We start from the raw sequence: 144,179 nt of genomic DNA on the forward strand, positions 1-144,179 counted from the left end.
TTTTAATTTTAATCCAGTTTTCCTTGTTTTATGTTATGCTTCATCGTCTGCTCTGTAAATAAGTGTAAATAGACTTTTTCTGCATCATCTACCTCCTGCGTCAGCGTCACCGGCTACTTCTACCCATCCACGGCGACACCAACCACCTTCTTCTACGAACCAAACATTACTATGTGGTTATGGGTTTGATCCCCGCCTTATTATTGCCGATTGTTAGTATTGGCCGCTGACTGTGGTTGATTGGGGGTTTAACACGCCAAAGCTACACGTGGGCTGAGGCGCGCCGTAGTGGAGCACTCCGGATTAATTTTGACCATGTGGGGATCTGTAACAAGCACCCAAATCTCGACAAATGGGCATTTTCCCTTTTCGCCTTCATCTTAAAAGTGGCCACTGCTACCAGGATCAAACCCATCACCTTGGGCTCAGCAGCACAACACCTGAGCCACTATGGCAAGTTCCTTTTTAATGCCCAAAAGCAAACCTTTTAGTACACAATTGCTAGTACTTCTCAAATACTATTTTTGTCTTTGTGATATGTTTACTAACATAAATTTCGCACTAAGTACAGAATTGCTAGTGCTTTGCCACATACTACTTTCAACTTTGTGCAATGCTTACTAACATACATTTCACACTACGTACACAATTGTCAGCGCTTGATTACAAGTTGAAGAGGTCGTGAGGAAACGGTAAAAAATTCAGCTGTGTGGGTATTCAGAGCTGTGGGCCTTTGATATACGAACTGTGCACAGCCGTTTCGTTACATGATATCGGCAAACATGTAAAAAAGTGCAGTTACGGTTTCACAGGGGCTTGCAAAGACTCAGATACAGATACACGTAAAAAACCCGAGTCCATGTGCTTTTTTTCGCCCCTTCAGCGAAGTTTAAAATACTGGATTATGTACGTATAAGCCAGTGCTTTACGTTGTACCGTATGTTCGGGCGTATAATACGCACCCCCGCTTTCTACCCAAAAGAAAAAAATCCTCGCGTATTGCCCGCACATTTCATACAGAAAAGGCTGCACCAAAGCCACTGCTCAAGCAACATATCACATACTACGTAAATAGAAAAGGCGTACATTTAACAAGTAGAATACACTGACTCCAAGGCGAAAATCACAATTCACTAATAAAATTCCGTTGTTCGAGTGCGCTCGCCCTTTTTTTCTTCCTTGTCCACGTATCTTTCCACAATCGCTGCCATGGATGGTTTAGTCAGTGTTACTGCGTAGGAGCTTCACGACACAAAGCGCACTGCCGTTAAGCTGCACTAAAGGAAACACCCCGCGTATTATGCGCACCCCTACTTTGCAACTGAAATTTCCGCCTTTTTGGTGCGCGTTACACGCGCGAAATAAGGGTACATACATCGTAAATACACTGTACATCTTTTTCTGCATTATACTTAAAAAGTGTACTGACACGAAAATTTTATGTTCCGTTTTTATTGCTTTCATCGATGCTTAATTGTCTGGCGAACCCGAGACAGCACTTTAAATACTTCAGCGCGCGTTAATTCGCTACATTGAACGTTCTGAAAATCATGTTTCAATTTCCCGCGCTTTTAGTCCGCAAGGCGCCTATAACAGAATCCCGGCAAGACCTCACCGCTATGTGCGGACGTCAAAACACTGCGGAGGCCGGTTGGTCGTTGTTTCGACCGCGCCGCCGCCGGAGCTGATGGGCTCAGCTGCCTGAAGCTGCTAGGCCTACCATTCCTGCGGAAATTCGATGACCGCTTTAAATAGAAGCCCTGATTGCGACTTCTGTTGCAATTCCGAGCTATATTATCGCTTCCTTTCACGTGTGTGGAACTTTCCCCACTCCCAACCACACCACCCAATCCCTCCTAATGAAAGTGTTTCTCATCGTTCTTCAGTCCGTGAAGAGTTCCCGTCTTTCGTTAAGAGAAGCCTCGAGCAGTGTTTCATTGAAAAAGATATGTTGTTTTTAATGTAATACCTGTAGAATTGCAACTTTTCATTTTTGGACGTTTTTTTTTTTTTACTTCAGCTTAAGTGCGAGGCTCTGATTTGCCAACAGTGCCTTTCTGGGCAGCGGTTATGCCTGTAGCTCTGGGTACGCGCACCCTTTTGTGAATGCGCCGGCGCCCTGTCACCGCTCGCGCGCGTGAAGCGACGTCACGAGTTTTTGACGTGCGCTGTCCGCGTCACTTCTTTTGGCTATCACGGGATGATGTCACGCTGATGTCCATTTGCTGAGTGCCGCTCCGCGTGCTGTTCTGTCGGCTCGATAAATGAGATCCAATTAAAGTATGTTCTTCGCGTCGGAGACCGCTCATATTTCAGCCAGGGTATTCTGTTGTGTAAAGGAAGCGAACTGTGCAATAATATTAACGCTGAATGTCAGTACCCCTTTAAAATTTCGTTTGCAGAAAGAGCATATCACTTTTTATGCACGGCATATATCGAATATACATCGCTCTGAAAACGTGTAAGCTTCATGTTTTGAGAGCGATGTTTGAATTTCATGCAATAAAGACAAAAAGATGTACTTCTGTGGTAGAGTGGCTAAGGTATCAGACTTCCACGCAATCCAGCGTGCACCGGCAAGTTAAAATTGCATGCAGTCTTTCTTTTGTTCGGGTGGCTCAGTGTCATTGGTACAAAAGTAAGATTCTGAAGAGAAGTTGGCAAAGATCGGGACATTCACCTCAAAAACTGTGCAAACAGCCAGCAGCTCTGAGTTCTGTTAAAATGGTTACCAGACAACTTAAGTGGTTGTGCCGCTGATCACGAATATAGGAAATTTTAAGGAAGCAGATTAAGGATGCTGTGATGGTATTCGTGGCTGGTCATTGCAACTCGCGTTGCAGAAATGAGACAGGTGCTTGAGAACAACTATGAAGGCAGAGACGAACATTTATCGCAACGGCACAAGTTAAGGAAATGGACGATACAGTGCAAGCAGAATGTGATACTAAACAACGACACAAGTTCTGCGAGGGCGGAAAAAATGACGAAAGTTCAGAGTACAGTCTAGGAACCTGCTCGTTATAGATTAAATGTCTCAAGCCCTCGATGCTGAGGCGTTGAACCGTCCCACTTGTCCTCGGGCGCTGGTAGATCCGCACGGGAAACACCACGTCACACAGTCAATGTCGGCGATTCAATGCGCGATCAACGATCAGCTAGCAGAAATGGCTGGCACTGCAGCCTGCCTGAGTTTCCGAGTACCCTGCCGACGGCTACCGCATCTTTGCAGACAGCCTTCCGAACCACGGCTCCTTCGATTCCACTCTGCTGCGTCAACCTCCATGATCCCATCTTCTTTTTCTGTCACTTTTTTGCAATCGGATATTCTGTCGGTTCACTTGCGGCGACATGTTACCGGCACATAACCCCAGGGGGTGATTGTCCACGTTCGGCCAGTTGATCTTCGAATTAAACTTCCTCGTCGTCGAAGCCTCGCTGGCGCACACACCAGAGTTTTTCGATACAGTAACTCTGGCACACACCACCTATGTCTTCCACCTCATCACAGATCCATTATTTTAAAAACTATGAGATTTACAGCTTTACAAAATAATACACAGAAAAATTTTTTAAAGGGGTCGATAAGAAATTTTTAAACAAATTACGTCGTGTGGGTGCTTATAAATGGAGAACCATGATTAACAAACAACGCATACCTGTTTCGTTGCCCGATATCGGAAAAAAGAAAAAAAAATGCAGTTCCGGTTTCACCAAGGCTTTCCTTCGCAACTCGTGAAGTGACATCATATTAAAAAGCCAATCACAGTTCTCTTTCGTCTGCACAACATGTCGGCATAGATCGGACTCGTAAAGGGTCAGGTAAAGCTACATAATCGCCATGATGAAGCTCGCCCTGCAACTGAACGGGAGATGTCTGATCTCTGATACGACTGATCAACAAGATCGAACTTTCAGTCAACAACACCGGCGAGTGGCGCAGGCGAAGTAACCATGTTTCAAGTAAGCTGAGTATTTGTAAACTGTTTATGCGGTTTCGCACGGGCCTCCCGTCATTTACTCATCAAACTCAAAAATAACTAGCGAGAAGCAGTGACACAGCGCCGAGTCGCCGAGTCCCTTCATCACGCAATTCGATTGTTTTCCTGTTTCCTCCAGTTAACAATGCTGTTAACGCTGTTTCATTGATTGGATTGATCCCCTTTCGCTTACTGCAGAAGCGTTCAACAGTAAGTTGGCGGTTAAAGCTCTCTGAGTCGAATAGAATTTATGAAAACACGCCAGAGTGCTCGGTTAAAAAGGCAAAGCGGATTTTATGCCACAGTTTTCTGCCGCGGCTAAGGCGTCGCGCTGCTGAGCACGAGGTCGCGGGTTCGATTCCCGGCCGCGGGGGCCGCTTTTCTGATGGAGGCGAAAAGCAAAAATGCCCGTGTGTACGAGATTTCGGCGCACGTTAAAGATCTCCAGGTGGTCAAAATTAATCCGGAGCCCTCCACTACGGCGCGCCTCATCGCCTGCGTTGCGTCGGCGCGTTAAAACACTACAATCAATCAATCAATCAATCAATCAATCAATCAATCAATCAATCAATCAATCAATCAATCAATCAATCAATAAGTTTTTTGCCGCACGCGCTTCTCACGTCTAGAGTGCAGTGGCTAAGGTGTTGGACTTCAGTGCAGGCTGGCTGCAACGTTGGGCTGGCCCGGCGGCTGCAAGTTCTAATCGCACACAAGGCACTTGATTTTCTTTCCTTGAGCAATTTTGTGCCATCTGATACAAAAAAGGCAATATTCCGAAGACAATTAGGCAGAACAACGTGAGCTTCAGCGGGGAAACTGGCTACGAACCGTACACTCTTAGTCGCGTCCCGGATAGCGTCCTATTTATATGCGGTGGGCAGCCTCAATACTGTGATATAAGAGGCCCTGACAGACTTCTTTTCCGTGACAAAATCTCAGGTGGTTACAGCACGCTTATATGCTGCGCCAACGACCCGTGTCACGGCTATATACTAGCGGACAGCCTAACGCCAGAAAATAAATAAAAAGAGAGCGGCAATAGTGAAGCTCCGAGTGATATGTGTGGCTTGCGGCGCATGCGCGTATTCCCGCTCACACAATGGCCCGCAACGTTCCTTTGCGGCGGCCGACGACACGCGCCCGACGAGAGAGAGAGAGGGAGAGAGAGAGAAAACTTTATTTTTTGTCTATTATCGCAGTGGTTGGGGTGGCATCCGTCAGCCGCCTCCGTCCAGGCAGCTGCTGGTAGCACTTCGGATGAAGGCCACTAGGTCCCGTTGTTCTTGGTGATTGCAGGCGGTAGCCAGCCACTCCTTAGTGTGATGTGTTCTGAGTGCTGAGGTGTTAGTGCATTCCCACAATATATGTTCTTGGTTAAGTGTGGCGTTGCAGTGGCTGCACTGGGGCGGTGGGCTGGTGGTGCCATGCCTTAGGCGGTGTAACCATGCCGGAGTTTGTAGTGTGTTTGTTTGTGCTTGTCTGAGTAGTGTTTGTTCTTCTCTGTCCAACAAAGGATGGGGGGGTGGATACTCCATCCTCTCGTGGAGGTACTGTCTCATTTTGATACGACGTTGGGGGTGAGATTTCAGGGTACATACATGGTCAGCGGGAGCCCGTATGAGTGCTTCACGGGCGAGTTGATTGGCTCGTTCGTTCCCAGCTAATCCCATGTGCCCAGGTACCCAGTGAATTCTGGCCTGTCCTCTTCTGTGGCTAAAAGTTGCAGTGCAGATGGAAAGGTGAAAGCCGAAAAACATTAAAAAAACTTGCGCGCACATGCTCAGTAGGAGTGGAAAAAAGTTCGCGCGTGGCAGTTGTGGTCCGGTGATTTGTCTTTAGCGCGCGTGCGCAGAATGGAGTAATTTCAGCGCGGAGCAAGTTGGGGTCCCGCGCTTTGACACATGCTCTGTATATTTCATACTCAGTTCCGAGCGCTCACATTTTCTTGACCACGTTCGCTTCCGCTGACATCAAATGTGTGCACCGAAATCAGTGTAACAGGGGAAGCAACTGCAGTTGCTTCCCCTGTTACACCGACCCTGTTACACCGCCCACCGGGAACGCAAGCCAAGCAGCGGCGCCATGTCAAGCTGGATGGTGTGTGTATTATGGGCATAGCCCGGTTGAACACGAGCGGATAGGTAAGTCCCTGGATTTCTTTTTTTACGAGTGGTGGGGGAGCGCAGACTGTAAGAATTTGTGTTTGCAGACAACGTAGCAAGTACCATGAACTTATGCCTTTTGCGTCGTCGTAATAAGCCCGCGCCAAAACCATTCTCCGATACCCGGGATCGTACGGTAAATTTGACGTGCTTATAGGGAGGATTCGGTTTCCCAGTGCGGCGGCCGTTTTGGGATCCAGGAGAAAAACGAAAACGCTTGCACATGTGAGGTACAGTCAGGATCAATTTGAAGGTTATCCGGGGAGCACCGAGCAAGCAAGACCAGAACGCCGTTCTGTGGCACTTTTTTTCATTCACGAAGACGAGATTATGCTGCCCTCCCTCACCCCCTGGCTGTTGCATAGAATTCGCTCACCCCGTTCAGCAAAAGCCGACTGCCGCAGTTTTTTTTTTTATTTCTTGAAGTATCCGCGTTTCGTTCCTCGGCAACCTGATAACACCGAAGATACCTCGGCATTGCGGCATTGGGGAAGCAAATTACAATTTTTTTTACACAACAATTCCCCGGCATGCCGGCATAGTTACCCTGAGAAGGCTGCGTATCAGTGTGAAGTATGTCGATGACAAGAGAAAAGGATAAAGAAAAAAAAATGAGCGTGTCCTTTATCGTTTTTGACGGCAGTGCGCGCACTTCCTTGAACAGCCATGGGAGAAGCAAACCTAGCATAATCTCGTTGTGGCTGATGCTAAAAAGTGTCACGCTAGGCGCTGTCGTCGCAGTCGGTCAGCGCTCCCGCGATAACCTTCAAATTGATCCCGACTGTACTTCCGTTGCCGTAATGAGTATACCGTGGTGCCATAAAGAATTTGCATTTTTACACGCGTCCAGTTGTCAAGGTCAAGCCACATTAAACACAGTTTGAATTTTGTATTTTTCAATATTCTATGGCCACTGCTTGCCATTTTCGGTAAGAGTAGCAAAAAGTTAGTTATAACGTTCTATCGTAACTAGGTTTTCGCGTTGTCGTTTCGGCTAGTGAATTTTCTGGCACGTTGAGTAGTCTGGATCCTGTGGCGATTTGGAAAGTTTCTTACGGTGCGTTTAAGTGGTAAAGTTTTCACATGAACCAACATTCACGAGTAACACCAGCCCCCATCTTGTGGTGTCCGGCACGGCTGTCGTCTGTCTGGAGTGTCAACTCGCGGTTTGCAGAAACATTGGCAGCGCGGCGCCGGCGTGGAGGTTGCTCATAGCGGTGGCTTCTAATGTTATTACTCAGCCTCCTGTAAAGGCGTTATACAGGAGCCTATGGTTACAGATGCGTTGGCTGTTGGTCGGTGCGCGCAGTTTACCTATGCTTTAGCAAAAGATATTGCTAGAAGTTTTATTCGACCTTTCATAAAATGTTTTGCGCCATACTATTGGTGGAAATTGTTTCATAAAAAGAAACTAGGGCACATTACCCTCCGCGTGTAACAGCGAACAGGGTTTTTTTACGACGTCCAATTGACGTGCCGGCGTCAAATAAAATTATGCCAAAGTTTTCTCGCACGCCTTTGCACTGAAAAAGCGCTCGGCCTTCCTATGTATATGAAGAAAACGTCCTTTTGGAGAGCTTTTGAATATAAAGCAGTAAGAAAGAAATAATTGCCTAAACTACAGCGATGCACTTGCCTGATTTAATGATATTTTCACATATCTGCTAAGGTGTTGGTGATACTTCTGCTGCGCCCCTACAGGCTATACTGTTTTACCGCCGATAAATAACGCCACAATTTTGTACCTGGTCACTTTTTCAACTGCCATTTCTTTTCTTCACGCAGTGCCAACACAACAGAATGCTACCCGTAACTCGAAGTTTTTGAAATGTTTATAACGCTGTTTCCATTACAGTGCGACGAAATCCCAGAAGCAGCAGCTCCCGGGCCAAAGATTGCTGGGGGGGATTCTACAAAGGTCTTCTACATCATCGGAAGTGGTGTATTTCTACCCCCTCCTCTTCCCTTTCTCTCCCTGCGATACATATGTGGTGCAGGCTGGGAACCTCTTTCCCTCTCACAGGCACCTCACCTCACCTGGACCCTAATTGAAGCCCGGAGAAAGTACTTTTTCTTTGTTTGGTAATATATTACATTAGGACATGAGGTATACCCGTCAGCTTTAGGCCAAACATTGGGCTTTATACAGTCAGCAGCCTGCAAAAAAGATGAGTTTCCTCCCTGTTCAGCAAGCTGCTGAAAATTCCATAAATTAAAAAAATAATTTTATCTTGACAGGTCCTTTTTTGCCCTTCCACAAAAGAATATTTTCATTTGTGTGTTCCATAAGGGCAATCTGCTAATATTTGTATTTGTTATTTCAGTATAAGTATTTCGTGTTCGTATTTGTATTTTTGATATCAAATAAAAAGAAAACATCGTTCCTTCGACATGGTGTCATTCATGTCATTTTAATCTCGCACTTGTGCATGCTCATGAATTCGAGAATGACAAAATACTTAAAATTTACATACCCAACTCAGCTCTCTGTTCATGTCCCAAGCTCGTATGAGTAGACTATCACTTCAAGATCCGGATGGGTTTAAGGTATGCAGATATTTGCTTTACAGCTTTGCTTGTAACATGGCATTATAAATATAGGGAGTTTTTTTTAATTCGTGGTATGAGCATTGAGGCCTGATAGATCAGGTGGCAAAACACTGAGATTATAAAGGTAAAACCTCATTGCATGAAAACTGAGGTCATGAACGTGTTCCAGAAGTGCACAAATCACGAATGTGTTAGTGCAATTGCAGCCATTGTAACCCATTTATTGGTGGCATTGTTTTATGCGGTCTAAACTTCAGATGCACAAGTATGCGTTCATTACCAAGTGCAATGGTTTTGGTGAACGGCCTCGAAAATGTTGAAAATGCTTAACCGCCACCTTGCGCTTCCGCGTACAATAATATAACTCGCTAATAACGGAAGCGCGAGTTAAATGAGGCCACTTAAAAAAATTGCAGGAATTAAGAGAATTGTCTACTAATGCTCAGAATTCTTATGGCGCTTCTCTTGAGTGTGAGTTTTTTAGAGCCAAATTTCTTGATTTTTCTAAGTCCTGTGCGTCCAATTATCTCCATTTACACTATTATAACGATCACAGGTGTTGCTTGCGCCAAATCTGCATTTTTTTGTAAATGAAGGGCGTTACACGGCTCACCATTTTCCGTATTTTTTATATTTTTCTTGGTTTTTCGTTTTTCAAAATTATGTTCGGCCAATTCTCTCGATCTACGCTATGATAACAATTACAAGTGGAATTTTCGCAAAATCTGCATTATTGTGGAAATGCAGGGTGTTATACTGTTCGCCAGTTTCCGTCATTTTTTTATATATTTTTTATTTTTTGGTTTCTCAAAATTTGGTTCGACCAATGATCTTTACGATATTATAACAATTAAAGGTGGAACTTCCGCCAAAACTGCATTTTTTTGGAAATGCAGGGGGTTACAAGTTACACGGCCGAGCGCCTATCTGGTCTGCGCGAGAAAACGCTAAGATATTCTTTGTGTGCTCGCGATCACCAATTCTTCAGGCGACGCAGCAATTCTGCTGGCGTAGCGACACAATGTTATATAGAATGAGTAATTTATTATTGGTTCATTACATTACCACAGGCGTAATTTACTGCCGCCCCCTCTTACAAAAATAAAGGTGAAGGCATGTAACCGCACCATCAGAAGAGCTACGACGAGCAGAAAAAATTCCGTACACCATTTAATGCTTGGTATACTTGCCACTCGTGACCAAAGAGCTCTTATGTTCAGCACGACAGTGTGCCTTACGTGCTAGTTATTTGCATGCTTTGTCATAGGAGGCACTTTCCGCCAATGGCCAAGAATACTTTTGGTTACAAGGCAGAAGAACTGCTATCAATTCCGTTTTTATCGATGGAATAAATCACCGCATGGCGCATCATACTGTTGAAACGGGCACACAGCATGACAAAAGGTTTCCGCTCGTAACAATGTACTTAAAGCCCTCCAAAGTAGTATTATGCCTCTTTGGTAGCGTGATTCGAAAACGGTGGTCTAAAGAAAGTCACTCGCAGCGGAATGTGTTATTTTAAGACTCCTGCTTGACGCGCAACAGCAAGCAGAATACTTATAAGCCCATGTTTGCACTCCCCAGCAACCCGTGGGTCGTGGAGCAGTGGTTATGATACCCGCCTCTTCATGTGTTGTAGTAGACCCAGGTTCGAGTCTCCGTAGGGTTGTGTGTATGTGCCTATGTGCACTTTGTGTGTCTCGTATGATGTAACATGTGTTAGAGCATTCGTCACGGGATGCTGACGTTGACCTGGCAATGTGAGCGAAGAAAAAAAACTGGATAGACTTAATTCTGGCCGATCGTCTGGTTTTTTCTTTTTTTTGGTGGAAAGCAACAAGGCCGCTTATTTGAAGGGCCGTATGATTTGGGGGCCGCTTCGTAAGCGGGAATAGATTAGCATAACGGGCAGCGTAAGAAAATTACGGCCAGTGGCCTGCCGAACACACGGCCCGGTGTTTAGGTGGCCCGCTGGTTAGGCGGCCCTCAATACGGCCGCTTAAACGCCGGGCCGCGTGTTCGGTGGGCCGCATGTTTGGCGGGCCGCTTGCGCGCGAGGCCGCCTGAACCGCCGCTTTATAAGTGGCTTTAAAATGACGCGGCGGCCCGCCTGCATGCGGGTCGTATAACCAGGAATTGACTAAGAGTGTACAAGCAGCGGGGGGTCTGAGTTCCGCTACAATGGTTGCCGGGCAACTGAAGCGGTCGCGAAACCGGTTACGTCGATAGAAAGCTGTTTATGGTAACGAATAAAGGATGCAATATTTTTGAAATACCGGGTTTGCAGCTGTACAGGACAACATACACAAAGAGCGTTTGAGACTGGAATGTTCTTACAGTGGCGTCACTGCTAGTTGCTCTGCCAACCGACAATGCACGCACGGTCGCTTGTGATGCACCTGAAATCGAGAATTTAAAAATCATCTCGTAAATTCGAGAAGCAATCATTTGTGAAAATATTTGGGATTGACGTTCTTCAAAGCTCATTTATGCAGACAAAACTAAACAAAGAGAAATGCATTTTCTCTTCATGACCACTTTAACTCTCTAATGTTCTTAACATGACGTCACTGCTAGTTGCACTGCCGACCAAGGGTATCACATGGTGACTTAAGATGCACCTAAAAACGAGGCTCTCGAAGACATCTCCTCAATTCCTGAAGCCATGAATAGCGCAAGCAGTTTCCATTCAAGTTACTAAAAGATTATTCAACGGGAGAAAATTAAGAAAGTCCATTTCCTCTTCATAACCCCTTTAACATCATCATCGGGCAAGGCTTAATACCACAAATTGCTCAGCATACATGTGGTTGCTAAGAAAAGTAATGGATACAAAATGAAAAAAAAAACATTCCTACTAAAAGTGGCTTCTCTCTCACACCTGCAGGGCATGTCGCTGCCTAGCCACACTGTATGCGGCCCTGCAGAAATACTATGTGTACAAACGCTGCCCATACCGTGCCATTTGTGCAAAGTTCGTGGCTTATGTATGTGCGAGCTGCAAAGGTAGTTGGACAAGTTGGTGTTGCCACGAGCCATTCCACCTTTCACCAATCGCACTTATTGAGTCTGCATAGCCGGCACTGCAGTATCCATTCTCATCATCAGAATGTTGCTTAGTTATCAAGAAGTTGTGTACAACGCAGAGGGCTTTGACCATCGCATCGGCATTCTCTGGAAGTGCCCCTATTTTCTGCTCGCGGATTTCCCACCGGGTGACCAGAATACCAAAGGAGTTTTCTGCGCACCTCCTGTTGAAAACATTGAAGAGGGGAGGGGGGGGTAGTTCACTCTGAATAAATGGCATTGAGTTCCTACAACCACCTGATGTATTTTTTAGATGCGGAGCATCTCTTGCTCGGGGGGATGTCACTTGTCCACGCCCCGTCCGCAAAGCCTCTGATAATGATTGTGGCAGGATGCCCCTAGGAATTGCCCAACCAAAAATCCATCACGAGATAGGTTTGCGTTCAACCACCGTCGTCATCTTCCCGTAGGGGAACCGCTGAAGAAGAAGGAGAAGAAGACAAAGCTGCGAAGAGTAGGGCGTGTACGTTGCTCTCAGCCGGTGCACCAACATCAACAACCTTTTCCTCACCAACGCTGACGGAGACTACCGATTCTACCACAGAGACGACAACATCGACAAGCACATGATTGACGAGTTTCGGCGCCTCGAGGACCACCGCCTACTCACTGTCACAAAACAGTACTTGAGTGCCTTTGCCAATGGTGTGGACCCGGACGCGGAATTCTCTCTGGCGCTACTAAACACCAGATCACTCAACATAACGGCAACACAATGGAATCACATGAAACCCCCATGATGATTCGCATCCTCATCAGGGTTCCCGACGGGAAGATAGTGTAATTTTTGTGCACATAATGAACCAGAAATGCAGTGTGGGTGAAATTGGAATCCATACAGCGAAGTTTCAAAATTGCACTGAAAGAAGGGAAGGAGAAAAAGCTTCACACGTACTTCTGGCCGGCTCTTTATTTGCAGTTCCTCTTAAAGGAGCCATGAAGAAAAAACATAAGTTTGGTTCATTCAAAATACGGCCTCGTTAGAATCATACTGACACCAGTTTTAACGTAAACTTCGCTCAAATAAGCCCTATAATGATGAAAAAAGGGAATGGCAATGCGACCCACTCGCTCATTTCCCGCAACAGAACCTATGATGTCATACCAGCCTGATCTGCGATTGGCGGAGGCCGGCAATAGGAAACGCAAATTAGGCTGAGCTGATAAGCTTGCAGAAAGAGCTATCTGTGCTTAAATTTAGGGCACACTCTTTTTAAAGCAATAAGAATGGTGGGACAAACAGTGGAAGTTACTAAAGCACATGCAAACATAGAAGTACTGACGCGTACTGCTGTTGGTACTGCGGGCACTATGCTTGGTTTAGATGCATAGCACTGCGGGGCTTTGGGGTTGTCTCAGACGACACTGGCCGATTGACGCAAGCAACGGCGTCTTACATGTCAAGCGAGCGAGGGTCGAGTGAGCACTGTGTTTCACGAAACGATTATTTTCTCCCAGAACAAAAACAAGCCAGGTTTTAATAAGGTCAAAAACAAACCAAAGGCAGAAAACAGCTTGCCACGGTATGATGACGCCATCTAGGTTCAGTAATGTGAACAAACGCGTGGCGCAATCGGCTGCAGTAGGGTACCTCGATGCCAGCTCCGCCGTACAGGGTGGACACACCCTTTGAACGGTCCCGTGCCGCAGCAATTGCGTCATCGTGCTCAACACGTTGTTCTTTTCGTTTCCCACGAGTCCAAGCAACCCGACACATATAAGATGTATCAAACTTCGCCAGCAAACGGCGTTACGGCGATAATTTTAGCGCAGTTTTGATACAATGACTTGCATCGGCGTCGAGCGAGCGACCCAAAATGGCGGCTGCAGCGTATACGTGTCTCCACCCTCTACGGTTGACAGGTGAAACAAGGCACCCTGGGCTACAGAGCAGTCGGTTCCTGTGATGTCATTGCATACCACAAAAACACACGATTTAGCGGGAAAATCAAAATTTTAACTTAAATTGATAAATTTCGCAATGAATAATGCATCGTTTGCATTCGCAAGAGCGCTGGGGAATCTATAAAACACGAAATCTTTCAAATAAAACAGACTTGTATTTTGTCCTCATGGTTCGTTTAAGTACAGGTTTTGCAGTCACTAATGCCGTGCACACTTACAACGATTGTAGCTATAAAACAACACATGCAGCAAGTACCAGGCTACAAAAGCCGCACAGGGCGTGCTTCTTCTATTGCTACAACCAAAAATTCGGTCACCTTTGCAATTGAGATGTTAAGACTTAGGAAACAGCGGAGCTGGTGGCCTTCACTAACCTTAACTTGGCTTTTCTTAGGTCTCCCTTAAGGGAGAGATGGTTAAAAAGCGAAGCTTTCCGCGTGCAAACGGGGTGAAATCGAAGTTAACAATCCACCCTCCTCAAGTCCAAAATCCAGACTGCCAAAGTTAGAAGCTTCAACTCAGCCACATTCTGAAGCCAACGTCCGCACTATGACTCCCCCAAAACGCCGCACACCCTGAATGCGATGATAGCAAAATCCACGGGTAACTTTTTTTTTCTTTCCAAAGGCCCGAGGGGTGCGGGCCACCCCTCAGGCCCGCACCCCTCATGCCTTTGGGGTGGCCCAGTGGTTAGGTTGCCAGTTTCACGGCTTAAAGGTCCCGGTTCAACTCCTGGCACCTCCCTAACCGCATTTTTTTTCTTTAGGCGTGCACTCCCCACACCTGCTCGTTGGCTCCTTGCCTTATCGCCGCTTTCTCTCACACTTTGTGGCCTAACATTTCCCCCCTCTCCACTTTGCCGATGATGATAGTTTTCTGTCAACGATCCGCACGGACAGAACAAAGCTTGAACTGCTTCAACGTTATTATAAAGCGCGATCACACCGATAGGCTTCCCAAAGGATTGGCATGAACACAAGTGTTATCCATATATGTCTATTTGAAAATTTTATATCGTACTGTCTGTATATAATAAATGGCCCGAAGATGAGGGTAAAAAACCCTCATTAGTCGTTTCTTTTTTTTTTTGTCTGATTCTCTGAACCACTTTCACCCAGAATGTTGCAACATAATCAACTAGCTTGAGTTCAAAGTTTAGTTGTATACAAAAAAGGGAAGTAGAAGCCGGGCCCAAGGTCGCTGGTTCGATTTTCGATCGCAAGTGCCGCGTTTCTGATGGATGCAAAAGGCAAAAACGCCCGTGTGCTCAATATTTCGGTGCACGTCACAGATCCCTAGGTGGTCAAAATTAATCCGGAGTCCACCACTACGGCGCGCCTCATCACCTGTGTAGTGTCGGATAATCTATCAATGAGCAAAAGCTATATGTGATATATAGAGATTCAAATGATGTCTGAGGCAGACTCGAAACCACTAGACAGTACATGCGAGTTCAGATTACCACAATTATTTTTTAAAAGTTCAACAAATGGTACCACTGTCTCCCCCTCATGTCTCCCACCATATGTGAAACTGAGTGAATTGCGAACACTTTTTGCTATTCGATTCAAATCGTGGGGCAGCTTTACCATTTGAAGTATTTGAAGCTTTGGAATATTCATAATTCGCGCCATAAAAATTGACTGCTGTAAGAACTGCAAATTTTCAAACTACACTGCGCGACGTGCTTCATGGGGTTGTCTTTTCAGTACGACACTGAAGTAGTGCTACAAAGCCCAACAGAAGCAAACCTTGTGGGGAACAATACTGCGCTAACTCTGACGCATGTTAGCTGAAGTTCAATGCTATTTACATTAAATTTAGAACCATAGCTCTCACTCATTATAATGAAGTGAATGTCGAATCGAGAATTATTACTTGTTGGAGCAGAAAACCAAAGTTTTCTGTGATGCATGTGTAGCCAACCCATGTTTCGAGGAACTGCTTTGCACAGTGGCATAAAACCCACTACTGCTACTATTTTTCTCGCAAGTCTAAAAACTGCAAAGTTAGGCATTTGATATTCGCACGACTGTTGCAATGATAGCATATGTAAAAATTGTATATCTTAAAATTTTTCTGTGCTTTTTTCTGTGTGGAACAGCACCGACGTTTTTTGCTTCTTTTTTGTTTGTCTCAAAACTTTTCTGTAAAGATTTTTTTTTCTTTTTCGAATCAAAATTTCTGTTTGAAATAATTACAACTGCAAAGGAAATTTTATCTTCTACAACTCCATGTCATACACTCATGCAGTGCATAAATTTTGCGAGCAGCAAAAAAGTGTTTGCTAGAGTGTCCAAAATCACTAATTTTCCTGGGGCCAGGAAAGTGTTACGTAGTCCAAATGCCTAAGCATTTCTTTTTTTGCAGCGTTTCAGAAGCTCGATACACACTAAAGCAAATATGTTCATATTTTAATATATTTGATTCGATTCGCAGACAATCCTTCGTTATCCTAGTCTAAAATATTTGATTCCCAGTATTCGATTTGCAGTCCCAAATTTAGTATTTGCAATGGTTAGTTTTGAAATAAATCGGGTGGCGAAAAATGCATTTCACAGCAAAGATGGTAGATGAGTTCACCTCGCCCAGCTGAGACGGTAATTGAAGATCCTCTTCCAGTCGTCCAGCAGCCTTCCGAGGTATGGCCGCAAGAAGTCGGTTCTCAGCTAGAAGGCTTCATCGCCAACGAACACACATGGGTCCGGGCAACTAGTGCGTGGAACCGGCAGGTCTCATGGGAGCTGAAGGCTGCCCTCGTCGAGGAATTTCCAAAGTGGGAGTTTTGGAGCACCCCTCCTTTGCTCTGCTTGCCGTATGCCCCGACATGTACGACAAACTTGTAGTCACTGCCAACGACGGCAAGTAGCACAACGGAGTAGGTGCCCTGGAAACAAAGAAAAGAGAGGCTATAGAAGATCAGTCTAGACAGTGGGAATTGTGTTACACAATCACACTGAAAGACAAACACCACGAGTGAAAAGTTACAAGTAATTGAAGTAACCAGTTGTTATACCAATAAAGAAAAGACTGGCTTACCGCTACATGCAACCTTCGCGTAATCGTTGGGTACTGGTGTAGAGCAATTTTCTTTGATATGGTCTCCTTTGCTAGTTTTCTACCCCAAATGGTACGTGCGGTGGGTTGACGGGAGCCATGCCTTGTTTCGAAATAACAAGCTCAAGACTGTAAAGTTATGAGGAAGCGGCCAGCAATGTAGTGGTAATGTTTCTCCAAGGAAATTTTGCTAATGTTTGTAATGTGGCAATTGGAATACTGCTTTCATGCTATGTCTGATGATGCAGTGAAAACCATCTATAGGTGTGATACCTATCCAGAGAGAAGGGAGCGAAATATCCACCAGTGGAATCTCAAGGATGTGTGACAGCCGTATCCCACCCTCACGAACTTGAGACATGGCCAGCCCGATGTGTATGCCTTGTTACAGTTTTCGAAGCCTACAACACAGTGCTTTTTGCACCCCCCCTCACACACAGTCCGAACCGTGCTGTCAATTCTAACCATCTTAGTGGTCACGTTAGCTCGCTGTAGCAGTGGGACTGGCTGCCTGTTGCTCACAATCCAGCATGTCATTGCCATCATAGCCATACCTTCCTCTTTTGCCCCCCTAAACTAGCTCCACACGCATTTTACAACACACACAAGCGGCAACGGCCATTGTGGGATTTGTCGATACAGTGAGCAGCAGGAGCGTCGGCAGAGGCACGTAAGTCAGCAGAGGCAGCTGGCAAATAATGATTTAAAGGGGTCGTGAAGAGCACATGCCTTTGTCTTTGCTTAATATTGCCTTTTTGAACGACCTTTCAGGACCATAAATCCCAAATATTTTTACAATTCATTCCTTCTGGAATTTAGGAGACGCCTTTGAAATTCTCGCTTTGAAGTGCATCGCAAGTGCCCATGCGCGCATCGCCATGTGGCAGCGCAACTAGCTGTGAGAACATTCGAAACTTAAGCGCTCTTTCTGTACATTGCTCTGTACAGCTGCAAACGCGATATTTTAAAAATAATGCGTCCTTTATTCGTTGCCATAAACAGTTTTTTATACCCGTGCCGGCGGTGTCGCGACCGCTTCAGTTTTGTGGCAACCATTGTAGCAGAACTCAGACCTACCTGCTGCTTCTACGGTTCGTAGCCAGTTTCCCTGCTGAAGTTCACGTTGTTTTCCGAATTCAATTCATAATATTGCCTTCTTTGTATCTAATGGCACAAAATTGCTCAAGTAAAAAAAATCAAGTGCCTCGTCTGCCATCACAACTTGCGGCCGCCGGGCCAGCCCAACGTTACGGCCAGCCTGCATTGAAGTCCAACACCTTAGCCACTGCCCTCTTGAAGAAGCGCCTGCGGGAGAAAACTGTGCCATAAAATTCGCTTCGCCTTTATAACCGAGCACTCTGGCGTGTTTTCATCAATTATAATAGACCCAGAGAGCTTTAACCGCCAACTTACTGTTGAACGCTTCTGCAGTAAGCGAAAGGGGATCAATCCAATCAATGAAACAGCGTTAACAGCATTGTTCACTGGAGGAAACAGGAAAGCAATCGAACTGCGTGATGGTGGGACTCGGCGACTCGGCGCTGTGTCACTGCTTCTCGCTAGTTATTTTTGCGTTTGATGAGTAAATGACGGGAGGCCGGTGCGAAACCGCATAAACAGTTTACAAATACCCAGCTTACCTAAAACGTGGTTACTTCGCCTGCGCCACTCGCCGGTGTTGTTGGCTGAAAGTTCGATCTTGTTGATCAGTCGTATCAGAAATCAGACATCTCCCGTTCAGTTGCAGGGCGAGCTTCATCATGGCGATTATGTAGCTTTATCTGACCCTTTACGAGGCCGATCTATGCCGACATGTCGTGCAGACGAGAGGGAACTGTGATTGGCTTTTAAATGCAGAGCATTTCTTAGCCTCGCCTGTTCCTGTTTCGGACGGTGTCAACAGTTTCGCGTCCGCAGCAGGTGCGCCTGTCCTTCCCTCCTCTCTCTCAACAGCAGCTGGCGCGCGCATGCTCGTAGTCAGCCCGTTCGCTCCGTCGCGGTCTCGGCCTAACAGGTGCGTGATAGCAGCGCGGTGGGTCGTGGAAGGGCGCGCGCTGCTTGCGCATGCGCGCTCTCCCCCCCGTACTGCTCTCCCTCTACTGCGCGCGCTGCAAATATAGCGCCTAGCGGTCGCTCGTGTTTCAGTCACTGCGTTGCTCCTTCCTTCCTTGGCTGACGCTCGTGCCCACGTTTACTCGTGTCTGCTACTCCAGCATCATGGAAGAAGCGATGGAAGTAACACTGCCTTCAATCAGTACTGAGGCCCCAATGCTCTGCATTTACTCGTGTTCCCCTCGCGGGAAGGCACGGGTATTTTTTTTAATATGATGTCACTTCACGAGTTGCGAAGGAAAGCCTTGGTGGAACCGTAACTGCATTTTTTTTCTTTTTTCCGATATCGGGCAACGAAACAGGTATGCGTTGTTTGTTAATCATGGTTCTCCATTTATAAGCACCCACACGACGTAATTTGTTTAAAAATGAGTAAATGACCGGATGGTTCTAAGTTCTGACTACTCGAAGTTCCTTCAATAAACGTGTTTATGTAGAAAATTCTCATTTTAAGCGTTCAGTCATTTATCTCCTTAGGGCAGAAGTTTCACGTTCGCGCCACTCACATTACAGGCTATGTCAGAGAGACGTCGGCATGCTTGTGCAAGAATGCCAGCTAGCAGAAAGACACTTTAGACCCGTGCAAAACAGTGTAAACAGTTTAAAAATACCCAGTTTACTTTAAACGCAGTTACTAATGCCTACACCACTGACAAACGTTGTTGAATGAAAGTTCGACCATGTTGATCAGTCGTACCAGAGATGAGACGTCTTTTGTTCAGTTTCAGGGCCAGTTTCATTGTGGCGCTGATGTACCTTTATCTGACCCTTTGCGAGCCCGCTCTATACGGAGATGTTGTGCATTGATTGATTGATTGATTGATTGATTGATTGATTGATTGATTGATTGATTGATCCATTGATTGATTGATCCATTGATTGATTGATTGATTGATTGATTGATTGATTGATTGATTGATTGATTTATTGATTGATTGATTGATTGATTTATTGATTGATTGATTGATTGATTGATTGCCTGATTTAATCATTCATTCATTGATTCAACGCACCGACGCAACGCAGGCGATAAGGCGCGCCGTAGTGGAGGGCTCGTGATTAATTTTGACCACCTGGGGATCTTTAACGTGCGCCTAAATCTCGTACACACGGCCGTTTTTTAGTTTTCGCCTCTATCAGAGAAGCGGCCGCCGCGGCCGGGAATCGAACCCGCGACCTTGTGCTCAGCAGCGCAATGCCTCAGCCACTGAGCCACCGCGGCGGGTGACCGACTGTGCGATACCTAGTTCATGGTCAGTGTCTGCGGAAGCTGTGTCATTCCGTCTTTTAGATGCGAAGCATCTCACCCTCGGGGCTGTGTCCCTCCTTCCATCGTTGTCATTGTCCGCCGTCCGCACTCTACTGGGTATTCGCGTCTCTTCAGCGCCATCAGCGTTTGGGCTGACGTCAGCGCAGTCCACTATAAAAACAAATAGTTCGGCGGCGCCTGGTTTTGATCCCACGACTCTCTGGCCGCAACGGGAGGTACGTGGCGCTCTTCACACTGCGCTACAAACCAAGACGGGAGCATGTGCTATGAACGCACCTTATGTCCTTCACTCATTCAAACTACGTCAAGAAACTACTGATACAACGAAGGCACGCGAAGCTGAACGTCATCGGAAACGACGAACTGGAAACTAAGGCAACTTCAGTCGACCCCATGGCTGCTTCGTATACTACTCAGGGTTCCCCTGCGGGAAGATGGTGTAATTTTATTCTTGCTCTTCCCTTGTGCCCGCATTTTACAACGTGGCCCAAATGGCCAAATATTTCCGGCATTTTGGCGATTGAATCTTCTCCTCTTCTCTGAATGGCCATGCCCCGACTGTTTTCCGGGATCACATGCTGATATATTTTTGGCGTTTTTTAATTAGATGCGTGGCGCCAACCATCGCTTGCCGTAAAGAGCTTGTAGTGGTGACAGGACCACTAAAAGTTTGAAGTTATTCAAACTTAGCGTGTTAGGCGCCATATATTCGGTTTTGCTTCGTACTGGGACACTATTAGTTCGTTTCTGGTTACAATCTAGGCTTTCCTCGGTTTTTGTGAGCCTGGCGTTAATCATTCACCCCCTTTTCTAGCTAGGTGACACATTGTTGGGGCCGGCATCATCTCCGGTCATCTGAGAGACGCTTTGGTGGTAGTAAGTTGTGGGCAAGGCGGGCGACCATGTCTGCCCAGCATGCGTCTACACAAGACTCGCAGAAAAAAAGTTCAGTGCGCAGGCGCGGCGGCTGCCTAACTGGCTCATCTTTTCTTTTCATTCTGCCACAGCCTTTCCCCAATACAACTGCCGCTGCTCGGTGTTCCTGAATTCGGCGAGTCCTCATATCTGGCTGTCGCAGTTGTAGCTACTCGTTAGCACAGCTGGCATACTACCGCGGACGCTTGATGAACACGGCTGATAACGGACGGCTAGAACCCACGGCAAAATCGGAAAATGAGCCTAATAACGCTAATGCGTTAAAACCAATTTCTTGAACCGTATTGTACTGCGCAACAAAAAATTCTGGATTCGCAGAAACGACGTACTCTATAAACATATATGCACCCTCCCAAGCGCGACAAGCCATGCCGTCTGATTTCCCACCCTGGACTCTCTCACTGCTGTGCAAAAAAATTAACATATTTGGTGTGAATTCAAAACAGGCATCGGTGTCGTAGAGACAATCGCATCGGCGTTGTAGATACATCGGCGACATCGGCGTCGTAGAGATAATCACATTTCCTCATCCCTGAGACCATGTATTTCTGTCCCCGCAGCGGGGTACTAGACGGCGCTCTTTACACACGAATGTATGCGGCTGCAGAGCACGTTCAGATGCTGCTGGGGCATACCTGAAGTCAACAATAAACAAAGCAATCAATTCCTTATAGCGCAAGGTATAGGACGATTGACCACAAGAAATATGGGCCCGTACTCTGCATCCTGTATGCGTACTCTGAAGCGTAGCAAAATAGTTACACGCTCACAGAATAGCGCATACCCTAAGTGAGGTACTGAAAAACACTTTATAAGCAAAATTATTTGCCGCTTTCACACGAATTTCCTTTTTGGTACCACCAAACCGTCGAATCAAGGCCTTTATTGATGAAACGCTCGACATCCTCGCGCGAAACCAGCGTTTATGAAATGTCTGAACTTTTTTAGTTTTCTACGAGATACGATGGTTGCAATATTTGGCTACCAATAGACGAATTAGCTCAATTATCATTGTTTGGTTCTGTTTGTTTTTTGTTTTTAATTACACTGATTTACAGTTACAGAATAAAAACGATTAAACGCCCTAACTTTGCAATTGCGCATTTTACTTCACACTCAATGCCTTAAAGTTTACGCATTGGGGTACGTTCTCAGCAACGAATGATTTACTCACAAAAATTTACCACTAAGGCAGCTTCTCTGCCGCCAATCTTGAGCATGTAAGAATAGAAATAGAATGGGGACACATTTTTTGCAGAATAGGAAAGCGAAGTCCCTATTGCCCTATTGTAGGTGCGATACCGGTCGTAGCGGCCAGGACCGAACCCGCGTGCTTCGGCTCACTCGCACAACACATTAGCCGGCGGGGCACTAATGCCTGTGCTACACGGCTGTTGAAAAGGCCTTCCGAAGGCTGTTGGACCAATTGTCTATCGAGTTCCTCATAGTAAATACATAGGGCGCAGTTGTTGGTGAAAGTCCAATTGTCAATTGAAAGTTACCTAGTAGCACAGACATAAGATTGGTCACACATTTTCGCTGTGTAGAAGATTTCGTTGAGGCGACAATCAGTTGCCGCTTGAACGGGGACCCCGCGTGCCGCCATGCCCTGAATCAAAATGTCGGAGCCGAGCTCGCGCAGCGTCGACCATGCCTTCGCCTAATGGATGCTGCAAAATCACGGATAACTACGGAGCAAGGGCAACGGGCTCGCGGCGCACCTTTGTTGTTTCCTCCCGCCTGCGGCATCTGTAGCACACTTTAGTTCGTGGAAACCAAAGCATCAGTCTGCTGCTGTGGCCAAAGAGTCACACTCAAAAGGCACGCGAAAACTTGGGCTGCACACACCTTAGGCACTCGGTGATTGCTTCTATAGAAGCAATCACCGAGTACGCCCTTGAAAACGGACTCTACAAATTAGTGTAACGGCCTGGTAGACTTCCCCGTTCTACCTACAATGTGAACTTACCGCAGTGTGCAGTGTTTTCAGTGTGCACCGCATTGTCTACAGTGTGAACTGCACATTTAAGTGTGGGCTGTGCGTTTTAGTGCCACTGACTGACTTTTATGTGTTCATTTTGTGATTAGGACGCCAAGACTGCAACTGTGTTCATTGTGCGAGCTGTGACCTTCCCCTTTTCCCCTCATCCTTGCTCCCCCAAGGGCCCCATGGCCTCTCGTCTAATAAAGTTTTTCACTCACGCACCTTAGGCATTACAAAATCTCAGTCCCATGGAAGTTAAGAGGGAATTGAACCGTTGAAATCAATCCTAATATAGGAAAAATGTGTCTTCAACACAAGTAAGCCATGTCTTTTACAAGTTGTACTAAACTACAAATTCACATCGAGAAGTCAGTGGTTAGGCGAAAGTGGAAGAATTTCATAAACGTGGGTATGAAACGGCCAACAAAGCCGCTCGCATAACGAACGTAAGAAGCTTGGTAATCAGCGAGGTCAAGACCGATGCCAATGCCACAACCTGTCTGTGAATGTTAAATTGTCCCTCAGCGGAGCTTGTCTGTCCAGAAACAGGGCATTTAAAGACAATAAAGTGGACGCACTCGTGAGAGGATTTACATCGTGATTCATGAGATATAGGCAGGGGGTCTGCATCGAATGCCTATTCAATGGCAAAAAGGATTGCTACAAAGGACAGTGTACGGAATTTAGTTAACGGAGCGGCAGCAGAATAGATGAGGTAATATAGCTAAGCGGGCTGTTAAAATATCACGCAACGGGCTTTGTAGGAATTAATATCGCCGAAATGAGGTCTGCAGTTTGCTAAGCGTCGAAAAATATGGGTAACGTATAGAAACATGAATAATCGTACGAGATTGTAATTTCAAAAAAAGGTGAAATTATCTTAAAAACAAAAACAGCCAAGATGAGTAGGCTAGGAGGAAATGCATGGAAATAAACCTCCAGTATTATCGTATTATCAAAAGGTTCACGCAAGCACGTTGGTTGGACATATTTAAAAGGCGCAACAACAACCAGACTTTAGAAAAAACAAGTTCGACAGAGAAGGTGTGTCTCGTGCTCGTTTCTTCTCCCGTGCATGCGTTTCTGCCCATTTAGCCTTTGCTTTTGGTATCATGAGGAGAAAAGCGCGTAGAAGTAGATGTCTAAAGGAATTCACAAACGTGAGCACTGGCCAACAACTAAGACCTCTTTATTGCATCAGACAATATAACGAAAGAAATGAAGTGACGTCCGCTTTCAACACTAAAACAACAAAAGCACAAACATTTGCTGATAGGCAGGATATGTAGTATAACCGAACAGTCCCAGGAGTTAATGGGTCCAGATCACGGAGTAAGAACATCCTTGCTCCGTTGCTCAGATAGCTGACTTCCTATTCATAGAGGAAGCAGCGCTCGCGGCCTTCTCTGTCGCGCAGGCTTCGAATATTTCCAGTGCGCGTGTGGCAAGATACCGTTTTAGTACCTTAGTGGCTTCTAAACGTGAGGGGCACTATGAGGCTTTGCAGTGCACCGCCTTGTTGCACTTGGTACTCCTTGGTATTCCTTGGCTTTTGGCACTCCTGTGCGGTATTAAAGTTGGCATATGCTCCTCATCTCGTATCAGCTGCCGGCAGGAAAGCCGCCCAAAAGAAGGCCACCATGCATTCCTTAATATGAAAAGTGCATGTTCATGAACGAATTGGTGATGCAGAAATAGGCGCGCGATGCAACTAAACACGACGGAGGACAGTTTACATAAGTTGATGCCGTGCTATTTTAAGCAAAATACACACGATTTGAATTTGACCAAAAATATCTCGTGATAACAAGTGGTGATATAAATTTGTTTTCAATATTTTTATGGCGCAGCGTCCATTCCTTATTATTATTTCTCGTGATACTTATGAATACAAGATTCTGGCATAAGCCCCCTTCGATGGCTACTCATGGTATGATGCCAATGAACTTCTCAGGTTGAGTATCAAAGTATGTTGAAGGACTTCCACCTCCCGCACTTCTGCCCCCCCCCCCCCTCCCGAAATCAGGTCCACAGCCCCTCAATTCTCTTCCGGCTTTTTGCTTTGAAGGAAAATTTCCCCTCTCTCTTTTCCCTACCCGCTCAAGCCTCCTCCACTCCCTAAATACTCCTTTGTTTGAAGGTCAAATTTCGTCTGATGGTATTGAAAATGGTTAGATCGAATAAAAACGTGTCTAAGCAGTAATACAGAGAGAATAAAAACATCCAAAACACTCGCTGGGGAACCCAACATTGGTAATGGCTGTAAAAAATGCTCCAGCCTATATCAGGACCGCTTGAGGGTGGGCGAGGCAGGTCGACACATTGATTGATTGATTGATTGATTGATTGATTGATTGATTGATTGATTGATTGATTGATTGATTGATCAATCGATCAATCGATCGGTCTATAGGTCGTTACTGAATCCAGACCAGCCCTCCAAGCGGCGCTGTTTGCCGCTCCAGAGGCAAGATGAAAAATAATTTGCTACTGAAGCACATAACACGCAGGGGGAAGAACAAAATGGGAAACGAAGCAGCCTAAAAACGACGTACTACCTCGATAGGCTTAGAAATCCTCACCAAATAATATTAATAATTTGAAGGTATGTTTTCCAAGTGACTCGTGATTTAAGTCCCACGAGAATGCCAGTGCATTACTCTTCCCTAAGACTATGACTGCACTATTTCGCCATACCATTGTAAAATAACATAAAACGACTGAATTCAAGCTCACCTTCACACTGCATGCCGGTAAGGGTGCTAAATGACAGGAAGAGTCGGGAGGTTCCCGTTTGAACCCATTCCCATTTCACCCTTCCCGCTTGTTCCCTCCCGTTTCAACCCGGCGCAAAACGACCTTCCCGTTTCGCCCTTTCCCACTTGGCCCGTTCCCGTTTGAACCCGTTCCCATTTCAACCTTCCCGTTTGTTCCTTCCCATTTCAACCCGGGGCGAAAGAACCTTCCCGTTTCGTATTTTCCTATTTATTTAGCCCGTTCCCGGAATAACGTACCCAGTTTATGAAACGTTATAAAAAACATTTTCATATTATTTTTCATTTATTTCCGTTTGTCGCTGCGATAGCATGCTCAGTACATCCAGAGCCCTTGACTGCTTTTCAAACCTGGGCTTCACTTTTTGAATCTACATACGACGAAATTTGGTTACAATTCAAGTCATACCAATTAACAAATTTTTTAAATTAACAAATCCTAACAAACAAATTAACAATTAAGAAATTAATAAACAAATCTTTTAAATTATCTAACAAGTCTTTTAAATTAACAAACCAAAAAATGATAAAACCAAAAAGCCCAGAAAAGCACCGCGGAAGCACAAATAAAAAATCGCAAAAACACCCTCACTTTGAAAGAAATCGTATTTGGTGGACTAACACATTTAATCGTTATATTAGCGCAAGTGTACATCAATGTCGAAAAGAAACGGATGAAAACTATAAACGATAAAAAGATGTATAAAAATAAAGTAACCCTATGTATCTGGATACATAGGCCACATCTGGCTATAAAAAATTACAGTCATGAGAAGCGGCGAAAATTATAAACTTAGCTTTGGGTTTTATTGATTCTGTTTATTCCCGTCACTCTAACGTACTCAATTTGCATAATAGGGCAAACCTTCAAAACTTAAAATGGTCGCGGGAATACTACCTCCAAGGGTCTTTCAGACGTTCAGCCAGAAGACATCATAGTAAGACTATTAGGCAGCCAATCAGCTCAATTACTATTACAAAGCTCTCTTTGTTTCCTCGTGCAGTTTTTTACTGGAATACGTTAACTGAACGAACAGTGAACTTGGTATCGTTAGAAGAATTGTAAATATGTGTTCTTGTTGAATCGTCGTATTTTAAAATTGGAATACATTACGAATGCATATCCTTGTTCGGACCCCTTTGCGTCTTTTACATATTTATGTATTTTACTTATTCGTGTGGGGCGTTTTTAAACTACGCTAACCAATACTGATGTGCTTTTATGTTCACTCCTGCATGAGCCCGACCAGGCCGTAAAGTATCAGTAAATAAATAAAAATATCTCCCCATTACTCACGTAGGAAAGGAATTTGTAGCCAATTATCAAATTTCTGCACATGTTTTTGCCTTTTTTTAAAGTCCCTCCTACGGACATCTTTGATCTATAGATCTCTCGAACCCGAAGACAAAGCTACGCTCCAAACAATGAGCATAAGAGCGGCTGATAAATAAATTTCAGCCGCAAGTACGAACACCAACTGCAGAAAAATCCAATGCGTGCATTCCTCAATATATTGGGTATCTTTATAGTACACTTTCGCCGCTACAAATTTTGTGTCAAGAGGGCAGTATCGACCTAAGGCATTCGGAAACTTTTATCGGCCGGAAATACCGGTCGATTCCGGGAAATTTGGTGCATACAAGTTTTTATTGCATGACCCGTTGCTTGTAAGCACATTTTGGGGAACAGTTTCGAAGACGGTAACGCATATTTTCAGAAATTCAAATGGTTTGCAACAACGCGGGTTCAAATGAGAAGGGCGCTTTGGGAGCGGGTTGTAACGGGAAGGGCGTTTTGGGAACGGGATGAAACAGGAAGCGCCCAAACGGGAAGGTCGTTTCGGGAACGGGCGCACACGGGACGGGTCAAGCGGGAAGGGCGTTTCGGGAATGGGTTCAAACGGGAAGGGGTCAAACGGGAATGGGTTCTTTCGGGCTACACCCGAAGAGTCACAGCATCTTTTCGCGGTGTTTACCCGAACAACCCGGCCATGGCATCGGTCTTTTCTAGACAGAGCAATTTCATTGTACAGCATAAAGCCGGAGGAACGGGTACGTACGTACGTATAGGAAGCGCTGTGTAAGGATAGGTACATCACACATGTAATAAAAAGGATATAGAAACGCAGTAAACCACACGTCGTAGGATAGAGGAAAGTCACGGCTGCTTCGTCAGCTGTCAGGGTTATGTAATTTTTTAACATGTTGCACACTTCATATATATGAACAAAACTGTACACAAACGATGAAACAAGTCCCAGTGGAGGCCCAGCCACCGCAATCACGAGGGAGGTGCAGTCCCTCAGTGCTCACCACACCAATCAGCACACGCTTGATGCGTCGTCTCGCGATTTGCCTCCAAATTTGCGCAGCTGCAGTTGGAGCAACTGGGTGTCGAACCTGCGACAAGCCTCAGCAAAGCCTCATACCGCTAGCGGGGACGTCTAAGTGTCTACGAAGGCACCGAGGGTCACAGCCGACGCACAACACATTCCGAATTCCAAGTTTGTTCCTGCCCGGTACCGTTGATTGGGTCGGGAAGTACGTAGGCGTTCGTTTTCTTATTCGCCAATATGGAGTCCACTTGAAAATCTTCCGGCGCTGTTTTCATTTCCGCCAGCCCATCTTCAGTCAGTCTGAGCGGCTGTTTCTGCTTCCCAGCCACTCCGGCACCCCCTTTTGCAGTGAGCTTGCTGAACACCAGCTTGTCTAACGCACCGACTGGTCCCTCACAGGCGAGAAACGCCAGGTACGCCAGTAGGAGACTCCATACAAGCAGCCCGAAAAACATGGTAACCTGGAAGTGAAGAAAGGGGTTTAGGTTTGATGAGTCAGCTATTCGCACAAGTTAAAACTGGTACGTGCGCGGACAACGCCGTGCGAATAACAGATACCGAAAGTTTTCATGTTGCTTGTGAACGACTAAACCGTGCACGGTTTAATCGTTGCCATGTTTAGTCGTTAATACCCTAGTTACACGGTGGAAGTAACCGCAGTTACGTTTAACCGTGGTTACTAAACTTTAACCGCGGTTTGGTTGTTACACGGGAAATTCCAAGTGCGTCGACAGCAGTCACTTGGTTGTGAGCGTCACAAAAATAATTTAGCAAACTTTTAACCTGACGACAACAAACGAGAGAAGCAGTGTAAACAAAAGGAAATATCGTTAAGACAGTGCTTCAGACCCAAACGCGACGCACTGGCGCGCAGCGAGAGAGGGGCTTCCCAAACAGCTCGCAACCGGCTTGGTTTGCTCAGGTCTGCTCGGTGTTGGGAACTTCAGGATTGGCATCGCGGTGGATATTTAACCGCCGCTATCTCTACAACTGCGAATTACAATCCATAGCACAATTTTTCACCGCACTAACATCCACTTTCTCGCACGTGGAAGTTCTTTTCCGCGATGAGCTTGATTTCGAAGAGCGGCGATAAGCTGTTGCTGCCGTGGTCTGGGCCGGTTCGAGCCGCTTGCACAGCCGTGCGGGCAGGCGCGCCGGCTTGTTTGCAGGCACGGCCGACGTGCGCGCCGATTGTGCCCGAGTGCGGAAAACGCTTCATGATAGCCTGCGTTATCCACCTTTTTGCGGACCATGCGCGGAATTTGCAAATTTAGCACGGCTTTTGTTGAAATTGATCAGGTGGATCGGGAAACGAGCCACTGCTGACGGGTAGTCGCGCTGATTGCGAGAGCGACGCATAGAACGCAAGCGCCTCTTGGGGGCAGCTTTGGGGCGCCCGCTATTTGAGAACCTTCGTCTCCTCCTAACGCCAGGTGATTTTTAAAGCAAAGCTTTCTACCTCTACCCCCCAAGGGTTCTTTCGCGACCGTTGGTGTCACCAGAAAACTCCAGCGAACAAATAAAAGAATTTACTGGCACCGCCGGTAATCGAACCTGGAACTAACAGACTAACAAAGCGAGAGCCCGTGGTCTTACCGATTTAGCTACGAGTCCACGCGTGCACAGGAAGACAAATCGTGTACTGGCCAAGCACATCTACGGGTTTACCCCCTGCCTTCTCGCTAAATGCCACGCGAAAGCGTCAAACGACCACTCACGCCCGTCTAGCGGCCCTGTGCGCACCTTGCTCATGTACTAAGAGTTACAAAAATTAAAGGAAGCTCACACCAATCCATAGAATTTCACTTTTAGTACGCCAATGTACTAAAGTCTGTGGCCTCCAGTGTTTACTTAAAAAATCACAGCTCCTTCTCGCCCTCACCCCAAATCAAGGAATACATTCAAATACTCTTTGATGACCAGGCCATCACTCCAAACCCCAGCATCAAGATCCTGGGCCTACATTTCCAGGCCAACACCAAGAGTGACGTCTCTTTGCAGCGCCTCAAAAACAGCATTAATATAATCATACACATGATCAGGCGAGTTGCCACCAAGAAGCAAGGCCTAAAGGAATCCGGTACCTTTCGATTAATTGAAGCTTTCGTCGTCTCGAGAGTTGCTTAGGACAAACCCCTATCTTCTTCTCGACGAGGAAGACATAGAGATGCTTTATATAATGATTAGAAAGGTGGTTGAGCAGGCCATTGGTCTTCTCATGAGTGCGTCCACACTGATGCTGCTTAGCACGGGCTCCACAACACGGTGGAAGAGCTGATAGAAGGCAATCTTTCTAACCAGAAGGTCCGACTCAGAACTGCGGTGGGTAACCGCATGCTTCACCAGATTGGCTGGGCAGCCCAGAATGTCACTCCACTTGACGTACTCCCAGACTCTTGGCGACTAAAACTAAAGATGCTCCCTTTGCTTAGAAATATGAACCCCTCACATGACGAGGGTCAACATAAAGCACGGGCTCAAGCGCTAAACACCACCCTCGGTGGGGCTCATGCAGTTATCTACACAGACTTCTCCAAACATCGAGGGCAGCAACACACCATCATCATGGCTACCTCCAGAACCAACCTCCTTGCGTGTACCTCGCTTAGGACCCAACAAATGACGGCAGCAGAAGAGGCAGCCATCACCTTGGCTCTCACTCAACCAGGGGTTCGGAGGGTAGTGACCGATTCCCAGTAAGCCTACTGGAATTACCAGTCGGGTTGGGTGTCCTGACCTGCACTGTGCGTGCTAAAAAACCACTCCCCAAACTGTTCCATTCAGCTCATCTGGACACCGCCTCACGCTTCAACGGAGCGCAACAAATATGCCCACCCAATAAGCCTGCGCTTTTACCTCCCGTGCTATGGAGCTGCACGAGGACAGTCACCCGCTTGTCACGTCCAGAGAGATAATCCAGCATTATCGCCTTTTGAGACAGAACACACCTTCGCCTTACCCTGGCCTTTCCAGAGAACAACAAACTACCCTGCGGCTCATACAATCCGGGTTCCTTCCCACAGCCTACGCCTCTTCACGTAATTCATCCGAATCGCTACGACGCTGAATGTAAATTTTTCTCAGAAGTAGGAATACTCTGCCCCGTAATCGGGTTGTGCGTTTTTAGCCCTGAGCACCCTCCTCTCTTTCCGTCAACTACCCAACAAGAGCAATGGGAGATGCTGCTTTCCAGGCCCTCTCTACCTACCCAGCTTCAGCGGGTGGACAGTACACAGGCCGGGCGGACTGCATATGGGTACCACAGAAAAAGAAATCACTCCCCAGGGCTGCACTCCGGGCCATTCAGAAATCTGAACAGAAGTATTTCTTCCTCCTCCTTCTCAGCCGCAAGTCTCCTCGCCTCCGTCCGCGGCGCAGAGACGGAGAAGTCAGATCGTCTAACACCGGGTTGGAGCTTACTTTGATTTTATAAAAAAAAGTTTCCACTATTGTGCTACACCAATACAACTCAACCAAACACCGTTCATGCATCATGCATTGATGTAACCTTACCAAGAATATCTCTTTGAAGTGGTGTGGTTAAGTGCATTTCACTTCCCTCTGGTTTTACCAGTTGTAGAGCGATGTGAGTGATTTTAAGTGACGTCGCATGAGTAATCGTTATGGGGGCCGTTTACAGCTTTGCTTTCCAACCACATTCACGGGGTGGATTGGCGCGATTTTTTTTTTCGCCTCCGCTGATGCGCCGCCACTTGCGTCCGAACTGACTTGTGCGATTTTGAGCACTGCGGCTGCGGGAACTGCGGTTTGCGTGACCGAACTGAGGTGGCCAAGCTCAGTTTGCCTTAACCGTAGTTAGCGGGGTAACCGCAGTTTCGTCTGTCGTGTAACGCAGCAAACTGCGGTTTTGTCTGACCTCGGTTCGCCTAACCATGGTTAAATGTGCCAGTGTAACTAGGGTGTAACTAATGCCAGTGTAACTAACTAGTCGTTAACCCAGGTTTAATCTTTTAGATGTCGTGGCTTCTATCTACCAGACGCGCGAGGAAGGACGGGTTGTTGCTAACGCGTAAGAAGTGCATGTCAGTTCATCCACGCACAACGGGGCGGACACTTCGTTCAAAAAGGACATGAAGCCCGTACAAGTGCATGTGTGACAGGCGGGTACCGATACGACATAGATGAAAGATGTAGGCAGGGTAAACGGGTCATGTTTGTTACATACACAAGGACAAGAAGAGGAACGTGTGCATTTTAGGATGGAAATGTAGGTTGCGCACGTACGACACACGTTATCTAGATTACGGACCCACGAACATGTGCAAGCAGTCTCCGGTGTCATGAACAGAGGTTATTTGATAACAGATGAACGGAGAACGGTGTGTGGGAAAACTAACTGTAGTGTTAGCTTTCGACGTAATGTTAGCTTTTACGCGAAGTGCAATCTGTGCAACGAAAAAAAAAACGTTGAGGCCTAAGGGAAAAGGAGAAAGCTCTGAATGCACTCTTTGCCAGCCCTTGTGCCAAGCCAATTTAGTTCCCCGTCCACCAGTTCACCACTGCACTAGACCTTCATTGCTCTTCATCAGAGGGAATCTGCTGCGTAGCTGCACTGTCTGCTTAGAAATGCCCAATTCAACGGTTGCACAAATCCACGTCTTGCTTTAGAATCTTAAAGCGGTTTTCGCCAAGAGACAGTGACATCAGCTGCTCCAGGGCTCACCGCTAGTGTACAGACCCCGCAGATAACACAAAAAAGCCGTTTGGTTACCATGGCTGTCGCTCCACAAATGGCTGACCACTCTTTTAGTGTAACATGTTTTGATGACCCCAGTCGAGGGTTAGTGATAGCCTCGTTTGCTCAAGTTCCTCTAAAATTTCCTCCAGAATCAACAAAGTCACCCGGGTGTCTTTGACGAGCGTTGACATGTAGAACATTGCTTTTTTTTTACTTCAGCAGAATAAGTGCCGCCGGGGCGGGAAATACAACGGACGGCGTCATTCTCAGAGCAGCAAAACTGCATAGCCCCTGAGCCCTGACCCATCATGGCGAGTATGTCTGACGGGGAAGAATATTGGACTTAGAAATGAGCACTAAACTTAGCAAGGCCGAATGAAAAAAAAAATGCGGGAGAAAATTAAGACATTACAGAAGTAAGTGAAACAATATACACATGGTGAAAATCCTCAGTTCGAAATTGTCCAAAACTAAACTAACCAAGTTTCTTCCGTTTGCTTATGAATATGTAAATGGCCTGAATAATTAAGGAGCTCCTTTCGAGAGCTGCCGAAGGGACTATTACGTCAATATTACCAGCACGAGACATCGTTAGTTATTATGGTATTAAATTAACAGTGTTCACCTTTCAACTGGAAGTATTTTATCTCCGTGTGCCTCTTTACCACCTGTATGTACGAGCGATCCGCACTAAAGCAAATGTCGCTTTCGAACTGTGGCTAAAAAGTTTATAACGACGCCAGTATATTGAATGTAGCCTCGCTTGCAAATTATTCCTGGAAATGAGTTCAACGCAAAATGTTTTAGAGGGGGCAGTGTACAGCTGGAGTTAGAAACATTTTTCGCATCTCCATGCACCACTCTCTCCATGCTTACAGCTGCAAGAGCACAGACGACTGCATCTGTAATGTAGCCGCTATTGGCAACTATACTCATTCGTTTGGTAGATATTAAGTATAGGGCTTCTTGCCCTTTTTCTCCTAGTTGTCCACTTTGGTATATCGTTCTTATTTGGGCTTTCTTTAGATGCGGTGGTTTTCTTTTCGTTACAAAACGAAGGCAACGGGTACTTCTAATTAACCAACATACGCTCCCCTAATTTGCGCACTCAAATTTCGCGTCAAAGGGATTTTGATTTCTTTTATCATAAAAAAGAGTACACATGTTCCTAGCGCTTTACTGACAGTTGTGTGTAGGGTGGTGTCATAGGTCGGTTATATTCTTCTCATTCGTCGACACCGTAGCTGCAGCAGCCTAGACGCCGTTCACTGATGTGGGCTACGTGAAGGCCATGTGTAAGTAGGGACAACAAGTGTCCAAGAAATTTGAAGAATCTTGTATTGTTTCGGTTGTGAGCCCTGTTTGAATTTATGTATTCTTCTATCCGTTACAAAAGCGCGCCATCAAGTATGGTAGGCATGAGGTTTCGTGAGAGCTTTCCTCAATTGAGCGACTCTTTCAATTTAGCAAGCCCAGCCGTTTGTAATCTCTTCCGTACTAAAGCTTTCTCTCTCTCTCTCTCTCTCTCTCTCTCTCTCTCTCTCTCTCTCTCTCTCTCTCTCTCTCTCTTTCTTTTTTCAATCTGGCTCTGGCAACCTGGTTGAAATTGCTACGAGTTTCACAGCAGCAAGAAGTTGGTCGCTACAATGGGTGTGCGATGTTGTTGCAGCCAGTTTCTTATCACACTCAAGAGGATCAGAGGAGAAATGAAGCTTAAAATTTGTCACGGGAGCACCGCATCAGAAAGATGACCCTCCCAGTCGTTTTCTATACACAGACTGCCAGGCAATATTGCCTAAATTTCAGTAGTTCGTTATTGCAACGCGTGCTTCTTGAATGTCCAGAAGCGGCCCTTGTCACAATATAGAACACAGACGTAGGTGGCTGATAGTTACGTGATTGAAGTGGGACCAGAACAAGCGCTCCCTGGACGTATGCAGTATGAGCTCGACGAACGGGTAGTGGATTAAGTAGACGCCGAATGACAGCCGGCTCAGGGGCACAAATGCATTCCAGGACAGGAACTTGTTGACAACTCCTGCAGCAGATAAAGTGTGATTTCTCAGTTATGGGTCGACACTAAATGCCAGAAATAAAGAGAAGGTGTCTCATTGTTCATCCTGAATGCGTCATCTTATTCATTTATGCACATGAGAAGCGGGTCTAAGGAATTCCATTTTTGAGTAACACCACATTCCGGAGCAGAATCGACGTTACCCCACGTACGAGTACCTGGGTCGAGCTTGAAGCCGAGATGCATCCGTTTCAAACATTCAACCAGGTATCAAAAAGAGACCTTGATAATTGCAACATTCCAATGTATTGAGTGCCATCAGTTTGTTGCTTTGGTGTTTCTTTCTGTACCATACTACTACATTACGTTGTCGCTTTACGTCTAACTGCATTTAACATTGCATTACGCGATGCTTTCATCGCGTGCACCAGCTCCGCTCGAAAGTGTGTGACAAGTTTCTTAATTACAAATTTTCACAATTGGATGCACCGCTGGCTGCTTCAATTGAAAGGTGCCTACACGATGTATATTCAATAGATTGTTTGGAGTGAAGCTAAGCTTGTTTAAGCACCCCAGTTCTCGCTCCAGTGTGGAACGAAAACTCGGGGAACAGCGGATGTAAACACAAATTTTAAAAACTCGTAAAGTCTTCGAGCCTTCATATTGTGACTAAAGATGTCTTTTATAGCCCCAGAAAAATATTTTCTAGCCATGCCTCTGTATTTAGTGGTGAAGCCTACTAGAAGAAAATCGGTGTAGGTTCGGTGTTTTTAAGCTGGCTTTCACTGTGGGTTGAGCCGTGAAGCATGGTGATCTGCGGAAGAAACATGATTACAGCCCCGCTTTATACTCCTCTCTACCGCAGCCGCCTCTTTCGCGAATGGTGTGTACTGCTCACTAGAGCCAGTAGATGAGGTTTCAGAGTATCGGCGCTCTCTTCTGTGATTGTTCTATGCCACCGACAGCGGCCATTGGTCTAACCGCGCCACGCGACATTTGTTTACCTCGGAAGACCCACGGGCGCTGACATTTTGGTTCCTCTGTGTTGCCGCGCGCGCTCTTCGATAAGCCATGATTTTCAGAGTGCAGTGCGGCTGTATGACACGTTCGGAGTGAGTTTTTAAGCCCCCAGACAGAGTAGCGATGCCGTGCTGCCCTGTACTGGGCTGTTTCAACCGGCCGGAAGTTGGAAAACGCCTGCATCGCTTCCCACTGGGAAAGGACGACAGTGGCCTAGCCTGACTTATAGCCACTTAAAAAGCGTAGCTTAATTAGTGGTTCTAGAATAACCTAGAGCCACTAAATGAGCTACGCTAGCGTAACTGAGCCTGACACGCAGGGTTTGCCTGCATTTGGGGTACGTTTCATTTGTCTTCACTCGTCATCCAACCATTTTATTTGCCGTCGAAAATACCGAATGTCCCTTTCGACAAAAGTAGAGATGGCCGTTCGTGCAAATGAGGCTTTTCATAAAACGGATCAGTTTGAAAGGCTGGACGTAACTCTGAGAAATAAGCGAGGTCAAACACTGCATCTGCGCGAACAACTGACCTCGTGTTCATTGAAATTATAAGTGAATTAAAAAGTTTCAGACTCTGTACGCAACCATGCCGTAAAGGGAGAGAGAACCGTCCCCATAAATTTCTCCCTTGAACAGTGAGACTTTTGTACAACCACTATCGATCCCAAAACATATTCTTCATTGTCAACTATACTCAACCACTAAACTACACTCAGTACTGCCCGCTTGTAGTGAGTGACTGAGTGCATAACTTTACTGTGCCCAAGACGGGGGTAAGAGAAGAAGTGAGATGGGGGACCCCTTCATTCTTCCCCCCTCAGGCAGAGGCCAGGAGTCCTAGCGCCCTGGCGGTGTCTTCTGCCATCTGGACGGCCCGAAGTTGAACGATCGGGTCTGAACTGAGCAGCACGGTCTCCAACTGCTCTGAGAAAGTGATGTCTAGTGCTTCAGGTGTGGTGTTCACTTTAAGGGGGCAGGCCCATAAAATGTGTTCAAGGTTGGCCCTTGCTGAACATAACTTACTCTTATTTTCATACAGTCCGAGGTAACAATGACTGTACGTCACCGGGTTTGGAAAAGTGTAGGACGCCATGCTACTACTCACTGCCACTTTCCCAAGGTGCGATGGGCTGCGGGATATCTGGCCCTCCCTAAGCTGTAAAGATCGATTATGTCCCTATAGGTAACCATGCAATCCCTACCCCCCGTGCGGAACGGTGCCTCAGGTGTTTCTGGGCAGTCTCGGAAGCTCGGTCCTCGAGCGGCTTCGTGAGCGTTTTCGTTCCCCGGAAGTGCAGAGTTCGCTGGTGCCCATATAATTCGGACCCCTCGGAGTCTTAATTCTGTGAATCCTCTAAGGATTCCTTGGGCCTCGGGTGAGCTTTTCCTGCTTCAGGATTTATTCGATTAAGTGTCAATTACATTTTTTCTTCGTTTTAAGGTATGTGTGTGTCATCATCTGAATAGAAGAAAGGAAACCTGATTTGGATTAGTTACGCGCCGCTGAAAAACACTCAAGCCGGACTGAATAGGGGGGGAGGGAGACTGGGGCTGCTAATTGTCGGTCCTCTTCCAACACATTTTCTTTGGGGCATCAGCAGCCACTCATCCCATCGCTCCTGCATTTCCTACGTCTCATGCTGCCTCGAACTTTGTTCGCTGCCCTTTCACTCACCATCTCCTACTCTTTAGCAGAAAAGAACAATTCATTCATCTTTCCTAAGAGCGCGCACACACGAAGACTTTGCCTTAGTCTTCGTGTGTGCGCGCTGTTAGGGAAGATGAATAAGTACCAACTCGCCCAATTGTCGGTCCTTTTGAAGAACAATTCACCAGGTCACTCTCCAAAGTAAGCTCCGCGGGACAATCGTGCTATCCCAGATGTTCTCCTGTTACACACGGCCTAGAGCGAAACGCCATGTCGCCAGCAGGCCTTGTACCGCCATCTCAGTGCAACTGTGCGGGTGACCTGTTTTAACTCGCGAACGATTGACGCAAGTACGATTTCCGCTTTAAACGTAATTTTAAATGAAAGCCGATTTTTTGGTGCCCCGAACAACCTAGAACTTTTTAATCACGAAATTTGCAGAACTCATAGATGCATAAAAACAAAATTTATTTTTTCGAAATGCTGACCATGACTTGTTTAGAACGCGCAAAACTGTAAGCAGTATGCGATCGTGCCAAGGTATGATCGCGGCTAGGTATCCCACCTATAATGCTACGCCACATTGAACATTATCATCTCAGTCACTCACCCTAAAACGTCCCCGCAGGGCGTCTTCACCACAATGCTTCAGAATGACCAATCGATGTGGCCCAGTGTGCAAATTCGACCAATTACGTGGCCGAGCATTATATTTGAATGAAAATGGGCATCCCCGCAGGGATATTGAGCAATCCAAAACGCCATTCAAGCTTTGTGGGCTGTTCCTGCGTACATCGATTTTTTTAGTCATATCATATCTTTGGCTTCGCCATTCGCCGAATTCGCACACTAGGCCGCTTCGATTGGTCATTCTGAAGAATTGTGGTGAAGACGCCCTATGGCGACTTCTTGCAGTGCAGAGCACTGGTGCCATGGCTAGCCTATACAAGTAGCCGTTTCATCACTTCTGTTTCTGAAAGATATTTATGTGCACAAATAGAAGGCACACTAACCCACGACGCTTATTTGCGTACATGCATGTTTGTTTGCGCACTTTGGTTGCGAACTTTGCTGTTCGTGTCAGTCTAGCATTCGGAGTGAATCCCGATGGGCTGGAAACAGACGACCCGGTGTGATGCAGCGCAAGCAAGGTGAGGCGTCGGTTCCTCTGCGTGTCATTGCTAAGAGCACTCCCAAGTGTAAATACTTCACGACTGAACATTTTTAAAATGAACACGAAATGAAAATTTTACAACGTGCACAACTCAGCACTCTGTGCCAGGTCTGCGCCTTACCGCGATTTGAACGCGCTAGTGTAAATCGCGTTAAAGCGCCAAATATAGTGGTTAAATATAAAAATATTTCAAATACAAGATAACACTCCGACTTTTGTCTTTGTGGCTGTTCAGTGTCACTGCGTCCTGTTTCCCGCTGACCCAGGAGGTTTATGATACGCAACGGGATACAAAGTAATGTCACACTAGGGAGAAGTTCAGCTGCGAAACGTAATTATACTGTTACTCATACGCACAAATGCCAAAACAAATAAACCTGAACGCCACTGCGAAGGGTACGCTTTCGAACGCAGCGTGTGGGTTTAAGTTATGACCAGACGGTTCGCAACTCTGGAAAAAAAAAATCACGCCATATCCACGGAATGAATGATGATAAGTGGGGCGGAGCTCGAGAGGGGGAGATCATCGGTAACCGTAACTCTCCCGTGAAAGTTCGCCCATTACACCATTAAGAAAGACGTAAGACTGTGTGCGTACATTGTACAAATCAACTTTTATTTTCGGAGTCAATGCTTCCAGGACCAGACCTGGTGAAAGACCCCGCGCCATCGAGGACTACCCCGCACCTCCATCACAATTTGTCACGTAGGATGGGACACAACGGTAAAGAAAGAACTTTTATTTAGGGCGAACTTGTGCCCGAACAAGACGAGAGGAAACGAGCAAAGGTCCTTGCGTCTCGTTCGATCTCCGAGAACGACTGCCTGCGTTCGTGGCGTGATCTCTTGCGTGATCTCCCCCTCGCAGTGCACGTGCGCTCGCGCCTCCGTTGGCGAACACAGACAAGCTCGCGCTCCCGGTGCCGAGTTTGCGCTGCCGGTTGCAGCCGGTTCTTGCGCGTGCAACGCGGCACACTTTGCGACATCTCCGAAAGCATGCGGTGGTCACGTACCACGAGACACAAGGGATGGACAGACCCATGGCTTTAGGAGCTTCACCCCTAAAAGGTAAACGCAGCTCACCACCTCGTCCCGTCGAGCACGCCAGCGTGGTCCAAGCGAGGAACAACGACCAGAGGACGCGGTCGAAGAATGCCGTGAGCAGCTTTCCGGCCTCCGAGGTAGGCACTGGGTGTTTGTACCACGCGTGCTTCATGAAGACACAGCACAAGGCGGAACACGAGGCCACACACCAGCCGATCACCTGCACAGCCTGAATTCAAAAGAGATGGGATTCACAGTGCTGCAGCGTTTCGTGTATGCCGAAAGATTACCCGTACCCATAAGAATTCCTCGTGATAGCGAGTGTGAAAGCAGTAGTGTCCAGCTTCTGAACACAGAAGCTGGTATTACGGGCGCCGAAATAGCACCTTGGATCTCTGGTGACTGCTGCGCCTATGGGTGAGACAGTGGCGTGAGGGCAAAGATAGACGCAGTGCGTCCTCAAGTCGTGTCCTCTTATTATCATTGTCATCATTTCCCCTTTTCATGTTTTGCTTCCCTCGGTTGCTGCGACTGAGGCATTTGGCAACCACCCTTCTTAAGCCTATATCAAGGCTTAAATTAGGAAGACGTAAGGTTGATTTTTGCAACTTCCATGCAAGGTATAACCCACTATGCGAAAAGCCATGGTGACCGGTTGACGATATTAGAGCTGAAAGAGTAATGTTAGGCCTAAAGTCAGGTTTCAGATGATTCTGCATAATGGCGATACTGTAACGCGCCAAGCAAATATTTCATATTGTGGAAACGTATTTTGCTCCTTGCTTGATGGCTACTTCTGTAATGAGCATGTTGAACTTACCCACGTACGGCTCAATGCATGTCCCTAACACATATCTAAGTCAATAGCCGCCACTAAATGACTAGGTCTAGTTTTAGTTATCCACAGCCATTAAGCCGTAACAAAGTTTATCCTGAGTGCGAGTTTACCGTCAGCTATATCTAATCATTTTCGATGTAAGTGTTTTGCGGCGAGTCCATAGTAGGTGCATCCAGGTGGCTGTAAAAACTTTCTAAATTGAATTGCACGCATATACGTTGTCTAATATAACTTGGCTTCACAGTATAGCATTATTTGCCCTCTTATTTCTTGAATGCCGCTCGTGCAATTCCCCCTAGATAATTTACCACTTCGTTGAGTGTAGAGGCTGTGTACTTCCGGGGCGTTCTGCAGTGGTCTTCAAAAAAAGATATACACGCCACTCCTTACAGTACTATATTCTTGCCTGTCCCTTCAAAATTGCGTGAAACACATGTGAAAGTACCAGGGCAAGATCGATTGCTGTTTTCCTAGGAGAAAGAAATTGCTGGCTCACAATTGCTTCTATGCATCGGGGCTATGCAAAAGCCAGCACCAGAGCGTTCTTGACAACCCGCTTCATGCAGAAAACGTTGCCGCCGATCAAAGCTAGATGCTAGATTTCAGTCACCTTACGCTTCGGAAAGAGTACGGAGGAACTTTACCTTGGTGTATATGTAAAATCTCTCGGATCTTGTTTCTCTCGGTCAAAGGAAGGCCGGAAGTGTACGCGTGTCAGCAAGGACATCTCATGCCACAGTGGGCTCATAAAACTCGTTAAGTATTCAAGAGAAAATGTAAACTAAGTGCGCTGCAGAAATCACTCCCGATTCTGCTTGATTGTACTCCAGCATAATGACCACTTGTTGCCATTCCAAAGGCAGTGCAAGACCATGACAATCCGCAGTGTATGATTTGACACGAAAACACAAAAAATGTGACTTTCGTTGTGGCAATAAATGTCTCTTAATCCCCACTATTCCTGAAAGCGAATCTCTTGCGCACACCGATTATACATTGAGGGTTGCCTGTGGAACCATAGCGACGGAACTTGTTCGAGTGTAGTAAGGAAGCCATTTTTAGAGCTTTCGCCGCCACGCATAGCTTCGTGTATGGGACCGATGTGGTAGTTTCAAACCAGCGGCACTTAGAGATGTTCTGACATAGCAGTGGAGCTGAAATGTTTATTAGACGACCGAAGCGGTAACACCACTGAAAAAATGGCAGCCAATAAAGCGCATGCCACACTTCTCACATACACGGGTTCTGTTGTGGAGAAGCATTGCAAAAACGGCCGCAAGAAGCTTTTCTCCATTTACAACGCGAAAGGAACGCTTCGACAATGCCATGATTAAAAATGGCCCACTTGTTTATAGCAGCGACGCTCTCATGTTAGGCACCTGGTCTTCTTTACAATAATGCTGCAGCCGCTTCACAGAAAAAAAAAATATGTGGACGGATGACGCCTGCAATATGCAATGGCGCAGATATCATATTAGCATAATACCAAATGGCAAGACTTACCCTTGGTGCTTTGCGTTGTTGGAAGTCGTTCATGACGAGAAAGGTTATGCATCCGCTAAAGTAGCATATTGCATGGCAGAAAGGCCGGATATAGTATTCATTGGCGGTACGGATGACCACTCTGTGAGAGACAGAAGGTAAGCAGGCATAAAGCCAGAAAATAAGTGTCGTCGCTCAGGACACCGCTTCAGGAAAAAACTCTGGACCAAGAATGCAGTTTTAGCAATTAAACTTCATGATATTTTTTGTAATGGCACAGGAGTCCACTAGGCTGAGCAAACGTAAACCTGTCGCGCTTAACACAAGCTTTCTCCGTGAGAGATTTCATTTCATCTATTACATCAGCAGCATGTTAACTACAAATGTTTTCGCGATGCTTCCTGTCAACTTATCCGTTGCTGCAGACACTTTCGTATAATTACAACTGCTGCACAATTATGATGTCATCAATCGGCGGCTCGCTCGAGCTGCTACATCCTTCTTAATCACCATTAAAGCATGCCATCTCCACCGTCGCCGTTCTCTGCACGGAAGTGTTTGGTCCTACAACTTATGTTCCCACAGTTGTCTTGATCTTTACATTTCCCCCATGCGACTCGCTTCAGCTTCTACAACGGTGTAGATGGCACTGAGCGGATGGAGCGATTCACGCCTAGCGAGCTACTGGCCCTACTGTTGAGTCGCCGAACACTATGTAATTCTGGCTTGCGGGAATGAAAAGTTGATGGCGATGCAAAAAGCACGGCAGTAGCACCGACTGCTACCGCTCTTAACGGGTTTCGAAGATGGGCTTCTCGCACGCAGTGTAATTCCGCTAGTGACCTATTTTACCGTAAGATGTCAGGGGTGAGGGCCTGAATTTTTGCTTGATAGGGTCATTTTATTCTTGTGCCCCTCTTCTCGCATGTACACGTAGCAAACGGAAGCACTGATGACTAAATCTGTATTGACTATTGTAAAACAAAAAAATAAACATTTACGTAAAGTTCTTTACAGACACAAACAAATAAGCTGATGTCCAAGCACTGGTACTTGAACTGATGTGAAGCGTATATAAAAGTAAAAGCGGAAGTTTACAGTAAATGCATATTAAACATGAATAGGAATATTCAGCCTTTACGATAAGCATTTAACACAGTATTTTATACTGTTTTAGAATAACAAATTTCGTACTTAACGCGTTCAAATGCCCAAACGCCGCGAACTAACATAAAAATATTAGGCTAAGCTATGAATCACGATTGCGGTCATTGTCTCCTACTGAGGAGCTTGAAACGTTCCAAACAAAATTTGAAACGTTCCCTGCGTGCGCCAAGATGTTTTAAGTAGGCTTCGCATGCGACACAAAAACAGACATTCGTTAATGCATTCGACACGGAAACGGATATTCGTTAATGCAAAGAGTACCTCAGGTCACCTTCGCCAGGGTTCTAATGCCGTAATTTGGTCACGTGAATTACTTGTGTAATAGCCCAAAGAGCTGCGGTTTACTTGCGATGCGTGCATGGTATCGATATTTTGTTATATTTAGTAATATTTTAAAACTATGGCACTCCTCAGAAATATTTTTCCCATATACGGTCTCTTTTCATGTAGAAGTTGTCCTCACAACCAGTTCCGTCATTGGCAAGATTGGTTGCTTTTATTTGCAATAATATTCCTTATGACGTGCAGTGAGGTATACTGGGGTAAAGGTTTCTGCACTGGTTAAGCTGAAGCTTTAATTTAAATAATAGAGTGACAGTTGTAATAAATTCATTGCAGGTACATTGACGGATCTCTAAAAATGCGTAAACATCTCGCCCCCCTCCCTCAGAAACTTGAGGCTCGGCCCTATCTGCAAACCTGGCTCCGGTTTCCTATTTTTCCCCTCCAGAGGCAGGTGGCCAGCCGCTCTTCGGCTTGACGTAATCCTGGGAACGTCGCCAGCGTTGCGATGTCAGTTCTCTCTTTCATTGAAGGCAGCTCGCTGCACGCGCTGTCTCCATTCTATCGTTCTGTGCTCTGCTGTCGCTCGATTCCACACATCGACGCCTAATATCGACACATTGACGGGAGAACACGCCATTATGTTCCTTAGGCACAGTTCACATACAAAGAGACCCGCTTAGGTACGATGCTTCCGAAGTGCATGTCTGGTAGAGGTTTACTTACTGTGGCGACTGGGTGGGAAAGACGATAAATGGAGTCATCTGGGTGCCCGCCAATGTCCAAGTCGCTATAGCAGAACCCAGCAGAGACAGCAGGGTGAATGCTCCAATAGCCAGCCTGGGTCGGCTGTGAAGCACACGATGCACATGTCATAGCGGGAAAATAATGAAGAAAACTTCTTTTTGATTGCTCTCATACGGTACCTTAAACTGAGACACAGGAAGCTCATCTGCTTAATACCTGTGGCGGTTACTGTCTGTTTCTACATATATGTTCTGGTGTTTGCTGCGGCATTAAATTGGTTGGCCATTAACATCATGTCGTTTGGGATTGCTTATCGACACTACAGTTGAAGCTACGGCTGTCACGAACCTTCAAATCGAACCCCTGGCAAGTTGGAAGGCACGCTGGTCTGTGCAAGTTAGAGAGCACTGTGACCCTTCGTATTTATGGCGATCGCAGTACAAGAGAAACGTACACTTTTACATGAGATCCCCCCCAAGTAATTCTAGTGCATGCTGCCGAATAATTTAGCTCATAAGTATACTTTTTCGGCTGATAGGAAGGGGTAGGCTCACCTCTTTAGCAGTAGCAGGGTTGGCAAAGCAACTAAGAATAACTGGTAGTCTGCCGAAAGGTACCACATATGAACGAGTACATGCTGAAACAGAAATACAATAAGCCCCTGCAGCCACTGGACATTTTTCACATCACGAATTCTTTTTATAAACTACAACACGCCGAAACAAGCCACAAACAGCGAATATCTTCCAAAAACTCACAAAAATGTTTTTTACCGCAAGTCCGCAAGTAATTCCGTGATTACAGAATCTAAAAGACGGCATTATCGTCTAAAACGTGATAGCGGCGTCTTACTGCGGCAAACTGGTCCGTTACTATAGGCAATAAGCTCAGAAGGTTCGTGCGGCACTGTGTCCGCACGTGTGGACTGCAGTTTTTTCTCTAATCTGCGGAAGACAGCCATTAAATACCCTGCGGAGACAAATTCGTACAATTAGCATTGGTGCTGGCAGGTAATGATCTTTAGAGGATCGTGAATGCGTTAGCTAACTGAAACTACGGGACGATTCCCGCGCATACACGACAACAGTTATTCAACACTTAATTTGCATTCTTCCCAAATCATGCCAAGCATTTTAACAGCGGAGCTGTAGTTACTGGCCGTAAGTTCGCGGTTTCTGCGTGCCGAAAACTCCCCGCAAGGAATGTTATCGCGTAAGCGTCGCGCAGATGTCGCATTACCCACTATACAACGGAATGACACGTGATAGCGGCCGCCGCAACACCCGAGAGGAGCGTGCGCATGCGCTCAGTATCGTAGGAGAGCCCTTCGCGCGGGAGGTCGAATCGTCATGCGCATGCGCTCAGTATTGTACAAGAAACCGCACGCAACGTGGCAGCGTCTTCGCAGTTCTCGTCATGGCCCCGCCATAGATAGTTCGAATAGCCGAGGAAGAGGCCGCGAACCGAAAGGCACGGCGTGCTACTGAAACTATGTGTCTATCAATGCTCACCTACAACAGCTTCGCGATTCAAACGTTGCGCATAAGTGCAAGCTTCCCTAGATTTTTTTTAGCTAATGTCACCATTTATTTATGGTTTTCTGCTCATGGGATTTCACAGACCCGCACATTTGCATGGTGCGCCGAAAAGCCATATTTTGTTTGTATCCGTCTCATATTGATTGATTGATTGATTGATTGATTGATTGATTGATTGATTGATTGATTGATTGATTGATTGATTGATTGATTGATTGATTGTGGGGTTCAACGCGCCGACGCCACGCAGGCGATGAGCCGTAGGCTCCGGATCAATTTTGTCCACCTGGTGATCTTTAAAGGAGCCAAGAAGAGAAAACACAAGTTTGGTTCATTCGAAAGATTGCCTCGTTAGAGCCATAATGACACCACTTATAACGCAAACTTCGCTCAAATAAGCTACATAATTAGGAAAAAAGGAAATGACCATGCGACCCACCAGCTCATTTTCCGCAACAGAAGCTATGATGTCACTCGAGAATGCTCTGCGATTGGCGGAGGCCGGCAAAAGCAAACGCATGTTAGGCAGGGCTTACAGTTTGCATAGCGAGCTAAATGCCCGTGAAACATACTGCACATTCTTTTTGTGACAAAGAACGGTGGAGTAAACGGTTGAAGTTCCGAACAAACACGCAAGCGTGTGCGCTAATGCGTACGAAACTATACCGCCGGCCGAGCTCGACATCTCGCCGTCGCGCAGACGAATTTTCGGGTTCGAGGCTCTTAGGGGCCAACGAACCATCCCAGCACGCACAGCCGCGACCTTGCTTGGTATCGTAATCCCTTCAGAGGAGGTTTGCCGTCATATCGCCAACCAGCAAAGGTAAAAATAGAAACGAGGGGAGTAAGGAACAGAAAGCAGCGACGAGAGTGACAGTCGTCGCAGTTTCGGAATGGTGTTGGCTTGCTGCTATTGTTAGGAGCTCGTTTCCAGTTTACAACCACTCAAAACTTCAGTTTGTTCGAGTACTTCACAATGAAATTTCGTTGCTACGTTTTGAAACTCCCATGTAGTACGGGCAAATCGTCGAGGGAGTGCGACATCCCCGGTGAGGAGATCTCCTTTCATGTGCTGCCCAACGACGAACCTCGGCGAAGCAAGTGGCTGCGTTTTCTGAACTTTGCAAACGGAGGAGAAAGAGAGCTAAAGGAAGTACGAGTGTGCTCGCTTCATTCCCGAGGAAGTGATTACGGCAGGGACCCTTACGTTAGCTCACTCGTGGGACATGCTGGCGCTCGTCGCCGACTTCGTCAAAGCGCTCTGACCTTGGGGGGAAAAAATGCCGTAAACACCGCGCATTGACGCTCGTATCTTTCTGGTCGAAGCAGAGAGCTCGCGCGAACGGCTTTCCATACACGACACCAGCCAACTGGCATAAGCGATACTGCTACTGAAATTGAAATATTATTAACCGTAATAAAAATACGGAAATACGGCACAAACGGACCAGTCTGTATTCGTCGTCGCGACGGGGCTGACGAGGCAGCGGTGCCGACGGCAGGGCGTTCGTCTGTTGTGGCTATCGCGGAATGGTCGCTTTCCCGTCCACCGCGTATCCCACAACTCTTGCCGCTCGTGCACTTAGAAGCATTGAGCGTTCAAGTGGTGTGAGGTTAAATGCAAGCCCGAGCTCCTCGGCGAGAGTTTTGTTCTCCGGATCAGGCGATTCCATGACTAGGTCTGCGGGTGCACTAGGTTTTACTAGTATTTTTAAAATGGCCGCCGTCTCGGTCGACTCCCGCGTGTGGGTGGTATATGGAGTCGACATACTAAGTATCTGTTTCATGGACCGGCTCGTATGACGCCATTGTTCACGACACGGAATGTGCAATTTTAGCGGGAGATTTAAAATTTTGGCTTAAATTGCCTTATTTCTCAGTGAATAAATCATCATTTGCTTCCGGGAAATCGCTTGGGGTGCTATGAAACACCTAATCTTTCGAATAAAACAAACTTTTGTTTTCTCTTCATGGCTCCTTTAACGTGCGCGGAAATCTCGTAGACATGGGCGTTTTTGCTTTTCACCTATGTCAGAAAAGCGGTCGCCGCACCCGGGAATCTAACCCACTACCTCGTGCTCAGCAGCGCAGCGCCTTAGCCACTGGGCCCCCTCGGCGGAAATCCGTCTTATATTGCGTGTTGCTTTGAGAAAATACTCTTATTTTTTTTTAACAGGTTAAACACAAAGAATTCAAACAAGCAGTTAACACCGCTTATATGTAAGAATGCCAGAGCATTACATTTCAGTTTGAAGCTACGCGACGCTGAGCCTAATAGTAGGTCCGTTGTTATTATGTCATCCCCTGTTGCGACAATGTCTTCGTCATAAGAGTTACTCATTTCTGTTTTGCAATATTCGCGTCCCAATGGTTGCGGAGCTGATGGCTGGTGGTGGTTTGAGCCGCAGCGAGCTTCTGCGTCTTTGCTCGCGGTGTGACTTTTTTGTGTTCGCTTATATCTCCTTCTGAGGCGTATTTCTGACGGAGACCACGCCTGCTAGCTGCCGCTGAGGCGTACGCTTCCTAGCCCATCGCAACAGAGACAGCACCGACAGCAGAAACGGGTCCCGTGGTGCGATTTCGTCCTCTCGTTACCACCATCCAGATAGTTTTTCGAAGCCGTGATTTCTTTGTTCTCCCCGTTACTATCGCTCGGAGGCTTGGCCAGTTGCCCTTGTTATCCCTGCATTTACCTGAGTATGCAAACGTACTTTGCTGTATTGTAATTAAATGCTCAAATTCCCCCTGTTGCTGTTGGCCTTCAGTAGTGCGATTGTGTCCTCTGATTGCCACTATCAAGATGCTTTTCCAATTTCGTCGGCTGCTTCAATTTTCATATTTGCCTTTGTGAGCCAAACTCATACGCTATTAGTGTAAACGTGCTTTGCTAATTTTGTGAATAACACCGATAAATTACTCCACTAAGCCTCAGTACGTGTCTCTAATACATGTTTCTCAGCCTAAAGCCACCACGCATTCACTAGGTCCGCACTGAAGCCAAGGATCGGCCAAAGTGTAGTTGCGGCGAGGTCCAACTAACATTAGGCACGCCCCACATTGAAGACCAAGAAGCGAATTCGCCCCGTCTTCTTTTATTTGCTGTTGTTTTCGTTGCGCCACAGGCCAATTTTGTAACCATTGTTCGGTCACGCGGACGCCAGATTTTCGTGTAATCGGTTATTTAATGCTTTCGTATTGAAACACCCGTCCGGTCACGAGCTTTCAACGCTGGTTAAAGATGCCGACAAGGTCTAAGGTAATCACTTTTCCTTTATTACAGTGCGCCTCATTATATGGTTGTGGGTTCGCCTAGTAAGACACCAATGCTCTCTTTTCAACTCGTTACAGCACTAAGACTCAACTCTCGGTCTTGCACTGTTGTTTTAGTTGGCACCTGAACCTAAAGCAAGCTATGCTTGAGCAGGCCCAGGCATAGCCTGCTGCTTTTAAAACTTATAAATTGGGCGCTGCCAAAACCTAGGACAGGTGGACGCGAAAACTGAGCGAAATCCGACGACAACGCGATCTTGAAAGGACAGACTAAAAGCTCATAAAGGCGGTAGTCGTGTCATGACTGGTTGTTAAGGCGACACAAAATACCGTCACACGTATTGCGCACAACCCTCGCCAAAACATTGCGCAATGGTTACCTTCTCATCCAAGATGAAAAAATTTCTGATCTGGAGAAGTAGATGCCACCAGTGTTCGGCGATTTCGGCATCAAATTTCTGGAAAAAAGCCTTGGCGTCTGGCCCATTCACGAAGAGTCGAGATATGCAAAGGCAGATGACGACGAAAACGAGTGGGATGCACGTTCTGCACAGACAAAAAAAAGTGCAACGAAAATGATGATGCGGAGCCTTCCGTACAAGCACAAATTTATTATGCAGCTTTTTTGTACCAAATAACTGAACTCTTGATTAATTATAGCGAAAATAACTCTTTATGTTGTACATAATCAGATACTGTATTGCTGGACACGCGGATCTTCACATGCGTCCTAGCAAGGTTGCTTTATTTTGACACATCATAAATGAAAATGTCGTATTCGAATCGAACGTAAAAACGTTTTTATCAGTCTGGCAATCTCACAATTGTACACTAAACTGGGACTATGCAGTAGCGAAGACAAAAAAGGTCAAATTTTTGTAACACCTCATAAAAGCCACCACTGCAAATATATTCGCTTCTTTTTGTCTTGAAAGTTCGTCGAGCGCATGAAGTGCAGCGTTGTATCTGTTACTGAAACGTAACTAAATTGTTTACTCGTTATCTTCAAACAAAAAGGACGCGGTTTTGATCTACCTCAACCCCGAAATGAGAGCAGCGTGTTCCCGTTACCAAAACAGTAACGTTACTTTCTCGCTAATTTTTTTTTTCTCCCAAATTTTATATACCATTAACCCTATGCATAACTGCAATGTTAAAACAAACTAATGCACCTCTCCGTCTAACTGCGATGATGGTTGAACGCGAAGCATACTCGTGATGGATTCATTGGTTGGCCAACCAAACACCGCGAGTATGCGCAACTATGGAGCTACGCACCACTTTTCTAGAATAGCCACTGCAACTCTCGCGTGGGTGCTCCGTAGGCCTAACGTTTGGGTTTTGGGTGTACGGCGCGAATCGATACCTGCTGCTTGGCGTTCGCTTCGATCATTGCGGATAGACACTACCGTTGCACACTTAGGTTCGCTTCCAGACACGGGAAGCATATTTAGTGCACAAGCACTTTGGTGACCGCTACTGAGGTTTGGTGGTGGCGATGGCGACGGCCATGGCGTTGTAACCGAGCGAGCGAAGGCAGAAAGAAAACGGCGCAGTAAATATGGCGAATGTGTGCGGGGAGGACAGCGTGGTCAGGCCGCACGAGACGCTCGTCGAAGCGACTGGCGAAATTCTGAGAGGGAGGGCAGCACGCGCTGCTATGGCGCCATCTCTCTCACTGACTCCCCCTCACACTTTCGCCAGGCGCTACTACTCCGTGCGTGGCTCATCCGAACCACGTGACATATGCGCGGGTGGTTCAAACACGACTTGCAAGAGCATGGTCGCCGGCGGTGGTGACGCACCGCTGTGCGTTCTCTGATCAAGTGAGCACTCCCTGAGAAGCACCATATATGCACCGTGACCGAGGCGACTGCAGTTTCTATCAACCAATCCCATCAAGGGATGACATGATGGAAACTGTTGTCTGGGAGCATACCTCAGCAAAACGGCGGCACTGGGTCACACTCGCACAGAAAAATATATTTTTCCTCCCGCACTTACTCACAATCACGCTCTCCCGTCGCCGTCACCACTGTCACTCACTCACACTCGCCACTCGTTCTCACGCTCACATCTCGCGGTCATCACTCCCACTCGCTCGTGCTCACGCTCACCTCTTGCCGTCACCACTCGCACTCACTCCCGCTAACGCTTACTCACCCTCACCGCTTGTACGCACTCGCACTCACTCTCACCCGTCTCCATCACTACTCGCACTCACTCGTGCTCACCACTCGTCGTCACCACCCGCACGCGAGTGTGCGCAGCAGTCCCTCTAATAGCGTGACACGGAAAAGTATTGTTTGCAATACGGCGTCACTTCATCCAAATCATGTTTCTAAATCAACACGCCACCAGAGAGTTAATTGCACGATGCCCCATAGCAGGAGTGCAGTGGAGACACACCCTAGGCTAAAAGCAATACAGAGTTTTAGTATAGCGGAAAGCACCACATTAGCGCGCCCATAGCGTTAGCGGGCACGCTAACCACCGCGTAACGAGGCGCTATCCGTTTGCGATTGCGGCGCGGAAACGTTAACGCCACAGCTAAAACGCTATACTAAAACTCTCTAATAGTTAACAACCATCACAGGGACCGGCTCCTGCGGCGAATAGCCAACAGCGAGGACAAGCGCACGAGTGGCGCTCACCAAGGTAAGCTCCGCAAACAGCGCGAGTAGCGCGAGTGCGCTCATGAGCGTTGAGTGGGGCTCAGCACTCGTGAGTGCTGATTTGGGCTCACCAGGTGCGGGTAGTAGCGGGGATCCCCACGAGTGGTGAGGGGGGCTCGCTGCGAGTGGCTCTCGCACTCACTAGCACTCGCACTCGCCGGCCTGGAACGATGGCGAGGCTCGCTCACCACTCACTGGTGAGTAGTGAATGGAGGGTGCGTGAGTGCACTCGTGAGGGAGCCTGCCGACCTATGCCTGGGAGTCATGTTGCAGGATCTGTCCTTTCAATTCTTCTGACACGCGGTGGGTCATTTCTCGGGCGAGCGCGTGTGCGCGCTCATTACGAGGAAGGAAGACATAGCAGCGGTCCGGATAATACGAATGAGCGGAAGCGTGGATACCGTATATTCTCTGATGGTACGCGCCCTCACTTTTCACCTTTGTGTCACTCTTAACCCTCCGTCGTAACCCTTTTGCCCCCCGGGACAATCCAGCGATTAGATGCTCTCACTTTTTGATGATGTGACGGTGTACCTGCATGGACGCAGATAATTGGCCTGGTTAGACATATACAGGCTCGCTGTAAAAATCCGTATTGTTTCCCTCTGCGAAGATGGCTAAAGAAATACCCCACCCCCTCCCCACGCACACACACATCCGAAATTTTTTCCAAGCAGTGTGTTGCGGGGTGCTATTGTTCGTTGAGGCAAAACTTCTCCCTTCCCGTAACTCATAATACCTCCCCCCCGCCTCCTCCCCGAAAAAAATTCTTGCTACGTCCCTGGTAGCAACCGATCGGTAGAGAAAACGAAGACGATAGCTAGTATAGCTGCCTTCCACAGTGTCATTATTTGTTTAATTTTGTGGAAATTCACCATCCTTGTTCAGTGAACAAAATTAGACAACCGATACCCCCGTGCCCTCAGTGTGTGCGCTGACATCTAGTGCATTATAAGCTGCATAGGTTGTGACCACCCGTACAGGCTTCCAGCGAAATTTGTAGGCTGCTTGTATTTCGAATGGAACGATGGTCAACGCAGGATCAATACATTGCCGCAGCAAAATGTAAATTTGGGCTACTTGGTCATCATACATACTTAGTGAAATGCGGAAAACTAGGACGAAAGCACGTAAGGGAGAGGACTAGCAGAACAGGTGCTACCCTGCTAGTGCTCTGCCTGGCCTGCTTTTATCATAGTTTTGCGCAGGCCAACAATTATACAATTCATTGCTGTAAAAAAATGGCAGCGCTCAGAGAGAAATCGAAGGCACGGAATTGACAGTAACGATTGGGGTAACTGTTACTGAAATAAAAAAAAGCTTGCAATCCAAAAAATCGCCCATCTAGTTTTCTTTAGCTGTATTCTAAGGAGTGGCGCTGAAATAGTCAACTGCCTTGTCGTGACGTAGGTAAAATTTAGTATACTTGAGAAAAATAGTCGCAGTTCTCGGTCATCGGCACCTACTCATATATTGCAGGAAGCCTTGCCGTAACAAATTGTACAGGGGCTCTGAAAATTTCATTAGGCGTATGGCATTAAGCATGCCTTTAATTGTGGCTGGAGAACAACCTTTCCTTTCCGTTGGACAATTCAGTTCGATGTTCTCGGAGTATTATTACACAGCGCAGCTGGGTGTGGAACGATCGCTTACAGAACTAGTCAGCTGCGCACTAGGCTCATTCGAGACTATATAAATGGTTTGTGACGGAGAACCTTCCAGAAATGATAATTGAAGCTTCTACATTGCCGGTGCCTTTCGCGTGCCATCTTAAACGATACCCGCAACTGGTGCTGTTCTAGGAATAAAGAAACCCTGCAAAAAAAAAACGATGCTTTTGACGGAAAGTAATAAAAATCGAATGCTGTTAGAAGATACGTCATGAGCACCATGCGTGGTGAATTTTTTATTATTTTAGCTTTGTCTCAGACAATGCGTATCAGGCAGGATTTTGGGGTATGTTAGACGTTCAATCATAGCGTTTCCTGTTATTGTATTTTTGATGGAATGCAACACTATGAGTTACTGGCGTGACTAAATTTTGTCGAAATAAAATATTCTGACCGAGGGTAACTAAACTCCTATTATGCTGCTTTTCTGCAGTGTCGACGTTCCGCAATTTAGTACAAAATGGGTAAGCAAATTCCAAGAGATACAATTTCCTTGTGCTTCGCTGATAAACAATGTTTCTTCACTCCCATATCTGTATGGTGTGCGGTATTCTTTTTTGTCACTTAGCTCAAAGCACTGTGTTTTATTATCCTTCCTTTCTGGACCAATGAAGTGATATGAACAGAAGTCAGTTATGGCTGCTTGAAATGAAACACTATGTTATACACAACCCGAGTAAAAAGAAAGTACTGAGCAAATTTTATGTTACATGTACATGTCCGACGTGCCTATTTGAAGCAATACTTGTTAACTGCAATATTAAAAATATAAGCTAAGGTGCGTGCGAATGGTATACGGTAAAAGGTTTTGGTACCATTGGCATTTTAATACATGTGGTACTAGCCTTTTGATATGCCTAAACGTACACTGACGACGCAGAGTGCTTTTTCACATTCTAGAGCATTTTATACATAGACATCATGTGCCTTACTCCACAGCGAACACCAAAGCGGAAAATTTCATACCTCACCAGCCTTCGGAGCGCACCGATTAGGAACACGAGGGGCCCATTGGTTCTTTGCTTCATTACGGTGAGGCATAGAAAGAACCCGCTGCAAGAAAACCGCAAGATAATTTGGCGCGTAACAAAACCAACCTGTAGTTACATTTCATCGCCAAATGAATGCATAAAACAATCAACTTGTAAACATTTGCATAAGATGTCAAATCGCCAATAAATTACACACAAAAGACCAATACAGTTTGTTTCATCTTCCCGTTTCCGTATGTTTTACCGAGTCGTAGCGTATGTTTTTCTCACGCACAAATTTATCTTTTAAAACTGATTTTACAGCTTCGAAATATTCCACTGACTTCTGTTCTTAATTCGTAAGTTGCTGATATCTGAGGAGCTAAGTGTAATTTCGTTTACCTGAAATCGAATTTTTTTGCATTGTGCATGAAAACAATTTTCCTTTGTTTTGCTTCAATTATCCAGTGGCTAGTGAGGTGTCTTGTCTGTGCATGTAACTCCAAATTCCTTTAATTATTGCCAACTGCTCTTCTATGTACAATAGACCTCCCCCCATTTCCCTCCTCAACGTGAACTTGCCTAAGGAAGAAGAACGTGTCGACACAGCTGAATCCGGCCGCCACCATCATGTTTGGCCAGTAGTCGACACCGATGAACATGTTGAGGATACGTGCTGCAAGAATATAAGAGCAGTTAGTCAGCGTGTTTTAGAATAAACCTGAAATCACTACTCTCAATGCGATTATTAAACTCATGTGCCATGGCTTTGGCGGGAAATCAGAAGACTTCACAAAAATATTTGTGATAGCCCCTGTCAGCCCTTAGCTATTCACCTTTCTTCCCGAGCGTGCAAATGGCGTCAACCACGTTTTTTGGCCTACTGCCTCCTCCCTTCTCCGTTAAAAATGCCAGAGCGTGACCTCAAAATTGCGCCTCAAATCACCGCGAACGCAAGCAGGCAGACAAAAGTGCGCCGGCCTGAGCTAGTTGTGAAACACTGTGTACCAACACTGCGCAAAAAAAAATTCGAAGAGGATCCTGCGAAGGCGATACAGCAGGCTTACAGCTACAACTGCTGAAGAATGGCTATGGGGTTATGGTTCTCTGGCAATATTTTACGTTAAACGTCCTAAATGTATCTCTTTAAACCAAGAAAAAAAATCCCAAGGGTGGACGTGAGCTTTGTGTGTGCGTCACAGTTCAGTTTTACCATGCAGTATGGTAAAATTGCCTCGCCATTTCCTGTCAGTACCTGTCGTCTACAGGCGTGCATGGGTCGAATGTTCGCCGCCATGGCTGTGGAGTAACAATGGCGGGCACTTATACTTCTGGTATTGCTGTTTCTTACAGCGGAGAAATCCACAAACTAAAACAGTTTCACTCTGACTCCAGGGCCCTAAATGTGGTAACAAATTTAGAATACAAAACCTGCAATATGTCTCCCGACCAGCGAACACCGAAGGGAAACCCTTATGGTTTATTTAACAAATTGGCGCATGTCTGTGCCCTAAGGGTGGTAACTTTTTGGTTGTTTGAATGTTAACTTTTGAGAGGGCAAACATTTTGGGAATAGAAATCTCACTTTGGTTTTCTTCTCGGGCTGCTACGTTGTAATTAGTATGGGGTGGTTTACCATATGAGTCATGTACGTTTATTATGTATTAAAAAAATTGGAGCAATCCACGTTGCAAAAGTGTTTCAACGCCTTTGGTTTTATATAGGGCTTGAGAAAGCAACATTTTATCAGTTTTGGAACTCCTACAAAACATACAACACCCAAAAAAGCTTTGGCCAGTACACCTCGGATGTGCGAGATAATCTGTGAATATGTAACACCGCACGAGTTCCGGAGTTGGCACTAAACAAAAAATACCGGTGCTTAGCGTTGGCCAATCCACCTCTTGGAATGTGCGCCGTTGCCTAGCTTTAACGAGGGGCGTAACAATGTGCCAAACTTCGTCAGGCTAAACGTCATTGGAATTCAAAGCGTGACGTTTGGCATAGTGTTAAGCCGTCGCATACCCGCAGCCCCACCTTCTGCGACGCAAGCACGAAATGAAAAACACTGTGGGTAACCGTTGGTTAATAAACCATTTCCGGTATGGGCTGTTGTGTGCCTTGATGATGATCATTTTGGGACTTCCACGGACGGAAAACAGAGTTCCAGGCTGGGAATTGATACCGCTAATGCGGTAAAAACGTGCTAGCCGAATGGCTGATTCCCTCCTTGAGATGCAGGTATACGCCTCGGTTAGATCCCCGGAACTTCTGAACAGAAATAACCGCTTTGCTTTTAAGATCTGTGCTCAGCCGCACGTGTGCCGTGATACTGGAGACGGCGGCATGGTGATGGAAGCATGGTATGCACACTTGGCGACATACTCAAGCCGCGAAATAGTAGCCCTTGTAATTAAAAGTTCACTGATTTCGCAGTAAAACACGGAGCCCCAGGATCAAGATATACAGCTATGTTTTCGCATCGTTATTTTCTTCTTTTCTTGTTGCGGGCTTTTGAACTGCACGTCAAAATTGGAGTGCAAAATCGGTCTTCACTAGCCATATGTGCGCTCCTTACTCCCAAGTAGTGTTATCCCCAAAATGTCGAGAAAAACTAGATTAGCGCAACCTTATTTTAAAAATGGCTCAACGGACGGGACGCTGACTGTTTCAAAGCACATGCTTTGCCAAACGATGGCATGTGATCTATACGTTTCACGTAGGCGCTTAAATTGCGGTTTTCTGGAAGTGTGTTAAAACGAACATGACTTTAAAGCAATTTTCGGGGTTGATGAAGAGAAGCATTTATCACAATGAGCTTCGAGCTATATCGATATTGAACGCACTTTTTGTCAAGCTCATTCGCATTAAGGGTAGGCTGTGAAACTGAACACAAATTATGCACAAATTTGCCGTGCCTATACCAGAGAAATACTAATCGGCAAGCTTCGGCAGCGAAGGTTTCAATACCAGTGCGAACGACAGACACCCGTCTGTACTCAGAAAATTTTGAGCTTTATGCAACTCAACCTTCCCGGTGCTTCAATTCGTCAAATGAGCGCTCAAATCGTAAAACCAGTGTTTTTTTGCGTTTGTCTATGCTAGGGGTCTGCCCTTCCCTAAAAAAGAGCAATTCCTTGGCGACTTTTCCTTCGAAACAGGGATCGACTTACTTTCGTTCTTCAGTCCTCACAAACTAACAAACACGTAAATTCAAGGCCACATACTATGCCAAGCATGGGAACACTTACACCACGTGTCTGACATGACTTGGTAGCAGTGGCCGAGCACAACAAAGGCCAGGCTGATGAAACGCATGCCGTGCACGAACCGAAGATCGTACTGGTACCGCCGGTTGCCTTCCGCATCCTTTAGCAATGTGTCGCTGTTGGCCGCCACCGAAAATACTGTGGCTATCCTGGTCAGAAAGACTGAAGGCACAAAAAGTGATTTAGCATTATTTCTCGCTTAAAAGGAATGCACCAGCGAGCTATTCCTAATGGCGGTTTTTTCTTAAGTTTGAATAACAAAACCCGTATAGCCAAGAAAACTATTAACCGTCAAGCGGAGGCTACATTCTGCAGTCGCAGGTGGTTCACGTTGTACCTTCTGTTATCTTAGGGTTAAATACTGCAAATGAAGCTCTGGTGGATTGTTTACCCAACGTTGACAAGAATAAAAAGGTGTTTGATCTCTGTACGAATGCAGTAGGTTCTGTGGAAGAAACAGGCATCATAACACCATGCTGCTTGTTGAAGTGATCAGTAAAACACAGTAACAAGGGATACTGCTAAAAGAAGACGCACATAAGGTTCGATGGGTGCGTGGGCTGGGCTGTCTCACTTCGTTGCAAATGTCGTCGAAAGACGATAATCTCTGCCATCCCTCGCACGTAAATGCCCCGCTTCTCTCCCCCGCCCGCCGCTCTCGCTCTTACCCTCTCGTCTCACTCCATCCACGATAAACACGGTGGAGGTTTCCTAAGGGCCACGAATCTGTGGCACGAGACACGGTGCGAATAACATTCTGCTGGCAGTGTCTGGGGTGCCTTCTTTCCTGTTCACATCCTGTGACGTGTTCTCTGCGCTCGCAGCGCTCCGCGAGGGCTTTTGGTAGTACAGTCAAACCCGACTATATCGAACCCGTTTACATCGAATTATCCCATATATCGAACAATTATGGTGCACTATAATGTTACCGGGAGAATATATAGCAAAAAGTACGGCTACATCGAACAAAAAAGGCAGCCGCAACCTATATATCGAACTTCGGCAGCGCAAGATTGCCCCCGAAGTTGGCTTTCCCGCGCGGCAGCTGGGCGAGCTGCCTACGCCTCCTCTCCCCGTTTGAAAAATCACTTAGCCCAAGCGCTCGCGCTCTCGCTCGCTCTGACAGCCACCCCCTGGAAATAGTGGTTGGACCACACTCTCCCGCTGTCTCGCCAGTCTCGCGCGGCGGGCTCTCTCTCCCCTCGCTTCTACGCATGCTTCCCTTTTCGTGTTTTCGCGGTTGACGATGCATCGGTACGCCTTGTTCATCTGTGTTCAACTGTGAGGACTCGACGAGTTCCACCCCGCCCCCATGTTCCGATGCTCTTCACGCGCTGAGCGTTCTTCGCCGCCACTGCGCGGTATTAGAAGGCTGTGGGCTCAGCTGTTTCGAGTCACTTGACAATGTTGAAAAGTGTGTGCTCAACAATGCTTCGAAAATGATGAAGCAAAAGAAGATCGGAGACTATTTCTCGCGCTAGTGTGCCCGCGGAGCATGTATCTTGCAAGTAAACAACAGTTAGTGATGAGGTACGTTCTGTGCATTGTCAAATTCTTTAAACATTATATATCGAATTATACGAAATATCGAACTTATAACCGTTTTTTGCGAGTTCGATATATCCGGGTTTGACTGTATTTTCGACTCATGCGGCATATAAACTTTCGCACGCATAACTCGCATGCTCATTCGAAATGCGCGCTCTTCAATCAGCCATAATAAAAACGGAACCGAGACCGGCCGATCTCGTTAAAAGGTGCTTCCACCCGCTGGTGTGCGACATTGCATATAGCCGTTAGGGTATACAGGGCGTACTCCTGAGTAATTTTTATTTCTCTGCGCCATAGGATAAACCAAACGTCGAACAAGCAGGCAAAAAGAGTAACATGCACAGTTGCGAGTCGGTAAAGAAAATGCAGGGGGGTTTGGTCTGGATGTATTTATCTGAGAGCGCAGACCATTCCAGAAGAACCCTATAGGATTGGGATCATTGTGGATTAAACCAAAATCATCGACGTGAGTGACGAGTGAGTTACGCTTTCTATCTACGAACTAAGCTAGCCTGCGGTGGTTTCACACCAAATGGAACAAGTGGAAACTCCAAAAAAAGTTAGGAATAAAATATCCACGCGCTGCTAAGCGGTGACAACAAAACATTAAAAACGCAGGCAACTTCGCGGCAATGTACCTGTGTATTTTTTGTAAGTATTTATCTGTAGCGCCTATTCAAATAACAAAATTTTTAAATGAACTGGACGTCCAAGACGGGTAGCACTTAAACGTATACATACAGGCAAACAACACCAGCCTCTTTTTCAGATGAAGCGAAGCATTCCACGGTGAACCTAAGTCTGCTCCCTTGCTTTGAAGGTAAAAGCCTGCCGATAAATATTAATAGCTTCTTTATTGCTGCATTGTATTTGCACCTATTTCTTCGCTTTCGTTTCTTTATCTTTTGGTGTGAATTACGCCGGCAAGCCAACTGGCATACGCCACAGCTTCCCTAGAGTCATGGTTCTGCGCGGCTGTTGTGTACCCGTTCTACTCACGTGCAATTAGTTTCGGGTGTCACGCGGCACGCACTCTTTTACAGCTTCTGCGTTTCTGAATCCCATTTTTTAGGAATTTTGGGAAGCGAGCCCATTGCCCCTCAAAGCTCCGGATTCCTGAATGATCCCCCAAGTGTGCATGTGCCTCCAAGAAAAGAGCAACTACGACAACAACTTTTGTACTACGCAGGCCACGTGGGGAGATAGCACAGTTGGTAAAGCACCAGGCCACTACTCTAGGGCCCGGGTGTTTTATTTACTCGTTGTAGATGCAGCCATTTTCTTGACCGGACAACTACAACAACTACAACAACACTGCTTTTTCGCAGAATGTGGCGCTTAAGGCTTTCGCCTTAACAACGCACGTTTGCATCCTGAGGCTCATTGCCGCTAGTGAAGTTTATCGCCTACTTGAAGCTGAATTAGTTTATTGAACGTACACCTAGACGTATGCAGTCGGGTGACCAATGCCTACACTTTACACAGTCTTCGAAGAATGAAAAAAAAAAGTCAGGAGGCGCTACACAGAAGGGAAAGATCAAAACTCACTGTGTTTCGCAGCGAATTTCGGCTTAGACTGCATGAAGAGGTGACAGCAGGTTCCAGTAAGAATGCAGGTGGCTAAAATGCACAAAAATGTCCTGCGGAACGAAATATTCACACATTCAAGACTTTTGCACTGCGTTCTTTAGCGGCCATCTGAAGGTGAGCTCGTATGAAAAAAAAAATTAGCAATACAGACATAAATTCCTTCTTTAAGGACCTAAAGTATTATAGTAAACCGTGTGTTACAAAAGTAACTTCCGCCTATTGAAGCAACGCACAACATTTCCGGCGCTACTACAGAGCAGGATTATTTTATTCCGTGTTTATTATTTTCATTTAAATTACATTATTTTGTAATTTTAAATTTTATTGTTACACATTACTATTAAATGTGCCGATAATACCAACCCCTTGCATGAGAACATGAAGTTTGTCGCTAATTGGCACCCGATAAACCACGCACTTTGCGGAGAGAGCGCCCCGGCTGGAAGGAGCATTGTGCCATTCTGCCCGTTTCCCGAATCCGGAGCCGACGCTTTCAGAATTCTCCAAACCTGCCCTTTCGGTCGGAAAGTAACACACTCCCGCTTTCCCGATTCATTCTGCGTGGTGGTAAGGATGGCACTAGGGTCTTCCGTTTGGAACAGCTTGACGAACTCGCCTCCGTGAACAAGAAGCCTGACCTTCTTCGCCTGACCTTCTTCGCCACGGCCCGTACCACAGCATAACAATACGACATGCTGCGTGAGCTTATTTTGAAATGCCAGCCTTCTCGCACACCCGCCTTCAGCCCACCAGCCTCCTCACACAACCACCGCACGGAAGGAAGTACCTCCTCCACTGGGGTGTAGTGTTGAAACCGGGTATTGTTTTCTTTGCCACCTACTCTGTGGCAATTAAGTCACAGTCCAGCTGCGAGACTTGTGCCTATCCCTACTGACCGCATCCCGCCGTCATAGCTTCTACACGTTCCACGGGTTGGAGTCGCAACTATCTGTCCGAGGTTTTTACCTGTGCAGCAGTTGCCCGGCAACAACGAGCCAGCGGGTACAGTTTTAAGTTAGAGCCGATAAGAGACCTCATAGTAATGTACCGTAATGGTGACAACAATGGTGGTTTTATATATAGAAATCGTCATAACATGTCATGTCCAAATTAATTCTACCCATAGGCGCTTCTATTCTATGATTGCTTTAATTACTTACATAATTCCTTTTTGCGCTGAATCCAAGTTCTCCGGTTCAGCTGTAATGCAGTTTGACACTTGAAGATCAATTATAGGAGGCTTAACTGCAAGACAACAACAAAAAAGGAAGTTTAGACCTACCCTGCGCAAAGCTTAGTTTGGTATTTGTGTTTATAAAGCATCTGGAGTAGCAATATCGTAACCTAATATTCCTTCTTTAGATAAGGCAGTAGAACGCTTTCTGGAGAACGTGGCTATGGCAACCCCTTAATACTCGTTGACAAAATGAATGCGTACAATGGTACAAGCATCCCTACAGCGCCAATAACTGTATGCTAGGCAAAGTACAGGGAGTACAAAGTATAAATACTGAGGAACCAATTAGGAGGTTTCGCTATGGCTAAAGTGCGTTCGTAATCACAGTAGCACACATGGGCAATCGGGCCAATAAACTATTTCGGCCAAGTACGGTTACTTGTCTGACTGTCGTTCCGTTCAGCAATTTATGTTATTACAAGGATTCATTAGAAAGAGCATGATGAGTTTTCAGTCGTGGGAATTTCTATGCAGCACTCGTACTAGTTCATTAGGTCTATAGAGAGAACGAAGAGTGCTGCACATATGTCCATTTGCTTTATTTGCTAAAACTGCTGAATGTAACCTATCGTTCAGGGTTATTTGAGCGGACTTCCAGGTAGGTTTTTACTGGAACTCATTTGGGGACTTCAACCGTAACGCCACACTGGCAAGCCCGCAGTGTGTAATTTATCGAATTGGGCGCGCGCTTCACCTAACGGTGAATAAACAGGCAAGGCGTGCGCATATATCCTAAGGCATAGTCGAAAATTGACAGTTTAATACCAGGACAGCCTCAAAATATATATAAGGCAGTACGACCTCGTTGCAGCTATTGTTAATTTAGTTTTAACTATGTAAGATCACGCGAGTATGGCACTATATAGTGAGGAAACGTAAGCTTAGACATACCAGAGTCAACTAATGCTTGTAAGTCTTGTTGACTGCAGTCGTCCAAAAAGCACAGTCCGAGGCGTAGAACAGGCAGCTCCTCCAGGAGCAAATAGCTTTTGAAGTAGCGCATCTAAAAAACATCGGTCTGGTAAGGAAGGCGAAGGCTATCATGCATTACCACCATAGCATTAGCGTAAAATACCTATGGCCAGTGTGGGTTTCAGTGCAGGGAACGCCTGTAAGACACAAGCAAGATCTGCTAGCCGTACCGTAAGCGATAAATGGTGGCATACACAACACTACGCTAGCAAACGTTCTGAAAAAAAAAGCCCCCATTTAATATTATTTCTGCAATGTAAGCGACTTCTCAGCTCGTTCCAATCAGTCTTTTGGGACCAATACGCTCGTTCTCCACCTGATACTGCTTCACTTCACTGATGTCAGTCGGGATGATGCCACCAAAAGTAACATAACTTTCGGTTTTATTTCCTGTCGGCTGCTAAACAGTTGCATCGTCGTTTTCCCTCATTATGAAAACTTTTTTTCCGGGAAATTTTCTACGCCTTGGCGGTGGCCTTGATTGGCATCTTACGCAACTGTATCAGGGTTACGTGACGGAAAGCTTTATCTCGGGGACGAACACACGAACTGGATTGGTACATTGCATCGTAATTTGAACCTAGCAATATTACTGGCTTGCTTTAGCATTGGATGTGGCGTTTGCTTTGCTGCAGATCATTTTATAACCATTTTTGCGCAGTTTTAAAGGTATACGTAGTAGGCAAGTCTACATTGGTTACGATCGATGGACAATCATTCTAGGTTTCATAGTCATTTACTTAAGTGAACATTGTTGGCTTTACTGTACATCATGCTTTCGCGTGAAATTGATCCTGCCTAAGTACCTTTGCAGCGAGCGCCACGCGCTCAGCGAAATAACCATCTCCCTATACACACACTTCACTCTACAGCCCTGTCCAGCGCCCGATCACTGCCAGAAATAGCATTACTATATCTCATCATGATCGCCATACTAGAAACCATTAACGAGGAGTAGGGGTATGGGACATCTTGAAGGTAGTGCACTTAAACACGGACACTAGGGAAAGAAACGACAAACCACAGTGCTGCCGTTTCTTTCCCTAGTGTCCGTGTTTAAGTGCGCTACCTTCAAGATGTCCCATATGCATTACCAACTAGCCCAGTTGTCACTTCTTCTAGAGTAGGGCTATGCCGCCATGCGTAACAATGGCTTGAAAAATTCAGTGACGTTTCATTCCCTGAACGCAAATTATCGGAAAGCCTGCTGGGCACTTCTAGCCGGATCTTCAGCCGGTATCGTTCATCTCGTGTCCGGGGCTCGCTGCAGTGCACTCACGGCCAGCGGTGTGCGCGGGATAGGCTGCGGGCTATCCACGTGTCAACGGCGTGACTTTCAGTTGCAGCCTTGAGTTATACACGCGGGCTTCTCCTGAAAACATGACGACGAGGTGCGTTGCTGTGCTTTTATTTGTGTTTCATTTCTAAGGCACGTCTCCTACGACCTTTTGCGGAGCGAATCGGGCCCCCTTAATCTTCCCACGTTCCACGGCGTGCTCATCTGTATCTACCCCGGCGCGTGTTCCTCCTGTCCACCTTACGGCACCCGGCTGCTTCCCTCCCTGTGCGCGCTTCCCTCTCCCAGGTTGGCGGCATCCGACGCAACTACGAACCAATTTCACACATAGGGCACTTACGCTTGCGCGCAAAAGCATCACCCTACCAACCAATTCAGCGGGTGATCATGCTGGGTACTTTTCTACATTCCCTCACACCATTCTCGTGCACTTACGTAAAAAAAACGCCGTTTTAATTCTTTTGGATATGCGTTCTTCCGGCCGTAACACACTCAAATACCGCTCCTAGGTTTAGGTCACAAAGCTAGGAGCGGTAGTTCTGAGTACTGGAGGCGACGTTGCATATATCCACAAGAGAGATAATTATTGTTACCGAATATATATACGTCTTTTATATGTGTGAAGCTACATTTACATAAAAATATACGAACATTAACTTCAAGAAAAATGTCGTTGACAAGAGCATCGGCTGCCACCTCATACGAGGGTATTGCACGCGATACTGCCCAAAACAGTGGTTGAAAATTAGAGCGCGACTTGGACAACGACACAAATGAAGAACTACGGGACAAGCGCCCACTGTAAACTAACCGGTTAGTTGCAAGTGAGCGCTTTTCCCGTTGTTCTTCATTCGTGTCGTTGGCTAAGTCGCGCTCTATTTTTCAATCCTAATGCACCAACTCGCCCAACAGCTGTGTTTGATGAAATGCCCAAAACAAACACACCACCGCACGTGTGTAAGCAGGCCACCAATATCCCGCAATCTTTGTAATCTACCATCTAGTAAATATTCCCTTTGAGGTGTCTTCGCTGAATAGGGCTGGCTCTGTGTTGTCGATAGCACTCAGTTAGAGGTGCGGTCAAATTACCCAAGGTGAACCGCCAGCGCCCTAAAAATAAAGCAGATGCAAAGTTCATTCGCCTCCAATGACTTTCAGGGTGCTCCTGCTTTGTCGATTTTGCCGTTCTTGATTTCGGAATACCGGAAATGTTTTGACATATCTTGTGGCTTTTGTCACTTCGAGCCACCCAGAATAAGGTTATTTCTTTCTAGGTGAGAAATTATGTAACCATACCTTTATCAGGAAGCAAATTTTGTAAGCTTGTACTGACCTTATTTCTGCTTTGTATAAAATTTAGCAATACGTACACTAGGAGCTCCTAAATCCCTCCGATAAAATCACAGTCTATACAAGATTCTATGACGAACAGATTACCAGGAATGGCACTCTAACATACCTTTGGATGCATGACTTCGAGGATGGAGTCCATTTTCCTCTGCCATGCGGTAGAGTTTTTCACATAGACCAGCAAATTGCAGTACTGGCCACGGGAATGGACATGGCCAAAATCACCGCGCACCGTTGTTTCAAGACACTCGTCGAACGCACCCGGGTCCATGCGGGTACCTTGAAGAAGGCCCGTGGGGTACTTCCCCGATGCGTCGAACACTGCATTTACAAAGTTTACGTAAGAGCTCCGAAAAGTGAAGCTCAAGGACAGAGAACAATGTATGCCTGGTTCTGACAATACGTACTTCTCTGGGTGTGCTGTTAGGAGAGTTATAATCACTGTATTGCCCGACTATCTGGAAACTAATTAACTATTTTTCTGGGATTTTCAACCAAGATGACAAGGATGATTGCACAAAGTTGCTTCAGTTTGCTTTGCAATGTCAGGTTTAGCTGTATTGTGTTCACATGGATATAAACATTTAAAGACAGCTTACACAAAAGTTTTACAGCGTTCCACAAATTGGTTTGGCAGCCTTGGTATTCAAGACAAGGTTTGCTTTAAGTGGTTAAAGCATAATTATGCTTCCGTAGTTGATAAAATGGACTACATTTTTATATTTACTACACATAAATGGTGCCAGGAGAACTTAACGTATTTCAAACACTTACAAAATGCTGCCATATCATTCTTCAGACACAATTGCACTGTGTTCGACAGTGACATTACTTAATCTCCCATTAGCGAGGACATTCCAACAGAACTTTCCAGAAAAGGTGCAGCTAATACGCCGAAATCATTGTATGCAACGGTCTCAAGGAAGGGGTGTCATGGCTTGGTTTTCTTCTTGGTACATGACTTAAACCACGAGTCTTCCGTTATTGTGTGCCTTGAGGTTCCAAGATTAAGAATTTAACTTCATTTAATTTCATTTAGCTTCTCCTTTGGTGATAAAAGAAAGAAATGAAATAACTAATGTACGACATCCTTTATCATACAGGATGTGCCGCCTGAGTGTGGTGACGTTTCACATATTTAATAAAATTGAACAGCTACAAGTTTGCAAATTAAGCGACTAAAATTTTTTGAAGCATAGGTATCTCTCTGAAGCTGCTTTCAATAAAACGGCTTGGGTTCCACGTTTACCTATAAAACGGCGTTGTATAAAGTGTTCAACAGAACGGCCTTAGATCACAAGCGAGAAACTTGTTTTTGAGCACTTGCATAGCTAGTTGAGCACGTTGTTTCGCATTCGATTTACCATATGGCGCAGGACGACTGCGTTTTGCGTCATGAAACCGACGAAACATTATTCTAAATCGTAGGAGGACGCGAAAACGACGTATCTCGTACGCAAAGTTGCACGTACTTTCAGCCTCTCCCCCCTTGACGCAACAGTAACGTCCATGGGGCCGCATCTCCCTGAGAGATGCAAGGCCGCCACCATGGAACATGGGAAACAAGAATCCAGAAGGCACGCATACGCTAGGCGGCACGAAAAATGGCTTCGTAGTATGAGAGACCAACCCTGCAGAGGTGACAGAAGTCACGTTATCTATACCGATGCGGCATGTGTTATGCACCTTTCCACATTCTCCACCACGCAGGCTAATAAAGACGGCACGTCAGAAAAACACAAACTTCACCTCACAAAAGAGGTCTGCCCCCTGTTTTGCCCCCAGCAAGTTCTGCCCCCAGCACCGGGGCAGAACTTCATGTCAGGTTGCTTTTAATCAAGCACATGATCACTGAGCGCAATTTAGAAGGCCCTATATTATAACGCACAGTTGTCGCATTCACGGACTTGTAGGAAGCGTACAGAGCCTGTGACGACGCTCGGGGCACATCCACTGTACGCAGGCGCTTTTATCTGTATGTCGACGTATTTCGCAACCTGGGTCCCAACTCTACACTTCACTGGATACCTGCCCGCTCGTACATACCTGGCAACGGAAACGCAAATCAACTCGCTTGGGCTCTACTCCCATCCGTGTACTCAGGGCGCCCTAGTACAGAGGACGACATCGAGTACGAAGCATGGACGCCCATAACCAGTTACTGCACTAGAGAAACCAATGTTAGAGCTAATCAGTATTGCGGGCGTAATTAATAAGCGAGCATCCCTCCTTTCCTTGCCATCCCGTCAATCGTCCGCAGAATTCACGATGTTTCCAGTCCAGTCTGACGCACTCTTAACTCGCTTCCTCCGGCAGCGTTTCCGATGGTCACAAAACACAGGTTCATTCCCTCACAGCTTTGGTACGCATGAGACAGGCCTTGTTCGACCAGAGCTACAGCAGCTGCTTCAGATCTCTTCATTCTACTCAGTAAGGCTTGACGTTGAGCTAGTTGGGTACACATTATTCACACTAAAACAGCGCAGGGACGAGGACGGAAGAAGTGACAAACTAGAGCGCTGAGCTCTGAGGACTCGTGCCCTGGCCACCCTGCGATGCGACGTAAGCCAGAGCTACGTGCGAGCTTGGGCCTGTCCGGACTCAACTATACCAACAGCGACCTACATCGAGCTAGGTGCTGGACGTGTTTCGTTTCGATCGAGCAGCGCAGCCCACTGGCACCACTAGTAGTAGCAGTAGTAGTAGCAGCAGCAGCAGCAGCAGCAGCAGCAGTAGTAATAGTAGTAGTGGTAGTAGTAGTAGTAGTAGTAGTAGTAGTAGTAGTAGTAGTAGTAGTAGTAGTAGTAGTAATAGTAGTAGTGGTAGTAGTAGTAGTAGTAGTAGTAGTAGTAGTAGTAGTAGTAGTAGTAGTAGCATGTAATGTTGGATGAGGCGGACTTACCCTTGCATAACTGCCGGCAATAGCTCCGCCTAATCACCCCCAATATTAGTTCGGAGACACGCAATGTCACCACACCTCACAGTCCTATTATATCAGAGACACACAATGTCACCACACCTCACTTAGTCCTGTGGAGTGCAAGAATCGCAGCAGGAGACGAGACACCCCTCTTCGCACAATCCAGTGGTCTTTGGAAAAATAATGTCCTCCGATGTAGCCTGGGGCGCTCCCAGCCTCTGGAGATCATGGAAAAAGTTCCTCCGCTCAAGGTTGGTTTTGGAGCAGTTCATAATGTAGTGATCAATGTTACCACTCCGTGCCTCGGGCATACCGCGTAAGGGATACCTCGGAAAATCACCTAAATGGGACATCGGCGCCGTGGCCCCTGTGATCTGCAACTGCTCGGGCCCACGTTTCCCGCTCGTTTCTACCCTTCTTTTATTTTACGGTTTTTCGCTTTTTCATCTCTCAGCAAGCCCGAGCGGCAAGTAAAGTGAATAAAGATTTGAAACAACAACCATCGAAACGGGCTGTTTCTTGGCTGTCAATGAATAAAGTTACTGTACTGCACCACTAGGAGTTCACTCGAGAAAAAGAGGTCTGGGAGATAGAGATCATTCACTGGAGACGATCAGGCTGCCCTTTCAGGTGTAGAGAAGGATCGCACAACGGCATGTCACGAGCACAGACACGGACGTACGCAATAAAACACACCATCTTCCCGTGGGGAACCCTGATGAGGATGCGAAGCATCATGGGGGTTTCGTGTGGTTCCATTGTGTTGCCGTTATGTTGAGTGATCTGGTGTTTAGTAGCGCCAGAGGGAATTCCGCGTCCGGGTCCACACCGGTGGCAAAGGTACGCAAGTACTGTTGTGTGACGGTGAGTAGGCGGTGGTTCTCGAGGCGCCGAAACTCGACCGTCACGTTCTTGTCGATGTTGTCGTCTCTGTGGTAGAATCGGTAGTCTCCGTCAGCGTTGGTCAGGTAAAGGTTGTTGACGTTGGTGCACCGGCTGAGAGCAACGTAAACGTCCTCCTCTTCGCAGCTTTGTCTTCTTCTACTTCTTCTTCTTCAGCGATTCCCCTACAGGAAGATGACGACAGTGGTTGAACGCGAAGCTATCTCGTGATGGATTAGCAACGTACACGCCCTCCTCTTCGCAGCTTTGTCTTCTTCTCCCTCTTCTTCTTCAGCGGTTCTCCTACGGGAAGATGACGACGGTGGTTGAACGCGAAGCTATCTCGTGATGCATTCTTTGGTTGACCAATCCCTAGGGGCATCCTGCCACAATCATCATCAGAGGCGCTGCGGACGGGGCACGGACAAGTGACATGCCCCCGAGCAAGAGATGCTTCGCATCTAAGCGTTGGTGAGGTAAAGGTTGTTGACGTTGGTGCACCGGCTAAGAGCAACGTACACGCCCTCCTCTTCGCACCTTGGTCTTCTTCTCCTTCTTCTTCTTCAGCGGTTCCCCTACGGGAAGATGAAGACGGTGGTTGAACGCGAAGCTATCTCGTGATGGATTCTTTGGTTGTCAATCCCTAGGGGCGTCCTGCCACAATCATCATCAGAGGCGCTGCGGACGGGGCACGGACAAGTGACAACCCCCCGAGCAAGAGATGCTCCGCATCTAAGAAAATTTAATGCGGACAAACTGTGAAGGAGAAGTTGCGAGTCTGTTTTCGGAAAGCCGGCTAACCTGGCACTGTATACGACGCACGGTCCGGAAGCAGATGAAAAAAAAAACGTTTATTGGTATTGGTACTGATGAACCATGAGGATATTTTACTATGACCCGTTAGAGTTCTTGTGTAACTATTTGTGAGCACCATAAACAATGGACGAAAGAGGATTCCTGGTCTTTTTCCGTCCCATTAGCCTCCTTCCCGAGAACCGCCATCGCGCGTTTCGTTCTGCATAATGCACGCCGCGCCGCCTTTCCAGTTTCAGCATGAAAGTCCAAATCTGCCGCCATTTTCCCGTAGGCGAAAATCGTTTGTATTTATTTTATGAATAAGCATGCAAGTTCTGCCTTTGTTTTTGGTGTTAAACAAAATAGGCCACCAAATGCAACGTTCGTGTAAGGTTTGTTGATGAACGGAGCAGCGGTTGGTCAGGAAACATTTTTAAAGACGCTCATTTATTGATGTAAACCCTATATTTGTTCTAAAGCATAGCGCCTTATTGTTCTTGCTGTATTTTCTCTACAACCTCCGTGATTGGCCGAATTTATTTATTCAAAAACGTGTTTTTAATGCCATGCAACCATTTTGGTAAGCAGCGATTGGTGGCGTGCGATTATTCCGGCTACTAAACATAAAACCATTAAAACCTTGAAATAATCCAAGAGAACGTGTTGCTTGACGTGTTGTTTGTGGTCTACAAAGATACTGAGTGGCGCAAATACACAACACAAAAAAAAAAGAAGAAACGGACAGGCGCTACACTTCCAACAGTTTAATAGCAACGACAGCAACGTACATTTATACACACATCCGGACATGCGCAATAGAGATTCCCACAGCGTCAGCGCAAGAATTTACCTAAAAAAAATCGCGCCAATCCACCTCGTGAATGTGGTATGGAAAGCAAAGCTGTAAACGGCACCCACAACGATTACCCCTGCGACGTCACTTAAATTCACTCGCATCGCTCTACAAATAGCAAAACCAGAGAGAAGTCAAATGCACTTAACCACACCATTTATTACTTCAAAGAGATATTCTTGGTGAGGTTAAATTACTGCCAGATGAATGAACGGCGGTTCGCTGAGTTGTATTGCTGTAGCTCAGGAGTGGAAACTTTTTTTTATAAAATTAAAGTAAACTCCAGCCCGGTGTTAGACGATCTGACTTCTCTGTCTCTGCGCCGCGGACGGAGGCGACGAGATTGGGGCAGAGGCGGAAGAGGCGGAGAAGGAGGAGGAGGAGGAAGAAGAAATACTTCTGTTCAGATTCTGAACGGCCCAGAGTGCAGCCCAGGGGAGTGATTCCTTCTTCTGTGGGGCCCATATGCAGTCCGCAAGGCCTGTGTTCTGTTCACCCTCTGTAACTGGGTAGGTAGAGAGGGCCTGGACAACAGCATCTGCCATTCCTCTTGTGGGCTAGTTGACGGAAAGACAGGAGGGTGCTGAGGGCTAACGTCGCACACCCCAATTACGGGGCGGAGTGTTCCTACTTCTGAGCAAAATTTACTTTCAGTGTCGTAGCGATTCGGATGCATTAAGTGAAGACGCGTAGCTTGTGGGAAGGAGCCCGGATTGTATGAGCCGTAGGGTAGTTTGTTGTTCTCTGGAAAAATCAGGGTAAGGTGTAGGTACGGTCGCTCTCAGAAGACCATAATGCTGGGTTATCTGCCTGAACGTGACAAGAGTGACTGTCCTCGTGCAGCTCCATAGCACGGGAGGTAAAAGCGCAGGCTTCTTGAGTGGGCGTATTCGCTGCCCTCCATTTAAGCGTGAGGGGGTGTCCAGATGAGCTGAATGGATCCGTTTGGGGAGTAGTTTTTTCGCGCGCGCCGTGCAAGTCAGGACAGCCAACCCGACTGGTAATTCCAGTAGGCATGCTGGGAATCGGTGACTACCCTCCGAACCCCTGGTTGAGTGAGAACCAAGGTGATGGCTGCCTCTTCTGCTGCCGTCATTTCTTGGGTCCTAAGCGAGGTACACGCAAGGAGGTTGGTTTTGGAGGTAGCCACCATGATTGTGTATTGCTGCTCTCGATGTTTGGAGGCGTCTGTGTATTGATTTGATTGTAGGGTTTAACGCGCCGACGCAACGCAGGCGATGAGGCGCGCCGTAGTGGAGGGCTCCAGATTAATTTTGACCACTTGGGGATCTTTATCGTGCGCCGAAATCTCGTACACACGGGCGTTTTTGCTTTTCGCCTCCATCAGAAAAGCGGCCGCCACGACCGGGAATCGAACCCGCGACCTCGTGCTCAGCAGCGCAACGCCAGGCGTCTGTGTAGATAACTGCATCATCCCCACCGAGGGTGGTGTTTAGCGCTTGAGCCCGTGCTTTTCGGTGACCCTCGTCATGTGAGGGGTTCATATTTCTAAGCAATGGAAGCATCTTTAGTTTTAGTCGCCAAGAGTGTGGGAGTACATCACGCGGAGTGACATTCTGGGCTGCCCAGCCAATCTGGTGAAGCATGTGGTTATCCACCGAAGTTCTGAGTCCGACCTTCTGGTTAGAAAGATGGCCTCCCATCAGCTCTTCCACCGTGTTGTGGAGCCCCGCGCTAAGCAGCCTCTGTGTGGACGCACTTATGAGAAGACCAATGGCCTGCTCGGCCGCCTTTCTAATCATTATATAAAGCATTTCTATGTCCTCCTTGTCGAGAAGAAGAGAGGGGGTTGACGTAAGTGACTCTCAAGAGGACAAAAGCTTCAATTAATCGAAAGACACCGGATTCCTTAGGGCCTCTCTCCTTGGTGGCAGCTCGCCTGATCATGTGTATGATTTGATTAATGGTGTTTTTGAGGCGCTGCAAGGAGACGTCACTCTTGGTGTTAGTCTGGAGATGTCGGCCCGCGATCTTGATGCTGGGGCTTGGAGTGATGGCCCGACGATCAAGGAGTATTTGAATGTATTCTTTTATTTGGCGTGGGGGCGGACGACAAGGAGCTTTGATTTTTTTACGTGAACACTGGAGACCTACTAGAAGTGAGATGCCATGCATTGTTTTGAGCTTCCTTTAATTTTTGTAACTCTTAGCACATGAGCAAGGTTCTCACAGGGCCACTAGACGGGCGTGAGTGGTCGGGTGACGCTTTCAAGTGGCATTCAGCGAGAACGCAAGGGGTAAAACCGTAGATGTGCTTTTTGAGTACACTACCTGTCGTCCCCGTCTTCGCGTGGGCTCGTAGCTAAATCGGTAAGACAACGGGCTCTCGCTTTGTTAGTCTACTAGTTCCAGTTTCGATTCCCGGCGGTGCCAGGAAATTCTTTTATTTGTTCTCTGGAGTTTTCTGGTGACACCAACGGTCGCGAAAGAACCCTTGGGGGGTGGAGGTAAAAAGCTTTACTTTAAAACAGCATTAATCAAATCATACACATGATCAGGCGAGCTGCCACCAAGGAGGGAGGCCCTAAGGAATCCGGTACCTTTCGATTAATTGAAGCTTTTAACATCTTGAGAGTCACTTACGTCAACCCCGTCTCTTCTTCTCGAGAAGGAGGACATAGAGATGCTTTATATAATGATTAGAAAGGCGGCCGAGCAGGCCATTTGGTCTTCTCATAAGTGCGTCCACACAGAGGCTGCTTAGCACGGGGCTCCACAACACGGTGGAAGAGATGATAGAAGGCCATCTTTCTAACCAGAAGGTCCGACTCAGAACTGCGGTGGGTAACCGCATGCCTCACCAGATTGGCTTGGCAGCCCAGAATGTCACTCCGCTTGACGCACTCCCACACTCTTGGCGACTAAAACTACAGATGCTCCCTTTGCTTAGAAATATGAACCCCTCACATGACGAGGGTCACCGAAAAGCACGGGCTCAAGCGCTAAACACCACCTTCGGTGGGGATCATGCAGTTATCTACACAGACGCCTCCAAACATCGAGGGCAGCAATACGCAATCATGGTGGCTACGTCCAAAACCAACCTCCTTGCGTGTACCTCGCTTAGGACCCAAGAAATGACGGCAGCAGAAGAGGCAGCCATCACCTTGGTTCTCACTCAACCAGGGGTTCAGAGGGTAGTCACCGATTCCCAGCATGCCAACTGGAATTACCAGTCGAGTTGGGTGTCCTGACTTGCACTGCGCGTGCGAAAAAACCACTCCCCAAACGGTTCCATTCAGCTCATCTGGACACCCCCTCACGCTTAAATGGAGGGCAACGAATACGCCCACTCAATAAGCCTGCGCTTTTACCTCCCGTGCTATGGAGCTGCACGAGGACAGTCACTCTTGTCACGTTCAGGCAGACAACCCAGCATTATGGCCTTCTGAGAGCGACCGTACCTACACCTTACCCTGATTTTTCCAGAGAACAACAAACTACCCTACGGCTCATACAATCCGGGCTCCTTCCCACAAGCTACGCGTCTTCACTTAATGCATCCGAATCGCTACGACACTGAATATAAATTTTGCTCAGAAGTAGGAACACTCCGCCCCGTAATTGGGGTGTGCGACGTTAGTCCTCAGCACCCTCCTCTCTTTCCGTCAACTAGCCGACAAGAGCAATGGCAGATGCTGTTGTCCAGGCCCTCTCTACCTACCCAGTTACAGAGGGTGAACAGAACACAGGCCGTGCGGACTGCATATGGGCCCCACAGAAGAAGGAATCACTCCCCTGGGCTGCACTCTGGGCCGTTCAGAATCTGAACAGAAGTATTTCTTCTTCCTCCTCCTCCTCCTTCTCCGCCTCTTCCGCCTCTGCCGCAAATCTCGTCGCCTCCGTCCGCGGCGCAGAGACAGAGAAGTCAGATCGTCTAACACCGGGCTGGAGCTTACTTTAATTTTATAGAAAAAGTTTCCACTCTTGAGCTACAGCAATACAACTCAGCGAACCGCCGTTCATTCATCTGGCAGTTATTTAACCTCACCAAGAATATCTCTTTGAAGTAATAAATGGTGTGGTTAAGTGCATTTGACTTCTCCCTGGTTTTGCTATTTGTAGAGCGATGTGAGTGAATTTAAGTGACGTCGCAGGGGTAATCGTTGTGGGTGCCGTTTACAGCTTTGCTTTCCATACCACATTCACGAGGTGGATTGGCGCGATTTTTTTTCATTGCTTACCTTTTTTTTCTAAATTTAATTTTTTTCTAAACTCAAACCTACGTGTTGGTTTCGTTATTAATAGCGATTTGGTATGACAAAACCACAGGCGTTGATGAACAACTGAGCGCTTTATTGCAGGAGAAAACATATATAGAAAAAGGACAACAACACAAGGACCGATAAAGACCTAAGAGAGATATCACATCGAAAAAACGATATCTCGTAAAAAGCATAATCCGCCTCGTGCCGATACAGAGTCAAATGTTCAAGATAAGTACAGCCGCTTTTCTGATGGAGGGGAAAAGGAAAACGCCCGTGTGTACGAGATTTCGGGGCATGTTAAAGATCCCCAGGTCTTCAAAATTAATCCGGATCCCTCCACTACGGCACGCCTCATCGTCTGTGTTGCGTCGGTGCGTTAAATCCTACAATCAATCAATCAATCAATCAATCAATCAATCAATCAATCAATCTATCAATCAATCAATCAATCAATCAATCAATCAATCAATCAATCAATCAAATATAAAGATAAGTACAGCAGTTCCTTTTCTAGAAGTGAAACTGAGGGCTCATAATACAAGCACCTCCTTTCTTCTTGATTTTGAACGCCTCGAAGATTTCCCGCTCTCTTCGTACAGAATACGGCGGGAGAATTGCGCAGTCATGGAAGAATGGTGCGCAGCCGCAACCTTTTTCCATCCTGTCGTTTGCGCTGTTTTTCTTAGCGTTACAATGTACCAACTGGCCCGTCAGCAAACTCTTCTGGGATTTGGTATATTTTGAGCCGCTTTAGGCAATGACGACGTTTAATTACCGTTCTGCATCACGCCAACAGGCATCTCACCTGGGTGCTCTGTGCAGCGAAGCGTTTGGAAATACGCGACCGGGCGCGATATGTCTCACCATTTTGTGTACCGGGAAGCAATTACGGCAACAACAACGAACGTCATCGGTTCGTTTTTCAACAACGGAGCTGCTCTAGGCCTGGCCTTGACGACAGTCTCACTCGCTATCCTGTCACGTTCGCTCTGGAGAAGATTTCTCTGACTCGCACAAACTGGTTTTCAGTAAAGAAAAAATAATAAAGTATAATAAATTGGTCCTAGAATCTTCATATTTTCATATAAGACGGCTTATACTGCCACTATGGATATCTTCCCGGCAGCGCAATAATGCTTAAAGGCGAAGCCGAATTTAAGGTGATCAGCGTAAGCTTGGTCTTTGTAAGCTGGCTTTTCCACACGGGGTGTTGCACTCTGTAGCATGGCCATCTACGGAAGGAGCATGATTACAGAAAACGGCTCAAACTGTTGTATTACCTAAAGCATCTCCAGGCAAATTATATGGCAATTAGCCGCTGAGACGGCTCTACATTACGCCGAGTTTCATTTAATTTGCATAATTAGTTAACAGTGAAGTTGTAAACGTTTCAGAATTACTGTCTGCTTTCAGGGCATCGCCATCTACGCAGGAAGTATGGTTACATAAAAACGGCTGCAACTGTTGTTTTACCGGAACTATCTAGAAACAAGTTATAAGAAAATTATCCGCTAAAACAACTCTAACAATCTGCACCACAGCTTCGATGGTGACCCATCTCTACAAGTGGAAGGGCACTGCATTTTTTTGCGCACCTGGAGACCCTTAGATAAGGGGGAAGACATAAATCTACTTATGGTGTAAGCAATAAAACAGCAACAGCATATCAGAGAACAATACTAATAACCCAGTGATTTCTCTTATTCTGTTTACACTTCCAACATAAAAAAAAAGTGGCTCGGATCATACTAAGACATGTAAACCGTTTCGAACGAACGAGTGTGTGTTAAGTCCACCCTCACCCCTATACCCCTTCCTATCCTTAACGCGTGCTTTTGTACCAAAAACAATTACCCTGCGTTTAAAAATACCCACGTGACATCCAAATAACTGTCACCGCCGCGGCATATTTGTAGTATAGCGACATTGCCACTGAGTGGGCCCAATCAGCACTTCGGTCCAACATGCTCCCGTCGCCCCACGCACCTTGAACCTCCCCAAAAGAGGAGCCAGCGCTATGATGGCATGGACAAGTAAGAAGCCGCCGATGGGCATCGATAGCAGCTGGCTGTCCGACGGACTACTTATATGCACGGGCAAAGAATAAGCTTCGCGTTGGTAGGAACTTTCAACTTTTGTCTTCTCGCGGGCTTTTACTCTCAGTGTGCGCATTGCCGTTGTTCAATCGAACCTCAGATAATTGTGGTCACCTCGTCACGAGTCCGTGCATATCCAGGCGAAATACTTCTCAGAATTCTGGTTGGTGTCATTCGCCCCGTCGCTACAACTCTGCTATAAATAACGGAGAACCATGTGTTAATTGCGACAAATTGGGTATTTTTTCGCCGTCTGAAATTTCTAGCGAATCTTGTGTTTTGTCTCCTTAAAAACCACCACTTCACAGGACGACATCAAGCCCGCGGCCATTAGGGCGGTAGCCGCACTGCCTGTTATGAACTGTGACACGTAACAAAGACTTTTGTGCGTTCGACTCAGAAATAAAGTTGACTGCTCTTATGGTTGCCATCATTCAGTGCACGCGTATAGTAATATTCTAATGTAAAGATTACGTATTTTTTTAGTTCTTTTAAGCGTTGTAATCAGCAGTCCGGCACCTAAAAAAATTTGTAAGGACTGAAAACCAAAACAAACACAACAGACTTTTTATTATCCAATAAACACTTACACCTATAGACGTGATTACGCCGATTGCTTCATTTTTGCATGCAACGAAACGTGTCTGCAGCCATTATTTATCTATTGTTTGAGTTCAGTGGCATTAGCCATACGTGCTGTTTAGTTTGACGTATACATAGCAATCTTGACGTTTACGTCTGCCGTATTCCTGTGTGTTTGGTGTTTTCTATGATAGTGTGCACTATATAGCAGGACAAGTATCTGGTCAGTTGTTCGTATCAGCCAAGCACTCTTCTTTTAGGGGGTGATGATAAAAATATACCGTCTATGTAAGCGCCACCAAGCACCTTACCGTTACCGCTTGCTAAGCGAGGCCGAGAAATAGTCTGTCCTGGAGACTCGGAGAAAAATTATAAAGCTGTTCAGGAAGGATATTTAGCTTGTCAGAAAATATTGGAACCATTTGGAGGCTTTCGTTGAAGCATCTTGATTGTCGCTTCTTGGAGCAGTGCAGTTAAATCAGCATCATATCTGCACAAACATAACCCAGCACTAACATCTGTACTAGGAGAACCTTATAATCCGCATATGTTTTTTTATTTGAATGGAAGATATCGTAGTTGATTAACATAAATATTACACAATAAAGGCCCAGCACAAACCCCTGTGATACTTCATTGTTTATGGGAAGCATATTACCACCTAATATTAAGACGCACTGAGGGCAATCTGAACAACTTCCAAAAATCTACTTATGTGGTCCTTTGAAATCCAAGGCGTATACTTTAGTCAGCAACGATTTTTAATTTTGTCACACGGATTTTTGAAACCAACTATTAGGTTAGGCCCAATTTTCTTATGGTCAAAACTGCTGCTGGTGTAATCTTTAAGCTGTTTCATTAAATAGGTATTGCTGAGACCCCTGGGAAATCCGAATTTAGCAGCGTTTATTAGGTCGCATATAGTGCAAAATTAAGCTATCCAGTTGTAAACAGTTCTTTTAGAACGCACGACAAAGAGCACAGAATGACTGTCGGTGTGTTTTCTTAAACCATTGTTAAAACCATTTGTTTGTGAAAGGTTCTAATCCCACTCACTTTCATTTTCTTGGGCATTTTGTGGATAGCGTTTGGGTTGCAGTTAGCTGCAAACGTATCGTCGGTAAAACTCTTGTCTATTGCATATCCTGCTTGGCCCGAGCGGGATCTGAAGAAAACCATCGTGGCGTTCTGATGTTTATGCCCATCCCTTTAGCCTCCAACATATTTCTAAAGAGTACGTTCCCGCAGTTTTCAGATGTAACAAGTTGAAGCTGCAATAGCTGTAATAAACAAACATTTTACCAAGCTTGCGTCAGAATGGATACATTTTTAATTACTGGTGGCGTCTAAAATTTCCTGCGAGAAAACGGTAGAGGTACCACGCGCCTGTAGGGCTACCTTGCGCGTCGATGATTTCTAAGTGCACCTTCCGGCAGCCTTCTCGAGCCAGCATCTGCTTCAAATTCGAGCCTGCTGCGAATTCACGAGGATGTCACGGCGCCGAAGGTCGGTGCAATTTTTTTTCCCTAATTCAGGACGATAGAAGGCGCCATTAGCAAGCTGTTACGGAACATCACGTCACTTTTACGCAGGCTGAAATTGCCAATGTGTGACGTAAGCATTCCCGTCAACTGTTTATTTCCCGTCAACCGTCACGTCTTCTTAGCCAAGCACAGAGAGGGCGTGACATACAAACCGCACTGTTGTTGAATGGCAAAGACAGGCCCACGTTCTCATGTTTTATTTTTACTTCTGGCCAAGAATTGTGCGCTTTCTGTAGAGACAAGTAAGGCAAACTTCAGAACTGATGCCAGTAAACGCCATGAGACGTCAAAATGATGACCGCACACACAGCCGCTTTGTCGACCGGAAGCACGTTAAGAAAAGTGAAAGCCAATTAGACAAAGCTTCTGGTGAATTCGCAGTTCATGGTAAATTTACGGCGTCGAGAATGTGTAGCTTTTGAATCAACGTTTACTTGATCGCTTTGTTGTGTTGACGCACAATTTTAACTAAAAAATGTGTTTTTCTTGCCAGCCTCAGCTGCCGTCGTAATTTTTACAAGACATGCCAAGTGTTTTATATCATTTATGCGCAGTTATTGGAGGCTTGGGTATGATCTTTACAAGCCAAGTGTCGAATTACACTCCATGCTGTCATAGCTGGACGTTCACACATCACTGGTTGCTTACGTTTTGCTTCACAAAAGGAATGGCGAGTTCACGGTGAATTGATGACGCCAATAGGGCCCTAGAATTGGGAAAAAGCGAAACAGCGCAGCCGGTGGCTATCAGCGAGACAACGCCGCCTGTATTAACATTGCTTAACTCGTCGCGTCGCCCGCATTCGAATGGCAACAGAGCACGGCCGAGCTTGAGCGGCAGCAGGCGCACGTAGGGCGCCTCGGCTGTACCCTCATAGAGAAATTTCTTTCTCTATGGTAGTCTGACGGTGAGTAGGGACACTTAGTTCGTCCGCTCGACCGCCATCTGGCGCGCACCGGTGGACGTCCTGCCTTACTTCACTGCCCGCGAATCGCAAATGCTACGCCCACTTCAACGATGCATGCCTGTCAGCTCTTCCGTTGAGTAACTTGAGGTTCAAGAGTGGGTTCCTTCACATTTCCGCCGCAACGCAGCGGTAGTTCCGGAGCCACTCGTGGTTTCGCTCAACCTGTTGCTTGTTTTATACCTGCTTCCTTTTTCGAAGGATTACTGAGAGAGGCAGAATTTCAATCCTGGTAAGAATATATTTATTGCGGTAGACAAAAAGCAAACAGAAAAAACAATTGTTTCAGATGCTACACCAGCTGTAATTCAACAGACGCTCAGCTTGCGCCCTACGTTCTCGAACGGCTTCGTAACCCTTGCAGCTTCACACGGTTTGCTTCGTGATAAAGCGGTTTACTTCCGCAAACAGGTAGTAGTAGCAATAGCACTTTTACTGTGCAACAGGGGGAACCATGGTCCACGTATAAGCGCGCAGAAGCCAGCACCAGCCTGTGGCAGCAGGAGTGCTTTTGCGTCCGCAGTGGCGCGGGTGATTTTATCAGCGATATAGCCGCTATAGCAAGACAGACACGCATGGAGAAAAACAAGAACGCGTAGAAGCGCTGCTTGGGGAACGCTAGACAAAATGTCACCTATTCCGCATAGTTTCCGCGAAGCGCCGCTCGTTTGCGGACACGAAAGCACGCAGGAAGGCCAGCGCGTGGGAAAGGGTAAAAAAGAGCAACATGAGAGTGGTTTTTTTGGCCATTTTTTGTTGACGCTTTTCACAATGCATACAGGCGGCGGTGAGGGAGCCGTACTTGAGAGCGGCTCTACCCGTCGTTTAACAGTTCGGCTTTCGAAGCCTAAATAATGACGAGGACTTCTTCAGATAAGCGATTCTCGAGATGGGGGACAGCCTTTACAAGGCGCTGCACGTGCACGATATGCGGGAGTTCCAAGGTCAGGATACGCGCATATTCAGTAAGTGCATACCAAAGACGACGCTCAATGCGACAATCTACGATGGGGAGCTCGAAGTGCGAAATAAACGGTGAATGGAATTTGTCCCGTTATGTTTTTTCCAAGTAAGATGACGTAATTTTACCGATCAGTACCCGTTCATGCGTAGTGATCGTAAATTAGCTGTAGCTCTAACAAATGGAACATCTCGTGTTCCAGCGTTCACGTGCAGTGAAAAAGTTTATTCAACAGTTTCTTTTGTGGAGACAATACGAGAGGCTTCCTAGCAGAACCGAAGAACAAAATATGTCCCGCTCACATTTCCCTTTCACTGGCGCTATTTCCTACAGTAAGCACTCGCCTGTTTTGGGTTTTTATTTCTGCACATCTTATAATTGGTTGATAAGCGTATTGCTAATACCCCTTCCTGGGGATACTGTTGTCGCAATTTTCCCACTCTTGCGAGGATGGCCCCTCCGGCCTTCACACTGCCTAATGCGTAATGTCAGGAATTGATGGCTTTCAGTTTTAAGAACAATCTGTTAATCTGCTTTTATTCGCATAAATTTTACAGATGGAGTTGGCTACTCAAATTCCATCGCGCAAATATTTTCCCATACGTCGAGACGAAAACCTAGAATATCATATTTTGTAATGGTTATCGGAAGAATTGCACGGAGTATATTTTTATTATTTGTATTTTATTCATTGCTTTGTTGTATGTGTGTTTTGTGCACACATGAAACATACATTTGGCTGTTCTTTATACACGCCTAAATTTACTTGTATTGAAAAAACCTCTGTCCGAGCGTCCAGGAAGTACTAATTCTGGGTATGGCTAAGCAAGCGGTAGGGCCAAGGTGCTTCATGGTGCTTTTATCAGCATGATATCTTACCATCCCTGTAAAGCATAAACTAACCTAAGCGAAGATACAAGGCATTGAGGATGGATAACACTGTTTTACTCGAGTTTCACTGGGAAACGGTGACACTTTATGTGTATTCAGCGTTCTAATACATTAGAATAAGGATTGGATGCCTGAGTCACTGAGGTCTCGGGAGCAAAAATGTGTACTCCATTCCTCGAGCAGTGACAGGCTCGTTCGAACACCTGACCACATACTTGTCCTGCTATGTAATGAATACACTTATGAAGGACAATCAAAAAGGGGTACAATCAGATTTAAATGTATTTTCTGGAGGGTAAATTAACCCTTACAGCATGTACCACTCACAGCAGTGAACTCTATCCCCAGAGAAATAATGCTTTTGTACCACATATCTTTGTACGAAAATGAAGCCATCGATGTGATCCCGTCTATAGACTCAGGTTTTGATCAATTCATAAAGACCGTTTAGTGCGTTTTCTTTTTCAGTCCTTAGAAATAGCTTTTTGGGCAATACAGCTCATTAAAAAGGCGAACAACAAGAGAAAAAAATCAAAATTCCTAGGTTAGAATATTACAATCTGAGGACACTAAACGATGGCCACAGCGAAAGAAATTAGCTTCTATTCGTAGTCGAACGCACAACACGGTTCATCACGTCTCAACGTGTCACTGTAGCCAACGAAGAATGCGGCAATCTTCGTAACGTCCGGGAGTTCGATATCTCCCACGCAGTCAGCACTTCTTATGGAAGCAAAACACGAGATTTGCTTGAGATTTTGGATGGCGGTAAAGGAGCCAAATTCGTCTTAATTATCTTAAAATGCTTTACAGCCCAGTTGTATCTTCGGTGCAAATAACACCTAACTACCGCGAAATTGCTCAGATGCACGCCAGGGTTCACAACGAGGTCACCACCATTATCGGATGCCCCATGGCCTGGCTATCGGTTTTTTTTTAATTCATTGGGATGCTAACGTGACATCCTGACTGCAGGTTATACATCTTTCTCGGATAAGCCCGGTGGTTCAATAAATATCAGCGGTACGAGTTCGCGTGCGATACTCGTAAGCGGCTGTCGGTCTTCAAAGGCGTGAAAACGAGAGCTTTCAATACAGGCCATGCACACAACCACTATATTGTGAAGAGGCTGCGGCACGCTTTCATTGCGAAACGGTAAACATAGCTTAGGGTAGTCTGAGGAAGATTTTGCGGGACAGTAGGTGGAAGGACGTCCTCCGACCCTTCAAAGTTCGTCGTTTACACTTCCTGCAAGTGCAACCAGGTGTGGCAAGCTGCCACCTAGCATTCTTTAAGAGAGGAATGATGTGTAAGGGGATCAATGCGCAACATTGCAAACTTCACTAGCGAAACAATGTGAGGGAAGAAGAAACGCCTTCTCATGAAGCCAGCGGCAGCTGTACGCCATTCGAACACTTACAAAATTTTCACAACGGCGATGCGAACCCGTATGGTAAATGTACGCGAGAAGGCAGAAAGGTCATAAGCTTCTACAAACCCGAAGCTTAGTCTTTGTCCTTGCATTCGAGTAGTGCGTAGGAAAACCAGCTGCGATCGATGGCCACCGACGGCGTCCAACTTGTCTGTGCCCTGATAGCGCTGGCTCTTCTTTTTTTCTTTTTAAGGTTCAAGGCAGCGCGTGGAGAGGCGGCAGCCTCAAGGACAGAATTGCTAATAGCAGCCAGGCTGTGGGAATGTCCCCATTATGCGGAGTGAAAGTTTGCAGCGTCTGCGACGATCAGTTGGCTTTCACTTCCGGGTTTTCTTCCGCAGACACCATTCCTTTTTGAAGCGAAGATACTTATGTCTAGGGTCCCATTCATCACTGTTCTGGGTCCTCACGAAACGCCTGATGGAAAAGCCAGCTTTATGCATGTCGCTTTCGAGTGGGAGGCGTCCCATTACGCGAAGTGTTCGTGTGTGGGGTTTCTTTGTTTGCTTTTTGTTTGTTTGTTTGCTTTTTGTTTGTTTGTTTGTTTGTTTGTTTGTTTGTTTGTTTGTTTGTTTGTTTGTTTGTTTGTTTGTTTGTTTGTTTGTTTGTTTGTTTGTTTGTTTGTTTGATTGTTTGTTTGTTTGCGCGCATGCTTGCTTATGCGCGACTGCTGCCGAATGAGACCCACACTTGGGCGGAAACCCTAGCTCTGTCGGCTGAGCACGCACCACGAAAACATAAAGACGCCGTTTTTTTATTTTGAAGCTCACTTCTTTTGTACCGTCGTAATAAACAGGCTGCGTATTCTTCAAACTCCCGGGCGCCGAAGACGTCAGAAGTGTGCGGGGCGTGTAAAGGTTTTCTGCTTAAAGGTGTTATGCCCCGATTCTCCACAACAAACGAACATGTCTACTACCGATTCCAAACCATCTATCGAGATTGAATGGCGTCGGGGAAAGGCCAGTCGCAGCATAAGTCTCGTCAAGACTTCTTACTTTTGTTTTAAATTCTGTCACTTCAGCTTCGCTCGTCATCCACTTTCAAAAAGTGCAATGGCTCATTTATTTTTACCAAAGGAGGCGTTAATAAAGGCGGGGCTCTGGATACACGCTCTCCCTGTCAAAAGAACGGACATGTCGTAACATGATCCGAGCCTGTAGCTTTTCTCAGTTGGAGGTATAAACGGCATAAAATTTAGACTCGACGTCCTTGATGTTCTCTGTTTCATAGTAGTGGGTGTGTTGCCCAGTGGGAGTACAGATTAGGTACTAGTACAACTTGACCCTTTTAGGGCGGAAGCCCCACAACCCAGTCGAAGGTACCAGTCAGACATGAGCTGGCACAAGCAGCCTCAGTTATAAAAAAAATTGTCGGTGAGTTCCGTAGAGAAACGTTCTCCTAAATGAGGCTTTACATATTGTAAAAGCGAAGGATATATATATATATGTATAGATATATATAGATTACGAGAAGGGCTGTCTTAGGTTGCCGTGAAAAAAAGTAAAAAATGGGTATCGCTTCTAACGAAACGGTTTATTGGTCGACGTTTCGGTCGGATGCCGACCTTAGCCTATCTTGCTGCGCCAGATGAAATGGTGACAATGATAGTGACGACGGGGAGGATGTTGTTAAAGTTCATGCTCGCGAAAACATAGGCAACCTATAGGACGAGACTTAGGTTTGTAGAGGCAAAAAGACTAACAGAAAAGGTATCAACTTTTTGTTGTTTCCGACATCCCGTCTTTCAGACCTCCTAAAAAGTTGCGAATACAGAGATAGATGAGCACTCACAAAACAAAAATGTGAGCGGCGGAGGGTGAAGTGGTGCTATAAATTTTGTCTTGTTTTTTACAACAATACAGCGTCGTTGGAAGGCACGTTAATTTGTGGTTTAATTAGGTGCATGAGATGCCAATACACCACCACTTCCTACGGAAACCTCCAGATAAATCTGGCTTTGTATCTGAAGTAATGTGCGGCGACATGGGTAATGGTTATCATGAAGTCATCATCATCGCAAGTCCTCGACTCTCTGAAGTGCCACGGCTTCTAATCTGCTTGAACTTTACCGCCATGCCCCTGGGCCCCCATCATACAGCTGCTGTTGTTTCTGCGCATTCCCAATGGGGGGGGGGGGGGGTAACAGGTAATAACTATGAAAACGAAGAAGGCAAGCCGGAGAAGAGGAGGAGGTCGAATAGCTTGAGAGTTCGCCTAAGGATAAACGTTGCAGCTCGCTGTGGGCACAAGTTCACCCGTGTAAATAAAAGTTTCTTCTAACGCTATTGTGTCTATCGTGGAAAATCAAGAGCACCCTCCACTACTTGAGAAAGTCGAGGACTCGCGATGGAGAATGGTTTATTCTAAGAGCCGAGGATCTTTATTCGAAGAGCCGAGGGAGCACTGATGATGACTCGTGCAGTTGAGAAGATGAAGATGATGTGATGATTATTGAGTGCATATCCAGACGAAGTAGATTATCCGGGTTCTAAAACTTGCAGGTTGTACCGTTTATCACAATACTTCATAACCACCAATATTCCCGTATCTTGGACTGTACTTCTTAATTAATTTGTCATGATACAACCGTATCGATTTCATCTACTTTAAAGCACAAAAAACAACTTGGCTGCCTGAAACGCACACTGAGCCAAGCCTCACAAGACCCAAAACTACTCATGTACACAACACTAATACGCCCGATACTGGAATACGCTTCATCGTACACAATCGGCACCAGCGATGTGACATCAACCGCATCTAAGCCGTACAAAATAAAGCCTCCGGTGTATTTTCGCCGATACAACCGTAACTTTCCCTCAACAACGCCCTGTCGTCACTGAGTCTAAGCACACTTTCTGCGCACCAAAACATAGATGCATTATTTTTTTCCCCGAGTGGTTCACTCTACGTATCGCCGGCCATCTGCGGCGCATATGACCGTGGCCGAGTCATCATCAACAAGAAACAGCAATCCCGTGAATGGCTGTCAAGGGGAACGGCTGTTTCCTCGTTCCACCCATGCATCACCACGTTAAAATTTATATCTTTTTCTCGCACCATATAAATATCGAATTCATTACGAGTAAGTCTGCGTTCCCTTCCATCAAATAAATTTCTTGCATAACTTGAAAAGAACTAATCTGTTCCTCCTTTATTAACTTCGATATGTGTACTTTGCATAGATATGTGTATCTTCGCATAGGTGCAAAAATATGTGTTATTTGGTGCGCTTGTACATGTGCGGCAATGTATTTGTATTTTGGGTGCATGAAGTAAGGCGTAAGGGGTGTAAGGCGAGTGAGAAATTTGAAGTTGTCGGATAGCGAGTAATATTGCTTTAAGTTGGAGGTGGGTAGACGAAGGCCCTGTTGAGTATTCTTGTTGACAGGTGGCATGAAATGTCGAGCGCATGGCCGCTAATCCGGGAGTATTCGTTGTTGGACCCCAAGTGGCATCGGTATAAACAGCACTATGCGGAAGCCGCTCGGTAATTTGAGCCGTGCGTATGTGTTTGTTAGCATGGCGAAGCCTAGGACCGGTGACTGGGAGTGGCTGTGGGTTAACGACGATGAAGTCGTCCCATGGTGGAAGCGGCAAAGGGCTGGGACGTTGTGGTGCCGCGCATTGCGGCAGTAGCGCAAGTAGCGTACGGCCGGCGAAAGTGGATGCTCGTCGGAAGTCGTGGCCGTCCTGACGGGTTCGAATGATTTCAGTGAGAGGTGGGAGTTGGGCGTATTTGGATAGCTCCTCGAGCTTGGCACGATTGGGAAGGCCAGTGATGACTCGAAGGCACTCACGATGTAGCACCTCCAGCTGCTGCAATTGAGCCTTAGTGAAATCGAAGCATACTGGCCCATACAGCCTGGGTCAAAAGTTTGAGTGTCTCCCTTGTATCCCCTCCAAACCGGTTGCTTCTGCGTTTGATTATGTGAAGCTGTTGATGCCATGTTTTTTTTTTATTTGGTCAAGCCACACACTGCAGCCGCCATCCTCGGGGACGGGGATGCCAAAAACTTTAACCCACTTCTAGGGGGACGGCTTAAGGTGTACCCGTGCAAACTGAAATGTGTAGGCGTTCTGGTGCTGTGTGCCGCCAAACACCACATATGTGCTTTTGTCAGGCGAAGGCTGCATCCTCCCAGTATGTTGGAGGGTGTCGGCGAGAATATCAAGTGCAGTTTGCATATATACCTGCACTTAATGTTGGGTTAGGTCTGTCTTACGGGGGTAAATCCAAATCGTAATATTATGGGGATATGTAGTGCTTTGAATGTGTGGTATTTGTCGGAGCCTAATTGAGCCGGGCACGTAATGCAAATGACGGAGGAAATATGATCATCTGGGAACTGCATCTGAAGAACAGGGAGGAACACGACTGCGTGAGTATATCAGGGAATTCGTGAACAAAGGAGAGATTCTCTTGACTCGGTGTGATAGTGTGTGGATGACGTATTAGCAGTGCAGCTTCGTAATTCTGTGCGCTTTAACGCAGTAATTACTAGCTGGGTACTCTGAAATAATATATTCTTTATTCTATCCGCGACACAACATCCTCTTGTAATCCCAGTGAGGCGTGTTTAAAGCCCGCAGATTTGATTTTCTGGCCATGTGTTTTGTGATAGCTTTGTGGCTGGCCTTGTTGTGTATGTTAGGAATAGTACAAAATCATCAAGCACTCAAGTAGAGCAGGACAGTCACAAGTAAAAGTTTATGTATGCAAGAGGGAATTACCCACGAGGATCTTCCTGCAACAAAATGCTGCTACAATTGAGCGAAACCAATGGTGGAAAATAACCGTAGGTGCTAATTCCGTATTGTTTTCCACGGAACGTTCCTTTGAAACAGTGCACTCATCTTCATACTATGAAGTGAGACTGTCACATGCAAATCACGTGTTTAGTGAAAGCAATATTTTGGTGCCCCACCATAAATAGGCGAGAATATGTTAGAGTAGCACTAAAAATGCACGCATTAAGGGCCCTCATATGGTTGAGGTCAAGGCTATTTACTAAGCCTACAAAAAGCAGGGTAAACTGAGTTGCTGCAACGGTAACTCCGCATGGTGCTTTCACATGCTTCTCAAGAAAAATATCAGATCAAAACTTCTTAATTTAAGCACGAATTGGCAGGCCCACAATACTAGCCTCGAGGTTTTTCACATGTTATTGTGTCTTAACCCTTAAAGGAGCCATGAAGAGAAAATAAAAGTTCGTTTAATTTGAAAGCACTAGGACTCAGTATCTCACTCAGCTCCATTAGAGCCACAAAAGGTGTTTTTTAACAAAAAAAAAGCAAGAAGTATTTAAAAACTTTCAAATTTTGCGCCACAGTGACGTGTTATGAGCAAGAATGACGTCATACGGGCCAACAATAAAATATAATTTTTAGTGCGTTAACTGCACGTTAGCATTCAAGTGATGCGGTCAAATGGAACTAGAGGCCCCATTACGGACGTCCAGTCATGTGTCGTCGCGACAAGTCAGTTAGGCGGCCGCCAATCGCACAAACAAGGTTCCGTGACGTCATAGAAAAGTTGCGGGAAATTGCCTAGGGGGTCGCCACGGCTTCACACGTTTTCTTTAATATCTCCATTATTTGTTCGAAGATTGCGATGATATTGGTATCATTGTTATAGGGACTAAGCAGTCTTTCTAATAAACCCAACTTGTATTTTGTCTTCATGGCTCCTTTAAGATTAGCATATGTGCTTGTAAAGTCCAAAATTTGAACAACGCGTCGCGAACACTAAGTAATGTACAGAAGCAGTTCTTTCACTCATTCATTGCTGTTTCCACTGTTAGTGTTTTTACACCTTGCCATTGTCCAGGGCATTCCGGACAAGGGACGACCCTCACTGGGCGGCTGCCCTAACAACAGCACAAACGACCGTCAAATAAACATTTATTCCTCCTCCTCCCGAAGGACGCGGGTCCGAGTCTCGGCCGCGGCGGTCGCTTTTGTGATGGAGGCGAGAATTGAAAATTCCCGTGTGCTCGAGATTTAGGCGCACGTTAAAGATAGCGTGCTGGTAAAAATTAATTCAGAGCCCTCCACTACGGCAGGCCTCATTGCCTGTGTATCGTCAGCGCGTTAAACCTCATGGTCAATCAAATCAAATAATTCATCTTCATTCTCATGCCAGTGCATGGGGCCTGATAAAATTTAATTAACCGTATTCAAAACATTAAAATTGCCCTTTCAACATAGATTTTCACACAAATAAATGTTACTTTTTAGTCTTTGTCATACAGCTCGATTACTATCCAGAGGGCGGCAAATAGTGCCAGAGCTTCTGCGCTACAGAACCTCTTGCACGTGCGCGCACTGGAGTAACAAAGGCAGAGCAACAAATAGAGTCACACTCACGTCTCAAAGCCCATGACTCAAGGTTCTTGAAGCCGCGCACCAACTTGAGCAAGCCCAGTGTGCACTGGGTCGACACCTCGGCCTGCTGCAGCTTCCGAATGAAGTCGGGCGGCACTTTGGCGATCGCTTCGCCGATCAGTTTCCGCATACTGTTGCCGTACCTCTCAAATTCATCTGGTTCCTGCATCCCGCCATCGGACGACCCGACTGCAGCGACGGCTTCACTATCCGCGCAGAGTGCAGGCACAAGTGCACGCGCGAGAATCACGGAGACAAGCAACGGTGCGACCCGCAGCATCTCTGGGAAGCTCCAGATGTTTTTTCTCATAATGAACTTATTTAATTACTGCTGTTTTGACGAGTGGTGTGTGCCCCTCAGTTGCAGGCGTTTGATCAAAGAGCGCTCGCCGCTGCACGAGAATCGCCTTTTAAGCGACCCTCGCCACTGTCTTTTCCCGGCGTCGAGGGAGGGGGACTGTCGTAAGGGCGTCAAGCCGCCACCCCAAAGCTGCCCTTGCTTGAAGACTTTCACTCATGAGCAGGAAAACTATAGCCCAGGGCGCTGATGCCAATCGTCCATTCATCTCGAAGAGAAGCCTGCGGAGGAACGAAGCCTGCGCCGTATCTCGGCGGGGCTCATTAATTCTCGCCAGTATCTAAACTGAAGGCGCGCGCACTTCACCTTCGTCCGGTAGGGTAAGGCTGACTGTGGAGGACGCGGTTCTCTCCCCCACACTGTCCGTAAGACCGCCGCTCACCCGTCCTCTGTTAGCTGGCTCCGTCATTCCGCAAGACAGTCGTCGTCCCCCTAGCCGGAGGGTCACCCAAGCCAACCGGTTGTATACGCTCTCATCGCCGTGAACACGGCTGCAAATTTAGTGGTCCTCATATAGGCACGCACACGTTCCCAAACACGCCAGCTTACGACAGCCGTGAAGTGATTTTTACCCGTTTTTATACCGTACGGAGACGACGTGCCTAACTTCTAACTTGCGTAATTTCTTCAGCTTAATGCAGCTGCTGACTCACGGTTCGACGAAAGCACCGTTTCTTTCTTCTTTCTCTCTCCTTTGTCGGCTAAGTGCACCTGTGTACTGGTTAGTTCTTTTCCGCGGATGATTAGCCACATCAACACTCGTGGCTTTAGGCTCTTAGTGCCTCGTTGGAAACAAGAAAGTCTTCCGGGCTTCTGGAAGCCAGAAGTACTAGCCCGGCTAGTTCTGTCGCGGTATCCGAGCAAGTGACCCGGTTTTTGACCCGGTTTTCACTAGATGCGAAGCTATCATTCGCTATCACAAACTAAATATCATCCTTTCTTCGAAAGCTATGCCATTCGAATGCTAAAGGAAAGAAGGAAAAAAATATTTCGGCCCGTTTCGACACTCTTGAGGCAGAGGTCATGGTAACGCCATGCTTATCGTGCAGAGCGCGTAACATGCTTCCGATAGTGCAATGTATTAGAGCACTGCACGGGCCCGGGCTTACCCGAAAGCCCGGCCCGATTTTATTGTTATTTTGGCTTTAGTAGCCACTGTTTTATTTTAGATACTTTTGTTTAGCGCTCTTTGCCCCAGCTGGCCTTGCGCCAAAAAACTCTAACGATCATCATCATCATCAAGCCCGGGCCGGGCTCGGGCTCAATGCCGCGGTCCCGGGCCGCGATCGGGCTTGAAGCCATGGGCCTGGCTTTTATTATTTTGGGCGTGAAATCTGAAAAAGAGCATTAAAAATAATGTTCCCAGTTTACAATCACACGTTCGTTGATGTTAGTTGTGCGTATTGTTTTAAAAACGTGTTTTGCTAATTCTGATAGCCAATGTACTGTTATTATGATGGCATTTCATGTACTGCATCATGATTTTATTGATTGATTGATTGATTGATTGATTGATTGATTGATTGATTGATTGATTGATTGATTGATTGATTGATTGATTGATTGATTGTACGGTTTAACGCGCCGACGCAACGCAGGCGATGAGGCGCGCCGTAGTGGAGGGCTCCGGATTGATTTTGACCACCTAGGGATCTTTAACGTGCGCCGAAATCTCGTACACACGGGCGTTTTTGCTTTTCGCCTCCATCAGAAAAGCGGCCGCCACGGCCGGGAATCGAGCCCGCGACCTCGTGCTCAGCAGCGCAACGCCTTAGCCACTGAGCCACCGCGGCGGGTGTCATGATTTTATATTTTGGTGTTTAACATAATAAAGAAGCCATTACAAGTAACGCCTTAGCGGGTACCGAATTAATTCAGACAAACTGGAGCTCTGCACCAGTGTATTTGTAATGGTGCTGTCAGAAGTAATTGGAGCAGGGGAGCTTTAGCCGAACCGCATTGGAACGCCGCGTAGCTGCACCGGCGGCAAACGGAAGGACGAGAACACGCATGCGCTCCTCGCGACGGTGACAGCCTACCAATACATCTCAAAACACTTCTTTTAACCTGTATTCGAGAATTCTTCCCAGCATACTGGTATCGGCGATGGCACTGATAGCATACACACCTAAAAATATTTGAAGAAAAGAAAATGTCACTACAGATCCCTGTGAGAGCGCTGCTTCTCCCGCTGCTAGCGTGCGCAGGAAGTGTGCCAATGACGCTGTCAGACGTGTCTCTGCTAAAGAAAAAAAGACTGGCGCTGGCTACCACTTCCAAGCTCAAGAAATAATGACCTTAAAATAAATACCCGCGAAACAGGAGGGGAGCACAGCCCCCCCTGTAGCATAGTGGTCGTCGCACCAGACGCATATTTTGGAGGTCGTGGGTTCGGATCCCACCCGGCTGGCATGTTTCTCACCAGTTTCTTTCCGTCGTTATAGAAAAACTACATCACTTTGCAGGATAATAAATGAATTACCACATTTTCACCTTTGCTTTCCTTGTCTTTCTTGACTGGCTACCCTTATTTGTTCTGTCTGTCTGTCTCTCTCTTTCTCTCTCTCTCTCTCTCTCTCTCTCTCTCTCTCTCTCTCTCTCTCTCTCTGTCTATATATATATATATATATATATATATATATATATAAATTATTATTAGAGGACGAATAAGTGGCTGGGTCCCAGCGCGCGCTGTTATAGCCGCATTGTAAATTCTGTAAGTAGGTGGTTCCTTATTCAACCATCGTTCAAGTCAGTGGCTCTGCCGCCACGTTACGATATATATATATATATATATATATGTATATATATATATATATATATATATATATATATATATATATATATATAAGGTTAGTAGAGACAGAGACACACGAGAAAGACGTAGAAAATAGAAATAAGTTTACTGACGTTTCAGGAAGAGGACTTCCTTTCTTCAGAGTACAGAATAAGTTCGTTTCAGAGTTGTATATACACAGAAAATGTAGCAAGGGCGAGGGCAACGTAAGAAACGGGAGTTTGTACAAATCAGTATGTATACTGATATATATACATCAGTATGTCGAACCGAAAAAACTACCGGTTCGGTTACGGTTCTGGTTCAGGCGAAATCATTTCGTTCCGGTTCCGTTCCGGTTCGACGCCAACCGGTTCAAGCTCCTGAACCGGTTCGATGAGTTGAATTAGAAAAATGAGTTGAATTAGAAAAAAAAACATTCAGTAGTTTAAAACGATAGTCAAATAAAATAGAAACAAAAATTCAAAATGCTACTGCTCCGCAAGGGCAGTGGCGCAGTTACAAAGCAAACAATTACGTGATATTAGAAAAACAGACGTAGTGGTGACGATTTACCACCTACTTTTTCGCTCAGACTTCATGTTGTCCTAGCCACTATTCATAAAGCCACCGCCAAGAGATATGACGGTGGAATATATTTTTTGCTCTTTCCTTTTTTGTTGAAATCGCAATTGTCGCTATGGAATCACCCATCACGCTAACCTTGAAGCCTTAAATTTCGGCATGCGTACTGGCGCGTTCAAATAACAGCGCTTAATACCAATGGCGCACATTTTTTTATATTTGTGACATAACAGGAAAATCGTACAACACGCACATAAATACTACCAATGAATTGGATTATTTAGTCACCCTGAATAATTTGTTAGCTGTCACCTTATCGAATGTGTTAGCCAAGCTTTTGTTAAAAGTAAGCTTTAGTTAATGCTCAGTCACTGCATTATTGCTCTGACCACTGTAATTCCTTTTGCGAAAAGTTATACCGGATGTGTGCATTACGATCAGTATGTCATCGTACCGCCTGGCCCCCGGCCATCGTTCCGTGTGCTATATTGCGAAATCTTGTAACAGATTATGCTGTTACAAAATGAAAGGGAAATTTGACGCGCGGAGCATGAGATGGGACTTTTTTAGGTAGACGCCCTTTAATTCGTCTACAGCAGTACTCTCCTTCGGAACGAGTAGCAGTAGAAGTAATGTAGCGAGTTGGGCACTCAGTACAAGTGCACCTTCGAAAATAAGCCAGTCCGAAAGCGAAAAAGCAGCCGAACAAGCAGAAAAGATGATCGCTCGGCGAATGGGACAGCGTGAGGTACCGGCCGGCCTTTCCGCACGTGTCATCTGCTTTATTACTGTTTCTGCTTCCAAGACAAGGTCGAGGGCTGCAGTTTCTTGCCAAGGGATTAAGTGCGCATCTTAACAGTTTTCCCTGACATATCTGTTGTTATTTGTATCGGTAAAAAATGGAACTTGTCCACTGTACTGTCCTCAGAAACTGACCACGGAACTCACTTCCTCCGCATTGATGACACGTGTGGTTGTGAAAGGCAGGGCAAAGAAAAGTATAGAGCAATATCCACGTTTCCCTGCTTTTTTTACTTATTCGGCTTTACTTACTTTTTGCGTAATATTTTAAAACAACGTGATTCGCCTTTTATTTTTTGTTGATTTCCATGTAAACATATTTAAAAAAACTGGCGCATTTGATGCCTGGTGCTATATCTCAGCTCACAGGCACAGCTTATTTTGCAGGCCGGCAGACTTACTTTAACCAGATGGTGATATTAAACGTGGATCAAAATCTCGATACAGGGACATTTTCGATTTCCATCTACTTCAGAAAAACGGTTGTGGGGAAGGAAGATAGAGACCACTTGTGGACAGCAGCAAATGGCTTAGCCACTTAGTCCTGCAGCCACACTTGTCAAGTATTAACAATTTGCAGGTGTCGGACCTTTTAAACAAATTATGAAATGCAGAAAGTTTGCACACATCGGGTGTGGGCTTTCGCTGTTGAATCAAAATAGGAAATGAGGGGCTCGTAGAAAGGGGCTCGTGGGTTCGGATCCCACCTAGCGGGCATTTTTTCTCCGCTTTCTTTCTTTCTTTCCAAATTCTTTATCTGTTTCAATGACCTACCACAACCTTTCCTTTGCTTTCCGAGGTTTTCTTGGCTGCCAACCCTTACGTCTGTGTTATATATATATATATATATATATATGGTAGAGCTTCTAACAAAACTGTTTATTGGTCGACGTTTCGGTCGTATGCCGACCTTTATCAAGATCTGTTAAAGGTCTTGATAAAGGTCGGCATCCGACCGTAACGTCGACCAATAAACAGTTTGTTTATTGGTCGACGTTACGGTCGGATGCCGACCTTTATCAAGACCTTTAACAGATCTTGATAAAGGTCGGCATACGACCGAAACGTCGACCAATAAACAGTTTTGTTAGAAGCTATACCCATTTTTTACTATTTGTTACGGCAACCTAAGACAGCCCTCCTCGCATATATATATATATATATATATATATATATATATATATATATATATATATATATATATATATATATATATATATATATATATATATATATATAGGAATCAGAAATGGGAAATGAGGGGCTTAGTAAATTAAGACAAATAAGGGTTGGCAGTCACGAAAACCTCCGAAGGCAAAGCAAAGGGGGGAATGCGTTAGGTCATAGAAAGATCTAAAGAATTTTTTCACCACTTTTATTCTGACTCAGAAAATCCTTCATATCTTTCTATGACCTAAGGCATTCCCCCTGTTGGAAATAGTAGCGAGGAGGAAGAAGAAGAGACCGTGCGCTCGAACGGAGTGTGCACTGCTATCATTATCATTGTACACAGTGTTCCATCCCGTCCGATTAAAGCGGCGGCTCCCGTTCGTGTCCCGGCTCGGTCCTTTCCGGGACATGGTGCCGAAACGACTTGAAAAGGGGCTTTCACAAACGTGAGACACCCTAACGAGCGCCGGCCCCACCGACCTTCGAGAAGAAGTTTCCGCCGGTGCATTTATGTCCGCGCCTGCAGCCGCGCCAGGGGAACTCAACGGTGGAAGGTCCGAGCGGGCTACCAACCAACGACAACGTGAGCCGTGGGGCGAGGACCGTGGAACCTGACGCAGAACGAGCGTGAAGCACAAAGCAACGACCCGAGGGGAACGAGCTTCAAACACATGAACAAAAGGCAATCGCGATCAAGGCATCACATTCCTGCCATGTAACGGCGCGTACTTGATCGTAGCCACCACAAGGAACGCCTAGCGGCTTTTCCTGGACTTGCTCCCAACGATCTTTAGGACTTACCAACGCCGAGGAAAACGATGGAGAATATTCTTTATCAACGACTCCAGGTACGTGAAGAAGTATCGGCGATTATCAAACGAGTTGAGCTGCATCTTTCATATGGACCGCCCTCGCCAGTGCAGCTCTCTAGCTGGAACCAGTCTTTGGTAGAGAAAGAGCAAGCTCTCAAGGAAATCGACGGCAAAATCGAAGACCTAGTTGCAATTGACAAGATTGCCGAGGAAATCGAAAGGGCCGAAACATGGAATAACACCATCGTAACGACAAAATGGAAGTTAGGAGGAGTTATTAAGGATTTGCGGGCGTCTCTAAAAAGCACGAATCGCGAACGAATGAGACGCAATCTGAACCATGGAGGCGTACCTTCGTTTCCAGATTACGGCTCAAACAGTGAGAGCACGTCTGTCGATGGGTCGGCAGCATTACTGACGGGTGTAACTGACGAAGCATGCAACCATAATCCCAGCATAAGCTTGATTGGCGAACCGGAACAAGACCTTAAGCCAGAATGTGACACTGGTAATTTTACAAATAGCGTTTTATTGCCTGCAGCACTGCCGGAAACTTTGAACTGCCACAACCACAAAAGTGAATTACCCGAATCCAACCCAGGAAACGACCACGCCACCCAAAATAGGCTACCCCGCACCGTATCTCCTGTCGTCGCGAACAGAAAGGCTTCAAGGAATGCTAACGTTACTAATTGTAGAGGGCGTGCGAAAACTACTACCCAAGAAAAATACAGGACGCAACGAAAGCGCAAACCGGGATATAAAGGGAGAAGCACCAAACACCAAGAAGAAAGGCAGAAGAGGGGCATCTTCTTGATTTTCTGGCAAAAAAGAACTGCTCGCACAACGGCAGCAAAGAAGGCGCCCAGACGAAAAACGGGGAAACATTCCAACCAACGATATGCAGGCCAGATCCTACACCGCCTCAAGGCGTCTAAACGACTTCAGGCGTACTCTGCGCGCGAAGAGCTTCCTATGCACTGTTTTCCTGACAGAGCGAGCTATGTGCCCTACCTCACGTGGCTCGCCTCTACACTCCGTCATTTGGGCAGACGATACAAGCATCGGTGGAGGAGGAAGTGCGCTCGGCGTGGCCCGGACTGATATAGGACTGCCCGACTCGGCTTTGTGTTAACCCCGAACATTGGAACTACAACGCTGTGCTTGATATTATAGTTTGCCTCCTTTCTTTGAGATAGGGAGGATGTTGGAAATAGTAGCGAGGAGGAAGAAGAAGAGACCATGCGCTCGAACGGAGCGTGCACTACTATCATTATCATTGTACATAGTGTTCTATCCTGTCCCATTAAAGCGGCGGATCCCGTTCGTGTCCCGGCTTGGTCCTTTCCGCGACACCCCCCTTTGCTTTCCGAGGTTTTTTTGACTGCCAAACCTTATTCTGTCTTAATTCACTGAGCCACTCATTTCCCATTTCTGATTCGCTACATGCATAGCGAGGGCCTCTGTTGTGGCAGTCTTGGTGCCAAAGGTAGCTTAAGAGGATTCAACGCTGGTCGACCACTCTGGAGATGTCGTAGACACTCGAGTCATGGCCCGGGGTTTAAAAAGAAGGTCACCTTCACCCCGAGTAGTCCGAGTGGCGCTGGCTACCACCCCCAAGGGCAGTAAACAAAAAATACCTTCACATAAATACCTGAGAAAGTGGTGGGGAAACAGCCCCACTGGTAGCGTAGTGGTTATCGCACCAGACCGGTATTCTGGAGTTCGTGGGTTCGGATCCCACCCGGCGGACATTTTTCACCACTTTCTTTTTGATTGATTGATTGTGGGGTTTAACGCGCCGACACAACGCAGGCGATGAGGCGCGCCGTAGTGGAGGGCTCCGGATTAATTTTGACCACCTGGGGATCTTTATCGTGCGCCGAAATCTCGTACACACGGGAGTTTTTGCTTTTCGCCTCCATCAGAAAAGCGGCCGCCGCGGCCGGGAATCGAGCCCGCAACCTCGTGCTCAGCAGCGCAACGCCTTAGCCACTGAGCCACCGCGGCGGGTACCACTTTCTTTTTGACTCAAAAAATTATTCATGTCTTTCTATGACCTAACGCATTCCCCCCTTTGCTTTCCGAGGTTTTCTTGACTGCCAACCCGTATTATATATATATATATATATATATATATATATATATATATATATATATATATATATATATATATATATATATATATATATATATATAAGCAGTACAAGAAACTTCTCGAGGAGCCACAAGAAATAGTTGAGAAAATGGTAGACGTACAATTAAAAACAAAAAGCGTGGTTTAGTGACGTTTCGACTGGTGGACCAGTGACTGGTCCACCAGTCGAAACGTCAGTAAACATTTTTCTCAACTATATATATATATATATATATATATATATATATATATATATTTATCTGGAACCAAAAAACTCACAAAGAGCGCGAGAAAATACGGTAAGTAAAGACAGAGATACACGAGAAAAACATTTAACAATGAAAGTTTACTGGCGTTTCATGAAGAGGACTTCCTTTCTTCAGAGTACAGGGTAAGCTGGTTTCAGTGTTATATGTATAGAGAGAATGTAGGAAGGGAGAGGGCAGGGCCAGGGAAGGGGGAGTTCGTGCAATCGAATCATGTTAGGAGGGCAGCGAAAAAATGAGAGAAGTGGATGAGGGGAGAAAAAAAGAAAAGACGCAAAAAGTAACCAATCCCAATCTCGTGGTTCGAACATGAGAAAGAATAACAAAAAAAAATCAATTTTAACAACGTAATTTGTGTTTTCAATTTCCCGTGGCAACAGGGGCAAGAGAAGGATCAAATGAAGATATGCTCATGCACGCATATGGCGTACATCTAACCATACGCATCCGTTCTAAGAATCATGGTCACGGGATTGAAACATGAGAGACCACTGGTGGTGGGAGGAAAGGGTAGCGCGCACAAAAGCAGTCAGACAGGGAGTTTCGACAGGAATGAGCGTACATTCCTATACAAAGAGCAGCAAAAAGCACGGGAAAAAAGGATAGGATTGTATAGGAATGTACGCTCTTCGTGAATTTCTGGCGGTAACCGCTTTCCACGGAGAGTTGGGTAAAAATGGTTGCTAGAAAAAGAAATAGAAATTTTTATGACTTTGAACTCATAGAAAGAAGTGCAGAAAAATAACTTTCCAGTTTGTTTTTGCCAGTTAATACTTAGTTACGTCTATGGCGTAACAGCCTCCCAAGAGGCAGCGTATGCCTGTCCAGCGCAAAGAACCCAACGCACTGCATTCTTCCGCACTTCTTTTAGCAGGCTTGTGGGTCATGTGACTTGAAACGAGAGGAAAAAAAACAGCAAAATGTTTTTTTTATTTATTACCGCGATTATCACGTTCCATGATCGAGGAACAAGTGAAAGGACGGCATTATGGCCCTGAATTATCAGGTGAAACGTCTAATTGCCATTACCACATCACAGAACAGACATTAACGGCATTCTTTGTCTTAGGCGACGCATTAAGCTTCGTGCATCAGAGAAGCAGATGAGATCGGATTGGTGGTGAAGTCGTCGAAAACGATAAAAAATACAGTTTTCAAGTTAACATTGAAACGAAGAGTCAAATTATGCTACGAAAAGCGGTGAAAAGCAGTAAGTAAATACAAAAAAAAGGTTATGTGATGTTCCTCTGTTCAACAAACTCCTCAATTCCAGAAAAATCAAGAAACTAAATGAGGTTAATGTGGAAGAGGTGGCAGTTTTCTTACCGTGAATGCCGAACTGTTAACGTTGTCTCGTAAAGCCTGCGTACTGTCCCTCACGTTGGCATGATAGCATTTCTGTTTATAGAGCTCTCACGTTGACATGATAGCATTCCTGCTTATAGAGCTCTACATGCACGCTTGCACTTGATATGATTAGGGTAAGGATCTTGCGTGCATGTACACGGGAGCAACGTGAGTGCGCAATTCGGGCCCCTGAGCTGCAGCAGTCTAATGGCACTGGTTGGTTTTATAATATGAGTAGTACATAGCATAACACGCGACAGGCCGTGCAGAGAGCCGAACAATAAGACGCAACGTGTTCTTCCTTCAGCACCGCCAACAGGAAGTAATTAAACAGTTAGGTAAACACTTATCTGGAATACTGGCCATTCATGAATTGCGAGATGTTGTTCTGCACGAGATGTCACCACGATGCTGCCATCACTTGACTTCGACGGCTCGTATATATTTTTCAATGCGTGTGAAAACGCCATTTTTTGTCGCGTTCATTGATAACTATATATAGCCACGAAGAGGCTGTTTCCACGCTGCGGAATTACAGGAATGGAACTATACTGCCCAGCCAATCCAGGAATGGAAATGGGCGAAGTTTTAAAGCAAAGCTTTCTACCTCTACCCCCCAAGGGTTCTTTCGCGACCGTTGGTGTCACCAGAAAACTCCAGCGAACAAATAAAAGAATTTACCGGCACCGCCGGGAATCGAACCTGGAACTAATAGACTAACAAAGCGAGAGCCCGTTGTCTTACCGATTTAACTACGAGCCCACGCGAACACGGGAAGACAAATGGTGTACTGACCAAGCACATCTACGGGTTTACCCCCTGCCTTCTCGCTGAATGCCACGTGAAAGCGTCACACGACCACTCACGCCCGTCTAGCGGCCCTGTGCGCACCTTGCTCATGTGCTAAGAGTTACAAAAATTAAAGGAAGCGCACACCAATCCATGGAATCTCACTTTTAGTACGCCAATGTGCTAAATCCTGTGGCCTCCAGTGTTCACGTAAAAAATCACAGCTCCTTGTCGTCCGCCCTCACGCCAAATCAAGGAATACATTCAAATACTCCTTGATGACCAGGCCATCACTCCAAACCCCAGCATCAAGATCCTGGGCCTACATTTCCAGACCAACACCAAGAGCGACGTCTCCTTGCAGCGCCTCAAAAACAGCATTAATCTAATCATACACATGATCAGGCGAGTTGCCACCAAGAAGCGAGGCCTAAAACAACCCGGTACCTTTCGATTAATTGAAGCTTTTGTCCTCTCGAGAGTTACTTACGGCAAACCCCTATCTTCTTCTCGACGAGGAAGACATAGAGATGCTTTATATAATTATTAGAAAGGTGGTTGAGCAGGCCATTGGTCTTCTCATGAGCGCGTCCACACTGAGGCTGCTTAGCACGGGCTCCACAACACGGTGGAAGAGCTGATAGAAGGCCATCTTTCTAACCAGAAGGTCCGACTCAGAACTGCGGTGGGTAACCGCATGCTTCACCAGATTGGCTGGGCAGACTACAATGTCACTTCGCTTGACGTACTCCCAGACTCTTGGCGACTAAAACTAAAGATGCTCCCTTTGCTTAGAAATATGAACCCCTCACATGACGAGGGTCAACGAAAAGCACGGGCTCAAGCGCTAAACACCACCCTCGGTGGGGCTCATGCAGTTATCTAGACAGACTTCTCCAAATATCGAGGGCAGCAACACGCCATCATCGCGGCTACCTCCAGAACCAACCTCCTTGCATGTACCTCGCTTAGGACCCAACAAATGACGGCAGCAGAATAGGCAGCCATCACCTTGGCTCTCACTCAACCAGGGGTTCGGAGGGTAGTCACCGATTCCCAGCAAGCCTACTGGAATTACCAGTCGGGTTGGGTGTCCTGACCTGCACTGTGCGTGCTAAAAAACCACTCCCCAAACGGTTCCATTCAGCTCATCTGGACACCGCCTCACGCTTCAATGGAGGGCAACAAATACGCCCACCCAACAAGCCTGCGCTTTTACCTCCCGTGCTATGGAGCTGCACGAGGACAGTCACCCGCTTGTCACGTCCAGGGAGATAATCAGCATTATCGCCTTTTGAGACATACCATACCTTCGCCTTACCCTGACCTTTACAGAGAACAACAAACTACCCTACGGCTCATATAATCCGGGCTAAGTTCCCACAGCCTACGCGTCTTCACGTAATGCATCCGAATCGCTACGACGCTGAATGTAAATTTTTCTCAGAAGTAAGAATACTCCACCCCGTAATCGGGGTGTGCGACTTTAGCCCTGAGCACCCTCCTCTCTTTCCGTCAACTACCCAACAAGAGCAATGGGATGTGTTGCTGTCCAGGCCCTCTCTACCTACCCAGCTTCAGCGGGTGGACAGAACACAGGCCGCGCGGACTGCATATGGGCCCCACAGAAGAAGGAATCACTCCCCAGGGCTGCACTCTGGGCCGTTCAGAAATCTGAACAGAAGTATTTCTTCCTCCTCCTTCTCAGCCGCAAGTCTCGTCGCCTCCGTCCGCGGCGCAGAGACGGAGAAGTCAGATCGTCTAACACCGGGTTGGAGCTTACTTTGATTTTATAAAAAAAAAGTTTCCACTCTTGTGCTACACCAATACAACTCAACCAAACACCGTTCATGCATCATGCATTCATTTAACCTTACCAAGAATATCTCTTTGAAGTAATAAATGGTGTGGTGAAGTGCATTTCACTTCTCTCTGATTTTACTATTTGTAGAGCGATGTGAGTGATTTTAAGTGACGTCGCATGAGTAATCGTTATGGGTGCCGTTTACAGCTTTGCTTTCCAACCACATTCACGGGGTGGATTGGCGCGATTTTTTTACATCCCGCGGAACACTGAGTGAAAAGAATGGAATTGAAAAGAATAGAATTGCAGTAAGCTTTAATTCGTCGGAATGAAATCTGAATACATTTGGGCTTCTCATTCCGCAACACTGCCCAACACTACGTTTTATGCACTTCAAGTTATCTTACTGGTTTAGGCATTGTTATATTAGCGGCATCGCACCACTTTATAAAGCTGCGTTTACTCTTTTCCGGCGGAGGGGGGCAAGCGTGACCTCAGAAACAAGTATGCTTACACCAGCAGAAGGAGGTGCTGAAAACGAAGACACCTTATCTCCCTCGTGCCAATCATTACTTCCCTTATATGCTTGTTCTATTAATGACATCATCGGGATCGTCTCGGCAGCCCATTCATTTCTCAACACTTTGGTGCAAGAAACCCGGGACCAGGGGAACCCCGTGCCACTTGCGATATTAGGCATGGAGCAGCTCAAGGCGATAGAATGTCCGGGTTCAGGCTTATTATTTCTGGCGTCTGTTATCTAAGCGATAAAAAGTTTGTCTGGCTGGTCAGCCCTTTTATATCGTATTAGTTTTTCTAGTTCCCCATGCTACCATGTTTTTAGCGCTATGAGTTTCCGGTATATTTGCCTTGCCAATGTGTAGGCAAAACTTTAGCATGTCACTGATATAGCAGAATTATATTATAGCCGCATGTTTAGGCGCACAGAAATTTCTTGTAGCCGCATTAAAAATAACACCCGAGACTGCAGAAGATTATCAACATTTTCCGCATATTCATCATCAACAATGCAGAGTTAATAATACTGAAGCGTGCAATAGATACACGCCCTGCCTCTAAAGGTGACAAGTATAACAGGAGTATAGCATCCCTCCGGAGGTCTGCAAGCACAGTTTCTGTGCTCATCCCTGGCGGTCCCATCATACTTCAGCGGTCGAATTAAGAACACTACTTCGGATGTTTTTCGAGGTCGCCGATGTCACATAGGCTTCAGGCTACTATCTGCCTGTGAATCTGGTGGGTAAAGAATAATTACGCGTTACGTAGTAATCACCAGTTCCACAAAAAAACAGTTTTGTGATCCTTTCCAGACCTCAACCTAGTATACTATCACAGCCACTGAAAATTTGCGGAATGCTGGTTCTATGAGAAACTGCTGCCGAATAATTTAGAAGGAGCTTGGCTCCTTAGAGGACCCCCAAATCTTGGTTTAATGTGTCCTTCCTCCTTAAGAACTGAATTTTCTTCAAATCATCGCCGCCTTTCAGTGCCCTGAAAGTGTCTCATGCACGCTCAAAGACATGATAGGAGTAAAAAAACAGGTTTATTTTCGTTTGCCGCTATAGAAAGGTTTGATAACCGCTATAGAAATATAAACTTATCAAGATGCATTAGAATATAAATCGTACGTCAGATTTCTTCTGCATTGAGCCACCAGCAAATAACATCTTTCAGCAGGCAACGGCAAAGCTTTCCCTTTGCTTCCAAGTTCCACGAAACGAGAAAAATTTGAGGACATCTTCAGCCTCGGGTCAATTCCGTTTAACGTGCACAACATTAGGCTTATATTCCGCAGGTGTACTTCACTGAAAGCAGCTTCATCAGATTGGTTTCACATAGCCAGTATGTACAGCAGCGGGACGCGTTATATGCGCCCCGTCACACATAAACTCATCGCTTATTTTGCTCAAGGACAAGGGTTTTGCTCGCTATTAAGCACTGCAAGTAAAAGGAAAGTTTCGCCATAGCGGTGCGGGAAACACTACGCGTCATTATCAACTAAAGAAATCACCAGGAGTTCGTTGCCTTCAAAATGTTTAAAACAGTGACTGGTACTCAAAGACTTGCCTTTAAAACACGTTTCGTATCTCGTGGCTAGTGAGTTCAACCACGTCCATGAAAAGTCCTACAGCTGGCGCATCTGCAAGCACTTTTTCCTTCTCTAGTATTCAGCTGATTTAGGCGATCCTGGACAAACGCTGCTATGTCTTTACCTTCAGGGATATAAAAATCTCATAAACTTTGTGTCAAAAAAAAAGAAATAGAAATATGAGGCCGCTTGGCTGCGCCAACCGCGGAATGTCGTGCGAAGGCGTACGAATTCCTGTTGACAAGATGTTGTCCTTTACATGTACGTGTGCGTCTCTGTGAACGGGTAACGCTGTACTAGGATTCAGAGCACGCGCACAGGTTAATTGTGGTCGAGCATCAAAGTGCTTACAGAATTTTTTAAAGACGATAGTCTTTCTTGGGCTACTTAAACCAAGAAATTTTGGTCTTTCTGTATGTCTGTATGTCTGTCGGTCTGTCTGTTTGTCTGTCTGTGGCTCGATTCAGCCACCCGGCCAAAGTAAACTAGATATTTCGCAATAGTCTTATATACTCTCAGCCAAATGTAAACGTCTAAGCCCGGTTTATATGTTCATACTTGTAAACTTTGTTGAACAAATACAGACATTACGCAAATATAAGACAGGAAATTAGTACACAAGGGATATTTACAGTGTTCCTTCATTAAAAAATTCCTGGATGCTTGGTCTTTCGATAGCAAATGATATTCTACATCTACTGCAGAAAACCGCCGCCTCCTGTTGCCCGCGTCACCTCCTGGCGGCATATACAAAATCACGCGGCAACAGCAACGAAAGGTTCCGCTAGCTAGGTTCCCCGTTCTGCTTGGAACGCACGTGGTGCACAGTCAGGCGGTTCTATAAACCTTGATGTCGGCCGCCTCAGTACACGCGCATCTCCGTCGTACTGCAGCGCTGGCATCGAGGAACCCGGCCTGTAGCACTGGAGCGCAGTAAATTCCAATCGCCTGGAGCAAACCTTCAGTGTGTTTACCTTGGGATGAGCGCGACGGTACAGTAACAGCATGAGAGGTGAGCGGGAAAGCAAAGGGAGGAATTTCCTTGGCAAATGTCTACAAGGACTATCGTCTTTTGACGACATTTGCAACGAAAGGAGCAGATACGAGGCCAATTTTTTTCATTGAATAATTGAACTTGTTTATTGAATTTATTTATTTATTTATTTATTGTTTTTTATGATTATGATGATGATGATTGCTATTGGTTTCCCCTTTGTAGCGGGGTGATGACATGTCATCTTACCGAAAACGACTAATATACCCATGGTTTGCACTCTTCGTTTAATACTAGCGCCGCTTACGGCAGGCACAAAAGCTTATTAGGCACAAAATACTTTTTTTTCCCTGTGACACGTGGTAACTGTCCTAGGCAATATTCGTCTCTCTGCTTTTCGTCCACCAGCATTCTAATCTTCTTTTCGTCCCCTCGACAGCCTTGAAATTAACTTCCTCTGTGATACCCTTAAATCCTAGGGCTTCTCGAAGCCCAATATTCCCTTCATGTAGATTTGGATGGATACCCTCACATTCTAACACTATGTGCCGCATAGTTTCTGTTTCTTTTCCGCAGACCACACATACCCCATCATTTTGTGAATACTTCCCCACAAAACTCTTAGTTCGCAGGCAAGCTGCTCTAGCCTCAAAAAGCAAAGCACTGCCGTGGGAATTATCGTAGAAATTTTCCTTTCTGATGTTCAATTTCTCAGCCCTGTACATCTCTAACGACGTTTTAGCTTCCATTTTTCCCCTCCATTTATTCGTTTCAATCTGCCTTGCCTCTTTTTTGGTTATTTTGGCTGTTTTGGATCCTCCACTGTTCTTTCCATATTTCATCGTTAGCCTTCTAGTCTTTCTTAACCACTGCGTGTCCATGCTTTTCAAGTATAGGTACCTAAAAATCTTAGCTGCCCACCTTCGTTGATCCATTGCCCTCAACCTCATCTCAAAGCATATTTTACTCTGTGCTTCTCTAACTTCAAACGACGCCCAGCCCATATCTCCCTGAACTGCTTCGTTACTTGTTTTTCCATGCGCCCCTAAGGCCAAACGTCCTGCCGTTCTGTGGTTTACTTCAAGGTCTGATAGAACGTCTGATTTTAAGCAGAGTACAGCATTCGCAAATGTGAGATCCGGAACCATTACTCTTTTCCACATTCCTCTTACTACTTCATATTTGTTATACCCCCACAGAGCTATATGCTTCTTTATAGCTGCGTTTCGCTTTCCCTTAACCTTCAGTTGCTCCTCGTGAGTTCTTAAGTAGTTATCCCCTTGGTTTATCCACACTCCCAAATATTTATAATCCTTCACTCTAGGTAATTCCCCTTGCTGAAGAGACACTACGTCAGTGGTAGCGTCATTGAAAACCATTATTCCTGATTTTTCTGCTCTGAAATTTAACCCGAGGTCGGTGGCTTCCTGCTCGCTAATATTTATTAGTCGCTGCATATCGGTTTGGTTATCAGGTAAAAGAACAATGTCGTCTGCGTATAACATTCCCGTAATATGCTGTTGTACCACTTCGCCTTGCAGCATAAGGGTTTGACTTTCTTCCAGTTTCTTTTCCAATCCTGCCATCTAAAGCATGAACAGTATGGGCTCAAAGGGCATCCCTGTTTCAGTCCCCGATGGATGTTGACCTGCTGGGCACATTTCTGTCCTTCCCATCTAAGGTGTACTCTATTGTCTTTATAGATCGCCATAAGGAACTCTATTAACTCGTCATCTAATCCCTGGAGTTTCAGCATTCTCCACAGCCGTTCTCTATCTATAGAGGTGTATTCTGTGCTTTCGCAATTTCAATACATTGCGTTGTCACCAACAAATTGCCATCCAGTCGCCTGTCTTGTCTACATCCATTCTGCAGTTCCCCAAGTATTTGATTTTCTTCCATCCATGCTTGAATTTCTGGTTTTATCGCCTGCATTGCGAATCTATGCACCATTGACGTTACTTTGAGTGGTCTGTATGAATCAATACTGGCTTTGTCTCCTCTGTATTTACATATTAAATTCATCCTACTTTCCAGCCAGTCCTCTGGTATTTGTTTGGTTTCTATGACCTTATCTATTGCCCTCATAAACGATTCCTTACTTTTAGGTCCAAGCAGGTTTATCAGTTGCATTGGTATATCGTCCGGGCCCACTGCTCTCTTGGGGGAAACCTTTTGCTCGGCTTTTTTCCAATCAAGGTGGCTCACACTTATTTCCCTTTGCGCATTTATTTATTTTTTTATTTATTTATTTATTTATTTATTTATTTATTTATTTATTTATTTATTTATTTATTTATTTATTTATTTATTTATTTATTTATTTATTTATTTATTTATTTATTTATTTATTTATTTATTTATTTATTTATTTATTTATTTATTTATTTATTTATTTATTCGTTGATTGATTTTCTTGATTTACTGAAAAGATAAAGTTGGCAAGCCGTTAGTAAAGCGTTCCTAGCACCGATGGTTTTACAGATATAAACGTTTTACTTTTTACTGCTCGGGGGTGGCCGCATTGTCTAACCTTTGCGCGTCCCTGCCGAAAGGTCACCGTTGTTGGCGCAGCGCACCATGAACAGTTTTTCGGCTTAGTATAGTTCTAAAAAGGCGAGGAAGGATTCTAATACAAATTCTGCGGCCTTCTGGCCAGCTGAGCTTTAAACGCAAATGTGCATTGCGTTCTTTTTCCAGAAACGTTTGAACCTCTTAAGAGCCAAAGACCCGTTCCTTGTACGGAAATCGGATGACGTCGTTGAGTTTTTAAAGGAATGTAATGGCAAAAGCTATATGGCGTGCTCTTTTGACGTAAAAGATTTGTATTACTCTTTGCCACATCGTGAACTGTTACTTTGTGTTGAGGATTGCATCGACAAGTACGGTTTAGTTGCGTTTCAAAATAGTTCAGGTGTGCCAGTACAAGGAGTTTTAGAGCTGTTGACGGTGTAGCTAAACTCGACTTTAACAACTTGGGATCACAAGCTTTATATTCAGTCTAACGGAATTTGTATCGGATCTTGCATTGCGCCAATTTTGAGTGACCTCTTTTTAGCGCACCTTGAGCACGTTCTGCATTACCAACTGAAGATCCCACAAGTAAGCAAAATTTTCCGTTACGTTGACGACTTTTTAGTAGTTTTTAACGCCGACGAAGCGGGTCTAGAATCGTTAATGTTTAAGATTTTACGTCATTTTCGTCAATGTTTTAAGCCTTTGGTTTTAACTTTTGAGATTACCGTACAGACCTCTCCGGGTTTTAAATCTTAAGCTTCATTAGGCTTTATGCTGGGCGTACGCTCCACGTGCCAGCAAACCGCTTCTACCTTCTGACTTAGCCCAGACTAAGCTTGTGAAAAAGGTCTATCATAACAACGTGTTTCAAAAATGCCCTTAACAAGTATTGTTTTCACTCGATACAAGAAAGCTTTCGTAAACAGATTTAAATGCTTCTGATAGGGTGGTACCCCAAGCAGCTGTTAGTATCGGTAGCAGAATCAATAATGCAGAGATTAAAAAGAGAGGAACGGGACATACAAGCAGCCGTAGAAGGCAACAAAGGGGATAAACTAACTGTTATTCCTTCTAACTGCACCGGATAGCGGACAATTTGAAAAAGACAGGAAAAGAGTTGGTGTAAATGTTGTATTTTCTGCACCAAACAAGCTTTCCTCCATGTGTTTGAAAGTAAACAAAACCAAAAAAACAATGCAGTCTTGTTCTGTAAAGCACGATAACCATTTTGTAGAAGGCGTTAAAGGCCTCGTCTATTCAGTTCCGCTGTCCTGTGGGAAAGCGTACGTAGGCCAAACGGGACGATGTCTCAATGACAGACTAAAATAACATAACTATAACGTACATAAGGCGATTAGTGGCCACTTATGTGTCCACTGTCGGGATTGCCGCGGCTGCATCCCAATCTTTCAAAAACACAGGTCATTGCAAAACACAAAGATAGAATAACTAGAGAAATTACTGAAGCCGCAGAAATAGAGCGCCGAAAAGAAAAATGTGCTAGCGTAGCCTCGTTTTCCATTTTGCAGAAAGAGATTAATTTTCTGTCTCACAGATAGTTCAGCACGTGTTTGTGGCACATGGCGTCGGTGCAGCGTGACTACCGGCTTGGTTATCTCAAGCTTTCGTGTTATTTCTGCTTTTCTTGTATCTTTTGACTGTCACCATATTTTAGTGACATGCCGAAAAATAGTCAGTTGTAAGTCAGCGCTCGTGGTTGTCACTTTCGTCTTGTTGTGTTTGGTCTGCGTTGCGCTGTTCCACTCTTTGCGATTAACAGAAGTAATAGAAACGACATTCGTACATATAACATGGCAGTAATCGACGAGACGCTGCAAATAGGGGGGAAGCTTGAAAGCAAGCTAGCCATCGGCAAAGACAGGATGCACGCACTCAGAAACGAGCAGAGTAGCATAACTTGGACGAGATAATACAGGTAGAGGAACGATTCTACACCAGGCTGTATGCCAGCGACGTTAGACCAGGGGAAACAACTGAAAGTACAAGCTCAACTTGCGATGTCCCACTAGTAATTAAAGAAGAATTTGGAAAGGCTGTCAATGGCATGAAAATTGTAAAAACTGCCTGTAACGATGGCATAGCCGTGGATCTTTTGAAGGAATGCGGAAATATTTTACTGAAAAGCTTTCTGTAGTATTTTCGGAACATTTCAAGATTCAAAAATGCCCATATCCTGAAAAAACACTCACATTATTCTGATTCATAAGAAGGGAGATCCAAGAGACCTCAAGAATTACAGACCTAGCAGCCTACTCTCAGTTGTTTACGAGGCGTTTACCAAAGTTATAGTTAGCCGCATAGGTGACAGCCTGGATTCCGAATAACCCAGAGAGCATGCAGGCTGGGGTTAGGAAAGGGTGCTCAACCATGGGCCACATCCATGTCGTCAATCAAGTGATAGAAAAATTCGCAGACTACACTAAACCTCTTCACATGTCATTTATAGAACATGAGAAAGCATTTGATTCCGTGCCCACCGAAGCCATGATACAAGCACAAAACGAACAAGGAATAGAAGTATTGTACATAAGATTTCTAGAAGACATATACATATAAGGAATGCACGCGCAGGATAACCCTCCACAAGCAAAGCGATAAACTTCCGATTTGAAAGTGAGTAAGACAGCCAAACCATTCACCAAAACCCATTCACAGCATCTCTGAAAGCAGGACTGGGAAAACATGGTATTAACGGTAGACGGGAAATACTTGAGCCATTTAAGGTTTGCCGACGACACAGGCTTGCTTTGTGAGATTTCACAACACATGCTAACAATACTTGAGGAACTTCAATCAGAAAGCACGGCCGTGGGGTTAAAAATAAATATGAATAAATCTAAAGTAATAAGTAATACGCATCCCCAACCACGAGGGAGAAATCAGGCTCAGAATAGATATTAGCTGGAGAGCACTTAGCAAGCACTCCCAAATAATGAAAAGTAAGCTACCTATGTCCCTCAAAAGAAAAATCTACAACGAGTACATACTGACGGCATGACATACGGAGCTGAAACTTGGTACCTTACTAAACAACAAGAAAGCAATCTTAGGTCGGCTCAACGGGCCATTGAACGAATAATATTAGGAATAATACTCAGGAACAGGAAACGAGCTACCTGAATCAGAGAACAAACTAGAGTAGAAAATATCAGAGTTAAAATAAAGAAAAGGAAATGGATTCGGGCTGGCCTTGCAGTGAGACAAGCCGACAACCGGTGGTCAATTAGGGTATAAGAGTGGATTCCAAGAGGTAGGTCTAGAAGAAGGGGAAGACCAATAACCAGATGGAGGGGTGAAATAAAGAATTTCAGGGGTAAACTGTAGTCTCGAGCAGCGCAAGACAGGAGCGGTTGGAGGTCAATGGCAAAGGCCTTCGCCCTGCAGTGGACCTGAGTAGGCTGACGATGGTGACGACGATGATGATGACGACGACGACGATGATGATGATGATGCCCAGCATCCATCTGCAGGTATGGACCCGTGTCGGGAAGCTCCCTATTCCTCGCGCTCTTGGCGCAACAAATCTATTCTGACATATTCGACAACGATCCCGATTGACGTACCATATTTATTTCCCACGTACACACGCGAGCGTTGTTGTGCGCAAGGAGAGGCTGCAGCATCTGTAGATATTACGCCCAGCACTTTGCTTTTAGGCCATATTTTATTCGCGTAACAGAGTCGGTAAGGCATTGGCTTCTTAACCGAGAGGACTCGCCTTTGACAGTGGTTCTAGCAGCGTCTTTTGTTTATTTTCACTAGATAAGTTGAGGCTTCGTACTGACTATGCGAAATCCAGGATCGTGGGTTTCTACTAATTACGCACTAAAACCCGTACATCAGCTACTAAAAGTAATTGCTGAACTCGTACTTTAACCCAGCTCGACCCATGATTTTAAAGCGAAGCTTTCTACCTCTGCCAGCCAAGGTTTCTGTCGCGACCCTTGGCATCAGGAAAAAACTCCCGCGAACAAATACAATAAACTACTAGCAACGCCAGGAATCCAACCTGGAACGAATAGAGATACGGAGCAACAGCCAGTTGTCTTACCAACTGAGCTACGAACGCACGCAGAGATGAGAGAGACAGACGGTGTACTCACCGAGCACCGCGGCGGGTTTACCCCCCAGTTCTAGCTAAATGCCACGTGAGAACGTCACGCCACCTCTCGCGCCGCAGTGCGCTCCGCCCATGGCACGTGTAGCGGTGTGTGTGCGCGCCTTGCGCATGCGCTAAGAGTTAGTAAAAATTAAAGGAAGCTCACACCAACGCATTACATCTCACTTTCCCGTCTCTGCCGCCAATCCCGTCGCGTACGTCCGCGGTGGCAGAGACGGAGGAGAAGTGAGACCGCCCAACACCGTATTTGAGCTTCCTTTCATTTTATAAAAAAAAGAGTTATAAAAAAAAGTTAGGCCACGTGCGGTCAGGCGTAACACCAAAAGAAGGTCGTTTAAAGGAAATACGAGTTGCATGGTTCGAGTGGTGAGAGCGCCGTTGTTATGTGCGGTAGCAGACGATGCGCTTCGAGCGCCCCTACGTACTGCGCCACACACCAGCTGCCTTAGGAGTTGCTTAACAAGTTTTCTTTCTTTCTATAACCTCGATTAAAAACGCTTAACACTTCCACAAAACGACGTTGTCTACAGCGCTTTTTCTCGGCTGCCACCGAAGCATGCCGACGGCCGTAATACCGCCGCTTTTTCCGATGCCACTCGCCCTGGGAACTTATTGAGTAATTAAATGATTGATCAATAGAACTTGCTGACTTGCTGAGATGGTTGGTATCCTCATCCGTCTAACAAGACGCGGTCAGATGCATCCCTGCTGCTATGTGCTAGTCTGTGCCTACGTATTACTTCGCTCTGAGTGATGTTCAGTTGTTCCCTGATTGACAGGGTTCATACACAGCGACGCGAATCTTCAACAGTAGACTTATTATATAAAGGCACATGTTGAAAACGGGTGGGAAAGCAGTGAAATGCACTGGAGTCACCACCCGCCGCGGTGGCTCAGTGGCTATGGCCTTGTGCTGCTGAGCCCAAGGAGGTGGGTTCGATTCCCGGCCGCGGCGGCCGCTTTTCTGATGGAGCTGAAAAGCGAAAATGCCAGGGTGTTCGAGATTTCGGGGCTCGTTGAAGATCCGCAGGTTATGAAAATTAATCCGGAGCCCTCCACTACGGCGCGCTTTATCGCCTGGGCTGCGTCAGCGCTTTAAACCAACCCCACAATCGAACAGTCAAGTTGGAGTCACCGTAGTGTCCCTAAGACATCTGCAGGCATCACATCCCAGGCACCACGTCTCCATGAGGCTTAGATCACCAGCCATTGCTATTGCAATGCTTAGACCATTGCTACATTGGTTCTCATTCATTTCGCCTGTTGTTACATAGAGCGTGATAATGTTCAATTGTCTGGAGGGGAAAGTGCGCGAGCGGGTACGAAGTTAATGGTACGTGAAAGAAAAAAGGACTGAATTGCATTGACTGTGCAATATCAAGAACGGAGGGTCGAACCGTTTCGGGAAGAACCGGTAACCGTTATTTCTTTTTTTGGTTCAGTTCCAGTTCGGGTTCACCGTGCTCAAAAAATAACCCAACAGAAAGCTGAACCAAAAAAAATCGCGCCAATCCACCCCGTGAATGTGGTTGGAAAGCAAAGCTGTAAACGGCACCCATAACGATTACTCATGCGACGTCACTTAAAATCACTCACATCGCTCTACAAATAGTAAAATCAGAGAGAAGTGAAATGCACTTCACCACACCATTTATTACTTCAAAGAGATATTCTTGGTAAGGTTAAATGAATGCATGATGCATGAACGGTGTTTGGTTGAGTTGTATTGGTGTAGCACAAGAGTGGAAACTTTTTTTTTATAAAATCAAAGTAAGCTCCAACCCGGTGTTAGACGATCTGACTTCTCCGTCTCTGCGCCGCGGACGGAGGCGACGAGACTTGCGGCTGAGAAGGAGGAGGAAGAAATACTTCTGTTCAGATTTCTGAACGGCCCAGAGTGCAGCCCTGGGGAGTGATTCCTTCTTCTGTGGGGCCCATATGCAGTCCGCGCGGCCTGTGTTCTGTCCACCCGCTGAAGCTGGGTAGGTAGAGAGGGCCTGGACAGCAACACATCCCATTGCTCTTGTTGGGTAGTTGACGGAAAGAGAGGAGGGTGCTCAGGGCTAAAGTCGCACACCCCGATTACGGGGTGGAGTATTCTTACTTCTGAGAAAAATTTACATTCAGCGTCGTAGCGATTCGGATGCATTACGTGAAGACGCGTAGGCTGTGGGAACTTAGCCCGGATTATATGAGCCGTAGGGTAGTTTGTTGTTCTCTGTAAAGGTCAGGGTAAGGCGAAGGTATGGTATGTCTCAAAAGGCGATAATGCTGATTATCTCCCTGGACGTGACAAGCGGGTGACTGTCCTCGTGCAGCTCCATAGCACGGGAGGTAAAAGCGCAGGCTTGTTGGGTGGGCGTATTTGTTGCCCTCCATTGAAGCGTGAGGCGGTGTCCAGATGAGCTGAATGGAACCGTTTGGGGAGTGGTTTTTTAGCACGCACAGTGCAGGTCAGGACACCCAACCCGACTGGTAATTCCAGTAGGCTTGCTGGGAATCGGTGACTACCCTCCGAACCCCTGGTTGAGTGAGAGCCAAGGTGATGGCTGCCTATTCTGCTGCCGTCATTTGTTGGGTCCTAAGCGAGGTACATGCAAGGAGGTTGGTTCTGGAGGTAGCCGCGATGATGGCGTGTTGCTGCCCTCGATATTTGGAGAAGTCTGTCTAGATAACTGCATGAGCCCCACCGAGGGTGGTGTTTAGCGCTTGAGCCCGTGCTTTTCGTTGACCCTCGTCATGTGAGGGGTTCATATTTCTAAGCAAAGGGAGCATCTTTAGTTTTAGTCGCCAAGAGTCTGGGAGTACGTCAAGCGAAGTGACATTGTAGTCTGCCCAGCCAATCTGGTGAAGCATGCGGTTACCCACCGCAGTTCTGAGTCGGACCTTCTGGTTAGAAAGATGGCCTTCTATCAGCTCTTCCACCGTGTTGTGGAGCCCGTGCTAAGCAGCCTCAGTGTGGACGCGCTCATGAGAAGACCAATGGCCTGCTCAACCACCTTTCTAATAATTATATAAAGCATCTCTATGTCTTCCTCGTCGAGAAGAAGATAGGGGTTTGCCGTAAGTAACTCTCGAGAGGACAAAAGCTTCAATTAATCGAAAGGTACCGGGTTGTTTTAGGCCTCGCTTCTTGGTGGCAACTCGCCTGATCATGTGTATGATTAGATTAATGCTGTTTTTGAGGCGCTGCAAGGAGACGTCGCTCTTGGTGTTGGTCTGGAAATGTAGGCCCAGGATCTTGATGCTGGGGTTTGGAGTGATGGCCTGGTCATCAAGGAGTATTTGAATGTATTCCTTGATTTGGCGTGAGGGCGGACGACAAGGAGCTGTGATTTTTTACGTGAACACTGGAGGCCACAGGATTTAGCACATTGGCGTACTAAAAGTGAGATTCCATGGATTGGTGTGCGCTTCCTTTAATTTTTGTAACTCTTAGCACATGAGCAAGGTGCGCACAGGGCCGCTAGACGGGCGTGAGTGGTCGTGTGACGCTTTCACGTGGCATTCAGCGAGAAGGCAGGGGGTAAACCCGTAGATGTGCTTGGTCAGTACACCATTTGTCTTCCCGTGTTCGCGTGGGCTCGTAGTTAAATCGGTAAGACAACGGGCTCTCGCTTTGTTAGTCTATTAGTTCCAGGTTCGATTCCCGGCGGTGCCGGTAAATTCTTTTATTTGTTCGCTGGAGTTTTCTGGTGACACCAACGGTCGCGAAAGAACCCTTGGGGGGTAGAGGTAGAAAGCTTTGCTTTAAAACCGGAACTGAACTATTATTTTTGTTGGAACTGAACCCGAGCCCAAACCGTTATTCTTTGAGCACGCTGAATCCGAACCCGAACTGAACCGAAAAAGAAATAACGGTTACCGGTTCATACCGAAACGGTTCGACCCTCCGTTGATATTATTGCACAGTCAATGCAATTCGAACCTTTTTTTTCACGTACCATCAACTTCGTACCCGCTCGAGCAGTTTCCCATCCAGACAACTGAACACTATAAGGCTCTATGTAACAACAGGGGAAATGAATGAGCACCAATGTAGCACGCAAGCTGACCAAACAAAATGTCAATCTCTGTAGCTTGCAGGGGATATAAAACGACTTTGCCCTTCCCTAGCTCCGACTTTATCGGAGCAATCAGGCTTCAGGAGTGCCCTACTGCTCAACAGCGAAAGCCCACCCCCCTGTGTGCAAACTTTTTGCATTTCATAAGTTGTTTCATAACTTATAATGAAACAATAAATGAAACAACTTATGTTTCATAAGTTGTTTCATTTCATAAAAAATTGCTAATACTTGACAAGGGTGACCACAGGAGCTGCTCAGTGGCTAAGTGTTTGCTGCTGACCACAAGTCTCCTCGATCTCTCCTTCCCCACGACCGTTTTTCTGAAGTAGATGGAAATCGAGAACGTCCGTGGATCGAGATTTTCATTCACGTTTAATATCCCCAGCTGGTTAAAATAAGTCTGCCGGCCTGCAACACAAGCTGCGCCTCGGAGCAGAGATGTAGCACGGGGCATCAAATGCGCCAGTTTTTTTAAATGTGTATACACGAAAAACAACAAAAAAGAAAAGGCTATGCACTTGGTTTAAAATATTATGCAAAAACTAAGTTAAACCGAATCAGTAAAAAAAGCACCAAAACGTGGATATTGCTCTATACTTTTCTTTTCCCTGCCTTTCACAACCAAACGTGTAACCAATGCGAAGGAAGTGAGTTCCGGGGTTAGTTTTTCAGGACAGTACACTGAACAAGTTGCGTTTTTGACAGATACAAATAGCAATAGATATGTCAGGGAAAACTGTTAAGGTGCGGACTTAATCTCTTGGGAAGAAACTGCAGCCCTCGACCTTGTCTTGGAAGCAGAAACAGTAATAATGCAGATGGCACGTGCCCAAAGGCAGGCCGGTACCTCACACAGCCGGATTCGCTCATCGATCATCTTTTCTGCTTGTTCTGCAGTTTTGTCTCTTTCAGATCGGCTTTTTTCCGAAGGTACACTTGTACTGACGGCCCAACTCGCTACATTACTACTCCTTCCGGAGGGGAGTACTGCTGTGGACGAATTAAAGAGCGTCTACCCAGAAAAGTCCAAGCTCATGCTCCGCGCGTCAGATTTCCCTTTCATTTTGTAACAGCAAAGTCTGTACGAAGATCAGGCTGTACGGTGACATACTGATTGTAATGCACACATCCGGTATAGCTATCGCAAAAGGAATTGCAGCGGTCAGAGCAATAATGGCGTTACTGAGTGTTAACTAAAGCTTACTTTTAACAAAAGCGTGGCTAACACATTCGATAAGGTGACAGCTAACAAATTATTCAGGGTGACCAAATAATCTAATTCATTGGTAGTATTTATGTGCCTGTTGTAGGATTTTTCTGTTTTGCTACAAATATAAAAAATGTGCGCCATTGGTATCAGGCGCTGGTTTTGAACGCGCCAGTACGCAAGCCTAAATTTAAGGCTTCAAGGTTAGCGTGATGGGTGATTCCATAGCGACGATTGCGATTTCAACAAAACAGGGAAGGGCAGAAAATATACCCCACCGTCATATCTCTTGGCGGTGGCTTTATGAATAGTCACTACGACAACATAAAGTCTGGGCGATAAAGTAGGTGGTAAATCGTCGCCACTTCATCTGTTTTTCTAATATCGTAATTGTTTAATGTTTGCTTTGCAATTCCGCCAGTACCAAAATGCAGCTGTTCCCCGGGGGAACAGCCGCATTTTGAATTTTTGTTTGTATTTTGATTTGACTGTCCTTTTAAACTATGTTTTTTTTTTTTCTAATGTCAGTGATAATTCAACTCATTGAACCGGTTCGGTGCGTGATTTTGTAGAACCGGAACTTAACCGGTACGAAATAATTTCGCCTGAAGAACCGTAACCTAACCGGTATTTTTTTCGGTTCGACACACTGGTTTTGACCCGTTCGGAACCTGTTACAGTAAAATCCTAGATAGAATCTTTTGGCTTTTGTGCGAGCGATGCTAAAGTGTGGGAAAAAAGTTCGAACACTTAAAGTACCTTAGGAATAGTAAAAGGTTTACATTCAACCTTTCTTTAGAAATATGTTAAATCTTTTCGTGCTAAAATGTCCGTAACTTCGGATTTCTTGATCATCGACGTCCCGGCGAAAACCCTTCCGAAATTTAAAGTCTGTAATTCCAATGATTTTCCGGCGTGATGATCCCACAAAGCCAGGTTCAACTGCGTAAACCCTGATAGCGAATTATTGCATGAATTATCGTTCAACGCCAGTTAGTTTAAGATGTGATCCATCCTGCCCACTGCTTCGTTAAGATATGACAGGACCGCCCGTAGTGTTTACGAGGAAAATCGCAGCGTAGATAGGAGATCTGAGACGCAAAGTGGACTTCCCCAACTCGATGCCTCGCTGATTGAAAGCACTTGATTTAACGGCGATCTCATTCGAGATTAACGTTAATCTAGCGGGATGTACACACCAAGACCAAATGATAACATCCCAGGGCATACTGAGTCGTAGCAGAGCCCACACGAAGCGCTATTTACCCTTTCCTCCGTCGTCTTTTCACACTGAACACTCGGGATTTATCGCCCCACTAAAAAACAAAAAAACAAAAAACAAAAAACGCCGCCGTGGTGAGGCAAAACAGCAGCGTGATAAGGCTACGTACAAATAAAGGCGCTTATGCTCATCTTTGACGCTCATATGCTCTGAAAAAAAATCGCGCCAATCCACCCCGTGAATGTGGTTGGAAAGCAAAGCTGTAAACGGCACCCATAACGATTACTCATGCGACGTCACTTAAAATCACTCACATCGCTCTACAAATAGTAAAATCAGAGAGAAGTGAAATGCACTTCACCACACCATTTATTACTTCAAAGAGATATTCTTGGTAAGGTTAAATGAATGCATGATGCATGAACGGTGTTTGGTTGAGTTGTATTGGTGTAGCACAAGAGTGGAAACTTTTTTTTTATAAAATCAAAGTAAGCTCCAACCCGGTGTTAGACGATCTGACTTCTCCGTCTCTGCGCCGCGGACGGAGGCGACGAGACTTGCGGCTGAGAAGGAGGAGGAAGAAATACTTCTGTTCAGATTTCTGAACGGCCCAGAGTGCAGCCCTGGGGAGTGATTCCTTCTTCTGTGGGGCCCATATGCAGTCCGCGCGGCCTGTGTTCTGTCCACCCGCTGAAGCTGGGTAGGTAGAGAGGGCCTGGACAGCAACACATCCCATTGCTCTTGTTGGGTAGTTGACGGAAAGAGAGGAGGGTGCTCAGGGCTAAAGTCGCACACCCCGATTACGGGGTGGAGTATTCTTACTTCTGAGAAAAATTTACATTCAGCGTCGTAGCGATTCGGATGCATTACGTGAAGACGCGTAGGCTGTGGGAACTTAGCCCGGATTATATGAGCCGTAGGGTAGTTTGTTGTTCTCTGTAAAGGTCAGGGTAAGGCGAAGGTATGGTATGTCTCAAAAGGCGATAATGCTGATTATCTCCCTGGACGTGACAAGCGGGTGACTGTCCTCGTGCAGCTCCATAGCACGGGAGGTAAAAGCGCAGGCTTGTTGGGTGGGCGTATTTGTTGCCCTCCATTGAAGCGTGAGGCGGTGTCCAGATGAGCTGAATGGAACCGTTTGGGGAGTGGTTTTTTAGCACGCACAGTGCAGGTCAGGACACCCAACCCGACTGGTAATTCCAGTAGGCTTGCTGGGAATCGGTGACTACCCTCCGAACCCCTGGTTGAGTGAGAGCCAAGGTGATGGCTGCCTATTCTGCTGCCGTCATTTGTTGGGTCCTAAGCGAGGTACATGCAAGGAGGTTGGTTCTGGAGGTAGCCGCGATGATGGCGTGTTGCTGCCCTCGATATTTGGAGAAGTCTGTCTAGATAACTGCATGAGCCCCACCGAGGGTGGTGTTTAGCGCTTGAGCCCGTGCTTTTCGTTGACCCTCGTCATGTGAGGGGTTCATATTTCTAAGCAAAGGGAGCATCTTTAGTTTTAGTCGCCAAGAGTCTGGGAGTACGTCAAGCGAAGTGACATTGTAGTCTGCCCAGCCAATCTGGTGAAGCATGCGGTTACCCACCGCAGTTCTGAGTCGGACCTTCTGGTTAGAAAGATGGCCTTCTATCAGCTCTTCCACCGTGTTGTGGAGCCCGTGCTAAGCAGCCTCAGTGTGGACGCGCTCATGAGAAGACCAATGGCCTGCTCAACCACCTTTCTAATAATTATATAAAGCATCTCTATGTCTTCCTCGTCGAGAAGAAGATAGGGGTTTGCCGTAAGTAACTCTCGAGAGGACAAAAGCTTCAATTAATCGAAAGGTACCGGGTTGTTTTAGGCCTCGCTTCTTGGTGGCAACTCGCCTGATCATGTGTATGATTAGATTAATGCTGTTTTTGAGGCGCTGCAAGGAGACGTCGCTCTTGGTGTTGGTCTGGAAATGTAGGCCCAGGATCTTGATGCTGGGGTTTGGAGTGATGGCCTGGTCATCAAGGAGTATTTGAATGTATTCCTTGATTTGGCGTGAGGGCGGACGACAAGGAGCTGTGATTTTTTACGTGAACACTGGAGGCCACAGGATTTAGCACATTGGCGTACTAAAAGTGAGATTCCATGGATTGGTGTGCGCTTCCTTTAATTTTTGTAACTCTTAGCACATGAGCAAGGTGCGCACAGGGCCGCTAGACGGGCGTGAGTGGTCGTGTGACGCTTTCACGTGGCATTCAGCGAGAAGGCAGGGGGTAAACCCGTAGATGTGCTTGGTCAGTACACCATTTGTCTTCCCGTGTTCGCGTGGGCTCGTAGTTAAATCGGTAAGACAACGGGCTCTCGCTTTGTTAGTCTATTAGTTCCAGGTTCGATTCCCGGCGGTGCCGGTAAATTCTTTTATTTGTTCGCTGGAGTTTTCTGGTGACACCAACGGTCGCGAAAGAACCCTTGGGGGGTAGAGGTAGAAAGCTTTGCTTTAAAACAAAAATAATCACTGCTTCACGCAAAGGGACAAGCTTCCTGAAAACATTGCCCGAACAGTGCATTAGTGTTCCAGCGCTCAGATTGAAACGTAGTCCTCAAATGAAAGACCACAAAAGAAAGGGAAAAAAATCAACTCCTAGATGGCGTCGCCTATTCACCCTGACTGCACCCAAACGCTACGAAAATAAACCAATAAAAGCAGGCCCTCACGGCTTGACCCTTCTGCCACTATACAGCGCACAGTTGCATTTCGACGAAGTGTGTATACTACGGTGGAGGGTGGCATTACGGCAGCAGGGTATACCGACACAACAGCACGCGACGAAAGGGCACGCGACAGAAAAGCACCGCCATAACAGCACGGCGTCAAAAGGGCACGCTACAAAACAGCACGCGACAGAACAGCGCAGCGTCAGAAGGGCACAGCGTCAAAAGCGCACACGACAGAAAAGCACAGCGACGAAAGAGCACAGCGACAAAAGCGCACGCGACAAAATAGCACGGCGTCAAAACAGCACACGACAAAACATCTCAACTTTTCCATCGTCTAACTGTGTAACGCCGCATTTGATTGTAGCGTACGCTACTGTTTGACTACTTTGACTGCATTTGAAGTATTAAAGAAAAACATCCCCCTCGTGAGGGGCACGATCAAATGCAGAGCATTTCCGCGGGCGGCGTGCCTGCAAGTCTTATGGATTACGTATTGGTTGTTGTTGTTGTAATTGTTGTCTTCCAGCGTAGACATTGTCGATGAAGTCGATGGTGAAACGTGAAACGTGCCGTGAACCCCCTGCCGAGGCTATTACGCAACGTGGAGAGGCTACGACGCAACGTGGCGCGGCTATGACGCAACACAATCCAACACAATCCCCTTTAATCCAACCCAATCCAAATCCAATCCAAGCCAAGCCAAGCCAAGCCAAGCCAAGCCAAGCCAAGCCAATCCAATGCCCTTCGCGAGAGAGTGTTATAGCGCCGAAATCGCGCCACCACATGAACGCGAACCGAACGCGGCGAGAGAGGGTGTTGCGAGCGGAGAGAAGGCGAGGAGGACGCGGGGGAGAGGGCGCACCTGTGGCCGACGGTTGAATGAGTCAAGGATATAAGGCGCGTGCGTAACCTTCCATTCTGTGTCGGCTCCGTGGAGCAGTCGGTAAAGTGCCGTGCACCTTGCGTTCCGCCCGCAGAGTCGTGGGATCGAAACCTGGCGCCGGAAGGTATTATTTCTTTATATAGTGTAGGGTGCGGACTACGTAGTGATGCGGACTACGGACGCCAACGCGGGTGACATCGTGAGTTACTAAAATGCTTTGCATTTAAAAGCACACCACAAGGGCACAGCCCTCAAACAGTTGGGTGCGGTGGCGTAGCTAGGTAGTCTGACGTAGTGCACTGGCGGGGCAGGCTCGGGCCGGGTAGCACGCATTTTCTCGGGCCCGGGCCGGGCTGGCGCTTGAATCAAAATTTTCGGGCCGTGCCAGCCCGAGCCGCCGTGGACATCCGTGAGGCCCGGCAATCCTGTGCCGCAAATTATAAATTGTTGACAACAAAAAGATTTTTGTTGATCTTTCAGGTTAAGTGAGAACAAAGAGAAGCGAAGTGTAAATTCATTATGGCGCTGTTGAAAGACATGATAAAAGCGATTGCACTTAGAAAGCCTTTTAGGAGTTTAGAAGAAGAAAAAAATTTTAGAAGTTTGCCGGGCCCGGGCCGTGTCTCTATCGAGCAGGTTCGGGCCAGGCCTAGAAATTGCGGCCCGGGTAGTGCTCTAGTTAGGGGACAGCTCGGGCCCGGGACGGTCCAAAAGGACGAGCCCGGTTTGGCCCGCGGGCCGTGCTCGGGACGGGCAGCACGCATTTTCGCGGGCCCGTGCGGGGCTTGGGCTTGAACGAAAACACTTTTAAGTGTGAATACCACTTTATAAGCGACCCCAAACCATCCACCGCCGGCGTCGGCGGCGTCCGCAGCGCTCTTTAAAGAAGAAACAGCGTCCGGCGCCAGGTTTCGATCCGAGGACTTTGCGGGCCGCAGCCCGACGCTCTACCGAATAAGCTACGGACGCGACGCTGATATTGTCAGTAACGCGCCTTATATCTTTAACGCATTCAAACTACGTCGTCAGCGGCGTGCGTTGGCGACTCAGCGGCGTTATAGCGGCTTGATAACTGCGTGGTGTACACGTGATACTACAAACCCGATGGAAGAGATGGAAGAGAAGGCGGCGAGGCGGTGGGCTGCGGGGGCCGAGCGCAAGCGCCGCAAGCGGGCCGACAACCGTGCATTCGCACTTTCACATTCTCCCCCTCGGGGAAATGCGGGGGAATTTTTTTTGGGCCGAGCCGGCCCGCGCAGACCCTGAATCCCGGCAGTCGTGTGCCGCAAATTTAGAATTTTGACAACAAAAAAATCGGCTCATTGATCGTTTGGGTGAAATGAAAACAAAAAAGCGTAGTGCTGTCAGTCTGTCACCTTGGCGATGCTAAAAAACAAAAAATGACGTATTGCACTTGGAAAGCCTTCAAGCCAACAAAAGAAAGCCTATAGGCTTCATCAGCATAGTGGGAGAGAAGGGGTCAGAAAATGAGAGTACTCTGGTAGTAGAGTACTTGATTGTCTCTTTCCTCTGTTTTTCAAACTAAAAAAAAGAACAAATGTGACCTGGACATTTCACTTTGTGCAGACCATAACACCAAAGATTAGCTTACGTACCCTTGTGCCTTTCTTAAAGCTTTTTATGCACATACCTTTTTGCCCATAAAGCGACTTTTTGTGTAGAAAACATTGTGAGCATGAGAGGAACTTGGGTCTACTTGGATAGACACCTGGTGCAAACGGACAACGAACCTTGGCAAATTAAATTGAGAGAAGTACAAGTTAAACTTGCTCTGGGCAGAGTGTTCTAGCGTCAAAAACAAGTAGGAAAATAGTTCTTTGGGAAACGAATTGAATGAAATAACGAAACGTGGCATATCTGTCCAAGAAATGCATAAATAAAAATATCCACTTTTATCAGCATCATTTCAACGATCCTCATTGTGCTTTAAGTTCGGCGACTGTCCCAAATGCAGCGCCTGTTTTACCAACATTTTTCCTAAAGATACATTTTTTAGGTCAGGATATTTATGTTGTAAAGATATAGGTCTAAGTATTCAGAAAGTGTAAATTCAATATACTCCCTCTAGGCTCATTTTAGGCTTAAAAAACCATACCTTGAGGGCTCATGTTTGGAGTCTGGCGGACTCGGGCTGAGCTTAACACAGTGCGCGGGCTCGGGTTTTTTTTATTAAATGCTGTCGGGCTCGGGCCGGGCTCGGACTTTTATCTTAATGTTTTGTCGGGCTCGGGCCCAGAAATTCCGGCCCCCGCACAGCATCCAACGATTGCTGCCCTCTCCCGCTCGACCCGCGAATTACGCGGTCGTTTGAGGCACGCGTTTGTTCAATTTGTTTTTTTTTTTTTCAACGCTTGAATTCACGGGAATGAGCGCGCCGAATCAAACAGCGGCCGTGTTGATTTTCTCGCACCATAGACCGGGGCGGAAAAAATGGTCCCGGAACAAATGGCCCCGAAACAAATGGCTCCGGAACTAAAGGTTCCGGAAGAAATAGTCCAGGAAGAAATGGTCCCAACTTCAAAGTAGGACAATGGTCCCACCACTACTCCACCTATGCATCAGCGCGCCTCTATGAGAGAAGAAGGGAGGGGGTCATTGTATTTATATTTATTAATCTGTATTTGTGTACAATGTATTTTGCATCTCTCTATATGCAGGGTGATCAAAGTTAAGCCGACATTTATTTTTAAAATTATATGCTTAGATACACGTGAAGCCCACCGCTACAGTGAGGTTATGCACCAAGGGGAACACACAGTCAGGTGGTAACTATAGATGTCCGTGGCTTAATTAACTTAAATTGTTTCATTAGCTTTTTAGCGGCTGCAGTAAGCAGGCCTGTTTGTATTAAAAATTTAGAGGCGATCGTGTTTCCACGAAGTTCCATTTGACAGAATTCTTTTAGCGCATTCGTACTCTGAGATGTCGAACCGTGAAGTTTAATTGCCGTTCGTATGATTATGCATGCAAGACAGTGAAGACCAGCGCAAAGCTCCTCCCTTTTGTAACACGCCTGCTGTGTACGCTGTTTAGTTCGACAACGTGGAGGAGGCATAAGAAAAAATTCCCCCGCATTTCCCCGAGGGGGAGAATGTGAAAGTGCGAATGCACGGTTGTCGGCCCGCTTGCGGCGCTTGCGCTCGGCCCCCGCAGCCCACCGCCTCGCCGCCTTCTCTTCCATCGGGTTTGTAGTATCACGTGTACACCACGCAGTTATCAAGCCGCTATAACGCCGCTGAGTCGCCAACGCACGCCGCTGACGACGTAGTTTGAATGCGTTAAAGATATAAGGCGCGTTACTGACACCGATATCAGCGTCGCGTCCGTGGCTTATTCGGTAGAGCGTCGGGCTGCGGCCCGCAAAGTCCTCGGATCGAAACCTGGCGCCGGATGCTGTTTCTTTTTTAAATATAGAGGAGCATTGCGGACGCCGCCGCCGCCGGCGGTGGATGGTTTGGGGTCGCTTATAAAGTGCATTCGTACTTTAAAGTGATAACTTGCACCCTTTCATTCTTGGCTGGCGTTAACGCAATCTGCAGTACTTAGAACCGCAATCGAAACAGAACAAAGGGGAGGAGCTTTGCGCCGGTCGTCACTGTCTGCCATGCGTATTCATGCGAACGGTAATTAAACTTCGCAGTTTGATATCTCGGAGTGCGCATGCGCTAGAAGAATTCTGCCAAATGAAACTACATGGAACTTCTCAATACCAACATGCCTGCTTACTGCAGCCACAAAAAATTAATTTATCAATTTTAGTTAATTAGCCACCGACATCAAAATTTAGCACCTCATTCTGTGTCCCCCTGGACGCATATCCTCACTGTAGAGGTGGTCTTCACGTAAAATTAAACGCATAATAAAAACAGATCTGTCGACTTAACTTTGATCACCCTGTATAATATATTTGCTAAGGCTGAATTTACTTGAGTTAAATGCTGCATACAAATTTGTCGTCGTACGTGTATGTTCTCCCGTGCTTCCTTTGCTTTGTTCTTCTGTTTATTAAAGCTTGTGAAGCGAGTGCCACTTGAGCCTGTGCGGGGAGCCTATTTACAGTGGTAGTATTATTTAGGTTACGTGAAGTATCTAAAATGTGAGTGGGCCGGTACTGCTGAATGTCGGACAACATAGAGCTGTACTAGTGCATCATGCTCGCCGCTTTATCGCTATTTCAAAAAAGAGTTTTACACGATGAATGGTATATTTCGTTAGCTAAGCTGCGTTACGGCGCTCTTCACATGAAAGGCTTGGATATCTGGCGTTCGGATCAAGCGAAGCGGCGCTAATAAAGATTTTCGGCCTTGATAATTTGGCAGCTTGCAGCTTAGATACTTTTGTTTTTCTCTAAAAATATGCAATGTAGCTATTAATAGGCCTCGTATCTTGCTGCAAGGTTTAGAAGACTGCTGCTAACATGATTTGTTAATTTTGCCGGCGTGTTGCAGGAGCGTAACATTTGCTAAGGGCAGCAGGTGAGCTCATCGAAACTGGTCACCCACCATCAACAACAAACTTTATTGTTCGGAAGTGCATTTGAGCACAAATATATATGCAGTTTATTTGCGCAAACACGAAAACATGTTTTCGCTCGTCTTTCTGACGGCTTTACTTGCCCAGAAATTGCGAGAACCAAAGACAGTCACTTGTCATGGCTCAATGAAAAGCCAACGATTGATGCAAGTTGATGCACCACGCCGCCAGACTTTTGCTTTTTTCTTTTGAATATTTCTTTTGCCCTCTTTAGAAGAAATTTGTCATGGTGCTGAATGTCGTGATAGCCACGTTGGACCAGCGGCCCAGCCGATGGCGCGAGGTAGTCGTAATAAGGCTTGCATATGTCTCGGAGCTCTGCCTGTCACCAACCTCTCTTACTCGCGGCGGTTGCTCGCGACAGGTGCGGCTTTCTTGAACACAGCCGGACTCAAAAACTGCCTTCCTGAGTGAGAAAGGAGTGTGGAGTCTGGCCGCGCCTGGACGTAGTTGCTGTTAGTGCAGTTGCTGTGACAAGGAAAACCTCGGAGAGGGGTGGGAAAAACTAGCGAAAATATATAATTAGCGTATGTAACGGTTTAATAGTTATTATAGCGTAAATATAAATAAATTGTAGTGCGGAACTTTTGTAAATACAAAGTAAATAAATAAATAATACGAAATAAATACGAAAGTAAAGATTTTACAGAAAACAAAAGAAATAAAAATGTATTTTCAAACATCTACAACAAGGAATGAAATGGAAAGCCGGAAAATAATGGCGGAAACACAAATAAAAATAACAAGAAACAGGCCAACTGTGTTATGCCATGCAATTGCATTTCCGAAAAAAATGCATACTAAAATGAAGCGATGGTTTACTGACAGTTTTTGTTACAGAAGACGATACACTGCTTCAGCAAGATGCAACAAATTTAAACAAAGAGCCAACGTAAGGTTTTGTGGAATCATTTTGCCCGATGAGGTGCCCGGGATCATTTGTTCCGGGGCCATAAGTTCCGGCACCATAAGTTCCATATAGGGACCATAAGTTTTTATGGCAAGCAAATCAGCTAAGGCATTTGGTCCGTGTTCACTACGGTATAATGCATTCTTAATGATGTTTGCTGAAAATAAAAGGCACTCTACCTTTACAAGTAAAGCAGCTTTACAAACATGCATTTGCCCCCAAAAATGCAGAAAATCTTATGAAAAGTTTTAAGTAAACTGCGTTGTCACAATAAACTGAATTTTCAAACACTGTTGTCCCTTGTTTTTTTCTCCAGACAAGCCTGCGATATTGTCATGGAGGAAGAACGGACCTTTTTGAGAACACGTGCACGCATTGTACGTCCCCGCGCATGCTCTGTAATACCCGTTTGTTGCTGTTGTGTCGGAGGGGAGGGGCAGGCCATTGTATAGTCCCGCGCAGAAATGGCACTGCCCCTTTGTTCCTCTTGGGTGCATCAAAAGCCGACCCTCCCATCGTTTTCACTGGGGAGAGGACGCAGTCGAAGTTACACGGACGGGGGCAAATGCTGACGTGTGTATTTGAGAGGAGTGATTGTGAATACGAGTGCAAATAGCGCGGTTGTTTTGAGAGGGGTAATTCTTAGACTGGCAAAAGGAGTTCGGGTATTTCGTGGTCCACCCACCGCAATGTCCGCACCGAAACGTCATGCACCGACATGTCCTCCTACAACGAAATGTCCGGATACCGGCTGGAGGGTCCCCTTCTTGCTTGTTTTTTAAATGCAGAGCATTTCAGTAACTCACGATGTCACCCGCGTTGTCCCGTCGTAGTCCGCATCGTCGCTGTCCTCACCCCTCCCCGTACACTATATAAAAGAAAATACTATCCGGCGCCAGGTTTCGATCCCTCGACCCTGCGGGCGGAACGCAATGTACATGGTACTCTACCACTGCGCCACAGAGCCGACACAGAATGGGACGCTACGGACGCGCCTTATATCGTTGACTAATTCAAATTACTACTTACAGCAGTTGCCACAAGTGCAACAACATTAACGTAACGCAAACTACTTAACGTCGTGCGCCCCCGGAAATGCTTTGCATTTGATCGTGCCCCTCGCGAGGGGGATGTTTATACAGGAACTCCTACTTCTAGCGGACTCCTGGCGCCCTCTTTCTGCCATTGTAGAGAATATGAGGCGGTCTTCGAAGGGCGCCAAATTTGAATTCTACAAAATTTTCTCTGTTCTGACGTCAGGGCATCGCGGCCGCCAGAGCAGAGCCGCAGCTCGCGCCAAGAAAGATAATGTGTAGATCGACGAGCGCCCGGGGCTCATTTTTTCTAATTGCGTCTCTAAACTCAAATCTACTTGTTGTTTTTGTTGATAATGGTGATTTGGTTTGTTTTAGGTTACTTTAGGTTTGGGGCGCAGCCAATGACCACGTTAATTACCGTTCTCCATCGCGCGAACAGACATGTCACGTGGGTGCTCCGTGCAGCGAAGCGTTTGGAAATAAGTGTCCCGGCACGCCACGGCCCCGGCACGCCACAGACACCTTCCCGCAGTTCTACGCCGCAGGCATACTGAAATGCGAACTGCTGGGTGCTCGTTCAAAGCCCTTTTTATAACCAGGAGTTCCAACGGTCCTCAGCCTTTCAGCGTATTGCGCACGGCCCCGAAAAGTACACATATACAAAGCACTCTCCATAATAAAGAGCAGCGCTAGAAATAAAGGAAGAGTATAAAACATAGATATTTCTTTTATATAGTGTAGGGGGAGGGGTGCGGACAGCGACGGGGCGGACTACGACGGGACAACGCGGGTGACATCGTGAGTTACTGAAATGCTCTGCATTTAAAAAATAGGCACCCTTTAGATCGCGCGTACGTGATAACCACAGCTGTCCTTGCTTGATGCACCTCGGAAGATAGCGATCGACTGCCCGTCCGCGCGTGGCAAGTTGTTTCTATTAATCGTGAACCGCATGGCCCGTTTTCGCACACGAATTGTGCACATCGGCGTTGCGCGTGCGTTTTTTTTTTTTCATGCTCGCGTCTACGATTCCGCGGTAGGGGTGGCTTTTTCGCGTGGCAGTGGGAGGAGCCTGACGACTTGCACCAATGGAAAGACGCGCACCTAATGGCGGGAGATTCGAAGCGCCCCGAGCCGGCTAGCCGCGCCAGAGGTGTTTAGGCTTAACTCCCTCGATCAGATGAAGGGACTTCAGTTTAGGCTTACCACCGCGGTATTTGTAGTCATTTTCATCACTGTAATTAGCGTGCACGACATACCCATATTCGCCAGCTCAAGCAGCGGCTGCGTTGATTTACTCGCGTCATATCATTCGCGTTCTTTTTTGTTTTTTGTGCGGATTCCGTGACCCCCGAGGGGGACACTGGTACTCGTTGCGGCTGCACCGACGATGCAGACGAGATTGAACTCTCCGGCCCATTATATCATGATTGCTTGTGCCATCACTAGATTATTACAACGTTGTTTGCGTGGGGACACTGGGACTCGTTGCGGCTGCACCGACGATGTAGATGAGACTGAACTCTCCGGCTCCTTATATTATAATTGCTTGTGCCATCACTCGTTTATTACAACTTTGCGTATATTGCAAGGCGATAACTACTCTCTGGCAACCCGGCTGGCCTCTCTGGTCAAAGTCTTCGTCTACACTCCCATTTTCCCACCGCATCAGGTTTTTCCTCTCCAAAAGATGACGACCAACGCCAATGCAATAACGACCGTCACTGGCCTACGGGGCGCCCGGAACTCCTTCCTTGGAATTTGGGTTCGTCGACCTTTCCCCCGCGAGCCGAGGCACGCACGTGAAGTTGGCGAGTCTAAAGTGTCCTGTACAATAGCGTCTCAATTATTTTCCTGGGGCTTTTCGGCCGCCACCTACACTCCCTTAGCCCCCCTCCCCCCTCTCATCTGCGGCATTCCTGGCAGAAATAACCTACAGAGACTTTCGCAGGTACTACGAAAACATACGCACAAACTAACGCAAAACAAGCTGACACATTTCATCTTTATAACAGCGTGACTGGAGGCAGATGGTCCTATAAAGTTTTGAACGCCGAAGAATAGAAAGAACAAGCTTACAAAAATTGCATCTTATGCATATTCTAAAAGTAACAAAGACTGAAATAGAAAATCCCGGAAAATAACAATAAAAACACGATTGAAATCGCGAAATTATAATTGCGCGTGTTTTTTGAAACAATGTCTTCTGCGATTATTTAATGATAATCGCTCATCGATCCTTTTTAATTGGTTGAACTTTCTTTTAAATGGTATTTCAACACGCACTCACTTCAATTACGCAGGCCGTGGCGCTACTGAGCTGTTGCCGCAGGTTGCTCAAAGCTTTGCTCAAAAAAAAAAGAAATACTGCAATAAGTCTTACAAGAAACCAGTGAAAAAAAATACACGATTATACTGTCAGTGATTAGCTCTATAAAACAAGTCCCTACAAAAAAAAAAATAACGAACAAAATTGACTGAAAGCTTTAAATATGTCGGCTCATATTCCACAAATAAATGTACATTTTTGGAAAAGCCACATAACCATCCGCTGGCCTAAAATAACGCAAAATTGCGAGCAAGAACATCTCTAATAGATAGTTCAGAATGGCGTGCTTTCTCCATCGAATTATACTCCAAGCCGCTCTAACACCTGAATAAATCGAATTCAAAGAACGAATCGTAAGCGCCCACTTTCTTCATTTAAACCAGAGAAAGCTTGGTGTTTCAGCCGCCTTCCTTATTAAATGAATTTAATTATTTTTTTCGTCCTGGAGCCGTCTTTGCATGTAGCATTTGAAAGGCAGCAACTGAAACAAGGCATACATTTTTGCCATGTTAAGAAAAATGCATGCAACTATCCCGCAGAAGCCCAAAGAGCTAAGCCCTTCATAGTTATAAATTTGTTTTGAAAGAAATAAATCAGCGGCATGGATACTGAGTGTACAACAAATTAGGAACAATATACTGTAGAAGAAGTGACAACTGGGCTAGTTGGTAATGCATATGGGACATGTTGAAGGTAGCGCACTTAAACACGGATACTAGCGAAAGAAACAACAAACCAGCGCTGTGGTTTGTCGTTTCTTTCGCTAGTGTCCGTGTTTAAAGGAGCCATGAAGAGAAAATACAACTTCGTTTAATTTGGAAGAACTAGGATTCAGTATCTCACTCAGCTCCATTACAGCCACAAAAGATGTTTTTTAACGAAAAAAAAGCAAGAAGTATTTAAAAACTTTCAAATTTTGCGCCACAGTGACGTGTTATGAGCAAGAATGACGTCATACGGGCCAACAATAAAACATAATTTTCAGTGCGTTAACTGCACGTTAGCATTCAAGCGATGCGCTCAAATGGAACTAGAGGCCCCATTACAGACGTCCAGTCATGTGTCGTCGCGACAGGTCAGTTAGGCGGCCGCCAATCGCACAAACAAGGTTCCGTGACGTCATATAAAAGTTGCGGGAAATTGGCTAGGGGGTCGCGACTGCTTCACACGTTTTCTTTCATATCTCCGTTATTTGTTCGAAGATTGCGATGATATTGGTATCATTGTTATGGGGACTAAGCAGTCTTTCTAATAAACCCAACTTGTATTTTGTCTTCATGGCTCCTTTAAGTGCGCTACCTTCAAGAAATTAAGATTGCTGTCGAAATACCAACTTTAAACGCAGTAAGCGTGAATATAATACCCCCTCGCTTATCTTTTGTCCATCCACGCGAAAGACGCTTCTCTAGATGTGTGCTATTTATTTCAACGAAACGTCTTGACAGAATCATCCTTCTACGAAACGCCGTTCGCTAAGAAAGGCATTATTTGGTAACAGTTTATTTCAGCGCGTTAACTGATTGTAGGTTTACTTGTTTAAAGCCACCGCTACGGTTTTATGCGCACGGTGGAAGGGTTTCGCCTTGAATATGAGCTGTGCAAGAATATTTTGCTTTGAATTGAATAACTACATTGCTTCCTGCAGTGTCTGCGTATATACTGTTTAGTTTGCAACCTGCTACACTGAATGCCATTTATGGTAGGTTGGAGCCAATGATATGATTCTGTTTTATTCGCAATCGCTGTCCTGTACGTTAAGCCACTGGTCGGCGACTTTGGCTAGTTTCGGTTTCCGAAATTGTGGCGATCCTAGCGGCACGGTGCTGCGGCGTGGCCCTTCCCTTTCCCTCAGTGTTTCTTTCTTTCCACACCGTCAACGCTTCCGCGCCTCCTCACGCATGCGCAACAGCTCACCGGCGCCAATATTTTTTTTTTTTCTTTCTCTCGGCGCGCAAGGCGGGCCCGTTCGGTACGTGCGTGAGCGAGCCGGCGTGCGAAGGGTTGCGCGGGTTGCCTAAACGCTTCCACGGGCGGAAAGTTTCGCTGCATTATAAAATACATTCGAATGTATTCTAAATATGGGGCACCGGAGGAAGGAGTGTTACCACTCCTGCGCAGCTCTGTGGTGCAGCAACACAGGGCGGTACAGTTCGACCAAGTTTCTCGCCTTCTCCAAAGACGACAGGTAAGCAAATTAGCTTTGTACAAGTTATAGTGAATTCCTTAAAAGCCGACTGATTGCACTCTTCTGTTTTCAAAATAATTCGCGCATGTAACGTGAAGTTAATGAGACATGTCACTCGTCTTGGAGTGGAAACTAATGTGCAAATATATCCCAGCTGTGCAGGTACGCAAAGTTTTAGTAGAAGTAAACGCGTCTTTGGCACGCACACACTTGCTCGCAAGATCAATTTGTGGTGGCATTGCCGCTTTTTGATGATTGCCTTAGTAACTGCTGGAACGTCGATTCAGTATACTTATCAAGGTATTTTTAAAGCAAAGCTTTCTACCTCTACCCCCCAAGGGTTCTTTCGCGACCGTTGGTGTCACCAGAAAACTCCAGCGAACAAATAAAAGAATTTACTGGCACCGCCGGGAATCGAACCTGGAACTAATAGACTAACAAAGCGAGAGCCCGCTGTCTTACCGATTCAGCTACGAGCCCAGGCGAACACGAGAAGACAAATGGTGTACTCACCAAGCACATCTACGGGTTTACCCCCTGCCTTCTCGCTGAATGATACGTGAAAGCGTCACACGACCACTCACGCCTGTCTAGCGGCCCTGTGCGCACCTGGCTCATGTGCTAAGAGTTAAAAATATTAAAGGAAGCTCACACCAATCCATGGGATCTCATTTTCAGTACGCCAATGTGCTAAAGCCTGTGGCCTCCAGTGTTCACGTAAAAAATCACAGCTCCTTGTCGTCCGCCCTCACGCCAAATCAAGGAATACATTCAAATACTCCTTGATGACCAGGCCATCACTCCACACCCCAGCATCAAGATCCTGGGCCTACATTTCCAGGCCAACACCAAGAGTGACGTCTCCTTGCAGCGCCTCAAAAACAGCATTAATCTAATCATACACATGATCAGGCGAGTTGCCACCAAGAAGCGAGGCCTAAAAGAATCCGGTACCTTTCGATTAATTGAAGCTTTTGTCCTCTCCAGAGTTACTTACCACAAACCCCTATCTCCTTCTCGACGAGGAAGACATAGAGATGCTTTACATAATGATTACAAAGGCGGTTGAGCAGGCCATTGGTCTTCTAATGAGTGCGTCCACACTGAGGCTGCTTAGCACGGGCTCCACAACACGGTGGAAGAGCTGATAGAAGGCCATCTTTCTAACCAGAAGGTCCGACTCAGAACTGCGGTGGGTAACCGCATGCTTCACCAGATTGGCTGGGCAGCCCAAAATGTCACTCCGCTTGACGTACTCCCAGACTCTTGGCGACTAAAACTAAAGATGCTCCCTTTGCTTAGAAATATGAACCCCTCACATGACGAGGGTCAACGAAAAGCACGGGCTCAAGCGCTAAACAGCACCCTCGGTGGGGCTCATGCAGTTATCTACACAGACACCTCCAAACATCGAGGGCAGCAATACGCCATCATCGTGGCTACCTCCAGAACCAGCCTCCTTGCGTGTACCTCGCTTAGGACCCAACAAATGACGGAAGCAGAAGAGGCAGCCATCACCTTGGCTCTCACTCAACCAGGGGTTCGGAGGGTAGTCACCGATTCCCAGCAAGCCTACTGGAATTACCAGTCCAGTTGGGTGTCCTGACCTGCACTGTGCGTGCTAAAAAACCACTCCCCAAACGGTTCCATTCAGCTCATCTGGACACCGCCTCACGCTTCAATGGAAGGCAACAAATACGCCCACCCAACAAGCCTGCGCTTTTACCTCCCGTGCTATGGAGCTGAACGAGGACAGTCACCCGCTTGTCACGTCCAGGGAGATAATCCAGCATTATCGCCTTCTGAGACAGATCGTACCTTCGCCTTACCCTGACCTTTCCAGAGAACAACAAACTACCCTACGGCTCATTCAATCCGGGCTCCTTCCCACAGCCTACGCGTCTTCACGTAGTGCATCCGAATCGCTACGACGCTGAATGTAAATTTTTCTCAGAAGTAGGAATACTCCGCCCCGTAATCGGGGTGTTCGACTTTAGCCCTGAGCACCCTCCTCTCTTTCCGTCAACTACCCAACAAGAGCAATGGGAGATGCTGCTGTCCAGGCCCTCTCTACCTACCCAGCTTCAGCGAGTGGACAGAACACAGGCCGCGCGGACTGCATATGGGCCCCACAGAAGAAAAAATCACTCCCCAAGGCTGCACTCTGGGACGTTCAGAAATCTGAACAGAAGTATTTCTTCCTCCTCCTTCTCAGCCACAAGTCTCGTCGCCTCCGTCCACGGCGCAGAGACGGAGAAGTCAGATCGTCTAACACCGGGTCTGAGCTTACTTTAATTTTACAAAAAACGTTACCACTATTGTGCTACACCAATACAACTCAACCAAATACCGTTCATGCATCATGTATTGATTTAAACTTCCCAAGAATATCTCTTTGAAGTAATAAATGGTGTGGTTAAGTGCATTTCACTTCTCTCTGGTTTTACTATTTGTAGAGCGATGTGAGTGATTTTAAGTGACGTCGCATGAGTAATCGTTATGGGTGCCGTTTACAGCTTTGCTTTCCAACCACATTCACGGGGTGGATTGGCGCGATTTTTTTTTGTTGTTTCGTGCACCAGGTATGAGTCTAGGTTTGGGCCCAAAGTCGAGGATGGTTTGCGACTTCATTGGACGTTTCCTCCGGTGACTCTCCTCAATACATCCAATGTCATCACGACGCACCTGCTCACAAAGAAGGCAAGCTCAACTGTACGCGCTTCTTGCCTTTCATGGCGTACATACTACCACATCGATTGATGGCGTGGAGGTGCTGCGCCCTAAGCATTTTTTCTCCCCCGTCTTGCTCCAAAACGTATATTTGCGGCGAAACTACTGCCAAGCATTGCTTCAGAGCTCCGAAAAATCTGACGTAACTCCGCGGTGTTCAATGCAAGTGGAAGGCCAAACCTAAATACATGCGTTCTCTGCAGCCGCCATTGCAAGCGTTTCGCTCATTAAAAAATAAATAAAACCAAGTAGCATTGCCGGCTTTGCTGTTCAATCTAAACTGCGCTCCCGCGCCTTGTCATCTTATCGCGAATGGGTTTGGTGTTCCATAGTTCTGAAGTTAGAATGGTCATGCCGTATCGGACAGGATGAGATAAGAGGCGCTGCCCAGACACGAGTTAGAGGGTAGCTTGTAACAACCTGGCCGATATCTGCGGCTTAAAATACAAGAAAGCTTCTTTTTTTTTCTGGGTGTCTTCTCCCCCCCGCCTTCCCTCCCACCCCCGGTACGCAGACTGTTATTAATTCACGCGACATTAAAAGAAAAGACGGGTGCGTTCGATTTGTGTTCTGTGTTCTACGACGTGCACATGGTTGGGCATTGTTTTTGTACGTAGATATAATCCAGCAAAGAGTGTCTACAGTGCGGTCATTGTGTTGCAACAGTTTTTTATGGCTGCATTTTGTTGGTGTGAACATGATTTCTCGTAAGTGTATGCAGGTTAATGGGCGGGTCAACGCTTTCTTTCAGAGTTTGCGTTAACTCGCCCGAAAGGCAGGGCTTGAAGCATACGTGTGCGTGCTTTCTTTTAACATATAGATTCCCAATTATTGTGTCTCTGAACTGAAACGAATTTTTTTAATGTCTAACGAACATTCCTGTCTCGAGGTGAGCCCAAGAAATAAGTATACATTGAGTGGAACTTTCAAGTTCTTTTCTTCTCCCGCCGCGATGTGCGCGAAAAAAAAAATCTGTGTAGGGACTAGAACTTTCGAAGTTGTTCTTTCGTAATCAAGTATTGTGTACCTAAATGTGTATTCATGGCTGTAACTTTTGCGCAACTTTAGACGGAGACCGATACAAAAAGGGACTCGAAGACCTGTACCTGTCGCCGTGTAAAGTTGCGCAAAAGTTACAGCCATGAATTCAGAATACCAACTAGCCCGCCTAACCGTGTTATTGTAAATGTGTATGTAGGACGTTTTTTCCCTATTGTACAATGTTGTATGCCTAAATTTGCATATGTGATATTTTTGCTTAGTCCAATACTGTGTACATAAAATGTATGTGCAATATATTGGTGTAGTACATGTGTCTTCATGACTTCGAATCAAAGACGTCCTCATATGAATTTTCAATAAATGCATAGCAAAAATAATGTTTGTGTAACACTCCAATTATTATCGCCACAAAGACAACAATTTGACACCAGAAAACGTACTGTTACCTACATGTTTTCTTCGTTCAATTATTCAACACGTTACTGCACACATAACAAATGACGGGCGGCGGCCATTTCGAGTCATCGGCGCCGCGAGCGTCGGTTTCAGGGGCCGGCGCGCGGCGGCACGGCCTAGCTGCCGCGGGATAAATGACGTCACCAGCGTCCGCGACGTCAGCAAACGCCCTTTCCCCCCTCGCCACTCGTTGCCATGGCGATTAATGCAACGTTTCTCAGAGGCCACGTACTACTAGGGGAGGATTTGGCGCTGCTGGCGCGAATTACGTGGGACCGCGGTGGATGCGAGAGAGGCCGCCCCGTGGTTAAGCCAATCATCAGTCTCCACTTCATCGAACTAGGAAATTTGCTGGATGTTTTTTGGGGGGATCGGGCTTTCTGCGTCTCCTGTCATTGCCGTCATTGTAGTCACGGTGCTAAAGCACCCGAACACTCGTTTTCCAACGACTCGCGCTAGAAAGTAACATCACCATGGGAAAAAACGCGTACTAAAAAACCCACCGGGACACTCGTTTTCCAACGCCTAGCTCTAGTACGCTTCCTGCTTTAAAGAAACGAGACTTTTTCAGCAAAGCTGTATACCTCTAGGCTCTACCCCCCAAAGGATTCATCTCCGTGGGCAAAAACGCCAAGGCGGCTAGAATACTGTTTTACACTGCATGATTTGCCCCTCCCCAGGTATCACGTGAGTGGAGATGGTACGGGATTTTTTCTTCTTTCTCAAATAGTGTTCGCTATTATGTTCAAACTTTGTGTGGTGGTTGCTATAAATTCTCATCCTCCTATCTAGCAACTTTAAACTTTCCAACTTCTACAAGGCACACATTCGAGGGAACATCCTATTGTTTATAGTGTAAATATTTCGACACTGTAGGTTTACGCAGTTTAAGCCATGCCATGTATTGAATCCTTGGTCCCAGTCAAGCTATGTTTAAAGCTTTTTTGCCTAGGAACCCATCTAGGTCTTTTAGAAAATAGGTAGGTAGCTGGGTTAACTGGTTTATTCAGAAGAAGGGTTGGAAGCCAGTAAACCCCGGCTACTCGATTTCGCTGAACGAAGGGCCATAGACCCAATTAAAGATATCACAAGTATACGACAACGTCCACAAGGTTCCCGAGGTTTAGTTGGTCCTTCTGGGTTCGTATTCAGGAATTCGCGGTGAAAGGCTTGAACTATCCGTCATTAGTTTGAAGGGATACGTGTTGAGTTACAGAATGCATTGAAGGCACGGACAACCTTATTTTGACGTCCACCGTCAGGCCATATACCTAATAGTTTCTGGACCCACCATAATATGGTTAGCTACTGCTATTGTTTGTGGTACAGTTCACGTTTTAGCCTGGAGTATATTAGGCAGTCTAAAATAACACGCTGGAAACATTGTCCTTGTGCTCTCCGCATGCGCCGGATGGTGAATTTTCACAGTTATTTTAATACCAGAACTCGTTAGGCCAAACTTTGTTCGTCAGTCTCACCAAAAAGCCTCGAAGCCTGAGAAATAACTGTGGTTCGGCAGGGCATGAAACCACAAACCCGAAATGCCATGAAACCGGAAACCTAACACTGTGCCTCCCCAAAGGCCCGAGGGTGGCACGGTTGTAGCGGCGGCAGTGAACAATACAATAACAATAATTGGAAAGAAAAAATCCTGGGCCATCTCCACTAACATGAAACCTGAGGTAGGGCGATACATGCAGTGTATAAGTATATTTTGTCGCCTTGGCGTTTTTGCCAGCGGAGATGAAACCACTGGGGGTAGAGGTATACAGTTTTTCTGTAAAAGTCTTTTGTCTTTGAAGCACGAAGCTCTCTTGCGCGAGGCGTAAACTAGTGTCCCGTGTTTTTTTTAGTAATCGTTTCGAAGCGCTCCAGCGCGAGGGGTAAACGAGTGTCCCGGTTTTTTTATTACGCGTTACGTTCTAGCGTGAGGCGTAAACGACTTTTCCTGTGTTTTAGCACCCTCACTACATGAGCCGACGATTACGACGACGAAGACGACGACAGGAGACGCCAACATCCCCAGCCCCAAAGGGGCCTGCCCGCGGTCGGTATCGAACCTGGGATCCTCGCGTTATGGATACTGATTGAGCATCGCATTCCGGGCGCACCGCATTTCCTTTTGGTTTGTAGCGCGGGCGTTGACTTTAGACCCGGCCGCCAGTTCTAGCGCGGGCGGCCCACTTTGGGAAAGATGTGGAAGCCTGCGGACGAAACGATCCGGATCTGCCAGTCTTGGAGACCTTTCAGTGGCAAGTTCGAAAATAAATGTGAGATGCAACAGACTGGTCTCCGACGAAGAGAGGGGGCCGCCAGCTCTGCTTTTTCTCTTGCAGTGCAAGCTGCGCAATTTTTTTAAACAAGAAAAAATGTGTAGGCAACGCCGAGTCACATAAGGTGGAAGAGAGCTTCCACATATTGTGGCACCTCTACATTCAATCGGAACTGCAAGTCTGGAAAATATTTGAATAGAATCGAAAGAACTGTGATACGCAGAGACTTCCCAAAAGTTTTGTAAGGGGGTCTCAAGGCAATATCTTGTTATTATAATAACTTTTATTATTATTATACTCTGATATTACCACCCAAAAATTGAAGGGCTACTTCAAAAACGATTAGTGTAAGGGATAGTTGCTATAAACCTTGATGTTGAAAAGGAAACAAAAGCCATTTTGACTTTCATATATCCCAACCTTTCGTTTTTTTATTTTGAATTTTTTGGTTCTGTACAAGAAAGAGTAGCGGAACGTGAAGAGGAACTCCTACAGAGCATCTTGCGCCCTCTATAACATTTTTATACGCTTTTAAATCTAAACAATTGCCCAGTTAGGCATTCTATAAAATCGTGCCCTTCTGTCGCTGTGCTGTTTTGACGTTGTGCTGTTTTGACGCTGTGCTGTTTTGTCGGTGTGGTCTTCTGTCGCGTGCGCTTTTGACGCCGTGCTGTTTCGTCGCGTGCTGTTTTGTCGCGTCCCCTTTTGACGCCGTGCTGTTTTGTCGGTGCTCTTCTGTCGCGTGCCCTTTCGTCGTGCGCTGTTTTGACGGCGCCCCCGGCAGGTAGACGCCGTGCTGTTTCGTCGCGGGCTGTTTTGCCGCGTGCCCTTTTGAGTCCGTGCTGTTTTGTCGGTGCTCTTCTGTCGCGTGCCCTTTCGTCGTGCGCTGTTTTGACGGCGCCCCCGGCAGCATATAGCGGCACTACTAAATGTGCCCTACGACGTAGAGCCGCATCACGGCTGATGTTGTGATTGGGCAAGGAGTCCCTTTACGACTGAATGCGGCGGTACGGCTAAGCTGGAAAGTCACATCGCGACTGAAGAGGGCGACTCGGCGGAGAGTCTCATTACGGCGACGAGACTGTGTGGAAGGATTCAGCGTCACGTATGTAAAGAGCGCCATTGGGTCTAAATGAGTCGATAGGTTTTATTCGCGTCCATATTCCCGTCGTAATCGCGAATAATAGCCCAGTAGCTATGTCGTGTAAGGCCCCTTGTTTTGTTTATTCACGCATTCATTTTTTGCATTAATGTAATAGCCTTGTTTGAAATGCTCTTACTGCGTGTAAATATTTGTTTTAAATTCGAGGTTTATTCTGCCGTTATCACCTATACGCGTAAGAGCCTGTTGTTCTCTTCATTGCTGCATCAATCAATCAATCAATCAATCAATCAATCAATCAATCAATCAATCAATCAATCAATCAATCAATCAGTTTATTCCAACACGAAGTGCTGAGGACCGGGAACAAAAAGCCTCAGAAAGGGCTTGACAGGGTCCACGGCCCCTATGTAATTATAATTCATTGAAATGTAAACATTCACCATACTTGTCACGCTGTAAGTGTATTAACAGTTGTGTTTAAATTTGGTGGTTAAGCTGTCATTATGATAAACACATTGTTGCAAGCAACAAGGAAATTTTCCTCAGCACCAAGGCGTTGCTGACATAACGTACTGTTCATTCAGTTGAGTGTTTTCCTGTTGATTAAAATCTATATTCGCACCCTTCAATTCACAAGGAAGCTGTGGTGGCGGACTATTGTAGGGACAATGACATTGTATGAGTCTCTCTGTAAATTCTTGATCCCGCGAGATTAAGAGCGCCGTTGGTAATTTGCTAATATTCCTCTTTTCCTGCTCAGTGCAGGATACGCATGTGCCAATGATTCTAAGTGCAGGCAGCGGAACTCCTAATTCTGCGTGTTATCGGTGCTATTTAAAGATAGTTTTATCAAACAATCCTGAGTTTATTACTTATCTGATACGGCACTTCTTATACGGGGGTATCCGAATTATGTTAACAGGGATGTGGCTATCCGTCAATGCTCTCACTCGAGTGGATGCCAACAGCTTTGCAAAACTTTCAAGCCTGCTGAGGTACTATCGCAACCTCCCCGTTACAGATCAATCAATTAGTAATTTAATATTAATTAAGCTCAAACAAGGAGATACCAAACAAGATGACCTTGGCCTATGAACTTATTTTGTTTTGAGCTACTCCAACTTAACACCACAAGTGTTCCGCAACTACTTACATCTGGTAGCACTTGTTGTTGGGCGAGTTGGTGCATCTAGTTGAATAAACATGGGCTTTGCGCGAAAAAACAACACATACAGAAAGGACGGGACAAGCAGGAAGTGATTGAGCTTGTCCCGCCCTTCTGTGTGTGTTGTTTTTTCGCGCAAAGCCCATGTTTATTCAACTGCCTACATTTGGCAACGGGTTTCTCAGTTGCATGGAGACGCTCCGCCATAGGGCACGTTCGGCCGTAGCGTAGCAGTTTCCCGTCTGTTCTACTTACCTCGACGTTCCTCCGAAAGGCAACTTCAGTCGTAGGGCTACTCTCCATCGTGTCACGACGATCCGCGAAAGGCCCCTTTCGCCGTAACGTAACGTTCAGTTGTGTCGCGACGTTTCGTCCGTAACATACATTCAGCCGTGACTGAGCTGTCCGTCGTAGTGGGGTGAACCATTTTTATTCTGGCCTTTCTGTTGTTTATTACAGTTGGCTATTAAAGCAAAGCTTTGGTGTTCTCACTGATGGCGCCCGTAACGCGAAAACGCCCGCAGAAAAGCCAACTTTATCTGACGATGATGATGAATGATCGCGAATGGAGTGAAAGAAAAAAAACGCTTCAGTGGCCTGAATCGAACTTCGGTCCCTATCTATCTAAGCCGGCGTCTATCCAAATGCTCCACTTAAACATGGCAGAAACTCAGTCCACACCTGGACGACAACCAAAGAATCCATCACGAGAAATCTTCGCGTTCAACCATCGTCGTCGTTAGACGGAGGGTGCATAATTTCACTCATCGGGTGATAGTTCAGATCAAAACTCTTTTTACATGCATGGGTAAGCTCATTTTGGCTACTGTGGTGGCTGACTATGCAAAAAGGTTCTCATTCTGAAAAGGTCTTGTCGCTTAGTCGCAAAACTGTTCTAACGTAGAACACCACAGAGCAGCTTGGGATTTGCCAGCACCTTGGGCATCACCTCGCTTTTCGCGGGGAAGCAACCACACACTGCTGTTACAATGCCTTACGTGCGAACAGCTTTGTGAATCTTGAACTGTGAAATATAACAAACAAGTGAGAACCTGTACAGTGGGTAAAAAGGCGGGGAGATTTGGCCCTTTGTCAAAGAATCTTGAAGAAAATGGTGTAGGCAACTGTACTGGCCAGGAGAATAATCGCCAAAGCCACACGTAAAGTCACCCTGCGTGGAAGTAAACAACTGCCGTTAAACTAAACAAGAAGAAGAAGACTACTTTTCGGTGCCCATCGGCTATGACGGCCTCCGGGAATGCACGAAGCGCCACTTCCGCAACTCTAACTGCCGGCGCCCTGCCGCCCTTGGCGAGTGTTCGGCGGCGAGGACAGCGCAGCGGCGTTTGTTGTACCCGTGCCGATTGTGGGTCAGTGGAAAATTTGGAGCCATAGATGTTTGCTGAGATGGCTCCCCACTTCCCTCCCAGTAAAGAGGCCGCACCCATGGTACCGGTGTCCGCCAGGTCGTTTCGTGTTATAACGAACGCGGCCGTGGCGGTTCAAATTTTGCCCCACCCGCTCCCCCCGCACGCAGTTGCGTGCGCCATGTACAAC

The 144,179-nt window shown here is 46.2% G+C and overlaps 1 protein-coding gene across 1 annotated transcript; it reads right to left on the bottom strand.

Moving 5' to 3' along the window:
* Nucleotides 1-28,290: 28,290 nt before the first annotated feature.
* On the bottom strand, nucleotides 28,291-90,370 carry LOC144158063 (nose resistant to fluoxetine protein 6-like). Its single transcript, XM_077688731.1, has 14 exons — nucleotides 90,184-90,370; nucleotides 65,775-65,986; nucleotides 62,938-63,049; nucleotides 61,970-62,054; nucleotides 57,651-57,817; nucleotides 54,982-55,075; nucleotides 54,395-54,481; nucleotides 49,464-49,629; nucleotides 44,830-44,912; nucleotides 44,255-44,377; nucleotides 42,101-42,221; nucleotides 39,799-39,988; nucleotides 34,754-34,896; nucleotides 28,291-28,617 (listed from the first exon to the last, which is right to left on the bottom strand). The coding sequence occupies exons 1-14, from the start codon at nucleotides 90,368-90,370 to the stop codon at nucleotides 28,291-28,293; spliced, it is 2,097 nt and encodes a 698-aa protein (XP_077544857.1).
* Nucleotides 90,371-144,179: the final 53,809 nt, after the last annotated feature.

The sequence above is a fragment of the Haemaphysalis longicornis genome, unplaced genomic scaffold (assembly GCF_048455015.1).
Source record: "Haemaphysalis longicornis isolate Haplotype H1 unplaced genomic scaffold, Haemaphysalis longicornis Haplotype H1 scaffold_1, whole genome shotgun sequence".
Classification (NCBI taxonomy): domain Eukaryota; kingdom Metazoa; phylum Arthropoda; class Arachnida; order Ixodida; family Ixodidae; genus Haemaphysalis; species Haemaphysalis longicornis.

Coding starts and splice junctions, on each gene's coding strand:
- LOC144158063 (XM_077688731.1), bottom strand. CDS start 90,370: ATGCAGGAACCAGATGAATTTGAGAGGTACGGCAACAGTATGCGGAAA. Junction 62,055..62,937: donor ACAAGCATTAGTTGACTCTG/GTATGTCTAAGC, acceptor GTTGTCTTGCAG/TTAAGCCTCCTATAATTGAT. Junction 44,378..44,829: donor ACCCTGCTACTGCTAAAGAG/GTGAGCCTACCC, acceptor TGTGCTTCACAG/CCGACCCAGGCTGGCTATTG.